The following is a 144,179-nucleotide window of genomic DNA, read 5'->3' as shown; positions in this document are numbered from 1 at the left end:
ATAAAACAGGGAAACTATAGATCAAGTTAATCGTGTAGTTTTTATTTATTGAGTTTAACGATCCACCAACTTCTACCTTGCTTGTTACAGGAAGTTCCTAAATTGTGTTTGTTCCCCAAATCGTGCCGCCTATGGTAAATCAATTTATTTAACTGATTTTTTTATCCCGCAAGTTTCCAAGTCTCTTGTTAATTAATTCAAAATAATTCTATTTTGAGGCACGAGGGGTGTAACAATTTCAAAGTTCTTTTCTTTTTTTTTTTTGGAATAGAAAATATTTTATGCCAGAATCACGAGTCTTTTTGAAATGATTGTGAAATCCGAACACTGCAAAGCTACATAAAAGCACTCAGGATTATGTAAGCACCAACAATAACAAAGGTTCGCACGAGAAGCAGATGAAATGGATGGGAAGCGCCTGAAAGAAGAGCGCTGGCTAGAACCAAGGTGACGTAGCGAGAGAGCGCGTGGAGGGGGGAAAACCTGCGCACGGTTTCACCTCCCCTTCTTTACACCATGGCCACGACGGTGCTGAGCTGGCATCTGTCCGGTGGACGGAACAGTTCTTACGCTTACCACCAGGCCGCAGGCTGCGCTGCAATACTGGTTACAAACCAGCATCGCTCCGAATCATTTCATTTCAGCTACATAACCCTCACAAAACAGTTGTTTCGCGTGTGAGTTAACATAACCGACTGATTCTCTTCCCGGCTCCAATAATTATACAGTCGAATCTAGTATCCATCCATCAAGGGAATATATTCATTAAAAAAAATAACTTATTTGACCTAAATAAGCATAAAAATTGTATATAGAATATCCACATTTAAAAAAAATTGTAATCCACACTTACCAAAATTTATGTCAGAAATCAAATAACTGAAGTGATTTAATTTTGCTCCTATAGAGGAACGATAACTTTATGTTCGTTACAAGGGTAAAACAAAGCAAGAAGAATTTGCAGAGCTTCTCGCTTGGCTGCAAGCAAACCTATAGGTGGTTTTTCCTTTTTTCCTTGCATACAACCAATAGTTTCAGTTGTTCTATTTTTGCATGGAACTTTAAAAGCTATTATAGTAATCATCACACAATAGACCGGGAACTCAAATTATTTCACCTTATTGCTCGCAGTTTCCATTTGATTTGTGGTTTGTAAAATAGCATGAATTGCATAAAACGTAAGTGGTGCCTGCCACAGCTATTGTGTTTATCATCACAAAATTGGTCTAGCAAGTAGCGGAATAACGATAGCGCGTTGAAAACAATGGATTCTAACTGCACAAGATAATGATCTCTACTTCAGAGAAAATGATTCGAAACGATGAGGTTAGCGTTTATAAAAAAAAAGAAAGAATATTACAGCCATAAACGTGTTTTCGTATGCAGATTCTAAAATGATTACTTTGAACAGAATGTTCATAGATTGTCATGAAAGCGAAAATTATCGATAAAGTAAAATATTTTTTATGCTTCTTTGGTGGAAGTTGTTCTCATAGACTTGCAAATGGCTATCCACTATGATAGTTACTTAACCGATTCAAACTTTCTCAATTATTTTAAGTTTTTAAAGAGTCGTGAACATATATTATAAAGTTTTAGTTGTAAAAATTATACCTTTTTGTTTTTTGGACATCTTATGAAATATATCGTACGTCCTATTTATTTCATTTAACAGGAATGGAAGCTTCCAACATAAAAAATTAAACTTTTAGGGGTTGTCTAAATAAAATGGCACGACGACAGTAAAATCCCAGCATTAAACACAACTCCTATCCTTACTCTTCCGATCCCCTTTCTTCCCACCTCCCTCCCCTAACTCCCTTTGGAGAAGATAGCTTAACCAAAGTGGTATGCTTTGATGTCGGATAACATCGACTTGTCCCTAAGTTACTCATATTTAAGGCCTACATTTGGTATTAAAAATATTTCCAAAGGGGCGTAAATGTAATTTTTCTGTTCGTCAGTCACCAAAAGGTTTGAAATTAACATATATCTACCATTATTAAAATATAAATTTACATGATATGATATTGTTACGACCTATGCGGGAATAACTGGGTTTGTAAGGGATAGTCCAATTACGATTCATTACAGTTTATACCCACTCAGTCACCGCACTCTCACGATCCAGTCGAACTCCGCGTCACGCCACTCTCTTGGGGGGTGGGGGTGTCTCTCACCCTCTTCGCTGTCCCGAGACTCACTCGGAACTCGCTCGGAACTCTCGTGGCACTCATGCGGCACCCATCGCGTAGCTCCCAAGGAGGCCGGCGTCGCAACTTAAGTACGAGCCTGAAGGTCATCTTTCCAGAACCGAGGAAACCGGCTGTGACGCGTCACGTCATCCCGGGCCGACCCGACGCCCGAACAGTCCAGAAGGGCAGCGTCCATTCACGCCACTCCACGCGACAACCCGCGGAATCCCAAGGCCTCTCAGCGATAGATAACAGCACCGAGGAAGAAGGATGCGTGAGGAGCGGCGGAGGGGGGAGGGTGATAGCGACGACCCTGCCAGGCGCGCGTGGAATGTCTTATACCAGTGAACCGCACGTGACACGGCGCGTGACGTCAGAGGCCGTGCGGGGCCGCCAGCCAGCTCCAAACCTGCCATCGCGGTCTGGTCTCTCGCGTTCGTAACAATATATAGTTATTATTTTTTTAATTGTATCATGTCATTTATCAGATATAGCAGGACATTTATTCAGATTGCGAACATTTATTCAGGATGCGACATAGTCCCCTAACCAGCAGGCAGCAGGTGTTACCCGACAGAAATACCCTCAGCTGTTATAGTTAGTTACGAAATTAAAATATCGGTATTCTGGTAATACTGTATTATGCACTGTTCCCTCGTACATTCGCTACACAGTACATGGCATGCTTGGTATGGTCACTAGATTGTGACTACGAGTACTGATTCACGTATTCAGTGGTGACTGTTTATCTACCGGCCAACTGTCCCTTGGATAAAGGATATTGGGACAGGCGTCAGTAGTATATATTGGCCGGTACTAGGAGAAGCTTCAGGCTGAGGCTAAAGGATAGGATCGGCCATTCTATTTTGAAACGTCATGGCGGCCATCTTAGATTGTTCTTGACCCTCAAAATCTGCCAAAATTGATCAAAAATGAAAATATTTGCCCAAAAATTTAAAAAAAGCGCTAAAATGTTCCGTCTTTAGGGGGAAAAAATTTAAAGATTAACAAAATCCCTAACTCAAGGGGAAAATTGCCATTTTGAGGGAAAATTTCCCGTTTTTGTCCTCAAAAATGCCAACAGCTTGAAATTCATAAAAGTGGTTTAAATCCCCTGGTGACAAGCCGCCATAAGCCAAACCTTGACAATTAGAATGTCATGGCCGTTATTTTGAATTGTAATGTAACCTTTGCAATTATCGTTACGGCCGCCATCTTGAAAATTCGTATTTTTATCCTATAATTTCACGATAAATTTTAAAATTTCTAAAAAAATTAATTATTAAAAATTTAAATACAAATATTCTACTATCTTGGAATATGACACCATGGCCGTCATTATAAAAAAAAACATAATTATTAATAAATTTAATGTGAAAAGATTTAAAATTTATATAAACATTTAATAAATCAATGATTAATAAAATTTTTACAAAAACGCACGTACATCATGGAGTCCTCGGTTCGAACCTAGTGGGGGGAAAAATAAAAATGGGACGATCCTCCCTCCACGGAAGCCACCGACAGACTGACCTGTCACTACTAATGCCAAGATTTATATATCGCTGACTAGTGTGATGTCACGTCCGCCATCTTTTTTCATTTGCTGGAGGCTGCCATCTTGTTTTCTACAGATGGTGGCAGCCATCTTGTTTTCGTTTGCTGGAGGTTGCCATCTTGTTTTCGTCTGCTAGAGTGCGCTGCCGACATCTTGATTTGGGACACTATGGGTTGATCCTTACATATTGATCGATCGTCTGAGACTACTGATGGCTTTATTTAGGGCAGAAAACTACTCGCACCTCAAACAAGTAGCCTTCACATTCAAAGAACTGAGGGAAGATGGCTACAAAAATAATGACTTTGTATAAAATTAGAAAAAAATTATTTTAGATTTCAAAACTTATTGTTTTATTTCTTGAAATCTGATTTTTAATAAGACTGAGTTCTCGTAATACAGCTTCTTACATTTAATCTGCTTCCAAATAAGCTTCCTTTTTCTGGAAGTGTTTTCAGATGTGCTTCTCTTTTCTGAATGTGTTTCTAATGTGCTTCCTTTTTCTAAATTTCCTTTGATAATTGCTTCCTTTTGTCAAATGTGCTTCCAAATTTGCTTCTTTTAATTGATTGTGCTTATGATCGTGCTTCCTTTTCGTTGATTGGGCTTCCAAATGTGCTTCCTTTAAGTTAAATGTGCTTCCGATTGTGCTTCCTTTTCGTTGATTGTGCTTCCGTTTGTGCTTCCTTTATAATGTGCTTGCAACTGTGCTTCCTCTTTGTCTAGTGTGCTTTCGATTGTGCTTCTTTTTTTAAATGTTCTTCCTTTTTTGAATGTTCATCGACAAGTCTGTAGTCAAACCATGATTTACCTCGTAGTTAGGAGATGCCTGGTCTAAACGCCTGACATTGGACATACCCTGTTTCAAGTATCGTCTAAAAATACATCTTGGTTCGGAGACGCTTCTTCCTATATGCCTGACATTGTACAAGACCTGGTAAGGAAGGTATTACAAGTATCGAAAAATTAGGCTTCAATGGTAGGCTCAGCGACAAAGAATTTATTTCGTCGGCGAAGTATCTTGTATGAGGTCTTACTCTTAGAGAGAGTGATTAATAAATTCCCCGAAAGGTAATGGGAAACAGTATTTAAAATTTATTTTAAGCTTTATGTACTCTTATCACTGGCCAAGAATCAAACCAAGAATGGAAATGCGTCGATTTAATCGTACATTAAAAGACGATTTTTCATAAATTTTTAGAATTTTTTAATATATAGGTTAATTATTGTGAAATTCCAAGATGACGGCCAATATTTTATAATCGACTTACTGGAGGTTGGTAAATATTTATTTACCAAAATTACCATACTTGTAGAGTTCAGGGATCGAACCTAGGCTAGGAATCGATTGAATCAATCATTATTTGAATCATTAATTTTTTTTTTGATAAATTTTGTAATTATTTCAGAATTTCCAGTTAAATAATTTCGGAAATTCAATATAGCTAAAAATATGTCGGACAAGATGGTGGATACCATGACAGTTGACTGTCTGTTAATAAATAATACTGCATACTAGTTGCTAAGAATTAAACTAATATAGCAGCAACAAACTCTAGCACATGGCATATGTACTATGTGACACTATCGCTCCTTGTATCGATTACTGAAAACAAGATAGCAGCAGTGCTCTCTAGTAGGTTGTGTGTGTCAACTATTGCTCCTGGTAGCATGTATTGAAAAAATTTATATATATGGTGGCTCTGTCTCGAACATGTGATGCTATTATTCCTTGAAATAAAAAAAAATACAAGTCCGAATATGTGTGGTGTTTATATATCTTATTATTTAATTCTCAGTCTGGTAATAGTCTCGAGCACTGTGCGGTTCAGGGTATATGTTTTCCAACCCAGAAGTCAGAGCTGTGATTGTTTGAATCACAGCACTTCCAAAGTATTTTGTATAAAAAATTAAATTTAATATGTTGAAAAGAACCATAACGGCTGTGGTAGGTCATGGAACATCAACCTTATGTGCATTAGACAGATCGATGCTCTCTAGGAACAAACACCAAAAACAAAGATGGTGGAATCCAAGATAGTAGCCTCCAGCAGAAAATAAAATAAAATGGTGGCCATGTCATCATCCAATATGGCGGCCGTGACATCATCGATGATGGTGGCTTCCAGCAGACAAGAACAATGTGGCTTACATTAGGTCAGAATCTAAAAAAGGTGGTTGTGACATCAAATCCAAGATGGTGGACATGTTATTAGAATTCAATATGGTGACCGTAACGAAAATTGCTATGTTCAGGGATTGGGCGCTCGATGTCAAGATGGTAGAATCCAAGATGGTGACTGAGGTCGAAGGTCAATTTCAAGGTCATCCAAGATGGCCGCCATGATGTCACAATCCAAAATGGCGGTCAACAATCCTAATCCTCACTCCGTCTCCAGTTCCCATAGCCCCATTCCTATACTACTATCAACACACAAGTAGGAAACTATCAGTGCTGTGTGTTATTTGCCTTTAATTCCACCTTTAATTTTCTAATTAAATGAATATTGCTAAATGTTTTTTAAATGGCGGATTGGCCTATAGTAATAAATAGAGTAGTTATGAGCAGAAACAGACAGTCTCCATTTCAACTTATATATTTTAAACTAATTATTTACATTAAAATTTAAAGACCACACTTTTATGTCTTCCGTCATTTGTTTTTCACACAAAGAATTTGATAAATATAATTGATATATGTTTAGTTTATAAGTTTAACGTATAAATATTTACCTTATTTGTGGGTTTGGCGCGAGGCGGTTCTGTTTCCCCTCCTCCGACCCCCCTCCTCCGGCAGTCATCATCAGGCCATAGTCCGGGGTGGATGCATGGTTCTGCGGCGAGCCATTACCGTTGTATCACCGATTCAGTAATTCAGGTAAATTTGCTCCATCGATCTAAAACCTTTTCTCTTAATACTCACCGCGTGTCCCTGAACCATTAAAGCTGCAGGGCATAACCCGGCCGTCGCTAACTTCACCTGCCACATGACCCTCTCGCCACGTGGTTTATCGCTTAGGCATCGATCGACTCCAGGGAACAGAACTTCATCTAAGTCGCGCATACGCCTGCCGACCTCTGACGTAATTTCTTGCAGCAAAACCTACGTGAAATCACAGATCGTGCTGTAGAAGCCAAGCTAAATTCTTTAATGAAGCAATTTATGGAATTGGCTAACTCCAATCAAAACTAACTTGTTACAGCCATACTGCCGCATGACAAATTCGAGCGTTTTTTTTACTGTTGTATGTATAGGGGTAGACTTCCATGAGTTGACAGAGCACAGCTGGAGATGGTTGTTTAACAATATTATCTTGAAAATTGATAAGGTGTTAAATGGTTTTTGAATTGAATGACATGTATGTCAACATTCTGTATTAAAGGTGTGAAATATAGTGCTGAAACATACAACGATATGATGGTCAAGTCTCGCAACTGCAGAATCAGATGTGTGCTCAAGGTGGCCAGAATTAAGGTGAATTATATTTGTCTTTTTTAGGTAGCAGATGGGTATCGGGGTGCATGTGAGTTTGCACATGCATATGTGCGCATGTGTGTATATTTCCGTGTGTGTGCGTGTGTGCATGTGTGCATGTGTGTATGTACGTGTATGCGTGTACTTGTGCGTGCATGCGCGCGCATGTGCGTGTGTACGTACATGTGAGTGCGTGTGCTCGTGCATGTGTGCATGTGCGCGTGTGTGCATGCATATGTGTATGCATGCGCATGTGTGTTTTTGTGTGTGCGTGCGTGTGTGTGCATTTGTACGCGGACGTGTGTGTATTCGCATATGCGTGTGTATAGGCGTGTTCTTATAGTGTGTGTGATGATAGCTGGGAGGCAAGGATTTTAACTTTAAATATTGTTCCGATTCTTTTTCCAAAGACACTGGGTCCCCTCTCTTTCGCTGCTCCCACCCCTCATCAAGGTTATTATGTATTCGTCGCTACTGACCAGGTAAGTCCAGTTTGAACCCTAAGGAAGGCCAGTTGTTCGTGTAATTTGTTTCGCAATTTATTTGTGTATGAAGTATTTGTCAGCCCATGACTATGGATTTGAGTCAACTTGTTGTTTGTTGAAGTTTGTAAACGAAATTTAAAATAAAATACTTCAGAATATTTAGTTGGGAGTTTTATCATTTTTCCTAAGTGGCAGTGAAGGAAATTTTCTAGAGTACTGCCCACAGTTTGTTTTAAGAGTTAGTGCATTGAAATGTTTGTTATATAGTATTTTTTTCCTCCTGCGTGTGCCTTTTTTTACTATAACTTTTCAATTGCATATTATTATGTTCATTTAATTGAAAAGTTGGAGGAGTAATACAGGATGCGGCAGAGGGGACGGACGTTTTTGAGATGGGTAGTACTCTCCCCCTCCGTCTAGGAGAGAGGTGGGGAGGGTGCCGTTTTACTTGTGAGTTCCTAGCATTGTTTTACCAGTTGTCATGGAGGCTTGGACGGTGGAGCACCGCGTTTTCGCCTATGATTGTTTCGTCCGAAATAATGAGTCAGTCACCGTCGTACAGCGTGAGTTTCGTCGCCACTTCAACATTCATCGGAATAGAGCTGTTCCCTCTCGAAACACCATCCTTCGTTGGGTTGAATCACTTCACCGGCGTGGTGAACTGATCAACAGAAGACCAAGAGGAGCTCCGCGAACAGTTCGAACTCCTGAAAATGTTGAAATCGTTCGACAAGCCTTTCTTCGCAGTCCGACTCGACTCTGGACGAATTGAAGGACGCAATTCGCGTGGAAGTCGACCAAGTTCAGAGAGCGATGTTGGAGAGAGTCTACGCGAACTTCAAAGAACGCCTCCAGCAGTGCATCAACAATTTCGGCCACCACATGCCTGATGTGATTTTCCACACTTGACTGTCTCAAATGCTATTTCCTCGTGAACCTGATTGCATCAATAGTAGATATATATAGTTCGTATGAGGACACCGGAGGACGGAGGGGGATTAATCTCTTCCTTCGACCATGCACACACGAAAAAGGGTCCCGTTACGTTCATCAGCCATGTACGCACGAAAAAATGTCCCGTTACAGTAGTAGGATATAGCCGTTTCTGGGACAGGCGCAGGATCAAGGATCTGGCGGGAATCTTGGATGACGTCATCGGCGACTATCTTGGACTCAAAAATTCCATAAAATTCCTTAAAAATGACTCAAAATGACTCAAAAATTCCCGTTTTAAGAAAAAAAATTCCCGTTTTCGAGGGAAAAATTCCCGTTTCGAGGGAAAATTTCCCGTTTTATTCCTTAAAAATACCAGCAGCTATAAATGTCCATATGTAGGCTTAAGCATCCATGTCTACAGCCTCAGATAAACCTTTGACGTCATCATGGATGATGACGTCACCGTTGCAATTTCCGTTACGGTCGCCATCTTTAAATTTATTATCCGATTTTAATAAAAAAAAATTTAAAATTTAATTAATAAAATTTTAATAAAACATATTTAAAAAAAAACATACATTTACGACACGGAGCTCGGAGTCCTCGGTTCGAACACGGTGAGGGCCAAAAAAAAATTGGCGACCGATCCTTCCTCCACGGAAGTCACCTACAGACTAACCTACCACCACCAATAACAAGGTCAACTAGTATGATGTCATGTCCGCCATCTTGTCTTCGTCTGCTGGAAGCCATCATCTTGTTATCGTCTGCTAGAGTGCGCTGACGCCATGTTAGTTGGATTCTCACCTGCTAGAGTGCAGTAATCATTTATTATTGATGTGTCACCCGCAATCTTGTCATTTGGCCGCCATCTTGGAATTGTGTAATTATTTAGCTAGAAATTCGGGAAAAATTCCAAAATTCATTAAATAAACCACTCATCAATTTACATATTGATTCGGTCAGTTGCTGTCCCTGGTTCGATACTTGATCGATTCAATATAGTTTAATTTTATGTAAAAAAATAATAATTTCAATAAACCATGTTCAACATTCTTAAAGAGACTTTAAATCCTATAAACCATCATGTCCGCCGTCTTGGAAATTCGTAATTATTTTAGCTATAACTCGTGAAAAAGTTCAAAATTAAGTAAATAAAATACAATCAATATACTGATTAATTAGATCGACTAAGGTCCTTGGTACGATTTAGGATGATGAAAAAAAAATTAAATATAACAACAATTCAACATAATAGTGGCAGGTTCGAGGAATTAAACACCGCAAGTTCTTTTACAAACATAATATTTATTACATAATTTCTATTCTACTACAGGATCGATCACTTACGAAAGCTAGCAAATTTATAATCAATCATTTAGTTCCGCATCGGTGTGAAATGACTAATTCTCAGCTCCAATCGGTTTATACTAGATAGAGTCCAACCAGAACCTTTACAGACATAGTCCTCCTCTTCTTGACAGAGTTTCTGGATACCGTTTTTAACAGTTTGCTTCACATCGTCAGAATTGTAAATTACTGCAGCCGATGTCTTGAATGCACACTTCCTCACTTCGTCTTCGAATGGATATGGCTTTCCATATATACAGTCCAACCACAAGTTATATTTTGATGGACCGTTTGTTGCTACATCATCAGTAAGCTGATTGATTATGTCCTCTCTGATATCATCAAGAAAAGTACAAATGTCCTTCAACTCACCGAACGTATTTAGATAATAGTAGTCTTTCAACGTTCCACGAAATGCAGACTGCGCCAAGTAGAACCCATTATCATTCACTTGTAATGCACCGAGCACAGTATTAGGTTTATTTTCATGTCCAGACGTTATAGCAATCGGTTGCTGCACATTGGTTTTTTGCTTGTACGCTTACGAGTCTCCAATCTAAAGCGAGGAGTCAAAATTTCTACAGGTAGTTCTTCAGTAGACACACGGACTTTACCATTGCATTTTTTCACATGCCGTCGCAAACTATCAATACGTGTAAACCATTCATGACACTCATCACAGCGGAACTTTATGCGAGATGGATTCTTCTTGCATTTACTCCTCTCATGTCTTCGTGCTACATGAAAAAAAGTGAACGACATATCGCAGTAGCTGCAAGGATACCTTGCTGATGAATACAAGCCTTTCAGACCCGATCCAGATACTGACGCTGCCGCAGTTGCGCTATCTCCAGGCATACTCTTATGAACATCAATGCATCGTTGTTGAATAGAAACCTTTACTTTCTGCCGAACAGCAGGACCTTTGCATGTCTTCATGTGCGTTTTCATATTATCTTTTCTGGCAAACTGCTTATGGCATTTCTCACAAACAATCATTTTACGATAAAGGTTCTTGACACATTCTCTCTTTTCGTGTCGTCGAGCATTGCTGTTGTTTGTGAAAATCTTGTCACAGTAACAACACCGATGTCCGTTAGTTGTTGAATCACCAGCCATTGAAGTCTCCATCGAGGCTGAAACGAAGTTCGTCGTGTTTTCCTGTGAAGCCAGCACCACCGGCATTAAATTCTCTTCTGCTGGTGGTACCACGACTGTTGAAGTCTCCTCCAGTGTTGTCAGAGGCGTTGCCGTCGGGATCTGCTCCAACATCGTCGGCGCTGACGTTAGAGTTCCTATAGACGATGGTACATCCTCCATCAAGTTCGACGTTAAAGTCGGTAAAGATGCCATCGAGTTTACAAGAACAGGTAATTACGCGACTTATGCACCAGAAGAAACAAACTAGGTGATCCTTACACCGATAACGTCAGTAACAAACTGAGCATCCTGCTGTCAAGGACAAGCTTATATACATGCACAGGATGGAATAATACGCTAGTCAAATCAAGAACCATCAACAATAATACTCGAGTCAAAAATACTTTAAAAATAGAAGCCCACTCAACGAAAAAGGCAGCATATTTGGAAGCAAATTCGACATATGAAATGGACACTAAATGCACGCACCTGCAGATTTCATCACAAAGTTAACATTTAAATTTCATTCAAGTGAAATAGCAAGCCAATGTCACATCATCATATTAACATCCTATTGGTCATACTATCCTCAAAATTTCACAGTATTATAAATCACACCAGTTATAGACGGACTTATGGTTTCTAACACACAACAAATCAGTCATTTTTCTTTAATAAATTCATATTTTAAAATGCAAAATATACATGGTAAACGAAGAACCAGGTACGTAAATATTTTATATACTTTATGCACACTGTAGATGCCAAGAGCTTGAAAGTACATATGTAAGAAAGATATTTAATAAAACTCATATTAAATTGTATATTTATTCCCATTAATACACATCAGATCAAAAAAAGTAGGTTTTATTATATAAACCTCGCATTTCTTAGTTCATGTTTCATTGAGGACGTATAAATTTTCAGCATTTCGCGAACCAAGTAGAAGTTTTAACCTATTCTTCAATCATTTGGATTGTCTCTCGATGAACAATTGGTCTCATGTGCTACGGCTTCCATCTTCTTTACATATTTGTTATTATTAGTCTTAAAATCCACGCATCCGTGTCACTATCACAGACGCAAAGTTATCATCATCATCATCATCGTAGCTGTCATCAATATTATCATGAGCTGCATCAATATCACTCATTTTATGATGTCGTTTCCGCATTTCAGTTGTCAGAGATTTACCACAATCTATGATCTTGTGAGCTTCACATTATTCTCTATTGTTTTGTAGACATGGTTAGTTACATTCTAGTTTTCTTTAAAAGCCTGTGTGTCCAGTTTTATTATTTAATCCTTCATCAGTAGTATAGGAAAGTATGTCCGGGGACTGGGTCCTGGGTGAGGTGCGAGGTGCCGGTGTCCGCCATCTTGGATTGTGACGTCACGGCGGCCATCTTGGATAAGCGTAACGGGACACAGCATAACGGGACATAACGTAACGGGGCATAACGTAATGGGACAAGTAGATAACGGCGGCCATTTTGGATCCGCCATTTTGGATCCGCCATTTTGGATGACGTAATTGTGTTTTCTCGAAAATTCCGGTGATGTGTTTTCCGCCATATTGGATGATGACGTCACCGTTGCAATTTTCGTTACGGCCGCCATCTTTAACTTTTTTATTTATTATCCGATTTTAACGAAATGTTTTTTAAAAATTATAAAAAAATTCAAATAATAAAATTTTAACAAAAAATTTAAAAAAAATTGTACTTTAACGACACGGAGTCCTCGGTTCAAACCCGACGAGTGCAAAAAAAATAAAAATGGCGACCGATCCTTCCCTCACAGTGGATGCTGGCATACTGACTCCCACCACTTTTTTCAAAGCATATATATCGTCACCTAGTATGACGTCATGTCCACCATCTTGTCTTCGCTGCTGGAGACCACCATCTTTATTTCGTCGGCGAGAGTGCGCTGACACCATGTTAGTTTAGTTCTTATCCGCTAGAGTGCAGTAATCATTTATTATTACTGTGACACCCGCCATCTTGAAATTTGGCCGCCATCTTGAAAATCTGTAATTATTTAGCTAGAAATTTGGGAAAAATTCCAAAATTCATTAAATAAATCACTCATTAACTTACATATTGATTCGATCAGCTCCTGTCCTTGGTTCGATACCCGATCGATGCAATAATGTTTTATTTTATTTAAAATATAATAATTGCCATAAACCATGTTCAAAATTGATTAAATAAATTTGTAATCTATATACTGATTGATTAGATCGACTAAGGTCCTTGGTTCGATCACAGGCTGATACAAATCAACTTTAATACTTAAAAAAAATACCACAAAAGCGACAGGTTTGAGAAAATAAAAAACACCGCAAGTTCTTTTAAAAAAAAATTTTATTACATAAATTCTACACTACTACAAGTACAAACAAATACACAGGCAAATTACTAAAGCCTTGTGGATTTCTCGATTCAAACAGTCTTCTTGTTGTATGGACCAAGTCCTTTACAAGACTTTAAATGTCTATTCAGTTTATCAGGTCGACATATTGGTACACCACAATTTTCACACAAAGACTAATTATCAACTTCATTAAAAGGATAGTGATATATTTCGTGTCGTTGTGCACTTTGAATATTTGCTAATGTTTTGTTTCAAAATATACAGCTTGGTTCCGATGAATGTACAACCAGTCTATCACAATTCCTGAGGTGCCGTTTTAATCTTCCATATTGTACAAACTTGCTTAAACACCTGTTGCACTGATATTTAATGCGTTCAGAGTTATTATTACAATTGTGTATTACATAATCCCGTAATTTCAAGTTTTTGATCTTCTCACAGTACGTGCAGTCGGGTGATGGAACACCGCTGGATGCTCCTTCCTTCATCAATGCCACTGGAACTGTTGACACCCATTGTAACACTGCTGACATGTTAACTTCTGAAGCCTTTGAGGTCTGCTCTGCGGAAGATGTTGCACGCATCGAAATCTCCTGCTGTGCTGAGAGAGCAGGTGTATCTGTAGACGTCGTTGTCATCGTGCTCTGCACTGATGATGGTAGACCTTCGATCCAGGTTGGTGTAGATAGTGATAATGATGCCATCGAGTTCTCAAGAATAGCTAGATACTGTTCTATTAATCAAGTCTAACTATCCGATCCGTTCATTACTGCAGCCATAGACGGACTGAAGTTCATAACACCAGGGTCTCACTTATATAGACTCACCAGCTGGTACAGCACATGAGTCAAAACAATAACCATGTTCATTATACATCTCGGAGCATTTTTTATAATGATGATGTAAGCTATCAAGACGTGAAATTAGTTTATTACATTTTATACACTGAAATTGTATTCGTTTCAGTAAATTATTCGGACAACTGCTTCTTTCATGTCTGCGAGCATTTGAGGTTATAGTAAAAGATGCACCACAATATTTGCACTGACGCAATGTACGCTCTTCATTAATTGAAGTCTGGAATGCAGATGGTGAAACTTCAGCTGATGATGGAACAGCACGTATCGTTGTCTCCTCCGCAGTCGGTATCGGGATCTCCGACTCCATCATCGCTGCTGTCGGTAAACTTTCTATTCCGGTCGACATAACTAAATCTCACGAAACTTACTGGAGAGAGCACGTCCGTACTGCACCGTGGTCAGAGGTGAACTGCGGGTCCAGTCGTCTGAACCTCGCTTATATACCCGCGGTCTACTGGTATGCTACATGAGTCAAAATAATGTCTGTATTTAAAATTATTTTTTTATTAGGCACCTAAAAATTATAGAAATAAAAACACACACAAGTTCAAGTTTTACACATTTATTTATAAAACATACACAAATACACATTAGGTTAAGGAATCAAGCATTTTCACAAGCAAAGTCTTTAATGCCGCACACACTGTAACATCAACTCCGGTTCCAACTGGTTCGCAGGCCACGGGATCAGGAACACAGGTTTCCAGTTGGTCATCTTCTGCGACGTCGACAACTCCGACAAGACATGGTCGATGAAGTCTGTGACCACGTCTACGCCTGGGCTTTGGCTCAGTGCTAGTTGGGACAGATTCACTGCCTGGACTGCGACGACGAGACACACACCGTTTGGACGTCTGCGTAGAAGCATCACAGGTCGCAACAGGTTGCAACACATCCATGTTTGGTGTTGCACGTGCAGACGAGGCGACTACCTCAGCGATGCTGGCAGGAAGGATTGTGTGTAGTCTCATGTGATAGACGGCACAGTTTCCAGGTTCGCAACAATCTACCAGCTGCTGGGTCAGTTCGTAGGACACAGGAAAGTGCGCAAACCGCCAATGCTGAGCGCCTCCATCACAGGTTTCTTTATATGTACGTAGATACCCGGAATCCCAGTAGCTGTACTCGACACTGCTGAAGCTAGGTCTTGCGCTCACGTACACGTTAGCAGGATGAAACGTAAACATCTTCTTGCGGGTAGAACGACAACTGAAGGCACGTACGTATGTACGTCATTTATATATATGCAGGCTCCTACTAACACTGTGTGTGCCATTTCTGCATTAACTGCGAGTTTGTACAGGCACAGACACGATCAAACTTGTCACGTGACTGCACGTCATATATTGCACTAAGCCTGCGCAGGGAAGGACAGCCGTAGTCGGTCTGTAGGTCTACAATTACAACTGACGCATCACACAACTTGCTCAGCCATTTCTTCTGTTCAGGTCCGACAACGTAGATTATTTCGTTTTGAACTAGTAAATCTTCAATAGTGTTTTTCACTTGGTGGTACGGAATCTTTCCTTCGTCCCACTCCAGGCCATGGTAGTATTTACATAGCCATTCATTCGACCGTTTACTTTTTTCGTCTAGTAGTTTCCACGGATACGGAGGTCGGAAGCTGCGGGTTCGAGTCTTGTCTCCGGAGGTGACGCTAATTTCCTTGAGCACGAACCCATTTTGACTCTGGAAACCTTGCAGGTTGCAGTACATCTTGTCGCTAGCAATGCTCGGTCGTAACTAAATTATTATAGAAAACGAAACCGTATTTATGTCAGAATTTTCACAAGTTTGTCTCGACAATTGTACGATGCAAGCCGATCGTGAAGTATCAGACAAAAAGCATAGGTGTTTGGTGGAATGTTTCCGCTAGTCGTTATCTCGATCCTACAGTCGATGATGTTTGAATTTATTCGATCATCCTGTTTGGAAACGTCAAACACCATTAACGGAGCCTTGTTCTTGAAACTGTCGGGACTCAGTATCGGTGACTGTATCCGCCCGTAGTAAGCTTGCTGAAACTTGGCATACATTTGATATGCTAGAAGAAATCTTCCACTTTCAAAATCCATGTTCATGTCAACGTACGGATAACTTTCGCTGTTTAAAAATATTTTTACATTGCGTATTTGACATTTATCGAATACAGAGCGACTCACTCCTGCATTGAGTTGTCTTCCGGTCTGAAGCCCGACGATGATGTATCTTGGTTTTTCCGTAGCGAAGCTGGACTTTACTATCCAATTGATACGCTGACTATGAGGCAAGCCGGGATAAGTTTCTAGGCTCCAGGATCGGAATGGCACATCGAAGTTCTTACCATTTTCTATGTTCTTCAACATCTTGACTCGTTCAACGGTGCTCACTTGGATGTGGGGCAGCATCCACTCGATAGACTGTAGTGTTAGCGAGACATCTTGAGGGTTTTCTGCAGCGGCGACAATTGCATTAATGTGCGTGTTGGCTAGAAGTAGTACGAGCTCTTGCTTCGAATTAATGATTATATGCTTGTAGTCCTCAGCGAATCCAAGAAGCATGGACAGAGGAACACAAACTTCGAACTTCCCTTCGGCATAAACCGGAAGCTTATATTCATCCTCGAGAGCCCAACCGGCCATCTTTGCAGCAGACAGTTCATTTGGCGTGAGCGAAAGGTAATTTTTCATAGCAGATGTTATGCCTACATCTCTCGTCTGGTCTACCTCGACACCATTGAGTACATAAGTAATGCGTTCGATTAGGTGAAGAATACCATTGCAGGATATTGACGTCGTTGTCGGGTGCGTACCATCCGCTTTTGTCAGCGTGCCTCTTATACGTAGAAATGACTGTGAAGGTAAAGTACAAATATCTTGGTGCTGTACAGCAATGCGTACTTCCGATGGTAGTGCGTATGGTCCGAGCAGGAAAGGTTGGTACTCGTGCAATTCCATTTTCGTAATGCTGTCATCAAAAATGACCGGATCTTCCACGTTGAGGATTTCGTCTTCCATATTTACTCGGCACTTGTCCAATACTGAGAAGATACTTTATGTTGTCAGGTGTTAATGCACCGATGTCTGGTAGAGAACTGTTCTTATTCAAGACAATACGATTTCTTTTATAACTGTTCGGTGTTACGAACTTTATGCCCATCGCTTCAAGTGCAGACGTAATGTAATTTCTTCGTCTTGAAAATTCACCAATCGTCCTCGCTGGTCAACGATTCTGACGACGACTTCGTGTGCGCACTTCACGACGACTGGAACGTAAATGATACTTTGCGGTACTTCTACCAGTTTATATCCTGGCGGGACCATCGGTGAAAACTCGTGCAGCATGTTGCTTAGTCTTCCGTTGAGATACGTTCCACTTGCCAAATTACAGTTTATTCTTATGACATTCACAGGCAAAATGTTTACTGCGCGCGTAGATTCGTACGTTCTTCCTGTATCATACACCTTTGATTCGAATCCGAGCATCGTACCTATGGTGCCAGGTTTCGTAAAGTCGACATTTTCACTGCATGTTAGAATACTTTTTTGAGTGTTTGGATTTCCACGCAGTTGAAAGTCTACATCCTGTGGTAACATATCCCTGATGTACTTTGCAATGTCATCAATTTCGTAAGAGCCAACAGGTAACTGTATTTCATGAGCGGTCCCATCGCTTTTCAGGAAGCAGATCTTGCAATTTTCTTCGTCAATGTTCGGTATGGCATTATACGTTTGAAAATCTACGAGTCCGATACACCATTCTCCGTCTAAATCCAGAGGCGGGAAATGAACCGCCCGCAGCTCAGATGCGTGACCTGTCAATGTAAGTGTTATCGACATGACTAATAAATTATCGTCACTGCACAACCTTTAAGTAGCAATTTTTATTTGTCAGCTATTTTTGTTTGTTAAAAAGCGAAGACACAAGTGTCCGAAGTTTGTTTGATTAGGCCTCTGTTCCGTTTCGTAATTGTAAAACAACGTAGTGGACCGGCCCAGGTACTGTCGCAGTTCGGGCGGAGGGCGTAAATTTCCAAAACTATCGTAGTACTCGGCCATGTTTCCCGTCTTTACATAGGCCACCCAGTGCATGCCGCGACCCGCCGACGTGTCTAAATTAATTATGGCACGTTCATGCGTTTTTGGCTTGCTGGGCAAAGTGTCTCGCATAAACACGCCGCGGAAATTTGGTATTTTAAGTTTGCGTGCGTACTTTATTAAATCTATATTGGTGAGCGGTCGTTTCGGCAAAGAACTTACGATTTTATCTTTACTCGTTTCTTTTTCATGCCTCGACCTGTCTTGTGAGGTTGCAAGTACAGTCCTGCGCCGTTTTTTTTACCGATGGCAATGGCTTCCATGCTGGCATTGTGTCGCTGTGCTTCTTTTAACTGCTTGCGCTCATTCTTCGAAGTGTTGACTGCCCGCACTATACCACTCGTTGCACCGATGAGGCCACCGAGAGCACCCAATGCAGGCAAATGCAAAGGAAGAAATCCTCCTATAATCTTCTTGTCGAGAGTCTGTAATTTTTTCTTGGCTTTTTGCACGCCTGCACCAGTCTTGCGTTTGGTCTTGCGTGAGTTAGTCTTTGACTTGATGGAGCTGGCTCGTTGAGCACCCAGTCCTAATTTCGTCTTTGCCTTCATGATTTTAGATACGCTCCAGGCCGCGATTTTCTCTCCTAGTCCCGCGTTCGACGATTTACTTATATCTTCGGCTTCCTGTGCCAATATCTGATCTGCTCTGTGCCTAGATTCCAGATCCTTGCTTAATGAATATGCGATATCGTGCTGCTTGCACTTTTCGTCCAGAGAATTAATTCCCACGTCACCGCGAGCTAACCTTTTCGCTAGTTTAGTCCCGGGGCCGCAGAATCTGTAGCCGGGAATGTGTAGCTCGAATGGTAGGTTGTTTATCAGTGAGTTTACGAGTCCCGCACCGATGTGTTTTTTGTTCTTACCTCTTCGAGTCATTACGCACAACTGACCAGAAAGTATAAATACGCTTCTTTTATACAATTACTTTAGTACAATGCAGGTCGTCAAGCAAGACGTGTGTTTGCCCGTGCGCATTACGCAAGACGATGTATTTAGTGCGCGTGAATCACGACATGGCTTACTGTTGCCTTCTGCCGTACGATGCATAATGGCGGGTCCGTCAAACTGTGGCAAGACGTGTGTTTTACTGAGTTTACTGGAGGAGCCAAACGGTCTTCGGTTCGAGAACGTTTACTTGTATTCCAAGTCGTTGCAACAGCCAAAGTACCAGCGCCTAGCAACTGTTCTACGCTCGGTGGATGGTCTGGAGTATTTTCCGTTTAGCGATAATACCGATGTTGTACCTCCAAGCGAAGCAAAAGCCAATTCCGTGTTTGTTTTCGACGATGTGATGTGCGAGAAACAAGGCATAATACAAGAGTACTTTTCCATGGGCAGACACGGCAAGGTAGACTGTGTTTACCTGTGTCAGACGTACAGTCGTATTCCAAAACATCTCCTACGAGACAACGCAAACGTCATAGTTTTGTTTCGCATGGACGAACTTAATTTACGCCACGCTTATGACGATCACGTAAACACCGACATGTCGTTTCAGGAATTCAAAGACATGTGCTCCTTGTGTTGGAAAGAAGAACACGGATTTCTAGTCATCGTAAAGGACTGGCCTCTATATAAGGGCAGGTACAGACGAGGTTTCGATCAGTTTATCGCCAAACATGAGTCATAGCATTTCGAAATTCGGTCGTAGCAGTCGAGACTTACGTACTGCTCTCAAGTCTCATGACGACGTTATCCGCAAATACATTTCGCTACTGGCTCAAAAGGTGGAAAGTGTGAAAAACGAATTACTAGAGTATCTCGTTGCCATCGACCAGCGTGTGGAAGCCTCGGATTCTCGCATTCGCGACATGATCGAAGTATCGAATGCACAAAGACGTGACGATCTGAGAACTTTTCAAAGTAGTCTGAAAGCATCACTATCTCACTTGTCAACAAATTCAGATTTGGCCAAACACAAGAAAGAAGTTTCTGCGATCGAATAAAAAAGTATATAAGGAGGTCTTGCAATAAGTTTTCAGCCAGTACAATGTCGGACCTGGCCAGTGACCTTCATCGAGCTATACAGTCTGTTCGTGAAAAATATTTACTTGCTAGACGAACCAGACTTGCAAGTGAGATGGAAAATGAGGAGATATTTAAACCAATCACTAGTCGCCTCGACGAACTTAAAAACAAGGAAGAACCAGTCATCATTGTGAAGACAGAAGTTGAAGATGAAATGTCGACTGTAAAGAAGAGAAAGTATGAACCGGATCGAGAAGAAGAGGACTTAACAAGTACAGAGTCCATGCACAAGAAAAAAATACCGAAAAAGGGACATCAAGTTAATGCAATGGTCCGACCATACCTGATATCGTTTACGAGCCGGAATAATGACACGACCTACGGAGTGTACAGAAAATATAATAAGTGGTTCCTCGGTGCTAAAGAAATAGACTTTCTACCAGTAAACATCGTACGCGTAGCAGAGTTCAAAACGCGCGGGACTCCGGGTCTGTACGAATTGCTGTTTCGCAGGGAGCCTAAAGGATATTCTCACAAAGACTTACAAGAGTACAAAAAACTGCTAGAGCTAACCAACGCACATTTTCGCGATAACGATCCAGATAGTGGTGTATATAAAGACGTAGATCATGAAAAAATCGACATTCTCGCTAATCTCTTCAGTGAACTAACAATACATGGCGAAGGTTTAAAAAAGCTAGAAAGTGGTCAGATATTTGACTATGTATATTGGGACGACCCTAATGAATTAGTTGATCGCCTTAGAATTCTACATGCTTCGCTTAGCGTAGGAAACTATTCGCACATCAACGAAATAGTCTCCATACTTGAAGAACTGAGGGAAGCCGGCTACATACAATGAGTCGAACCAGAATCGCTCGCGAACTTCATGCTCCTGCTAGACGGAAATACCTTCGTCGCAAAGTCATAGTTCGTGGAATTGACGATTTATTCCAGGCGGACCTTGTTGAGATGATACCGTATTCCCGATTGAATAAAGGTTTCAAGTACATGTTGACAGTCATCGATGTTTATAGCAAGTTCGCTTGGGCTAGACCTGTCAAATCAAAGACTGCATCTGACGTAGCCAAGGCCATGAACAATATTTTGCGTGATAGACGTGTACCGTCGCACCTGCAAACGGACCTCGGGAAAGAATTCTACAATGCAACCTTCAAGGCTTTGATGAAGAAGTATGGCATCAAACACTACTCTACATTTAGTAATGTCAAAGCCTCCGTTGTCGAAAGGTTTAACAGAACTTTGCGTTCCAAGATGTGGCAGCAGTTCACGGCTAACGGAAATTACAAGTGGCTTGACATCTTGCCGAAACTAATAAGCGAGTATAATTCCACGGTGCATTCTACCACGAAAATGAAGCCAAAGGACGTAACGGACAATCGCTTGCTTTAAACAGTGTTTTCCAACACGAAGAAGAAAGATCCACGAAAGCGTAAAGCTAACGTCGGTGACATTGTGCGAATCTCCAAGCAGAAAGGTATCTTCGAGAAAGGTTTCACTGCAAACTGGAGTCCCGAACTTTTCCGTGTGACACATGTTCGTGAATCAGAGCCTAGGACCTACTACCTCGAAGATTTGGACCACAAACCTATCCATGGAGGCTTCTATGCTGAAGAGATTCAGCCTACGTTGTATCCCGATACGTACTTGGTGGAGAAGATTATAAAACGAAGAAATGGACGGTCTTACGTCAAGTGGTGGGGCTTTCCACCTCGCTTTAATTCGTGGGTGGCTGATGCGGAAATCGAGAAATCCTCAAGACTTTAGTAATTTGTCTGTGTATTTTTTTGTACTTGTAGTAGTTTAGTATGTATGTAATAAAAAATTTTTTTTAAAAGAACTTGTGGTGTTTTTATTTTCTCACACCTAACACTTTTTTAGTATTTTTTTAAATTAAAGTTGTTTTGTATCGGCCTGTGATCGAACCAAGGACCTTAGTCGATCTAATCAATCAGTATATAGATTACAAATTTATTTAATCAATTTTGAACATGGTTTATGGCAATTATTATATTTTAAATAAAATTAAACATTATTGCATCGATCGGGTATCGAACCAAGGACAGGAGCTGATCGAATCAATATGTAAGTTAATGAGTGATTTATTTAATGAATTTTGGAATTTTTCCCGAATTTCTAGCTAAATAATTACGGATTTTCAAGATGGCGGCCAAATTTCAAGATGGCGGGTGTCACAGTAATAATAAATGATTACTGCACTCTAGCGGATAAGAACTAAACTAACATGGTGTCAGCGCACTCTCGCAGACGAAAACAAGATGGTGGTCTCCAGCAGCGAAGACAAGATGGTGGACATGACGTCATACTAGGTGACGATATATATGCTTTGAAAAAAGTGGTGGGAGTCAGTATGCCAGCATCCACTGTGAGGGAAGGATCGGTCGCCATTTTTATTTTTTTTGCACTCGTCGGGTTCGAACCGAGGACTCCGTGTCGTTAAAGTACAATTTTTTTTAAATTTTTTGTTAAAATTTTATTATTTGAATTTTTTTATGATTTTTAAAAAAAATTTCGTTAAAATCGGATAATAAATAAAAAAGTTAAAGATGGCAGGCGTAACGAAAATTGCAACGGTGACGACATCATCCAATATGGCGGAAAACACATCACCAGAATTTTCGAGAAAACACAATTACGTCATCCAAAATGGAGGATCCAAAATGGCGGATCCAAAATGGCCGCCGTTATCTACTTGTCCCGTTACGTTATGCCCCGTTACGTTATGTCCCATTACGCTGTGTCCCGTTACGCTTATCCAAGATGGCCGCCGTGACGTCACAATCCAAGATGGCCGCCGTGACGTCACAATCCAAGATGGCCGCCGTGACGTCACAATCCAATATGGCGGACACCGGCACCTCGCACCTCACCCAGGACCCAGTCCCCGGACATACTTTCCTATACTACTTTCATCCCATCATCCCAAACACAATTAACTCATCGTAGTATACAGAAAAAAAAAAAATCAACAAAGTTCTTTTCATTTAATCTTAGCAACCACATCATCATTTCCACCTATAGTATAGTTTCTTGAGCCCAAGAGTCTTTCAATATATACCATGCAGTGTTCTTCAAGAGATGTGGTATACTTCTAGTTCTACATACAAATCCATCCTATCATTGATTTGTTGACATTAGAAAAAAGCCTTAAAGTTAATTTTTACGTGTTTTATTAGTAGTATAGTTTGGGGGCGCCGGGGACATGGCGCTGGCGCGTGGATTGTGATTGTCGGTCCGCCATATTGGATTGTGACGTCACGGCAGCCATCTTGGAGGAGTGTAACGGGACACAGCGTAACGGGACAAGTTTGACCTTGACCTTTGACCCTCAAAATTTGCCAAAATTGGGCAAAATTTGCCCAAAATTCCACAAAAATCGCCAAAATTTCCATTTCTGTGGAAAAAAAAATTCCGCCAAAAAATCTCAAAAAATTCCTCAATTCAAAAATTAGGGTTTCGAAAATCCTCAAAAGTCATTTTGTCATAGAAAGAACCCAAATTCCTAAAAGAGGCTTAAGCATCCTTGTTTACAGCCTCCGATAAGCCTCCTACGTCATCTAGGATTATGACCGCCATCTTGGATTATGTCGTCACCGTTGCAGTTTCCGTTACGTCCGCCATCTTTAACTTTTTTATTTATTATCCGATTTAAATGAACTTTTTTTAAAAAATTATAAAAAAAAATAAATAATAAAATTTTAATATATATTTTTTTTAAAAATTGAACTTTTTAGACACGGAGGTCAGAGTCCTCGGTTCGAACCCGACAGAGGCAAAAAAAAATATAAAATGGCGACCGATCCTTCCCCCTAGGTGACTGCAAGCAGACTGACCCCCACCACTTATGTCAATGCACATATACCATCAGGTAGTATGACGTCATGTCCGCCATCTTGAAATTTGGACGCCATCTTGAAAATCTTTATTTATTATCCGATTTTAATGAAAAAAATTCCAAAATTCATCAAAAAATTAACGTATTTGAATTCTGTTTGATTATATCGATGTACGTCCTTGGTTCGATTCCCGACGAGAGTAAACAGTCGATCCTTCCTCCATGAAAGCTACCTAGACTGATCTATCACCACCAATACCAAGGTATATATATCGTCAACTGGTATGACATCATTTCCGCCATCTTGTCTTCATCCACTGGAGACCACCATCTTGTTTTCGTCTGCTAGAGTGTGCCGATATCATGTAGTATAATTACCACACCTTTGACCTTGACCTTGAAATTTGACCTTGACCTTGAAATTTGACCTTGACCTTGAACTTTGACCTTGACCTTGAAATTTGACCTTGACCTTGAACTTTGACCTTGAACTTTGACCTTGACCTTGAACTTTGACCTTGACCTTGAAATTTGACCTTGACCTTGAAATTTGACCTTGACCTCGAAATTTGACCTTGACCTTGAAATTTGACTTTGTCCTTGAAATTTGACTTTGTCCTTGTCGACCATCATGGATTCGACATTTTATGTTCAGTACATGCTACCAGGAGCTACCACCTGCTGAAGTACTCCATCTTGTGTGTACTTGTATTATAGAGTACATTTCCATCTGGATAATTTTATTCTAACCCGCTACAGTGCAGTAATCATTCATTACCGAGGTGCCCCCCCCGCCATCTTTAAATTCGGCCGCCATATTGAAATCATGTAATAATGTAGCTATAAAAGCGGGAAAAAATCCAAAATTCATAAAAAAAATCACTCATTAACTTACATATTGATTCGATCCGCTCCAGTCCTTGGTTCGATCCCTGAATGATGCAAAACATTTAATTTTATATAAAAATAATAATTTCAATAAACCATGTTCAAAATTCTTAAAGAGACTTTAAATCCTCTACTACCATCATCCTATCAGACATCAAGACCACCATATTGGAAATTCGTAATTGTAATGCTAGAGATTCGGGAAAAAGTTCAAAATTCATTAAATAAATTTGTAATCTATATACTGATTGATTAGATCGACTAAGGTCCTTGGTTCGATCCCTGGCCGATAAAAAACAACTTTAATTTTAAAAAAGTACCAGAAAAGTGTAAGGTTCGAGAAATAAAACACCTCAAAGTCTTTTACAAACATAATATTTATTACACAATTTCTATCCTACTACAGAATCACTTGCGAAAGCCAGCAATCTTATAAACATTTAGCCCTGCATAGACGTGCAACGACTACTTCTTAGCTCCAAATGGCTCCCACAGCTCCAACAGCCTCCAAATGCTTAACACAGCTCCAAATGGCTCCAAATGCTCCAAACGGCTCCAAATGCTCCAAATGTCTCCAGCAGCTCCAAATGCTTGACAGCTCCAAATGCTTCAAAAGGCTCCAAATGCTCCAACAGCTCCAAAAAAAGGCTCCAAATGCTCCAATAGCCTCCAAATGCTTAACACAGCTCCAAATGGCTCCAAATGCTCCAAACGGCCTCCAAATGCTTGACAGCCTCCAAATGCTTGACAGCTCCAAATGGCTCCAGATGCTCCAAACGGCTCCAAATGCTCCAAATGTCTCCAAAAGGCTCCAAATGCTTCAAAAGGCTCCAAATGCTCCAACAGCCTCCAAATGCTTAACACAGCTCCAAATAGCTCCAAATGCTCCAAACGGCCTCCAAATGGCTCCAACAGCCTCCAAATGCTTAAAACAGCTCCAAATGGCTCCAAATGCTCCAAACGGCCTCCAAATGCTTGACAGCTCCAAATGTCTCCAGCAGCTCCAAATGCTTGACAGCTACAAATGCTTCAAAAGGCTCCAAATGCTCCGAATGGCTCCAAATGCTCCAAATGGCTCCAACAGCTCCAAAAGGCTCCAAATGCTTCAAAAGGCTCCAATTGTTCCAAGAGCTCCATCTTCAATTGGTTCCAACTGATTCCAATTACTTTTCTTATCGAACTTGGCATGATTACTAACATGTCTTTATTAGTTTACATTTTGACTGGCAGTGGTAACGTATTGTGTACCTTTAAGTTATAAGTTTTATTTAGAAATCAGATTTCGATAAATGGTAGATACCATTTGGAAATAAAATATATTAATTTATCTTCAAGTTTATACACATACATTTAATTTAAGCCATTATTGTATGTAGCCAGCTTCCCTCAGTTCTTTGAGTATGAAGGATATTTCTGTAATGTTCGAATAGTTTCCTGCACAAAGCGATCCATGTAGTAGTCGTAGCCTGTCAACCAATATGTTAGGATCTTCCCATGAGGTATAATCAATCTCTTCTGCTGCGTTCATCATCCTTGCATGTTTATTATAAATATTATGATATCTGGTGTCTTCCGTTTTAACACCAACCTCAGGGTTACTTTCCTCATCGTGCCAGTGATTATCACAAGCTTGATCAGGATAATTTATTTTATTACGACGTTTCCATCGTTTTGGTCTCAAACCACCATCACAGTCTTCGCTCTTGCATGCGTTTGGTGCTTCAGCACAGTACTCAATCATGTCAGCCTTAGATGTGTCAGCACAGTCTTCGTTCACGCCAGCTCCTGATGTGTCACCACAGTCTTCAATCATGTCAGCACCACAAACTTGATCAGGATAATTTATTTTATTACGTCGTTTCCATCGTTTTGGTCTCAGACCACCATCACAGTCTTCGATCTTGCCTGCTTTAGGTGCTTCAGTACAGTACTCAATCATGTCAGCCTCAGATGTGTCACCACAATCTTCAATCATGCCCGCTTCAGATGATTCATCAAAGTCTTCGACCTTGTAAGCTTCAGATGGTCCTCCATCTTTCTCATTTTCATGGAGACTACTAGATATTGGAGTAAATATATTTTCATTTCTAATGTGGTTACAACTTCCTTCGTTTGTTTTAAATTTTAAATTATTATCTTGATCTAGATCAGTAATTTTAGCATTAGCTTTTTCGCCTTCGTTCCTCTTCCGCGATGTTGTAGCCCAGTCTTCGTTATCTTTATTCATCTTAATTGTACAGGTCTTGTAATGTCTATCCAAGTAATATCTTCTACCAAAGGATTTCTGACACTGACTGCAATGAAATGGTTTTTGACAAGGACCCAAATTACACTCGCTTCTCTCATGTCGTTTAGCATTCTTTCTCAAGGTAAACACCTTGCTACAGTATCTACAGTGATGACGTTTCGATACAGCAACAAATCCCGTTTCAGGATTCATATTAGTTACTGAGACTAATGCCAGATGCAAACTAAGAGTTTTAAATTAGATATATTACTTAAATAGAATTTTTTTATTATTTCATCAGCGAGAATTAATTTATCTCATTCAAAGGTACTTGTTGCAAGTAGTTCTGCTTTTCAACAACAGATGTCGCCTCATGTTACTTGCAGGTAAATAATATTTAGTTCTTTTATGCGGGATGCGGGATGCTCACTAACGATCGCAATAGAACGATGGCTTCGCTAGACTCCAAGGAGAAGGAAGTACGTCCATCCTGTTAGTGCTTCTTAGATTTCTCAGAGATTATTTGACTGAGTAATGATATTTTTATTTTAATTTCCACCTGATAAAAATATTACAAGTGATGATTAAGTAGCAGAAGTTCACTAATTATTAGCAACCTTGAATAAAAAATGACATGCTTCATTAAGTAAAAAAATCCTTCATGCAGAGATAAATTCATCATCAGTAACCAGAAGCACTCGGAGAAAACCATCAGATGTCTAGTCAGGAATAATCAGAAGCACCCAGAGAAAACCATCAAAATATTGTCAAGAATAATCAGGAGCATACGGAGAAATCCACCATAATACTGTCAAGAATAAACGGGAGCACACGGAGAAAACCGCCATAATATTGACAAGAATAATCGGAAGCAGACGGAGAAAACCGCCACAAGTTTTCTTTGATATCATAAAATTTCAGGAAAAAATAACAAAAAATAAAAATTAATTAATAAAAAATTTTAAAAAATAAAATAATTCTGGCTTGTACTAGAACTATATCTTTGCTCAACAATGAGAAGTTCACAAGCTAGCAGAATCTGTTTATGTATTTATTTATTTTATTTTTTAAAATTTTTTATTAATTTATTTTTATTTTTTGTTATTTTTTCCTGAAATTTTATGATATCAAAGAAAACTTGTGGCGGTTTTCTCCGTGTGCTTCCGATTATTCTTGTCAATATTATGGCGGTTTTCTCCGTGTGCTCCCGTTTATTCTTGACAGTATTATGGTGGATTTCTATGTGTGCTCCTGATTATTCTTGACAATATTTTGATGGTTTTCTCTGGGTGCTTCTGATTATTCCTGACTAGACATCTGATGGTTTTCTCCGAGTGCTTCTGGTTACTGATGATGAATTTATCTCTGCATGAAGGATTTTTTTACTTAATGAAGCATGTCATTTTTTATTCAAGGTTGCTAATAATTAGTGAACTTCTGCTACTTAATCATCACTTGTAATATTTTTATCAGGTGGAAATTAAAATAAAAATATCATTACTCAGTCAAATAATCTCTGAGAAATCTAAGAAGCACTAACAGGATGGACGTACTTCCTTCTCCTTGGAGTCTAGCGAAGCCATCGTTCTATTGCGATCGTTAGTGAGCATCCCGCATCCCGCATAAAAGAACTAAATATTATTTACCTGCAAGTAACATGAGGCGACATCTGTTGTTGAAAAGCAGAACTACTTGCAACAAGTACCTTTGAATGAGATAAATTAATTCTCGCTGATGAAATAATAAAAAAATTCTATTTAAGTAATATATCTAATTTAAAACTCTTAGTTTGCATCTGGCATTAGTCTCAGTAACTAATATGAATCCTGAAACGGGATTTGTTGCTGTATCGAAACGTCATCACTGTAGATACTGTAGCAAGGTGTTTACCTTGAGAAAGAATGCTAAACGACATGAGAGAAGCGAGTGTAATTTGGGTCCTTGTCAAAAACCATTTCATTGCAGTCAGTGTCAGAAATCCTTTGGTAGAAGATATTACTTGGATAGACATTACAAGACCTGTACAATTAAGATGAATAAAGATAACGAAGACTGGGCTACAACATCGCGGAAGAGGAACGAAGGCGAAAAAGCTAATGCTAAAATTACTGATCTAGATCAAGATAATAATTTAAAATTTAAAACAAACGAAGGAAGTTGTAACCACATTAGAAATGAAAATATATTTACTCCAATATCTAGTAGTCTCCATGAAAATGAGAAAGATGGAGGACCATCTGAAAATTACAAGGTCGAAGACTTTGATGAATCATCTGAAGCGGGCATGATTGAAGATTGTGGTGACACATCTGAGGCTGACATGATTGAGTACTGTACTGAAGCACCTAAAGCAGGCAAGATCGAAGACTGTGATGGCGGTCTGAGACCAAAACGATGGAAACGACGTAATAAAATAAATTATCCTGATCAAGTTTGTGGTGCTGACATGATTGAAGACTGTGGTGACACATCAGGAGCTGGCGTGAACGAAGACTGTGTAGACACATCTAAGGCTGACATGATTGAGTACTGTGCTGAAGCACCAAACGCATGCAAGAGCGAAGACTGTGATGGTGGTTTGAGACCAAAACGATGGAAACGTCGTAATAAAATAAATTATCCTGATCAAGCTTGTGATAATCACTGGCACGATGAGGAAAATAACCCTGAGGTTGGTGTTAAAACGGAAGACACCAGATATCATAATATTTATAATAAACATGCAAGGATGATGAACGCAGCAGAAGAGATTGATTATACCTCATGGGAAGATCCTAACATATTGGTTGACAGGCTACGACTACTACATGGATCGCTTTGTGCAGGAAACTATTCGAACATTACAGAAATATCCTTCATACTCAAAGAACTGAGGGAAGCTGGCTACATACAATAATGGCTTAAATTAAATGTATGTGTATAAACTTGAAGATAAATTAATATATTTTATTTCCAAATGGTATCTACCATTTATCGAAATCTGATTTCTAAATAAAACTTATAACTTAAAGGTACACAATACGTTACCACTGCCAGTCAAAATGTATACTAATAAAGACATGTTAGTAATCATGCCAAGTTCGATAAGAAAAGTAATTGGAATCAGTTGGAACCAATTGAAGATGGAGCTCTTGGAACAATTGGAGCCTTTTGAAGCATTTGGAGCCTTTTGGAGCTGTTGGAGCCATTTGGAGCATTTGGAGCCATTTGGAGCATTTGGAGCCTTTTGAAGCATTTGTAGCTGTCAAGCATATGGAGCTGCTGGAGACATTTGGAGCTGTCAAGCATTTGGAGGCCGTTTGGAGCATTTGGAGCCATTTGGAGCTGTTTTAAGCATTTGGAGGCTGTTGGAGCCATTTGGAGGCCGTTTGGAGCATTTGGAGCTATTTGGAGCTGTGTTAAGCATTTGGAGGCTGTTGGAGCATTTGGAGCCTTTTGAAGCATTTGGAGCCTTTTGGAGACATTTGGAGCATTTGGAGCCGTTTGGAGCATCTGGAGCCATTTGGAGCTGTCAAGCATTTGGAGGCTGTCAAGCATTTGGAGGCCGTTTGGAGCATTTGGAGCCATTTGGAGCTGTGTTAAGCATTTGGAGGCTATTGGAGCATTTGGAGCCTTTTTTTGGAGCTGTTGGAGCATTTGGAGCCTTTTGAAGCATTTGGAGCTGTCAAGCATTTGGAGCTGCTGGAGACATTTGGAGCATTTGGAGCCGTTTGGAGCATTTGGAGCCATTTGGAGCTGTGTTAAGCATTTGGAGGCTGTTGGAGCTGTGGGAGCCATTTGGAGCTAAGAAGTAGTCGTTGCACGTCTATGCAGGGCTAAATGTTTATAAGATTGCTGGCTTTCGCAAGTGATTCTGTAGTAGGATAGAAATTGTGTAATAAATATTATGTTTGTAAAAGACTTTGAGGTGTTTTATTTCTCGAACCTTACACTTTTCTGGTACTTTTTTAAAATTAAAGTTGTTTTTTATCGGCCAGGGATCGAACCAAGGACCTTAGTCGATCTAATCAATCAGTATATAGATTACAAATTTATTTAATGAATTTTGAACTTTTTCCCGAATCTCTAGCATTACAATTACGAATTTCCAATATGGTGGTCTTGATGTCTGATAGGATGATGGTAGTAGAGGATTTAAAGTCTCTTTAAGAATTTTGAACATGGTTTATTGAAATTATTATTTTTATATAAAATTAAATGTTTTGCATCATTCAGGGATCGAACCAAGGACTGGAGCGGATCGAATCAATATGTAAGTTAATGAGTGATTTTTTTTATGAATTTTGGATTTTTTCCCGCTTTTATAGCTACATTATTACATGATTTCAATATGGCGGCCGAATTTCAAGATGGCGGGGGGGGCACCTCGGTAATAAATGATTACTGCACTGTAGCGGGTTAGAATAAAATTATCCAGATGGAAATGTACTCTATAATACAAGTACACACAAGATGGAGTACTTCAGCAGGTGGTAGCTCCTGGTAGCATGTACTGAACATAAAATGTCGAATCCATGATGGTCGACAAGGACAAAGTCAAATTTCAAGGACAAAGTCAAATTTCAAGGTCAAGGTCAAATTTCGAGGTCAAGGTCAAATTTCAAGGTCAAGGTCAAATTTCAAGGTCAAGGTCAAAGTTCAAGGTCAAGGTCAAAGTTCAAGGTCAAAGTTCAAGGTCAAGGTCAAAGTTCAAGGTCAAGGTCAAATTTCAAGGTCAAGGTCAAATTTCAAGGTCAAGGTCAAAGGTGTGGTAATTATACTACATGATATCGGCACACTCTAGCAGACGAAAACAAGATGGTGGTCTCCAGTGGATGAAGACAAGATGGCGGAAATGATGTCATACCAGTTGACGGTATATATACCTTGGTATTGGTGGTGATAGATCAGTCTAGGTAGCTTTCATGGAGGAAGGATCGACTGTTTACTCTCGTCGGGAATCGAACCAAGGACGTACATCGATATAATCAAACAGAATTCAAATACGTTAATTTTTTGATGAATTTTGGAATTTTTTTCATTAAAATCGGATAATAAATAAAGATTTTCAAGATGGCGTCCAAATTTCAAGATGGCGGACATGACGTCATACTACCTGATGGTATATGTGCATTGACATAAGTGGTGGGGGTCAGTCTGCTTGCAGTCACCTAGGGGGAAGGATCGGTCGCCATTTTTTAATTTTTTTTGCCTCTGTCGGGTTCGAACCGAGGACTCTGACATCCGTGTCTAAAAAGTTCAATTTTTAAAAAAATATCGCCGCCGTGTCCACCAGAGCATGGACGGGGTGCCTGTTCAGGAGCACCGGGACTCGGAGCAGAGCAGCCTCGTCTTCCCCCAGCCGTCCCAGGCAGACAGGTGCGGCCCAGTTCGCTGTGGGGGCTGCCGGGGCGACTGGCGGCCGGGTGGGTTCGGCCGCGCCGGCCGATGACGTGATGCCGGCGACTGCTGGTATCGGCCCGCCGCTGACGTCTGGTGGTGCCAGTTGTGCTGGTCCACCCTGATGTGCGGCAGCTAAAGTCGCGACCTCTGATGTCGTTTGCCAGTTCGTCCTGTTCCTTGTGGATCTGGCTGGAGATTCCTGTCGGCGACCCCTCTCTCTATTCGCCGGCAGTGACTGATTCGTGAACGTCGGGCGGTTGCGGTGGGGGCAGTGGCCGACTCGATCGCTGTCCCCTACTGGAAGTTTCCCGGCCGGCGTTCCTCAGCCTCCATCTTTCGCCACACTTGTGCCCGTGTCGGGCAGCCCGCGTGCCAGTGATATTGTTCAGAGGTGCAGTATCGACACCGCGGGTGCCTGCCGTCACTTGCCCCTCTGTCCATACTTCGCCCGTCCCGCCGTGCTGCTTGTTCCGGTCTGGCCTCGAGCTGCGGTCTTGAGTGACGTGGTGAAGATGGGGCCGCGTAGGGCACCAGGGCCATGGTGTACCCTAGCGCCACCTGTCCCGGAACACGAGTCTCGCGTCTCGGGCACAACGGCGCCCCCTTCTCCCGGTTGTCCTGCAAGTCGCCTTCCACCTCCCTTGCCCGCTCGACAAACTCGGACAGCTCCAATACGGTCGCGCCCCGCATGAATGGTCTCAAGTCCGGTGACAGCTGCTCGCAGATGAGTGGGAGGATCTCACTCGCCGGCCCCCCAGTGCCCAAACGACGATAAAGTCGCATTTTCATGTGCACAAATGCCTCGACGCTTTCACTGTCCGCCTACGTCGTGCAGTACAGCTGCCGTTGACAGCTGGCCCGCGCCTGGGGCCCGTCGAAGCGCCTCTCAAATGTCCGGGCAAATTCCTCCCATCCCGTGAGATAATCGCCGGTGTCCGTCCACCAAGTTCGTGCGCGCCCCCGTAGTTGTCCGCTGACTTTGGGTACCCAACTGTCCCTTGGCACACTCGCCAATCTGTTCCGACACGCGGCTAGGAATGCCCGCGGACATTCGTGCAATTCTCCCGAAAATTCCGGCAACGCGATCGCGACCTCCGTCACTCGCATCACTATAGGTGAATGTTCGAGATTCTGTTTGTCACTCCCCCGCGTCACTTCCGTTTTCACTGTCTTGTTCCACAGGCAGGTGCACACTACTTCCCTGTCCTCCGTTTTTACGCTGTTCAGTTTCGCGGTAAAAACTAGCCCGCACCACGCGCACTTGTCTCCCACTTCCGTCTTTGTTGCGTCAGAGTCCGTCCCGCCACTGCGTCCGTCTTGCCAGGCTGAGCCGGCTGGCTGGTTCATCTTCCTCCTGTGCGATAAGCTTTGTCCACGAATACCCGCCGACACTTAACACCGCCGCGCGATGCTCTTCCACGTCCCGCTATCTCGCCGCGCGACCCGATCCCGGCGTGGGACGTAACGTGCTATCGCTCGCCGTCGCGCCGTCCTGCGATCCGATCCCGGCGTGGGACACGACTCGTTATCTCTTGCTGTCGCGCCGCCCTGGCGCGCTTGCTTCCGCTCCCCGTGTCTCCCGCTTCCCAGCGTATTCCGCGGCCCGTCCTATGTCTCTGCACGCCCCTGAAATTGTTCGTTGCCCTGCAAAGATCGTAGCCACACTAGGTGGGCGCCACTTGTCGTCGCCCAGGTTTTTCCCCAGGAACAGTGCAGCTGCCCGGCTGCTCGTGGTAGAGAGGGTTCAGGCCTCGTGGCCTCCGGGGAACGTCAACCTAGTGCCCGAAATGACTAATACCAAATTCAATGGTCGACTCATGATTTATTAACCCACTAACACGGAATACTTGGGGCTGGCCCCGTTCCTGCCTGCGTACGTCTGGGGTGAAGCCCGGCTCCGTGGGCTGTGCCACGCCGTTCCGTACCGCACCGAAAGTCCGTGCGACGCCGGCACTGACACGATAACTATTACTTCCCGATGTTCAGGATAGGTTTTAAGTCTCTGTTGGTTGCAAGCCTTCTCCCGCGTCTCAATCGTGACCGCTTGTTAGACAACCGCGCCACGAGAATCTCCCGCGATTCACGCGACTACTCCGCGACTACTCCTCGGGGCCGTCTGCCCAGCGACTACTCCGCGACTACTCCTCGGGGCCGTCTGCCCAGCGACTGTGCGACTACTCGCGACCGTGTCTCCCTCGCGACTGACTGGACTGAGCGCTCCGTGCGCGGCGCTTCCCCTCCCGGCGCGTCTCTCCCTCCCCTCGACGTCTCCCACAGAGCACATGACGTTTCGCAGGCAGGGCGGGACCTCAGTCGCCCGGTGTACAAATACAACAATACCCTTCAAAAATATAAAAGATTACAGTCCGCTGAAAAAAAAAACAACACACACTGGTATATCTTTATGCCTAACTGGCAGGAGAGGCGTTGCCTCGTCATAACGGCCTGTAGGGAGCTAGGTAGGCACTTGGGTCGACGTCAACGTTAAGGATTCTTCCACTGTCTTCATTCTCCCATAAATCATCATCGTCCTTCAATTTAAGTTCTTCGTCGAGATCGGAAGAGCCACGTACATAATCTCTCTCAAGACAAGGATAATTATTGTCGTAATGCAGATCACTAATCTTTAGTCTAGTAGATCCATCATTGTCCTCTAGCTTGTACGCAGGCTTAACGTTACAAGTTCTATCATGTCTTTTTAAGCTCTCTCTCTGCGTAAACGACTTGCTACATCGAACGCAACTTATCATATTGCGTAGTGGATTTTTAACACAGTCATTCTTCTGGTGTTGTCTTCCATTCTTTCTCAAGATAAATTCTTTGCTGCAAAACTTACACCTGTGTCCTTTCGATACAGCAACAGACACCGAATCTAGATTCATATTAGTTACTGTGACTAATATTAGATACAAAGAGACAGTTTTCCAATTGGAACCATTACTTAAATATAATTTTTTAAATATTTCTTAAGCGAGAGTTAAGTTATCTCATGCAAAGGTACTTGTTGTAAGTAGTTTTGCTTTTCAACAACAGATGACACCACGTATTGCTTGCAGGTAAAAATTATTTCTTTCTTTCATGCAGGATGCAGGATTCTCACTAACGATCGCAATAGAGGGATGACATCGATAGACTCCAAGGAGAAGGTAGTTTGTTCTCCCAGTTAGTGTTTCTCAGATTTCTCAGGGTATATATTATTATTTGACTGAATAATGATTTTTTTTTTAAAATTCCACCTAATAAAAATAAAATAGAAGCGCTCAGAGAAAACCATCAGGGATGATGTCGTTTATAAACATCATAAATTACCAATTTTTTTTTTAAAAAAAGTCCAAATTTAATCCTGCTTAAGCAAAGAGTTTACAAGCCCTCTTGTGCTAGAACTCTCATGTTGCTTAAGCAAAGAGTTCACAAGCCCGCTTGTGCTAGAACTCTCATGTTGCTTAAGCAAAGAGTTCACAAGCCCGCTTGTGCTAGAACTCTCATGTTGCTTAAGCAAAGAGTTCACAAGCGGGCTTGTGCTAGACAAGAGAAGAACCGTTCCCATTCCTCCTGAAACATTAAATGAGGATTTTAGCGACAATAAAATCTCTTCCAGAGACACCCGTTTGGAGTCTAGTGTAATGAGGTCACGCCTGGCGCGAGAGAGGCCGAGCCTCCCTCGGACGCCATGCCAGTTCGGCAGTTCAGCGCAGCTCATGGACCGGGGCGGACCTACGTCCCACGGAGAGGCAACATCCTTTGTCTACATTGAAAGTAACGTCCGGTAAATATAGTCACTAATTAACCAAACCCCTTTTATTACTTAACCTCTCCGTGAGTACCCGGTCCCTTTTTTCGGTCCCGGACCTAATCCGGCCGCATCAACTTAAGGACACCCCGTACCACACTTGGTCAGCGGGGCTGCTCTTCAGCATACGGCACGGGCCGTCTCCCGCAACGTACAGAACTTTGTTTAAGGTCACGCGCACGGCGCTGACCACAAACCCGCAAGGGAACTTGGACAAACTTAATTGTGGTGCGTGTTTCACCACAGTGGGCACAACACCCGCGCCGAGACATTTGCATACGGGATTGGCCGTCTCCAATCGCCCGCCCCTTAATTCAGTGTATTTTTGTATCCCGTATTTTGTACTGCTAACTTATGTTACCCGAGTAACGAGTGCCACGTAACTTGTGCGCGCCCCCTTAATCCAGTGTATTTTTGTATCCCGTGTTTTGTATTGCTAACTTACGTTACCCGAGTAACGAGTGCCACGTAACTTGTGCGCACCCCCTTAATTCAGTGTAATTTTTTATCCCGTATTTTGTATTGCTAACTTACGTTACCCGAGTAACGAGTGCCACGTAACCTGTACGCGCCCCCTTAATTCAGTGTATTTTGTGTCCCGCCTTTGTGTTACGAAATTACGTTACCTGCGTACCCAGTGAGACGTCTGAGACATAACAGCATCCGAGGCCACGTAACGCGGAACACAAACAATACGGCGCCACGGAATAACAAGTAAAACCCCCCGGGGACCTCTGTAGAGTGTTGTATTGTGTATGACTCGCTCCTCTGAATAAAAGGTACGACACCGCCAACTCAACTCCACGTCTCTTATTTAAAATCATCTCACGCAACACCGCCGCCGGCCCTAGTGGGCCACGCAGGGGCACATACATCCACGACCCCAAATTCACGACTAGAAACGAGCTAGTCTGGCGCCCACCCGGACAACACAGATCAAGAACCGCCTTTTCCCACTAGGAGCCACACCGGGACTCGAGCCCGAGACCCCGGACGACGGCATTTGGCGCCCGCTGCGTGGGGCAGAAAATAACGTGAAAAATTTTTTTTTCTCACTTCTGGACATTTTCGAAATAAATTCACCAACAGGCGACAGCGGAGACACGAAAAGGCCATTTTGGACACAGGAAGGGTCGAAGGCCAGACAGACCGGCGCGACGAGGCGAGCGGACAAAGGACACTCCAACCACCCCCACCCCCGCACGTCATCACGGCGAGGCGAGCAACGGAGCGACGTCACCACCCCCACTCCGCGCGGACCGTTTTCGCCTCCTCTTTGTGCGGCTGTCCGGGCACCTGCCCGCCGCCGATCTCAAACCCGCGCGCTACAACACGCGCCCAGACTACAAACAGCCCGTCACAGACGGCGAACTTGAATGTACAACATACAACTCAACATGCAGGCACCACCTACAGACCTCGTGTGCACGCGTTGCCTATTACCAAGGGAAATAGACCTATTGACGGGATCACTGCCGTGGTACAGGACATGCCAATGCGCGAACACCCAGGACAACGTCACTGAGCAGACCTGGGGCAAGCCCTGGAGCGAGACGTTACTCGGCGAGCCGCACACCCAATTACCGTGGTCATGGGCACCGCTTAAGACGGAGGCACAAGCTAACGTCACACTGGGAGGCATACTACCGACTATGGGCCTCACGAGTGCGCGGACCAATCCGGCACCCAAATACATCCCACCACCAAGCGCAATCACCGGACCAAACACGGGGATGCATACACGCAACCCGTGCTACACAGGGAAGTTAGCACTACCCGAGTTCAGCGGAATAGGGCACGAAGTACCCAGAGACTTCCTAACACACTGCGAGGTCAGACTGGCACGGTCCGGAATACCGACCGATGAGTGGTCGGGGCGAGCGAGCGAACAGCTGAAGGGGACCGCCCGCCAATGGTGGAACACCTGGGGACGCTTCGGCATGCCCTGGGAGGAGTTTGCCATGTCGTTCAACCGCCGATTTGACACGGAACACGCACTGGTCCAATGCACGACACAGTTCTATGGCGAACGCCAACGCGACGGCGAACCCGTCGAGCAGTTTCTGGCCAAGAAAATACAACTGTTCAATCGAGTAGCACCCGGCGCCGCGCCAGCCACCGCGCTCGCAACCATTACCACCCTCCTACACAATGAACTGCAACCGTTCATGCGGTGTTACCGCGCAGAGGAAGTTGAGGACTACGTCCGACAAGCCATAGACACGGAACGGAACATCCGGGGACTGCGACACTACGACCCCCCGAACACCGACCGGGACCTGGCCAGACGCCCAATGGGTCAGAGAATAGCCAGCGTCCAGAACCGGGAAGCAGGGGGCTACCCACCCGACCGCCCGCGACGAGCCATCGAGGACGCACCACCACCTGGTAGGCCCGATGGGTCATCGACACAGCAGGAACCCCCACTACCGCGATGCCAGTTGGGCTGCCCCGCAGGTACCCGCCACTGGCATGTCGACTGCCCACGCCGGCAAACACCACACGTCACCAACACGTCGGGAAACGCCCACCCGGGGGCACGGCGGTAAAACCCGCGCCTCCGAGCAAACCGAGCCAACCCACACCCGCCGCGGAAATAGCCACACCGCAACTAAACCAGTTAGTCCGTCCCCGCGACGGCCTACTCCGCATCCCCGTGGAAGTAAACGGACAACCCACGGCGGCCCTGGTAGACACGGGCGCGAGCCACGTGTTTGTGGCCCCCCACCTGGTACCCCCCGGCGCGCTGCAGCCCCACCAAGCCGAGTTACGGTTAGCAACCAGCACGCAACCGGGAAGGACAGTGGGGCAAGCCGAACTCGAGGTACGCATTCGGGACGACGTCACCACGGTAACCGCCCTAGTGGTAGAGGACTTACACGAAGGGATAGTACTAGGCCAACCATGGTTAGCGAGACAAGATGCGGTGATCGAAATGAAACCCAGACGAGTTTACATTGGCACCCGCGAGCGGCTCACGGTTTACGCCATAGGCACTACCCCCGAGAGTCAGGGGGAGAAAGTAACCTTAGACCAGTTCCGCCACAACGTCCCCCACGAGTACCGAGCAGCAGTGGAACGCGTGTTGGCAGAAAGGCAGGACGTCTTCGCGGTAGCCGACCCACTGAAGCGCACCACCATCACCGAACACCACATCCCGACCACCCACGACAACCCAGTACACGAGGCCACGAGAGGCTACGGGTTCCGGGAGCAGAGGGCTATCCGGGAGCAAGTGGCGGACATGCTTCGCGACGGGGTAGTCGAACCGTCCAACAGTCATTACAATGCTTGCGTCGTATTAGCCCCAAAGAAAGACGGTTCGCTACGCTTCTGCGTCGACTTTCGGCCGCTAAACGCGATCACGATTAGCTCACCCCCACCTCAAATCAGCGTCGACGCCGCCGTAGCCGGACTCGGCCGCGCGAAAGTCTTCAGTACGCTCGACCTGAAGGCTGGGTATTGGCAAGTGCCCATACGGGCGGAAGACAGGGGGAAAACCGCGTTCACGATACCAGACGGGCGGAAGTTTCAATTTCGCGCCATGCCTTTTGGGCTAAAGTGCGCACCGGCCACGTTCCAGGGAATGATGACCCGAGTGTTGGAGGGGTACCTGGGCCGGTTTGCGATCGCGTACCCCGACGACGTGATCGTCTTCTCCGAGACGTGGGAGGACCACGCCAGACACCTGGCGCTGGTCCTAGAACGCTTCGCCATACACCATCTCACGGCCGCACACCACAAGTGTCATATAGGGACCCAGGAGGTCGAATTCCTGGGCCACCTAGTAAGCGCGGCTGGCAACCGACCCCAACCCGTTCACTTGCGCAAGATCGCTGAGGCGGCACCACCGCGGACGAGGAAGCAACTCCAACGGTTTATCGGCCTAGTGAACTGGCTCAGGGGGTACATTCCCGACTTCTCCCGTACCATCGCACCGCTGACCGACCTCCTGTCACCACGGGCACGGTACCATTGGGGCGAACCCGCGCAACGCGCCTTTGAAGAAATAAAAGCCGCCTTCACTCGCTGTCACACCCTCACACGAGTAGACCCCGGACGCCGCCTCTACCTCCAGACCGACGCCAGCGCACTCGGTGTGGGCGCGGTGCTCTTCCACACGGACCCGAACGGGGTCCGCGAGGTCAACGACTACGCTAGCGCAAAGCTCGGACCGGCCGAACGCCGGTACCACAGCAACGAGCAAGAGTGCCTAGCCGTAGTCTGGGCCATGAAGAAGTACCGGCCCCACCTGGAGGGGAAGTGCTTCACACTGAGGACGGACAACAGCTGCCTCACCTGGCTGCGTACGATGCAGGGGCGGAAAGGCAAACTCATACGATGGGCGCTATTCCTCCAGTCGTTCGACTTCGACGTCGAGCACGTTCCCGGCACGGAGAACCAGCTCCCCGACTTACTGTCGCGGGAACCCGACGACCGAACAGAGCTGACGGACGAGGACGACTGGGAGGAGATTCTACCGCCGGACACACCACACGGACACGCATCGCACGACTCGGCATGCGCGCGCATCACGGCCGACACGGACGGGGACGAAGACCCACCCAACACCGTGGCCGACGTCCAAGATCGGGTACGTCGAGCACAGGAAACGTCAATAGACGCGGCAAGACGCCGCCAGCAAGCGACCGCCGGACATGAGGCGTGGCGCGTGCAAGACAGCCTGATTCAGACTCACACACCCGGACACCAGGAAGACTGGAGGACCTACGTCCCGACGGAAGCCCGAGAAGCGGTCCTTCGGTTCTTCCATGACCACGACCTCGCTGGACACCCGGGGACCGATCAGACACGACGAGAAGTCACCCGGCACTACCACTGGCCCCGCGTCACGTACGACGTACGTACGTACGTGCGCGAATGCGAGGTCTGTCAGGCGAGGAAAGCGAGGCGGCGTGACGGCGAGGAGCAACAACGACCCAGGGAACCCACCACCGCCTTCCAAACGATAGCCTTAGACGTAATGGGCCCCTACCCCCGCACGCCGCGCGGCAAACGCTTCCTCCTCGTCGTGACAGACCTCTTCACGCGGTGGACGGAGGCGTATCCATGCAGGAACGTGCGCACACCTACCATCATCAGCCTGCTGACCAGGGAATTCCTGTCACGTTGGGAATACCCCCAGTCGGTGTTGACGGACAACGCCAGTCAGTTCCTGGGGCGACATTGGAAGGGCTGGTGCGACGAACACCAGATCGAGCACCACACGACGCCCGCCTACCACCCGAGAGCGAACCCGACAGAGCGCCGGAACCAGGAACTGAAGGCACAGCTCCGGATCCGGCTGGGGGCGGACCACACGCAGTGGGACCTGCACGTGGCTGACGCCCTCTTCTGTGTACGACGCCGCACCAACGCCGCAACCGGCCGCACACCGGCCGAAATGATACAGGGCCACAACCTGCCCTTACCGGGAGAATGGGCCACACACGGCACTCCACACCCCGACGAGACGACGGAGGAACGTGACCAACGACGGGTGACTCTGCACGACGAGGCAAGACGTAGACAGGAGAGGTACGCAAACCGGATCACCCCAACCACAGATCATCCTCCACCCGCCGTGCAAGTCGGCGATCAGGTGTTCGCGCGACTACACCCACTTTCAGCCGCACCCCGCAACTATTGCGCGGGACTGGCCCCGCGCTGGGGCGGGCCATACACGGTACGGCGACGACTAGGCAGGACGACGTACTTAGTCCGCACGGAGGGACGGCGCCTGAAGAAGGTGCACAGGGACGACATCCGGCTCACCGCCCTACCTGGGGAGAGGAACCCAGACGGAGACGCAGGACCCCCCACTCCGGACGAAAACGGACGCCGTACCTTGGAGAGCGACGTAGTCCAGGAAGAGGACGACTCGCCAGAAGCGACCCCCGCTAGGAGCCGACCCGAACCGCGCCCATACCGCACCCTGGTGTTCACGAACACCACGTCCAACAAGCCCCGCGACGAACCCGCGGACACGCCCGTGACATCACCCGCAGAGGCCGTATCAGACGACGAGGCGAGGTCACAACCACGGCGGTGGCGGCGCCCGCCCACGTACCTCGACGATTACGCACTTAGCACGGCCACGGGGGACACCGGGGGCGACCCCGCCCACGACGTGCCAGACGAGCCGGAAGAGGTCCACGAGGACGCACCGGAGACGGCAGTAGTACCTTGGGAGGGGAGCGTGGTGTATGAGAGCCCCCCACCGCAATACTACCCACGGGGCAAGGACGAAGAGGCCGTGGAGATCGCCGAGCTGTCGCACAGCATAGGTCAATCCGATTCATGCAACGACGACGGGCCAACGCCGATCGTCACGCAACCCGGAGAGACCGACTCGGAGATCGCCGCCTCAGCATCAGCCGCCATACCCGAACGGGAACGGACCCCGTATCAGTCCACGAACTGTCAACCGCCGCCGAAGGAGGACCTCCGCGGACCGGGACATCGACTGGGGACAAGCGAACCCGCCAGCGAGCCCGCGGAACGACCCCGATGGGCCCACAGACCTCCAGTTCGCCTGGCCGACTACGACCTGGGAACAGAGCGCGGAGCCTGTCAGCCGCAAGGCCACCTCGACGAGTCGACCCCCGGATGTTCGGCGTGGGACGACCCGGGACAGGTGCTCGGGCCCTACCAACTGCGGCCACCGCGAGCACCACCCGGGTGGAGCTGTTGCCGGAGCTAGGAGGCGCCACGACGCCGCCCCCGGCACGCCTGCCACGACGGCAACCGGGGCGGCGCGCACGTTGGCCCAGTCGGCCACGATCACCAGGTCCAGTGCGCTGGCCCTACCAGCCGCTGACCACACACCGGCACCACGACGCCGCCCCCGGCACGCCTGCCACGACGGCAACCGGGGCGGCGCGCACGCTGGCCCAGTCGGCCACGATCACCAGGTCCAGTGCGCTGACCCTATCAGCCGCTGAACCCGCCCAGGGGCCACGACGCCGCCCCCGGCACGCCTGCCATGACGGCAACCGGGGCGGCGCGCACGTTGGCCCAGTCGGCCACGATCACCAGGTCCAGTGCGCTGGCTCTACCAGCCGCTGACCACACACCGGCACCACCACGCCGCCCCCGGCACGCCTGCCACGACGGCAACCGGGGCGGCGCGCACGTTGGCCCAGTCGGCCACGATCACCACGTCCAGTGCGCTGACCCTATCAGCCGCAGACCCCGCACAGGCGCTGCGACGCCGCCCCCGGCACGCCTGCCACGGCGGCAACCGGGGCGGCGCGCACGTTGGCCCAGTCGGCCACGATCACCAGGTCCAGTGCGCTGACCCTATCAGCCGCTGACCCCGCACAGGCGCCACGACGCCGCCCCCGGCACGCCTGCCACGACGGCAACCGGGGCGGCGCGCACGTTGGCCCAGTCGGCCTTGATCACCAGGTCCAGTACGCGGAGCCAACAAGCTGCTGAGCAGCGAACCACGCCGGGATGGAGCGGCCGGAGCTAGGGGTGGCCCCATGTTAGCGGGACCATAAGCGGCGCAAGGTCGGGCTTCACAGGGGGGGGGGCGTTTGACGTCGTCTGGCCGACGACCACCCCAGAGCCCGACCTGCACCCGCCAGTGTACGCTCCCGCTAACGGAACGCACCCCTGGCCATGGCCCACCCGAGTCAGGCGACCCGAACAGCAATTAAAGACAAAGCCGCGGAAACCTGAGTAGACATGAGAAGAACCGTACCCATTCCTCCTGAAACATTAAATGAGGATTTTAGCGACAATAAAATCTCTTCCAGAGACACCCGTTTGGAGTCTAGCGTAATGAGGTCACGCCTGGCGCGAGAGAGGCCGAGCCTCCCTCGGATGCCATGCCAGTTCGGCAGTTCAGCGCAGCTCATGGACCGGGGCGGACCTACGTCCCACGGAGAGGCAACATCCTTTGTCTACATTGAAAGTAACGTCCGGTAAATATAGTCACTAATTAACCAAACCCCTTTTATTACTTAACCTCTCCGTGAGTACCCGGTCCCTTTTTTCGGTCCCGGACCTAATCCGGCCGCATCAACTTAAGGACACCCCGTACCACACTTGGTCAGCGGGGCTCCTCTTCAGCATACGGCACGGGCCGTCTCCCGCAACGTACAGAACTTTGTTTAAGGTCACGCGCACGGCGCTGACCACAAACCCGCAAGGGAACTTGGACAAACTTAATTGCGGTGCGTGTTTCACCACAGTGGGCACAACACCCGCGCCGAGACATTTGCATACGGGATTGGCCGTCTCCAATCGCCCGCCCCTTAATTCAGTGTATTTTTGTATCCCGTATTTTGTACTGCTAACTTACGTTACCCGAGTAACGAGTGCCACGTAACTTGTGTGCGCCCCCTTAATCCAGTGTATTTTTGTATCCCGTGTTTTGTATTGCTAACTTACGTTACCCGAGTAACGAGTGCCACGTAACTTGTGCGCACCCCCTTAATTCAGTGTAATTTTGTATCCCGTATTTTGTATTGCTAACTTACGTTACCCGAGTAACGAGTGCCACGTAACCTGTACGCGCCCCCTTAATTCAGTGTATTTTGTGTCCCGCCTTTGTGTTACGAAATTACGTTACCTGCGTACCCAGTGAGACGTCTGAGACATAACAGCATCCGAGGCCACGTAACGCGGAACACAAACAATACGGCGCCACGGAATAACAAGTAAAACCCCCCGGGGACCTCTGTAGAGTGTTGTATTGTGTACGACTCGCTCCTCTGAATAAAAGGTACGACACCGCCACCTCAACTCCACGTCTCTTATTTAAAATCATCTCACGCAACACCGCCGCCGGCCCTAGTGGGCCACGCAGGGGCACATACATCCACGACCCCAAATTCACGACTAGAAACGAGCTAGTCTGGCGCCCACCCGGACAACACAGATCAAGAACCGCCTTTTCCCACTAGGAGCCACACCGGGACTCGAGCCCGAGACCCCGGACGACGGCAACGCAATATGATAAGTTGCGTTCGATGTAGCAAGTCGTTTACGCAGAGAGAGAGCTTAAAAAGACATGATAGAACTTGTAACGTTAAGCCTGCGTACAAGCTAGAGGACAACGATGGATCTACTAGACTAAGGATTAGTGATCTGCATTACGACAATAATTATCCTTGTCTTGAGAGAGATTATGTACGTGGCTCTTCCGATCTCGACGAAGAACTTAAATTGAAGGACGATGATGATTTATGGGAGAATGAAGACAATGGAAGAATCCTTAACGTGAAAAGTGAGAATACATTCCAGCCGAATTCAAGTAGATCTTTCTTACTTTGTAAAAATGATGGACTCCTAAAAAGGAAGCATGAAGACGATAATGGCACTTCGACATCATCGATATCGAATTCATATGGTAATCTGGGTGAAGAGGATGTCTTCTACAGTGATTGTTACAGTGACTCTGAGGCTGTTGACAAAAGCATAGACTGTGATGAAGCACCTAAAGCTGACAAGATCGAAGAATGTTACGGTGTCCTGATACCGAAACGATGGAAACGACGTGTTATAATAAATAAATCTGGTAACGCTTATTATGATCACTGGGACGATTGTGATATTAAAAGTATTTATAATAAACAAGCAAGTGAGATGGTGGTAGAAGAGATTGATTACACATCGTGGAAAGATCCAAACTTATTGGTTGACCGGCTAAGACTTCTACATGGCTCACTTTGTGCAGGAAACTATTCGTGCATATAAGAAATATCCTTCATACTCGAAGAACTGAGGAAAGCTGGCTACATACAATAATGACTTATTTTACTTCTATTTGTATAATCTTAAGAAATAAATTAAATATTAAAAGTAAAAATTTAATGTTTTTATTTCTTGCATTCTGATTTCTAACTAAGACTAAGTTCTCGTAACTTGTGTTTCCAAATGTGCTGCCTGTTTGATGGTGCTTCCAAAATGTGCTTCCTTTTTGTTGATGGTGCTTCCAAATGTGCTGCCTTTATTGATTGTGCTTCCAAAATGTGCTGCCTTTACGTTGATGGTGCTTCCAAAATGTGCTTCCTTTTTGTTGATGGTGTTTCCAAATGTGCTTTCTTTTTGTTGATGGTGCTTCCAAATGTGCTGCCTTTATTGATTGTGCTTCCAAAATGTGCTGCCTTTACGTTGATGGTGCTTCCAAAATGTGCTTCCATTTTGTTGATGGTGTTTCCAAATGTGCTGCCTTTTTTGATTGTGCTGCCTTTTCGTTGATGGTGCTTCCTTTTTGTTGATTGCTCGTAGTAAAATATGTAATGACTGAATATTTACTAGTTCAAAACCTCTTGGTGTTACTAAAATATTTTTCAAGGTCACTTGGTCCTTTAGTATGTAATAAAATTTCATGATGGTCTAAATGACTGTTATTATCTAAAGACGAAGAAGGTCCTGCGGTCCTGAAATGACTAGCCTATACGTCTGATATTGTCATGACTCGGTCTCATGGTCCATAGACAATTGTCCTGTATGTGTGGCTTTGTACATGAACGATTTATAGGTTATTCAGATTATCGAATAATTATACTTTCATGTCAGGCATAGCGGTACTGTTTTTAATTCGTTGGCCAGGTTTATTGTCTTGAGTTGTTTTTCGTAGAGTGAATGATTAATAAATTCCACGAAAGGTAATGGAAAATAAAATATTAAATATATTTAATATTTAGTTACACCGGTCACTGGTCAAGCAGTGCGTTCATTACTTCTGGAACTATTAAGCGAAGTATAATATTATTTATATCAATTTTCTCTTTATTATGTATTTCAGAGTATATTGTACTCTATGTAACTTGGATGTCCAGGTCCGATCTCAAGACACAATGCTAGCATGCTTAGGGCTTGGATGGTTGATCACCGTGTTGGAATGTTGGAGGTCGCCAGCAAGGCGGGGGACAACAACGGAAGCAACGGTACATGTGACTGGACTGGAGGGTGGTCCTAGCGGAATAAATTAAGGTCAACACCCTAGACACAGCAGTCAACGCATAGTCGTGTGGGTATAGTGCTGCTGCTACAAATTCAAGCAAATGCCGTTAGATCCGTCTGCAAAGTACGCGGAAGTAACGCCCGGATTCCGCCGTGTGCACTACGTCACCGAGGATGGTTACTTCCAACTAGAGGTCTGCAACTTCGGTCATCACTGGACCAGTGATTGTGACTAGGAGGCTCCGGACATAATCAAGACATCCTGCAAAAAGGTAGATTGTGTCGTATTATCTAAGACCTGACAGTACATTACCGGCTTAGTCTCGTCTCGACCACCATGACGAAATGTGTAAACCTCCAAGGCTTCTCTAGTCAGTATGGATTTATTATCAAGGAACTTAGCATTTCAGATGAAGAAGGAAATGTAATAACACACTATGTGTGGTAATTATTTTTAGCCGAAGTGATAATTTAATAAAACACGTAAAAATTAACTTTAAGGCTTTTTTCTAATGTGTCAACAAAACAATGATAGGATGGATTTGTATGTAGAACTAGAAGTATACCACATCTCTTGAAGAACACTGCATGGTATATATTGAAAGACTCTTGGGCTCAAGAAACTATACTATAGGTGGAAATGATGATGTGGTTCCTAAGATTAAATGAAAAGAACTTTGTTGATTTTTTTTTCTGTATACTACGATGATTTAATTGTGTTTGGGATGATGGGATGAAGGATTAAATAATAAAACTGGACACACAGGCTTTTAAAGAAAACGAGAATGTAACTAACCATGTCTACAAAACAATAGAGAATAATGTGAAGCTCACAAGATCATAGATTGTGGTAATTTTCTGACAACTGAAATGCGGAAACGACATCATAAAATGAGTGATATTGATGCAGCTCATGATAATATTGATGACAGCTACGATGATGATGATGATGATAACTTTGCGTCTGTGATAGTGACACGGATGCGTGGATTTTAAGACTAATAATAACAAATATGTAAAGAAGATGGAAGCCGTAGCACATGAGACCAATTGTTCATCGAGAGACAATCCAAATGATTGAAGAATAGGTTAAAACTTCTACTTGGTTCGCGAAATGCTGAAAATTTATACGTCCTCAATGAAACATGAACTAAGAAATGCGAGGTTTATATAATAAAACCTACTTTTTTTGATCTGATGTGTATTAATGGGAATAAATATACAATTTAATATGAGTTTTATTAAATATCTTTCTTACATATGTACTTTCAAGCTCTTGGCATCTACAGTGTGCATAAAGTATATAAAATATTTACGTACCTGGTTCTTCGTTTACCATGTATATTTTGCATTTTAAAATATGAATTTATTAAAGAAAAATGACTGATTTGTTGTGTGTTAGAAACCATAAGTCCGTCTATAACTGGTGTGATTTATAATACTGTGAAATTTTGAGGATAGTATGACCAATAGGATGTTAATATGATGATGTGACATTGGCTTGCTATTTCACTTGAATGAAATTTAAATGTTAACTTTGTGATGAAATCTGCAGGTGCGTGCATTTAGTGTCCATTTCATATGTCGAATTTGCTTCCAAATATGCTGCCTTTTTCGTTGAGTGGGCTTCTATTTTTAAAGTATTTTTGACTCGAGTATTATTGTTGATGGTTCTTGATTTGACTAGCGTATTATTCCATCCTGTGCATGTATATAAGCTTGTCCTTGACAGCAGGATGCTCAGTTTGTTACTGACGTTATCGGTGTAAGGATCACCTAGTTTGTTTCTTCTGGTGCATAAGTCGCGTAATTACCTGTTCTTGTAAACTCGATGGCATCTTTACCGACTTTAACGTCGAACTTGATGGAGGATGTACCATCGTCTATAGGAACTCTAACGTCAGCGCCGACGATGTTGGAGCAGATCCCGACGGCAACGCCTCTGACAACACTGGAGGAGACTTCAACAGTCGTGGTACCACCAGCAGAAGAGAATTTAATGCCGGTGGTGCTGGCTTCACAGGAAAACACGACGAACTTCGTTTCAGCCTCGATGGAGACTTCAATGGCTGGTGATTCAACAACTAACGGACATCGGTGTTGTTACTGTGACAAGATTTTCACAAACAACAGCAATGCTCGACGACACGAAAAGAGAGAATGTGTCAAGAACCTTTATCGTAAAATGATTGTTTGTGAGAAATGCCATAAGCAGTTTGCCAGAAAAGATAATATGAAAACGCACATGAAGACATGCAAAGGTCCTGCTGTTCGGCAGAAAGTAAAGGTTTCTATTCAACAACGATGCATTGATGTTCATAAGAGTATGCCTGGAGATGGCGCAACTGCGGCAACGTCAGTATCTGGATCGGGTCTGAAAGGCTTGTCTTCATCAGCAAGGTATCCTTGCAGCTACTGCGATATGTCGTTCACTTTTTCTCATGTAGCACGAAGACATGAGAGGAGTAAATGCAAGAAGAATCCATCTCGCATAAAGTTCCGCTGTGATGAGTGTCATGAATGGTTTACACGTATTGATAGTTTGCGACGGCATGTGAAAAAATGCAATGGTAAAGTCCGTGTGTCTACTGAAGAACTACCTGTAGAAATTTTGACTCCTCGCTTTAGATTGGAGACTCGTAAGCGTACAAGCAAAAAACCAATGTGCAGCAACCGATTGCTATAACGTCTGGACATGAAAATAAACCTAATACTGTGCTCGGTGCATTACAAGTGAATGATAATGGGTTCTACTTGGCGCAGTCTGCATTTCGTGGAACGTTGAAAGACTACTATTATCTAAATACGTTCGGTGAGTTGAAGGACATTTGTACTTTTCTTGATGATATCAGAGAGGACATAATCAATCAGCTTACTGATGATGTAGCAACAAACGGTCCATCAAAATATAACTTGTGGTTGGACTGTATATATGGAAAGCCATATCCATTCGAAGACGAAGTGAGGAAGTGTGCATTCAAGACATCGGCTGCAGTAATTTTCAATTCTGACGATGTGAAGCAAACTGTTAAAAACGGTATCCAGAAACTCTGTCAAGAAGAGGAGGACTATGTCTGTAAAGGTTCTGGTTGGACTCTATCTAGTATAAACCGATTGGAGCTGAGAATTAGTCATTTCACACCGATGCGGAACTAAATGATTGATTATAAATTTGCTAGCTTTCGTAAGTGATCGATCCTGTAGTAGAATAGAAATTATGTAATAAATATTATGTTTGTAAAAGAACTTGCGGTGTTTAATTCCTCGAACCTGCCACTATTATGTTGAATTGTTGGTATATTTAATTTTTTTTTTCATCATCCTAAATCGTACCAAGGACCTTAGTCGATCTAATTAATCAGTATATTGATTGTATTTTATTTACTTAATTTTGAACTTTTTCACGAGTTATAACTAAAATAATTACGAATTTCCAAGACGGCGGACATGATGGTTTATAGGATTTAAAGTCTCTTTAAGAATGTTGAACATGGTTTATTGAAATTATTATTTTTTTACATAAAATTAAACTATATTGAATCGATCAAGTATCGAACCAGGGACAGCAACTGACCGAATCAATATGTAAATTGATGAGTGGTTTATTTAATGAATTTTGGAATTTTTCCCGAATTTCCAGCTAAATAATTACACAATTCCAAGATGGCGGCCAAATGACAAGATTGCGGGTGACACATCAATAATAAATGATTATAGCACTCTAGCAGGTGAGAATTCAACTAACATGGCGTCAGCGCACTCTAGCAGACGATAACAAGATGATGGCTTCCAGCAGACGAAGACAAGATGGCGGACATGACATCATACTAGTTGACCTTGTTATTGGTGGTGGTAGGTTAGTCTGTAGGTGACTTCCGTGGAGGAAGGATCGGTCGCCAATTTTTTTTTTGACCCTCACCGGGTTCGAACCGAGGACTCCGAGCTCCGTGTCGTAAATGTATGTTTTTTTAAATATTTTTTTTTTAAATTTTATTAATTGAATTTTAAATTTTTTTTTATTAAAATCGGATAATAAATTTAAAGATGGCGACCGTAACGGAAATTGCAACGGTGACGTCATCATCCATGATGACGTCAAAGGTTTATCTGAGGCTGTAGACATGGATGCTTAAGCCTACATATGGACATTTCTAGCTGCTGGTATTTTTAAGGAATAAAACGGGAAATTTTCCCTCGAAACGGGAATTTTTCCCTCGAAAACGGGAATTTTTTTTCTTAAAACGGGAATTTTTGAGTCATTTTGAGTCATTTTTAAGGAATTTTATGGAATTTTTGAGTCCAAGATGGTCGCCGATGACGTCATCCAAGATTCCCGCCGGATCCTGGATCCTGCGCCTGTCCCAAAAACGGCTATATCCTACTACTGTAACGGGACATTTTTTCGTGCGTACATGGCTGATGAACGTAACGGGACACATTTTCGTGTGTGCATGGTCGAAGGAAGAGATTAATCCCCCTCCGTCCTCCGGTGTCCTCATACGAACTATATATATCTACTATCAATAAATTTGTTTTTGCGTAAAAATTAACTATTTTATGATTTATTTAAAACCGTCCGTCCTCTCTGCCGCATCCTGTATAACAGCCCAGGTTACTGCCCTCCTTACTTGCTACACAGTTTAATTAACAAGTTATTATGTTGTCTCATGATGTTCAGTACAGTGCCATGGTAAGGTTTCCTGGCATGATTGATTTAACATATTTTTATTCCTTTTAACAAGTACTCTTGTGTTTGATATATGCTTTATGGAATAACATATTTGTCCCTCAGTTATTTCCACAACAAGTTCTTGTTCGAAATGTGGATGCATACTGGGCCTTCTAATACTCAGTTAAACTTATTTACAAATTATATACACCAGAGGTGTGGGACACAAGCCACATTTAATTCCACAAATCATGAATTAATTTGCATGTTACTGAATTAACAATCAGTACTGAATCGTTTTACTTATCAGAAAAAAAAATGCATTGCAATGTATTTTACACAAAGGTAAATATCGTGGACATAGTTTTTTTTTTTACTTTGGCAATAAGAAAATATACAAATATCTTACTGCATTAAAAATTATGTTGTAAAACTTGTGTGATTGGTGTGATGAATTTGTGTTTTAAAACAACTTGGTGCATTTTAAATATATTTGAGCTAACATAAAATAACTAACTTTCTTTCAAACCGGAGGCCTCCAATACATGCTTATTAAAATCAAAATTTATAAAGGACCATTAATTTCACTTTGTTCTTAAAAGATGAAGTTATGATTTCTTTATGTTGAAATGAAAAAAATGATAATAAAGTAGAGTCTCGCTAATCCGGACTTGTCCGGACCGGACCCTGTCCGGATCACTGAAAGTCCGGATTAACCGTAATCAACTTTAAAATGTATCAAAAACAATTTTTATAGGCTAAAGAAAAAATCTTTATGCTTAAAAATCAACTGTGTTTTATTATAAAGTACTTAAGAAACTAAGTTCACATGTATGTAACTTATAAATAATACAATACATTAAATTTACAATTAATTTACATTTAATTTTTCGTTGAGTTTGAGCGCGAAAGCTTGTAATGTTACGCCCGACAGCGGAACGACTTGTTCACGTTGTTGGCAAAACCAAATGTACAAAGCCTTGTCTAAAGTTTCATTTTTTTGGTTTTTTTAACGTGCTTCTGTTACCCAGACTGTCCTTACTCACCATTTTGGCACAAAAACTTTCAATTTCTTTCCAATTTTTTTTCCAATCAAAAACAGTTTGTTTTCCCACTCCAAAATCTTGCGCGATTCTAGTTAATGATTTGATTTGATTTTTTATTTCATTCAATAGACCATAGGTACATGATGGTATAGAATATGTCAAAATAAAATTACAAATAAACATAAATACAAACACATAAACAGGTACAATAACAGTATTAAAAGCATTACAAAAATAAAATAATATAACATAACAGCTGCACTTCAATGAATGCACCTATTTAGATAATATTATATATAAAAGAAAAGTAACATATAAAAAAATTACGAAGCTACCTCCTGTTAATAATCATCTATATTATAAAAAGCCTTATGTGATAAATAAAAAAATAATTCCTTTTTAAACAAATTATATTGGTCCATATTTTTTAGAACTGATGGTAATTTATTGAATAATGATTCACCCGCATCAATACGAAATAAGACTTGGTGTTTTTGCTCCATCGCAGTCGCTTTCTTACGTTTAGTAGCAATTACGTTGCTCTTAATAAGTGCACACAATACAACACTCGCACTGAATAAAAATAACTGTCACGAGCACCTATCACCAGCACGAGTAACCATCGACTGAAGGGAACAAAACAAAACAACTCGCAGGTATAAAGTGAGTCACTTCTTGGACAACAGACGATGAGTGGAAAACTAGCGGTAAGACTCCCGGCAACTGAGGGCACTATTTCTCATCATTTATGTTTTTTAGATACGTCCGGTTTAACCGGATGTCCGGACCAGCGGGGTCCGGATTAACGAGACTCTACTAACAAATTCTTATCTGGGTCTTCCTACGGCAAGCCAACCGTCCAAAATACTGGTCGCAAAGTGCAAAATTTGTGGGGGGGGGGGGGGGGGGGGCACATCAATTCTCAGTGCTTTGTATGGAATCTACAAACTGGAAGAGTGGAATCCAAAAAGGGCAGCGGTGCTAAGAACTTTGAAGCCCTTAGTACGGGTGGGACAGGTCCATAGCGGTGAGATTTGACCCATTGGCAAAGAAATAATACAGTGTAAAAAAATTAAAAGTTAAAGACTAGACACAAAAAATTAAAGGGCAGAATTTAGGATGAGATAATATGAAAATGGCGTTCACTTACCAAATAATGTGGGTTGTATGACGTCAAGTCATAGCAATAGCGAAGAGGAACTGAAGTATTGAAAAAATCCAGGAAATAATAATACACTATTTACTACATATTAGATTTGCTGGCGAAAATGGGAATACTATTCTCTTAATATGCGCGACTACATCCTGAATGTAAATATGCTTCACACAATTATGAAGTGAACGGAAGCACATTCAACAAAAAGGAAGTAGGTACATCTAACGAAAAGGACACACATTTTCACGAACATTCAACTCAGTAGGATGCGTTCGTTAATTTTACGTTAGGATACAATGTCTCCAAAAGTTATTTGCTCCAACTGTCTTTGACTCCATCAATCAATGACGTCAAAAGTATTTGACTCCAAATAGTCTTTGGCCTAGCGGTATTTGACTACAAGACTAGGAGGCTACGAAGATACGAGACTTTAGGACTGCTTCTCTACATGAGTACTTGACTACGAAGCTACAAGGCTCCAATTTCTGCATCTGTCTTCGGCTGAATTTTCTTTTTGGCTCCAACTGCTCCAGCGACATTACGTTATAAGATTACAAGGCTACTTGGTTACGTAGCTACAAGTATACGCAGCTCCAAGACATCATGATTACGCGACAACGAACCATGAGGTTACGAGACTTCGCTACTACAAGTCTACAAGGTTACGAGACTGCGAGGCTACAGGACTGCAAAGCCTCCAGAACACTAGGTTACGAGACTGCGAGGCTACAGGACTACGAAGCTTCCAGGACACAAGGCTACGTGGCTACGAGACTACTTGGCTCTAACTGTCTTGGACTTCATTCAGTTGCGAGAGTTAATTTATCTCATGCAAAGAAACTTGTTGTACGTAGTCCCAATTCTTTTCAACAGATGACGCCACGTGTTGCTTGCAGGTAAATTATATTTAGTTCTTTTATGTGGAATGCGGGAATGCTCACTAACGATTGCAAAAGAAGGATGATTCGCTAGACACCAAGGAGAAGGAAGTTCGTCCTTCCTGTTAGAGTTTCTCAGATTTCTCAGAGCTTATTATTTGACTGAGTAATGGGTGTTAATTTTTTTTATTCCACCTGGTAAAAATATTGCAAGTGCTGATTTAGTTGCAGTAATTTACTAATTAAATGTAACTCCAAATAAAATGTCATGTCTCATTAGGTAAACAATACTTCATGCAGAGATCGGTTTCTCAGAAATAACCAGAAGCACTTGGAGAAACCACGGGAATAATCAGGAGCACTTGGAGAAAACCATCAGATGTCTAGCCAGGAATAATCGGGAGCACACGGAGAAAACAGTCAAACATTTTCTTTGAAATCATAAAACTACAGAAAATATATTTTAAAAATAAAAATAAATTAAGAAAAAAAATGTAAAATAAAACCAAAAAAAAATTTAAAAAAAAATACAAAAATATATTCTTCTAGCTTGTGAACTTCTCATTGTTGAGCAAAGATAGAGTTCTAGTATAATTCATCACCATCTGGTTTGGGTCTGACAGGTTCGTCTTCATCAACTAGGCATCATTGCAGCTACTGTGATATGTCGTTTGCATTTTCCCATGATGCACGAAGACATGAGAGGAGCAAATGTGTAAAGAATCCTACTCGTACGAATTTTCGCTGCGATGAGTGTCATGTTTGGTTGACACGTAGTGACAGTTTGCAACGTCGTGCGAAAAAATGTAAAGGTGAAGTCCGTGTGCCTACTGATAAACTACCTGCAGAAAATTCGGCTCCTCGGTTTAGATTGGAGTCACGTGAGCGTACAAGCAAAAAAACAGATGTGCATCAACGGATTGCTATGACGTCTGGACATGAAACTAATCCCAAGACTGTGTTCGGTGCTCTAAAAGTGAATGATAATGTATTCTACTTGGCTTAGTCTGCATTTAGTGGAACATTGAAAGACTGCTATTATCTAAATACGTTTAGTGAGTCAAAATCATTTGTAATTTTCTTGATGATATCAGACAGAACATAATCAATCAGCTTACTGATGACGTAGCAACAAACGATCCTTTAAAATATAAATTGTGGCTGGACTGTGTACATGGCAAACCATATCCGTTCGATAACAAAGTGAAGAAGTGTGCATTCAACACATCGGGTGCTGTAATTTACAGTTCTGACGATGTGAATCATACTGTTAAACAGTGTCTAGAAATTCTGTCAAGAAGAGGAAGACTATGTTAGTAATGTTTCTGGTTGGTCTTTGTCTAATATAAACCGATTGGAGCTAAGAATTATTCATTTCACACCGATGCATGACTAAATGTTTATAAGATTTTTAACTTTCGCAAGTGTTCCTGTAGTAGAATAGAAATTATGTAATAAATTATGTTTGTAACTTCCAGTGTTTTATTTTCAAACCTGTCATTTTTTTATTTAAATAATTGATCAAGTATCGTACCAAGACGATCGAATCAATCAGTATATTAATTAAAAATTTATATAACGAATTTTAAAATTGTTCTTGAATTTCTAGCTAAATAATTACAAATTTCCAAAATAGTGTCCAAATTTCAAGATTGCAACACCACAGTAATAATAAATGATTACTACACTCTTGTAGGTAAAAATTAAACTAACATGATGGTAGTGCTTTCTGTCACATGAAAACAAGATGGTTGACTCCAGCATGGTGGACGTGGCCTCATACTAACTCTCGATATATATACACATTGGCATTAGTGGTGGGAGTTCAGTCTGCCTGTGGCTTCCGTAGTGTAGGTAGGATCTGTCGTCATTATTTTTTTTGTCCTCGCCGGGTACGAACCGCGGACGTAAGTGCGTGATTTAAATAATATTTAATTAAATTTTGATTAATTAAATTTGTTCATTAATTTTTTTTAAAATTCCTAGCATAACAATTACGGAAGTTCAAGATGGCGGCTGTAAGGAATAGTGCAACGATCTAGAATCCAAGATGGTTTCTGTAACGAAAATTTACATGTTCAAGATGGTGGACATAATGAAATGAGCAACACTTCTTGAATCCAAGATGGCGACCATAACGAAATATGCAACAGTGTTTTTAATATTTATCATTAAAATTTTATTAATTTTTTATTATTTTTAAAAAATTTCCCGATTTTATAGCATAAAAATAACGGATTTTCAAGATGGAGGGCGTAACGGAAATTGTAACGGTGATGTCGTAATCCAATATGGTGGCCTCAACATCCTTATTGTCAAGGTACGGCTTAGAGCGGCTAGTTGCTAAGTAATTTAAGCCTTTTTAGGAATTTCGAAGCCGATGGCATTTTTAAGGACCAAACTGGAAATTTTCTTTCAACATGGAAATTTTTCCCGCGAAAAGGGGAATTTTTTTTAGGAATTTTGAATCATTTTATGTCCAAAATGGCCACCGTGACGTCATAATCCAAGATGGCGGACATAGGCTCCGGCTCCAAAACCCTAAACCCTGTCCCAGTACCGCCATTTACATACTACTTTAGTCCAATGAAAATAAATAGAATTGGCACAATGATTATAATTGACATATGTTCATGCTTTTTATGTTGTTCTGCTGGTTTGTTTGCTTTATAGTGAATAAGCCCTTAGGCATTACTTTTACATGTTATTTATTTGTACAATTACGTTTTTATGTACATTCACTATTTAGGTATTGCTTGTTTTTGCTTTGTTCGTAAATAATGAGCGTGTTAACTGAAGTTTCCTTTGTACATTTTTTTGCCATTGACCTTTGTCTGAAGGCGAGCAAGTGCCGTAGTTTGCCGATTGCGTAATAATTAGAGAGAGACAGAGAATTCGCTAGTCGTGAGAATGGACTCTGAAGTTAGTGGCGGTGCTGTTGTCATGCGCTAGTATAGGCTGGTATTTTTTTTTTATTTGTAAAAAATTATGTCCCGAGACTTTGTGATTTTTTCTTGTAAATTTTGCCTCAAACCCCTTTACAGGGGTTAGGAAATTTGTACACTGCTATGTTTTTGTTAGAGCTGTGCTGTTATTGGTTGGAGGCGTCGTGCACCTTCCACTTCTCTCGGGCGGTGCGCGGTTGCATTTAGCCTCGTTAGTCAGCGTCTGAATGAGGTACTGTTAGGTCGTATGTCGGGCGGTGGATCACTAATAACATAAGAGGTTATGTGGGACTAGCTTGTAAACTCTACATGTATTTGTTCTCTTGGTCTGAAAATAGCAGCCATGACGACTTGTAAATATTCTTGAAATATTAATTTTAAAAAAAGTTAAAGATCAGTGGGTGTCCGAGAAACGATATTTCCGTAACCAATTGTCAACAGAAATATTTCTTCTGTAACTTCATATTTTTCAGTTCCCAATTGATTTCTGCAACTGTAATGTACACTCTAGGCCGAATTTTGAGCTAGCCAGGAAGGTCTGGAGTATGACAACTTGAATAAAGAAATTTCCATCACAGATGGCCTTGCTACAGTAATAACTAAATTCAACGGAATGTCTGTAAATGATAGGCCGCGCATGGCATCCACATGTCAAATGAAACTACACACTCAGTAGAATAAAGCAGTTCCCATCACAGTGAGCCACGCCAAAGCCCCTTCTTAATGTGGCTGTTGTGTGTGAGGCAGGGCGGGGCTTCCACATTCCCTATGCACCCGTGTACCCGAACATAAATGTGTGCATGTGTCCCTAGGAGTGTGATACTGTCCCGTCGCGCACGGAGCGCGCGGGGTATTTGAGTGCTGCGGCCGCTGCCTAGTCGAGGTCGGGGAACCTCGGCAATCCTCGGTGCTCCCGCCCAGTGGTCGGAAGCGGAAATGGCGCTCTTTGAAGCCGGCTTTCCAGGCTAGTCTGGAAGTTTCGACAAGGTATCTAGATGTTCTGAAGGGGTATATAAAACCCTTCTCAGCTCGTTCAGCAGAAGCAGCCCAGTAGACGACGCCGAAGACCGCCACGCTGTCGGAACACCTCGCGAGCTACACTGTCAACAACCTGCCCGCTGCCACCGCCCCGCCGATGACGTCAGGAGAAGTTGGACTTAGTCTCTGGTGAGCCTCATCGACTACAAATTGCGTGAGTTAAAAAGTAGACTGGTCACAGATAGTGGCAGAAACGACGCAGTAGTTTGGGGAGACTGTGGCAGTAAGGAGTATCGAGTGGTAATTTATACTCGTTTACTAAAGTTAAGTGCTTAAGCAACCAAGTAGTAAAGGTCACGAGGGCAGGCGGCGGTAGTGAGTTTCGCGAGGTGCAGGCAAGCAAACAATAACAAACACTACCGGACTTGACATTGTCCCCAGTACAGTAGCAGACACCAAGAAGTACGTTATTCGTATTCAATTACGTTTACGTCACTGTGTAGTGTACCAGACAGCAAGTTAAAGTTGCGAGAGGGCAGACACACTATAGTTTAAAGACTTCAGGGCATAACGAGTCACGTGAAACCGAAGGGAGGTGCTGTTCCAAGGAACGAGTGAGACAACATTGGTCGCCGGTCACCAAGCTGCAGTATTTGCGAGTGGCGAGCTGGTACCACTACTGCTGAAAGCACCGCGATTAGCCGAGGCAGCCATTCACGGGCTCGCGGCCGGGGGACGCGTTCCTGTCGCAAACGACTTGCTGCAGAAGCCATCCGCTGCAACGGACGAGGCTTCAAGCTGAGTGTGCTGCCCTGGGATATGACGTCGACAACCCTGAGGAGAAACTCGTTGGGACTTTACTTCAGTATGGCGAGGCGAGTACGAGAACGTGTGGAACCACAATGGTAGGCGGTGTATTTTGTTAACAACCTTTAAAATCATATCACGACAGATTCTGAGGCCGTCCTTCAGTCGCAAGACATTTTATATTTCAGTAAATTATATTCTATACATTTTTAAATAATGTCTATAAATTTGCAAATAATCATTGTTGAATAATCTTTGAATTATATATATATATATATATATATATATAAAATTGTAATGTAAATAGTCTAGTTTACCAGGCTCTAAGAATAAAGTAGAATTTAAAGTTAACTTATTATTAGCCCTATGTTTGCTCAAGTTACTTGCATAGCTGTTTTCTTATGTTATAAAATAGTATTTTTTGAGTATACCAATTTACATAAATATTGTTTTACGTGAGGGCTTTAGTTAAAAAATTGTTAACGAATCATGCACTGCTTAAGTTTTCAGCTGGCAAAAGAAGGACATAATAAAGTGTGGTGCTTTGTTTTATGGAATGATCGGCCACGCATTTGTACAATTTATATTTGCAGCGTGGTCATTGTCCTGTTGAGTAGAGACCATGCCAGGGCGAACGCCAGTGCGGTGGTCAGACACTGTCACCATTAACGATCTTTCTGGCCTTGATATCCAGGCTCTTGCTGTGTGTGATTTCTCTGAAATATTTAGTGCATCCACTAAAATTACATTTGTTATGTTTACAGACCTGGTGCCGTAAAGGAGGCAAGCATATATGCAGAGGTGCCCACCCCCCTCAAACACTATGACTCACCCCCCCCCCCCTAACCTAATGATGCGCCCCCCCCCCCCCCCCCCCGAAATTTTTTATGCCATTTTCTTAATGATTTACTCAATTATTTTATAATATTATACTTTTTTAGAATTATATTTTATCACATTTTGCATTAATTAAAATTGATTTTCTAATAATAATTGTTGTCATATCAGGTAATATTTCCATCCTGAACCGACAGATGCCAAACTGCTTTTGTTGAGGAAAGTGCGGGGTTGCCAATTTTATTTACAAGATCCCTTTCAATTATCAAAGCACCAGAAACGTATTTTCACATTAGAAGCTATAATTATGTAAATAATATATACATTTTTCTCGTCTTTTAACCCCCCCCCCCCCCTGAAATTTTAATGACGCAGTCTGCGTCGTTACCACCCCTTGTGGGCACCCCTGATGTATGGAAGCCTGAAATTTCAGATTCAAATAGTTGTCGTTATGTTTATGACATTTAAATGTTGTCCAGTAAATTGTGTGTTAACGTACGTGCATTCACTCTCGCCCCTTTGTTTCAGTTGACTTGCATCCCTCTCCTTTTAAGGGAAAGGTAACACCTATACAACTACACATTCACTGAAATAAACAGTTACCTTCACAGTGACCTCCGCATTGCCACCGGTTAAAATGACTGAAAAGCTGTATATGAAAGACAGGGCATAGCATTCACATGCCCTATGTAAACTGTGGATCGTTCGGTGCTCGCTGACTATTGTAGACACTATGCCGAGAATGTAGGTGACAGGAAATGGATGACATGGCCTAAAGACTCGCTTGTTCGAGCACTTGAGCACGCCCCTACAGTTAGGAACATTGTGCCTGTCTTCCCTAACCCAACGCCGGGAAAGGAATCAACAATAGAACTACTCACAGTTCTGAAGGTGGAGTTGTTAGTTTTATTGCTGCTAAAATGCACTTCATGCACAACACGAATGCCAAAAATGAAACTAAGACTATAGGAGACTCTTAACTGGCACCAAACATCAGTCCGAAAAAAGCTTGGTAAAGCATAACCGTGGTCATAAAAGAAAAGTTAAGTCCGGAGTCGAGTGGTACCTACTGTAAATAATCAGCCCGGCCGTGTGTCAAACGGCACAAGGCTTTCGCACAAGATTGGGTGCTAAGGCCCCCATTCAAAAATCTCGGAAAACTCATAATACTCGAAAACAAACAGTTTCACAAAGGATAATTAGCTATTTAAACCAACGATCATAAAATAAAAATAAAATAATATAGCTCCCCGACTTTCCAGCAGTATCGTGTCAACTCTCATCCAGCAACTGCCGTGAAGCAGCAAGTATCTCACTCCCTCCACAGCCGTCCTAAAGCAGCAAGTCTCCCACACGCTCAGGTACAAACATCTCAGCAGTACTTTCTCTGCGAACACATTCCCAACAGTATCAAGTCACCACTCGACCAGCAACCGCAATGAAGCAGCGAGTCTCCCTCTCATTAGCTACTGACATCTCAGAAGTACTTGCTCAGCGACAAATTAATGTTCCTGCAGTATCCAGTCACCACACGACCAACAACTTCCGTGAAGCAGCGAGTATCTAACTGCCTCCACAGCCGTCCTAAAGCAGCAAGTATCTCACATTCCATGCAGCCGTCCTCAAGCAGTGAGTCTACCACTAGCTCATCTACTGACATCTCAGTAGTAGGAGAGACCGGGGCTAGTTGACATAGGGTCAAGTTGTCAAGCTCTTTATTTAGATGTTTCTAATGGATATAATAGATAGATTTTCATCTACATGTTACAATAGTCACTATCTAGCGGACGTAAAATGAACTGTGTGCTGACCGCAGCTTTTCTTTCTTCAAAATAGGTAGCCATGATTGTGTACATGAGATGTGCTAGAAGTTCTACTTAATCAGTCACTGTGCATGTTCCTTAATATAAATTAAGAAATTTAACAAAATATTTATATACTATAATGATTTAATAAAATGTACAGAAATACTACTCACTATAAAAACTATAGATAAGTGTTTGCAAAATAAATTAATTATGTTGTTCTGGGGCAAGTTGTCACAAGGGACCATGTAGGAAATTTTAACAAAAATATTTGCTTTGTTAGTTATATGATATATATACTTTGGAATCCGCATTAGAGAATTGACCCATATTTTATTCAGGAATCCTACCAGAAGAAAAATATATTAACCAACAGTGTAATTTTAATTTTAAAGCATTGAAATTCTAGATTCTATATTCCAACACTTCTCCAGATTCCATATGCAACAGCTGTTTGTCCATGGATTTAACGTTGTCCCCTTCGTTGAAAATTTTAAAATATAATTTGTATTCTTTATGTAGCAACATTTCTGGGATATCATGTTGGAAATAATAACTAACAATCTTTCGTACTGTGGTAGTGTTTAATAATAAGTGACTTCTACATACTGGTAACTACAAATGTCATGCGTGTTACATTAGAACACAAACTCTAAATTTCAGACGTAAACAAACACTGATTCCATACACTGCTGGGTCGTAAAATTTAATATAAAATATGTACTTAAAGTTACAACTAAGTATTCTAAGAATTATAAAGTGGGATTCAATCCTTTTTGAGTTGAGCTTACAGAAACAAACAGCTCAACTGCATGAATTTCACTCTCATCTTGTCATTTATGCTCAGAGGCCCATTTTTCCCTCACTTGAGGGAAGCAAACCAATATACAGACTATACACTGTCTAACACAATAGAAGGATTCATAGTAACAAGTGAAACAATTATTGAAATTTCATAAATTTTATTGAAGACAATGTTTCATTTGCTGTGATTTTTCTCAGGATTCATTGTAAACATTATAATATACGTTCTAAAAATTTGTACTAGTCAAAAACTGTTGGCACTAAGTTCCATAATATCAAAAAATATGAGTAGACGAAAAGACATATTCATAATATGCAAGTAAATCATAAAACAATGTCCACTACCCTTCTCCTATCATAAGCATATGTATTAATTTCAATGAAGTACCTTAGTTTACACAAAATTTTAAAAAAAAAATTAAAAACTATAAACATACATAAAACATTATCAAAATACCTGCAATACCCTAATGCCATCAGTTTCAATTCCACTGAAACTGTTAAACACAGAATATTTAAGATGAGTATTGTGAACATTGTTCCGCTCAAGACATGATGTAGTCAACATAACTCTTTATAAGGCTGAGATCAACATCTTGGCATCTTTGGGCATACATACATATACAGATTCATATTGGCAATCATAAATATGTGCAAGAATGACATCTTTTTTCTTTGATGAGTAAATATTTGATTCCATTAGGGCATTTGTAAATCTAGAGAACTGCATATAGTCCTGGTTAATTTATATTCATGTATGTTAAAAATTTCTATCAAAACTTTAATACAGTTTTTAAGTTATACTTGTTTGTGATTGTTAGAATACAGTAATAACTGAAAAAACACTATGAATTCAAGGTTAAGTAAACTGATTAGTCTGTAAGTTATAAAATTGACACTACGAATACATAATATTATTTCATTATAACAACAAAAAGAATAATTTATTGTTAGTCATTTATGGTAGTGATTTTTAAGTATTGAGTAACACAACATATCTTTAATGCTTAAGCTTATTCAATGTCATTTTTTATTGTAATTTTACTTACGTAAAGTTTTTAATGACAGGAATGCTTCATAACTTAGAAACTACAAAAAAAGGTAAACTAACTACAGCATTAACAACATAAAACAATTACCTTTGTGAAAATACTTAAAAATTGTTAGCAATATCATTCTTTATTTATACACCCAAAATTATGTAATACAAAAAGTTTTTCTTCACATTTAAAAATAAAACAAAAGTATTAAAACAAAATTAAAAAATTCAAAACATGAACATTTAAGAAAAATGATTTGCTATTAAACATTGAGCTACGCAACTTCCGGAAGATGTCTCCTCCCTCTTTTTTCCCTGTCCCTCTCTTCTTTTCCCCTCTGCCCTAATTCCGACTTACCCTGTTTGCCCTCTATTCCTTCCCTATCGCCTCTCCACTGATTTTGGCGCACTTTAATAAGCCTGATTTCGGGTATATAAGGCGAGGAAAGACTTATCACGTTGGCGAGTGCTCTATCGAGGTTCTCCAGGCGAGTCATGGCAAACTGTTAACATAGTGTTTCACTGTAGGTGTGTAAAGGTCACCCCTTAAATGTGTTGTTTGAACTTAGTCCCTTTCTTCTAAATTTTTGTTTTGGCCGCCAATATCAAAATTATGTTTGGGATTCTGTTTTTCCGCTGCATGCCACCGTCTAGTTTGCCATGACTCTCAGCGAGATCCCTCCATGAGACATGAAAAACTTTGAAATCTTAGGAATGATATTCCTTTTTCTAGTTCATCTACCACCTTAATTATGACTTCCATAGTGGCTGTCACATGTTTCCAGACAAAGTAAACATGGTCCAGTTTGTGACACCTCTCCATGAGTATTTTAGTGCACTGTGTAATCTTTAATTTATATCTCTGCCCACAGTTTGTCTTTAACTCGTTAACATTTAAGCTTGTGCCATAATTATATTTAATCAAATTTTACCACTTCTTGTAGTTAATGAAATGAACTTCATTAAGTACTTTCGTAAACTGTTCTTTAATATTGCGCTGTTTGGGCTTACTCCTTAGGATACACACGTTTACTGTAAATTGAACATGCTTCTGTATGATAGCTGTTTCTAATTTGTTGCCTAAATGTGTCCGAGGATGTCTACAGAGTTGGATTTTTTTATGCACTCATTCATGTTGGTAGCTTTGTATTTTTGGAGCACCAGAAAATAATTTATTAGGTTTAAATTATTGTCCTTCATTAACGTATTTTCAATTAGTTATGACTAGGTAGTTTGACATATTTTAACTAAGTCTGCTTGCTTTTTGATTATTTTTTGCTGCTATGCAGTCTTGTATCTCTTTTGAGCATCTTGTGATTAAACCCCTGTTAGTTGTTCTTGGAATCATGACTGTTTTTTAAAACTTAATTACAGTTCAGCAATTATAATTTCCTTAATTGCTTGCTTGTAATTGAACTAGCTTTCAACTTCTTTGTAGTTTTTTTTTTTGCTATACTCGCTAGCAATAATTTAAATACGTTGGGAGAGAGAGTGCAATAATACACTTCCAACATTATAACATGTTTTCTACTTTAATATAAAAGGAATGTTTTCCATGCAAAACACTATTAAGTTTCATATTTTGTCACATTGTGTACCCCACATTACAATTATAAAAAATATATATATATAACTTAAAGAAGGAAAAATATTGATTTTTGATTCATTTACCAAGCCCAGCTATTCAAATAGACTTATCCTTCTCCATGTTGGACTTCTTCCGAGCTTTCACAGCAACAACGCCAACCATATAAAATGCTGCCCACAGCACGTGGCAGCAAAAGTATATGGAGTTCCAGTACTTGAAGGAATCATGGATAGTAAGTAAGAAAAATGTGATGGCCATGTAGGAAAGCGCTTGCAGTCGGAAGAACCACACCACGAAATCTGCAATCTTGCCGGCCTGAAACAAACATTACAGCATGTAGTTCTGCAAACAATGGGAGCTAAATTGTTAAATAGTTATTTATGAATACTTTACTGCATGAACAAATGTAATAATCAATCAATTCACTAAAATTATAAGTTAAAGAAAAAGTTCAAAAAATTGACACAGTAAAACTTAAAATAAATATGCTTATGAAAACTTTTTCTTTGCATATAAAATAAGACATTTTCAAAATGTAAAATAACATAATATATTTTCCAAAAACATTATAGTAAAATTAAGGACTTATATTCCAAATAAAAATTATTTTGATTCTTTTCTGTGTTTTATATAAATTAGAACTACAAATCTTTGTTTCATTTACTGAGTTTACAGGTGTATCATTTGGACTGTTCTAAACACAAAAAGTTTTTCAAAAATGTTAACGTTATCTATGAAATACTCCTCACTCTCTGAGCCATATCTGGAAATTGCTCTCAAAACTGTTTTCAGTTTGACTTTTTACCTCACATCATGGTGTACGGTGTAATGTAGGCAGGAAGGATAGGTAACCACACCTGTCTGCTAGTGTAGCACAAAGAGCTCGGATATATAAAACACTACATCATAAAAATCTAATTAATCCGGGGAGTTATTTACTGTTTTCTTACATACATCATAAATTAACTTAATATTGGGTCTCAGGACTTAGAGCTGTATATCATTCGGAAGTGAACATTGACACATCTGGAGGCAATGCTGCCACTAGCACAGCCGTGTATCGGTGGCATGGCAGTCTCTTAAGGGGATTGGTGCAGAGCAAAAATCGGTAATGCGTCAGAATTTGTTGGAATTTGGCTTAAGTGTCTCATAAATGCTTGTTTGTTACTACTGTAGGATCAGCCAGCACATATATAAGCTAGCGGTTAAGATTTTGCAAGTTAGTGGCGAGCAAGCTCTCATGAGCACAGGTTGTCAAAGGGTGCAGCTCTGAGGCCTGCCATCTAGCGGGGATCGTCGGAAGGTCTTCGAAATTATCGCTCACGCTCTCTCTCTCTCTCTCTCTCTCTCTCTCTCTCTCAAGCACGGACACCCCACAGGTTTTCTTAGAAGGAAAGCAAACCGTGATAACCAGCTCTTCTCCTTTCCACCCATACTCCCCACCCCCGCCCCCTTATGTACCAGCCGTCAACCTTTACAATTCCATTGTCCTTCATTCTCGGCAGTGACCCTTCCACGCGCGGACTTTCGTGTGTCCTGCTCACGATGCGGACTGACCTGACCCTATACGTGTGTCACCGTCCAGTTATACACAGTGCCCACACGAATTATATATGATATATGACAAGTTTTCTTGAAACTTTAGTAGTTAAGTTGCAATACATTTCCATACGTCCGAGAAATGTTTACCTTAGTTAACTCTATTTATTGTGAGTATTATAAAATTCTGAAATGTTGATATTCAAACGAATTTTATTGTAGCGTTGAATAAATAGCAATAGGCAGTCTTGCTTTCCAACTAAGCTTGTTCTTCACTCTTTCAATATTTTCCCCCCGCACTCTCGTATACAAGATCTATTATGAAAAAGTATAAAGCATTGGCAATATTGTTGTGTTAATGTGTTTCGCTGCAAAATAACACCAAAACCGGCCAGTTATTGCAACTTAAATATTATGCCTTAACTTACAAACCTTCGTGTTTACTTAGCAGGGCATATTTTGAGCACACTGTAAGTAAATATCATTCCCTAACAGTCACTATGCAAAGTTTTTCCCATCAAGCATATGTCTTACTTAGCATTATATTTCTTGCAAACACAAATTTACATTTTATGATTCATATATTTTTAAGGTATTTCCATAAATGCAGAATTTTTCTTTTTTTTAAAAAAAAATTAATTATGTGATTTTCATGCCAAATGGATTTATGTATTTTGATTATGCTACACAGATTTCCACAATTCATATCTTTAAAGAAATGGAACCTTTTTTTACCTGGACATACCTTTCAAAATGTTTACTCAGCTAGCCTTCTGAATTAGAAAGACGAGGTGCTTAATTAACACAGAGCAATATCAATATTTTATAAATTTTTTAACCTACATGACACAACTATATGAATAACAAGTCAGCCTGTAGTTACTTAAAATTATTTTTATTTAGCTTTGCAAAACATTCGCAATTCAACTGACAGTAATTAATTTTACAATATAAACATAAATACATTACTAAACCAATGTCATTAGCATAGCCATGCATGTTAAAATGTTTTCAAATCACTGCTCATTTATTTTATTGTAGGCTAAGCTGTCAAGGGTTCAAATTAAAAAAAAACCTCTCGGCTAAGCTTGCGCATGTAGACTTCGCAATTGTTATACATTTTGCAAAAGTTGTATCCAAATCATATATATTTTCGAATTTAAAAAAAAAAATTGATAGAACATCTCCCCATTTCATTTTTAAACCAAGAATATTGGACTTAATTAGAAAATTTACAAATACTTTGAAAGGGTGGATACTTGGAGCCACCTGTTTGCGGTGAAAATAAATGGCAGATTTAGTCAATTTTTTTTTTGTATATTTTGGTGTATTTTTTGTCATTTTTAAAACTGATTTCGGTGTATTTTTCGTCATATTTAATACTAATTTCGGTAAAATTTTCGTCGCTTTTAGAAATTTTTTTCTTTTTAATGCTTTTTTATTTCTTTTTAAAAACTCAGGTAATTTGTGATCTTTAAAATTTTCAGTTTTATTGGAGTCATGCAGAAAAAACAAGAATTTAATAATTACTTAAAGTGTACAAAAATAGTTACAATTAACATAACACTTTTCTTCCCAAAGAACATATTAAAAACCTAAATTTTTCATTTCTTATGGAGAAGTTATCACTTATCAGTTATCAGTTATCAGTGTTATCACTCAACGGACATTAGCTAGATGGAAAAGCCAGTGCAGTCATCAGCTCCATATTTTCTGCACAGATACTTGTCCTTCTGTCTGTCATAATGTTTCCGTAATAAGAGAAACCTCGTTCAGAGTTAACGTTGCTGACAGGAATCTACAAAGCCTGCACTGAACATTCCACAAAACATGGAAAGTCTGACTTCATAGACAATAAAAATGTCAGTACATCTACATATTTACCAGACTCTGCGTCAGACTTCACAATATCCCTGAAAACAGAGTATGCTTGGTTAGAAATATGTGTACCTACTCCAAGAAACATTACAAAAATAGTTTGAAAGTTAAGAGCAAACCTTTCTGTACAGTGCTGAAACCATCTGTGAATGAAGCAAAATGTTGTTTTAGTTTGGTTCTACTCAAATGTCACGAAACTGTAAACATACCACACACACAAGCTGAAGCACTGCAAGAACGGCAGATATAGAAAAGACTAACTGTGCTGGGACACATGAACCACGAATCACTTCTTTTCCCCTCAAAATAAGGGCAGTGAATAAACTTGGAATACACGTACAGTGTACACTTTCTCTAATATATCCATATGCCCTACCTATATACTGCAATAAAATACCAATGATACACAGAAATTAAATTTTCCCTGCAGACAAGAAGAACTCCATAAAATTTCCACGTAACTTTATGGAACAACTGAATTGCAGCCTTTTCCCAGGCGATGTAAGTTTGGTGACCATTCTAGTCTATTCTTGATTTCTGTTAATAAAATTTTGTCAAACTGTCAAAAAAAAAAATTGCCAATTGGTATATTTGTAACCATTCCATTAATAAAATTACTTACAGTAATACAGTGCTTACCATTCCACCAAGACCCTTTGTGAAATGCTTCACATATAAGTCTTCAACAGGCAGGTACAGAGCCACAGTGCAGATGCACAAGTAGTATCCAGCGTAGATACCGTGCCAAAATGCAGAAACAAACAGAGTTACTGTCGTTCTGAAAAAAAAAAACCATGGCAGAAAGCATAAAAACCACTACATATATATTTTACAGACAATACAAAGGTTGTCTGAAAAGTTTCCAACCTCAACATGAAGATTGCAGAGCACTTAACAAAAATTGGGGAATATGTTTGTGAATTCTTTGCAATATAATCTCTGAAATTTTAGCCATTTTAGTAGCACAGTTATTTTTTAACAATCATTTTCCTGAGTCTGCAAAATTCTGTCCTCAGAATGTAACTTTTAGCCTAAGGAAAAAAATTACAATTGGGTTTAGATCTGGTGAGTAAGGAGGATGGTCAAGCAGTTCAAACCACAATTCGTATATTTTCGTCATGGCAACTGCTGAGATGTAAGCTGGTGCATTATCTTGGTGAAACAAAAATTTTTGTTATTAAATGAATAGATACTGAATTATTAAAAAAAATTATTAATTATAGTGTAATAGATAATAAAAATGCAAATTATTTAGAATTATATAATTATCAATAATTTATAAACTTTATACGGCGTGTTTTTAATCGGGACTACAGGTTGACCTCGAATGATACTCTAAATAGTTAAACACTGCGCGCGCTCTGCCCTCTATCTCGAAAATGGTTCAAGATATTAAAAAAGTGTTTAAAGAAAACGTTGTAGAGAATTTAATCCTCTACAATATTTATACTAAATACAAATAGCAAAAACCCTTAGGAAACGAGATATTTGCAATAAATGACTAAAAAATCAATTTTTTGACCTTTGACCTTGGAAATCTGTAGTCGCGGACACCCTACGATAAGTAGGTTTTGAGACAAGTTTTAGGGTGTCAAAATAAATGTTTATACAAGTTTATAGCTGACTATCTCTCATTCCGAGGTGAAACCCCTTATATTCCTGGACTAAATTTATAAGAGTATTACCAAAAGTGTACGCCATGGATAGAAAAATTTTGTTGTTAGGAATAATAAGGATCCTCTAGTATGTAATGGAATATTAAAATGGCAATTATTGAATATTGTACCACTTTGATTTTTGAGATAGCTTATTAATTGGATATCATTAGAATGTTTTATAGATTCTAACATGAATAATATTCACCAGCCTAAGTATGATGTCCCGTATTGAACACCACAGTGTACTCGCAGAAAGTCATTTTGTGTATAAATGTGATTATCAAGTTTAGTTTGAACATGAATATTACATGAACATTTTATTCATGTCCAAAACTCGGACACTATCATATGAGAGTATCTTTTGCTAAACCAGAGGCGATTTTCTGAGAAAGTTTTATCCGACTCTATCATTGAGTTAGTTGCCGGACATAAAATAAACTTGAATCAATTAATATTATTTACTGAAAGTATTGAAATATTCGTACTTCAGACATTTAGAATCAAAGACTTTTGCTAAATATTTGCTATCCTCAATTTAAAATGTTAATTCATTCTAGTTAGTGCAATCTGGATGTGTCTACTTTGTAACTTTCTGTAAAGTACTTTGTTATTTTAGAGTTAGTAGAAAGAAAGTCAATTACTATAAAAGCAATCAGTATCACTAATGTTTTATGATTCGCACTGAATGATACAGTTAAAATCCTACTTGAATTTATCATACATTTATTGCTATAATTACAAACATTAAAATGATGGTTGTTACTTTTAATTTCATGACGTATATAAAAATATAATTTCAGTATCAACATAGATAAAACCCAGCAGAAGTAAAAAAATCATGACACTTGAAAATTCAAATCTTCCCTGGTTGGCACCCCACACTTGAGAATAGAAATATTTGTGACTGTGGTTCACTACAGGTGTGATGCATGAATATATATAACACTACACTAGTTTAATTAAAATCTTTATGTCATTGATAGTGTGTACTTCCCATGAGCCTAAGATGATGGTGAAATAGGCCAATAATAACTGTACTAAGGCTACAAACATTTTGGTTCCAACAGTAACTGCAGCAGGAAGCATAATGTGCATTCAAAAATACACAATATTTCACAGTGAAAATAAATGTGAACATAACATTTGTGCCATACTCAATGCCATACTGTTTAGAGAGGAACCTTTAAGTACGAAACCAAACATTTTTAAAATGGGTAATTTTATTTTTACGAGCATCTAACTGAACATAATCCCTCATGAGGGTACCATCCAGATATTAATAATGATAAAATGAGATAACCTCAAAGAGCTTACCGGAATGCATTTCTAGGCAATCTTTTGTACACATTAACTGCTAACCAGTACTGTATGCAAATATTCCAGGACTTCATGGATTGTCGTAGAGTGGGTATAAACTCTGAGCCATATGGATCAATGTTGTGGATAGTTTCAAAGTTGTATGTTGCTTTCTTTGCTTGTTCAGGATCTGAAACACTGAAAAAGTATCAATAAGGACTACTGTACAGTTAGAAAATTATTTCCACCATCACTAGCTCTAAAATGCAGAAGCACTAAAATACATACATGTATAATTATAATTCCATGTTTGAAGCTTAATGCTCACATGGTAATAAAAGAAAAATGGAAGTTGTGGAATGGTAAAGCCAATGCAGTGCTACTATCTTTCAGGCACACCTATCAGTAATCACATTTATGCACATAATTATTCAAGTGTAGAACAAACACAATGAAGTAATGAAGTATACACCAAATACATTACTGTACAAAATAATTACCACTCACTACTATGTATATTATATTAATAATAAGCTAATCTACCTCTTCAAATAATTTTAAAATTACACCTGCTTGCAAAAAAAACTTAGTATTTAAAAAGGTAAAATAAGTTTTTGGATTTAAATTTATGTTACGTTCGATGAAACTCTGTTAATACATTTTTCAAGGAACTGTCTTCAAAAAACTTCTTAACTGGGAAAACTTCGAAGATAGGAAAAGGAAAATTTTCTCTTCTTTATAGTTTTTTTAATAGAAATACATGAAAAAATTTACTAATGGTAATATTTTATTATAAAAACTTGATCCTAAGATTATAAAATAAAAAAGTTACATTTATTATTAAAAAAAAATAAATTCTAATTTGCATAGTAATAAAGTACAAAAAAATATCAATAGAAATTGTTACTTTTGAAAATGTGTTCGGAAAATAATTTACAAATTGAACACATATTCTACATTTATTTTTAATTACACTTTTAAATGATGCCATAATACCAGTAAATAAATATTATGGAACAAAAATCATATTTTGAATTAATTTATTTGACAACAAAAACCATAACCAGAATGTGAGCTGAACATAAAGTTCTTAAGTTGGTTGTGCGTTGCCCAGCTAATGTAGCGTACCAATAACTACCTTAGTTGTAGTACACTCTGACCACGAAAGAATGCAGGCTACCATATTAGTTTACTTGGCACAAGACAGAGTGCACATGCTGCATGCAATTGGCGAGCTATCAATATTGATATTTGACTGTGTGTACACTCTATACAAGCATCAACCTAACATCCTAATACCTACCAGCACTGTCTAAATTTTCACACACTTCACACAGCGACGGCGGGACAGATTAAGGTTGTAACATTTGAAAGCATGCCCAAAAGAGAAGTTATGCAAACCAACTACGTATTTTTGTTAATTAAATAAGTAAACTGTAATTTCATAACAAAATATGCATTTCAATTCAAAAATAATGTCATTTCAAAGAAAAATAGGTTTTTGAGGAACTTCTTACGTGAAAAATAATACTGTACATCTTATTAAGAAAATGGAGGGACCAAAATATTTGACCATATTAGATGGAAAATTATATTGATTGACAACATCTTAAACAAGTTCAACTGTACTTTCCAAAAGGTTTTTTTAAAACTTTCTACTACATGAACCATTTCTACCAGACGAAATGCTGAAATGCTGACAGGCCCAACATTTCAGACATTAAATTAATCCAAATTTGCTTTATTTATGTCTGCTATGGTGAGGTATTTTCAGGCAGTGCTACCTATGGATTTTTCATGATGATCACTGATTTAAATGTCCAGTTACAAAGTTATGAAATGTTATTTATTTTCTACAATTCAAATACCCAGAGGGGCGTGCAAGTGATATTACCGTTACAAGCAGTATGACTGTCCTATAACTATGTTTAAATATAACTTTGTAATTTGATTTCTTTATTTTCCAAGGCCCTGTTTGCACTCAAGCAGACTCACACTCCGAAATGCTCTCCTGAGCAGCACTATCATTTGCAAACTTTATATATTCAAATACAGTTATACAGGATCTTTTAATGCAACTTAATTTGGTTTGATTATGTGAAGTGTTTTTATATAAAGTTTCGTAACGTAGCTTCACAGATCTAGTAACTATAACGGCCATCAGGGAGGCAAGAAGACTGGGTCAGTAGCCATTTTTTAATAACGTGATACCTTGGGAGGCCGGCAGTTTAGTTAACTAATTTTAACTCTTTTTTAAGAGGTTGTGAAATTACAGCACCACAAGGGTGACTGACCACAACTATACAGATTTGTGCTACAAGGTTTTTACAGTTATAACAAGATAAGTGTAAGTAATCGTGCTAAGTAATATATTGAGAAGTGTCCAATTCTTTCCCATGGATGGACTTCTGGTAGCAGGTGTGAAACACTTTCTCGTGCCCAATCTTTGAGTAAGTTTATAGCGGACTACGTCTTGAAGGGCTGAGGATGTTTAAGTAGGGCAGTTTGAGTCTCGTCCACACACGGGCGACGTCACGATTTTAAAGAATCTTTGCCGGGTCCGTGCGCCCAATAATCACAATGTGGCGCCCAGGCACACACTATCAACCTGCACTTGCATGATGTGTTAGGGCCCTATGACATCAACAGTGAGATGTACAGTGCAAGAAAATAAAAAAAACTTGGTAATGCATTCTTAAAACAGAAAATTTTCTTTTTATTTTGATAATTGTTTTATTGACCCAACTGATTATATACATGAGAAAGAGTAGGTATATTGATACATTTTAATTATAATCACGGATTATTTGGTGGATATAAAAAGCATATAAGTACATACTATGTTTCAGTAAACCAATCCCAATTTCTCAATAAATATCCTTGGCTTAATACATTTTTTACTCTTTATATTTAAATATTTTGTAAATGATATCCACTTTGCTATATCTATTGATAGGTGTTGAAGATATATTTAAGGTAATTTAATTTTTAATGTGAACTTACTCTTTTAAATGCAACTTATTTAAAACTTAATAACAGATTATAAATATTTGCAACATGCGTTCACTCCCCAACACATTCACTGTTGGCCTGGTTGTGTGGAACAGGAAAAAAAGTACGAGGCCAAGTCTTGCCTCCAGTAAAAGGGAGAGCAATAATAACCAAACTTAACATTCCTGGAATTCATTGCTTTTTCCTGGTTAGTTCCTGGTTACGTCAATCCTACATCATTTTCCTGGTTTTTACAGCTGGTACATGACCTGTAATTTTAAAGTGCTTTGTAGCTGGCCTACAACTCCAATTCCTTCCAGTGAGCAAGGAGATGACATGTAAGTTGCCATATTGTTAGTTGTAGCTTGGACGTCTGAAAAAGTAGACGTGTCGGGTGGCGGCTCGCCAAAATAACAATTTTATGTAGAAGTGAGAAGAATGTCATGCCTGTAGTCTGGGTCAGGCTGTAGAACCTTTTTTCTGAGATCTTTTGATTAGTTTTTTGCGACCATAGGTGGCAGTGTAGGCCCAGAGGGAGCATTTTTAGTAAATTGGTGGTTACACCGAGCAAACAACAGTCTCTCTGCCATTTGTACCATGGGATGCAAGCAACCAAGGGAATTTAACAGGGTTACCACTATTTTAAAATTTCGTAATTCCCTGACATTTCCTGGATTCCCTGACAAGCTACAGCTTTTTCTCTGACAATATTTTAGTGTTTAATTTATCACTATAAATTAAGTAACAGTGAAAATATTGTTTGAAAATTGTATACACCATTATTTCTAACAAAGACTATAGTAAGTTAATTTACATCCAACATAATGACACATGGCATTTAGTTTAAAATTACATCATTTTAACTTTTCAGATAATTCATACATTATTTATAAAATATATCGTCCACAATTTAGCATGAATTACAAACTACTTAACAGAAAATTCCAATGATTTACTGCTTACATAATCACAAGCTCAAAATTTAACTTAAAAGTACAAAATACTATAAAATTATTTTTGAACTATAAATACCCTTTTTATTGAGGCTAAAATTACCAATTGTATTAAATTACCTAAATGAATATCAACATAGTATTCATAAAAACTATATAGCTGGGGCTATTCCTATTTCACATTAATTAATCAGCCAATATTATCGCCATACCAACTGTTGCGATATTAATCATTTTCAACAATATTTCATTTAATTTACCTGCAAAAACTCTGCATACGGGTTGCATTCATAATTTTTGGCATACAAATCTAACATTTTCACCTGCAGTTTAGTCTAGGAATGTTACAGTTGAAAGCATGGGAAACATCAAGCAAAAAAAAAAAATGTTTAAGCCTGTTTTAGCTAGACACATGAAAATTGTGTACGGTTCCAGTTCACTGACATAAAGTGATTAGAGAAGGAAGGGGAATCATCAACACTGCTAAATGTCCACATGTACTCACAGAATGCATACACACGTACTAACTCTGGCTGGTTAATTTTTATATTTACCACTCCTACGGTCAGCCAGTCACATACCAGTGCTGCCTGGCCCGCCTGCCGGTGGCAGACGCATAACATTTGCTTCAAAAGAATATTATTTTCTAAGCTTCAAATTTATTGTGTGCCACATCATGGCCCACATTTCCAATGGACCGGGCTACTGTATGCGGGTAGAAATAGTAATGTTTAAAAAATGGTTGCAAGGCTCGTTTTCAAAAATCCCCAATACTAAATTTAATTCTCTGAAATATCCCTGATTTTCCTGATGCACGGTTTTCCCAGTTTTTCAGACAAAAGGCAATAATAATTTAAGCAACAAACTATAGTAAAATCTAGTGCCCAAGTGATAAACTAATTAGTTCGAGAAGTTTTTGTGCTGCAAGTTTGCATTTGTTTTTATGTAAATATTACTGTGGGATAAAATGACAGCCATGTTCTGTGTTTGGTAAAGAGAAAATAAATCTCTAAAAATTTATTCTGGAATTCTTTTATTTATGTCAGGAAATCTCCAGATTATGCAGTTTTAACCTCAAGAAGAACTTCTTCTGGAACTTAAACTTTTTTTTAAAAAAACCAAGCAAATTCTTGAAATGTTTCTGCATTTCACAAATGGACCAAGTAGAGCTAGACTCACATCTGGACTGTAACAGACCATTTAATTTTAGATTTATTTTGACCAAGAGTCTCCATTTGAGACCCACGACAATCGCGAATCTTTTGTGCTGCAATCGCCCAAGTGGCCTAGTACCTCGGTTTGTATCTGCTACCACGTAGCAGGGAACTTATTTTTTTAATGTTAAAACAAATCATACAGCAAATTTTCGTGAGGGGAACAAAAAAAGGGTTCCATATGTGCTGCTGTTTTTTAGAACATGCCCTGAACCTCTTTCTTTTAAATATTAACCAAAAATCCATTTGAAAGAACTAACCTCAAAATTTCAGAAAAAATTTTATTTGCAATGGGCTGCTTGGCTGGTATAACCTGGAATGTAACAAGAATAATTTTAAAAAAATGAACCATAGGTACCTTAAAAAACTGCTTAAATTGCAGAACATAAATAGTGTAAATGTAAATGTTACATTTCACTGTTAAGTGTTTCCAAAGTAGTAGTACATGATCTAATACTCATTGCATATGTTAAAGATTTATCAAATTACAAAAAGAAACCTGTCTGAGTCTTTTCCCACTGAGTACAATGAACCCGACTTCTGACCTGAATCGAGCTGGAGCTGCTCCGACTCAGCTGGAGGTTTGTACTGCCTAGTTTCAGTTGTAAATGTATCTGCAAGCTTGTACGCACACTTGTCTGAGAAGAGCGAAGTCCTTGGAGGGCCCCTGCCCTGCAACGGGGGCGGTCGCCACAGGGTACGCTCCCAGGCCCGCCATCGTGCACACACACTCCGACATGATCAGCCCGGAGTAGATGCGCATGCGGAATATGAAGAAACTGGGATAGGTGTACCACAGTCTGTACCAGAATGACCGCTCGCTGTAGAACTCATCTGACTTTGCATACTGCAACACAAACAACTAAACTAACATTTGGACAGACAAATAAACATGCAATTTGGCAAATTTTACTTCTGGCAACTAACTAATGTTTGCATAAAAAAATGTAAATAAATTAAAAACTTTAGCCATCAACATTCAATATACTAGAATAACATTGTTTTCTATATGTTGTGATAGGCAGTAACCAAAAGTTTAGCATTCTTTTAAGAACATGGAACATGGTTGATGTTTCTGCATTATTGGGTAAAGCACTGCAAAATGTATGAGCACTGAGTCAGAACCCAAGCGGTTCTTATCTTGGAGTTGTGTGACATTAAGTCAAATTTAAAAAAATGGGTGCGTGTACTTATGTACGCGCGTGAAAAGTTATACTTCTTTGGTATCATTAAAAAATAGTTTTTAATTGCATGCAAATAATTAATTACAATAAAATAATAAAGGGCTGGAAAAATATAGTCAACACAGTCAATAAAGTTCAGTTTAAATTAAAAAAATTAAATAAATAAAATTTAGAGAATAATAAATATATATGACATAATATGTACTAAATATTATAAGATTCTTAATTTTAAATATTTATTTTTAATTATTTAATATTTTAAAAGAAAATAAATAAATAAAATAATAAATTCAAAAATTTAATTTAGGAACACTCATTTTTTAAATATTTATTATTTTCTTAATTTAATATTAACTTTTCATTTTTATCAAAAAGTTTTCATTTAATTTGTTTATTTATTTTATAAATATTTATTATTTATTCAATCTAATAATAAATATTAAAAATTAATATTTAAATTTGATGTTCGATTTTAATTTTTATCACAATTTTTTTTATTAAATGTTTTATTAAATTTATTTCTTTAATTTGTAAATATTATATAACCAATAATAAATATTTAACATTAATAATTTAATAATATTTAGTATTAATTATATTAAATAACAATATTTTAATTTATATCAATAAATAATACATACGGATAGTTAACCTCAATTATATTGGAGCACTTCAAAAAGTATAAAGGCACAATTTATTTTACTAAAATTTACGAATAGTAAATAATATTATTAAAAATATTCAATATAAATCACTACTGAATATAATTTATTAGCACATATATAATTCACACTTGTATGAAACTAAAACACGTGTTGTGAATGTAGAAACTAGAAACATGTGGATAAATATTATAAATATGAAAACAGTGAACAGAGGCGACGAGCGTGCCAACATGCGCGACTAATAGAGGTTCTATTTCTATTTTGTTGGTAGCTTTTTTTCGAGACTTAATGAGCGGTTTAGCGGGCAGCTTCAACCTGTTAATTTTGTGTTACAGTGATGCACGTGCATCTTAAAATTTCACTCTCATAATTTTTTCATAACGCGCCTAAAGAAGTATAACTTCAAAAAAAGTAAAAAAAAATACCTACTGCCAAGTTTAGAACCACGGCCATTCAGCACATTGACCGCACAGTATAACCACTGCTCTAACAGAAGGTTACTAGGAAAATGTGTATTATATTTGATGTAATACCAAAATAATGCGGTTTTTTTTAAACCTTGGAATTTACTCTTTAAAATGACTATTTTAGTTTACCAAAATAAATTCCATGGTAATTTCACTATCATAAAGTTTCCTTTGGCACACCAATACGTAGCCAAACCACCTCATTTAGTGCATGTCCTCACATATGGTGTTTATTTGCGCTTCCATAAAAGTAATTTTAGCCATAAAACTTTATGTTATAAAGATATGGTTTCCTTACAACTACAGTGGTAATACCGAAACAAAAACAGCCACCATAATGCAATTATAAGAGTATCAGTAACAAATATTATAAATCAATAAAAACATTTAAATGAAGTACAGTGATTAAAAAAGGTAATGAAAACATAAACTGGAGCACTCATGTTGAGTTTTTACGAGGCATTCTGCAAATGACAACACATCTATGTCAAGTCAGTAAGGGTGAGTGAGTGCAAACAGTCAACAAACAACAAACCCAAACTAACCAGCAAGATGTAACAGTATGTGAAGCCTTGCCTTGTACACACCAGCAAACATAACCCAGTCACGAACTCCGAACATCAGCAAAACTATAACATGTTCACTGGTGTGAACAAGACTGCAAATGTGGTTGCAAACCTAATTGTGTTGGATGTTTGCAACACACACTGATCCAGCCGGAGTCTACTTATGCATGCAGATCAAAGAAATGTTCATAGTGCTGTCACAAATAGTATTGAAAGTGTCTATCGAGTTCACGGTTCTACACTGACGAGTCTGCAGACTGAATCACTGGAAATGTTTGCAGAATGATACAATATGATAACTTTGCTACGATATGTTCAGTGTTTGCGACAGGGTTCTGACTGCTTGTGTGTACAAAGCAGAAGTAGGTTCAAGCAGAAAGGAAGGTCTTCACTCACTCACACACTCAAAGAACTTGGAGCCATGTACCAACACAGAGGCTGATGAAACACCAGTGATAACTCTACAGACATGATGACGTCAAGCCAGGATGGCTTGAGGTAATAGCAAATTCTAGATCACTATCAGATACTGACTCCGATAATGTAAACTGTTAAGTCGTACCAGGGTTTGAGACCACACTATTAACTCTTCATCCTCATATTAGCATAGCATATGAACAAACCACCTTCTCACATCATAAAGTAAGGTCTTAATTCTGTAGGGGTCATTATTTTTCATTTTTAACCCTTGTATTGTGGGTTTGAGTCCCACTTGGGCCTGAATGTTTTAAGAATTATGTTGTTAGAATGTAAACCACCCCCTACTAAAGTTCTCGGTATAAAGCATAGTGATAGAGCTTCCCAAGGAAGAGACAGCCTGCCAGGGCAGGTACGCATTAACGCTCCTTCATCCACGTTACGCACCAGGCAAGTTCACGGAATATGGTGTTACCTGCAGAGGATAAAAGTACGTGGCCGTCAGGAAGAGCGACAGGAACAAAGGCAGCCATTTCAACTTGCGTAACGTCTCCTCAAAGCAAGGTGCATGGTCGGAGAAAGGAGTGTGCAGCCAATCATTGTAGGTACGATATGTGTAGAATGGGCCTGAAAAAATTCAACTCATTCTGAGTCATGCTGGAATACGGTTAATTAGTAAGTTTATATTACAAATATATTTTATATCATTAAATTCCAAAAGAAAATTCGGTCCTTGGTAGTCATTTTTTACAATAAAAAAATATAAGAGACAAAAAAACAAAACCATAAGTTTATACACATAGAATTCCTTGCACTTCATCACTAACATAACTCACCATACCATCCATAAAGACTGCATATTCTATAGCATGTAAATTATTTAAAAACAGATAAAAAATTGCAGTGTATTAAACACAGCAAACACAACAAAATATTTACTATAATCCCTTTTGCTGTTACTAACATTAAAATTTAAAGCATTCAAACACCTATACCCTTATGTTAAATTAAAGGTAATAGTGTAATAGGTCAACTTTTGCTTAAGGTTTTAACTACAGATCTATCAAAATCACCTCATTATTCAGATAAAGTCTAGATTTGAAATGTTTTGTTTACTTGAATGACTTATAGCTGTATCACCGGTCATTTAACAGGAACTGATGGACTAGAAGCCAATACAAACAATACAAACACCTAAAGATAATCTGATTGGATTGCATGCCACTTTGGAGAGAAAGTGAACTGTGGCAGCAGCCAATGAACACATGGCATCATCTTGGTGTAGTCTAGCCTGGAGCCAGAAAATAACACAAACTCTGCAAATTTTTTAATTATAACCTCCCTCACCACAAGGCAGTGTGTTCACTGAACAGGAAGCAGGTTCCAGTCATTCATCAAGACCAACATATTGTCTGTAATATTTCACTTGGTTCTTTGTACGAGGTGTGAAGATAGCACCAATCCTTCCAGCCATGCTGCATGGATTTACAAATTAATTTTCCTACAATTTCAGCATCACAAGCCCTTACCCTTACAACTTATTCAACATTTTTATACTAACTAATAATCCACTGCTTTGCTTGCACAATTTCAGGGTATTGAACCGTCAGAAAAGTATGTGATTAATTACAAATGATTTTAGTAATGAAGTAAACACAATAAAATATCAAATGTATAGAATAATTAATTCATAACAAAAACCATATATGATTGATATATTCTGAAGAGATAATGTGCAAGTCTTTTTAATTTTTTGTATAGTTTAAGAACCCAATTTGGTAACTCCTATTTTAGTTTATTCGAGAATACATTCAACCCTGATGAAATCACACTTACCTCCTTTTAATTTCATGAGGTATTCAGGCTAAAACATTGTCAAACACGTCCCTAATTCCTTTTAGTAAAAATAATGCCTTCGTTTTACTTACACCTTTATTTAATTTGGTTATAGCTATGCTTAGAATAATTAAACATTTTCATCTTATTACAGATATTTAAATTCGTTTAAAATTTTTGAAAAAATACCAACTTTTATTTTAAATGTGGAATACAGGTATCAAATTTCTTAATTTCTATATTAATTGATTAATTTTTATTTTGATTATTAATTTAAAAAAATTACCAAAATTTTCTTCTCACATCTATTCCCACTGGGATGCCTATTAGAAAATTCAGAAATACAGATTAGTAGGTATTAGCTGAAGTACCCGGCGTTGCCGAGGTAAAAACGTCTCGGGAGCTGGCTTTCACAAAAACATCATTCTCAGTTGATGGCTATGTAATAAAAGGAGTATCACAGCATAGTTTCAGTATGTAGGAAATATACTTTAAAACTGGAAATTTTTGATGTTTAATACCCCTGCAACCCGCAATGGGAGCTGATTAAGATCTGAAAGTGAGACGAGAATTAAAATGTAAAAGACGTATCCAGGGGATGCAGAAGGATTAACAATACAAAATTTCTTTCAAATTTCAAATCTCTATGTCCACCAGTTTAGGCTTTGCATTGCCTGTCAGTCAGTCATGATGCCATTTTATAGGCCTAGAATTTTATTTTGAAAACATAGATATTCATCCCATTTTCACCCCTTAGGGTTTGATTTTGCAAAATGGCACAATTTTTCTTTAGTTTTTCTATATTTACTAATGGTATTTAATATATTTTACTACACTTGATCAGATTCAGAGATATAATTATTTATCTTAAAACCATATTCAAGCATTTTTAAACCCTTTAAGGGTTGTATTTCGCAAAGTGGTAAAATTGTAGTTGGTAGTATTTTTATGCTTATTATTGGTACCCAAGATATGCTTCATCAGATTCAGTGATATAACTAATTATATTATAACCATATCTACCCCTATAATTTTATTAAGCAGATGGTGATATCCGTTAAACAAATAAAACTAAATTTACCTTGTTTTTACTACCACAGGTGTGAAATCTAACATATTTAAATTAAGCTAATAGTTATAAAAAAAATTAATTGATCTTGCCCAATGTACTATATACAGTAGAACCCTGTTATAATGTTCCTGCATATAATGTTTTCCTGCTTATAATGTCATATTTTTAAAGTCCCAATATTTCTCCCATAAGGACAATGTATTTATTTCCTGCATATAACGTTCATAAATAGTGTAATTTCCTGCTTATAATGTTTGCTTTCTAACATTCAATAAATGAGGAAAAAAAATGTTTTAAAACCAAATTATTCCAACACTTACGATAAAAAGTTTCCTTTATGTATGTTTATGTTTACAATCACTGCCATACAATACATGAAGTTTGTTAAAATACAATTTTATGCAATATACTGAAGGTACACAATGTTCATAGTTACGTGTCAGTTGGCACCCTTAGTCAACTCTTCTCTTCCTTGCCATTCCAGTGGGTATTCAGATGCACGTACATAGTCCTACGATATTTAAGTTGCCAACCATTGAGCGAGGGCATAACTAAAAGTGTTTTCTATTGCTTACAAATAATTTTTTTTTTTCATTCATACGCAGGAATCCCAAAATTAAACATTTTCAGGTGGCGAAGGAGTAGACGTTCTCACTCTTAATGTTGTCATCATGAATCGTGAGACAATTTTACAAAAAATGTGGCAGTGTATCTTTAAAGACAAACAAAATTTAACCAGGGAACAAGACAAAGTTGAAAAATTGTTGGCTTGTTTCAGAAAATTCATGTATCAAGTATACTATCTTTGGTTTTAACATTAAAGTTGTTTACATAGCTTGGTGAGTCCATTGGTACAAAGCTCGAACATTGTTAAGTGCTAAATTGAGATTTCCTTATAATGTTTTTTTCTTCTGCTCCCTTGAAAAACATTATAACAGGGTTCTACTGTACTGATTTTAGTGGGTATTTTATCATTACTTTTCAACTTTAAAATCATATTCACCCCTATAACAACTTAAGTTTAAGGTATATTTATCAATCATTGCCAATATCTTAAATTTAGTTCTTACTGAATTTGTTTAGTGTTAAAAACCTTTGTACAACATTTTCACCACTTTTGGGGTAGAATTTCACAAGTAGTAGTTAGCTGTGTTCAGTTGATGTGTAAGAACAGATGTTTTACTAGCATGCCGCCATTAGAACACACAGAGATTAAAATTGTCCGGGTAAATAGCAATTTGGTGTTTCATCTTGCAAGGCACTTGCTGTGAATACAACTGGTAAAGTAGGAGAATTCAGGATGATTTCAAATAAGTCTTTTTAGAGTTTTTCACAAGTCAATTCATAGTGTTCAATGAAAAAAATATTTGCTGCTTTCAATAAGTCATAGAAAACAGCACACACTTTAGTAATAGAACTGCATAGCATATTTCACTATAAATTGCTCGACTCCCATTTGAAGCTGGATATTGCATATTGGAAATCTTTTACGCTCAATTATGTGTGATATAGCTTAGACATTCCTAATATTTAATGAAGATTGATTAATGTAATAAGGGACTTTTCTATTAACATAAGTCCCACTCTGAAATTCAAAACTGTAATGCAATTAATAATTTTAAAAACCTAGGGTGCCAAAATGAGCCTCTTATCTGCAATCTTCAAATTGTCTCTGAGAATTGAACTGAAAATAAATAGTTATTATTGACTCGGAAGCAAGACAAATGCCTGTATTCTACTAAACAAATCTGGTCATTTACAGTATATGGATGTGACATCTCAAAGCTTCAAGATTCCCTTTTTAACTGAACCAAGGAGTTATAGAATTACCATTCCCATCTCATCACGGTATTTAAATATTTTAACTAAGGCAACCATTGAAACTCATATACTAATATGAATATGTATTGTTAAATGCAAACAAACTATGTTGGCTAGCTGCAGCATAGAAGTGTATGAAATTCTTATCTCCAAAGGGTACTTTAACAGATGTATTGATACATACAGAAACAAATATTGTAGTCTTTAATTAAAACTATGCAATGAATAATGTATTTAACAAATAAGTTATGTTTATAATAGTATAAAAATATGTATGGCAATTTGTAGTTGGAATGATAATCAAATAAGAATAATTTACAAACACAATTACACAATAACTTAAAACTACATTACATACCATGTTAGTTCAGGTGCTTACCCTTATAAGTACACCAATCCCTCACTTAGCACAACTAATTCATTCCTAAAAATGTTCGTATTCTCTGAAATCAAGTATTCTGAAACCTTGGTCTCCATAAATAGCAAGACTAATTTACTTTAAGTGTTCCAAAACGTGTAGGGAAATATTCTTTACGTAATATAAATACGTATAACAACACTCAACTATAAATATGTCACACCATTTATCTTAATAAACATACCATTGAATACTTTGTATGACAAATACAACACCACGTAATGGGAGATAGCTACCGTCAGTCAGCTGGTTGACTTGCCCGCCCAGGCGTGACCAACTCTCGTCGCACATCTTTCCATGAACTTTCCAAACCCTCCTTTACTGGCAGTGAAACCGATTTTACTGTCTGGATAAATACATTTTAATTTTTCAAAAATTAAAGTGTTTATTCGTATATCACTGCTTGGTTCACATCAATACTGTCAGGCCCGCAATTTTTTTTTTCATTGCACCATCATCCGTTCATTTCTGTTCCGGTATCTAATATGAAATATATTCCTGCTAGTACAACCAACAGCGTCAGACTTATGTAAACGTTTGATAAGAGTTCTTATTTTGTATGATTGTGCGCACAGTTGACTTGCTTAAAACTAAAGTGCAACTTACCTAAGTGTGGCCTTTATGATTCTGCACACCATAACACTTCCAGTTTTGCCTCAAATACCTGAATACGATGCATTATGCTCTCACTTGGAAGCCATGATTCCAATATGATTCCAACTGCAGGTGCTTGAGCACGTACAGTTACTGGCAGACGAATGGCCTTGTGTTTGTGCGAGTTCCCTGCCACTGGCTAAACTGAGTTCATTACGGGCCGGTCTGTGGCCACGCGACAACGGTACGGCATGGCGGCATATGCGCGGAAATAAAACCATTCGGTCCTTTACACTCCAAAGCCGCAACTTAACTTGCCATAACTGATGTTCCTACAACAGCCGATAGCATAGTCAGACTTGCGCGCACATCTCTTCCCCCCTTGTTTGGCTAACTGTATGCCATGGTACATTTGTTGTTTACCAAGTTGAAACAGACTTTGTGGCATCATGCCAAACTTTTTTTTGCCTATGGCTATTTCATGCAAACTGAAATTTACAGACGTGCTATTCAAGACTGGGGCAGTAGAATAACATAGCACTAAATGAATTTGCGCAATCTGAAAATGCGCTCAGTGAGGGATTGGTGTATTTAAAAGGAAATATTACAGAACCTCAGTTCTACACCAATAAGTAACTGTGGGATGGTCTTTTCGATGCTGATAAAACTATAGAACCAGACAGTATGAACAACAAGACAATGAAGTGATTTCTCATCGAAAGTAGTAGTTCGTGTAGTACCGGAACACAATGTGAAACATTGTTCTGTATAGTCAACTTTTGACAGCAACAGTACTGGAACACATACGTAGAATATGCTTTGTTTTTTTACCACCATGGATATAATTACAAATTTTCATAGAGCAGGATGATATATAATAGACTGTTTTACTTTTACCAAACAAAGCATTGTTCTATGATATTGCCAAGATATTCAAAGCAGATTGCTCAAATAAATATTATTGCCATGTGGTGTTCCAATGTAGGGTCTTCACACTTTTCAGCGTCTGTTGGCAACTATTCATTCCCTTGAAATTGTTAGATTATTTCACTTTCGTGGAATGAATACTGCAAATAAGAACACATGCTTTGAAATTCACTAATTTTACTTCTTCTAAAGTTTACACACATCACATCTTAAACATGGTTGTGTCAAAACAACACTACAACGAACTAAGTATTGCAACAATTGTTTTTAACATGTTACCAACCTTAAAACTAAACATACCAATTTAAATGACTGCCACAAACACTTAAACTACAATATTTAACACAAACACTTCCCCTTAGCAGTTATTAAAATGACAATTCACACACTTATGAACTAAACTCACTTAAACAATCAAAACACATTTAAATCTGCAATACAAGTATTCAGGTTTTTTTTTTTTACTGGTACAATACCTTATTTCTTCAAACCAAGAGCTTCCACAAAAATGGATGTTCTTACTCCCTTTAAAGATTTGGTAAACAAATCTGCCACATTCTCATGTGTTGGTGTGTACTTCAATTTTATCTTTCCTTCACTAACCAGATCATTTAGGAAACATAACTTGATTGGCATATGTTTAGATCTTTCGGAGTTTAAACCATTTTCGGCTAGTGACATGGAACCTAAATTATCACACTGTATTACAAATGGTTTGTTTACTATCTGATCTTGTCCCAACTCCTTTAAGATCATTATCAGCCATAGAGCTTCCCGATCTGTCTCACACATAGAGTTAAATTCTGCCTATACAGTAGACAGGGCCAAAGTAGTCTGTTTTTTTGTGCGCCAAATGATAGGAGCCCCAGCTAATAGAAACACATAACCACTAATTGATTTCCTATCACCTTTATCATTACCCCAATCAGCATCACAAAATGCCTGGATGCAGGATTGATCTTTCTTGTACCTTAGCTTGAGTTCACTTGTAATTATCAAATATCTTAAAACATGTTTGACATCATTTCAATCTTTCCTAGTTGGGTTTTTTGTTTTCATGCTTAATTTATTAACTGCAAAACTAATATCTTGTCTGGTCATGTTAGACAAGTATAAACATTTGCCTACAGCATTATGATACATTTCACAGTCAAAATATTCTTCCCATGTTCCAGTTTTGTCATCACTGTTTAATGAAAGTGGGGCAGTTCTGCCCTTGGCATTCGTCTCACTCAAATTGAAGTCATCTAAAACCTGTTTTAGATAATGAATTTGGTCAATTTCGACAGCTTGGTCATGTACACTTACGTGAATTGAGAGAAAATTACACATGTTTCCTAGGTCTCTCACTTCTATTACCTTTTTTAGTTCATGCTTGATCCAGTCAATTTGTCTAGATTTACCCCACAATCTCAGGTCATCAACATATAGTCCGACTATCAAATCTTTATTATGGTTTACATACACACACCTGTCCTTTTTTAAATTTTGAAGACCTAGCTTTACGAGAATGCTGTCAACTGTTTTGTACCATTCTAAAGCACTCTGTTTTAACCCATACAGACCCTTTTTTAGTTTCCATACCTTATCCCTATCCTCTGAAAAACCCTCTGGCTGCTCCATATATACTTTCTCAACTAATGGGCTATTCAGGTAGGCTGTCAAGACGTCTACATGTTCTACTGTCCAGTCACCACAAGCTGCTAACGAAAATAACAACCTCACTGTTTTCCTTTGTATGACTGGTGAATAGGTATGTTGATAGTCAATACCGTGAACCTGATCAAAACCTCTGGCAACAACCCTAGCATTGAATCTTTCAATTTTCCCATCTGTCCCTTTCTTTACTTTATAAACCCACCACGTTGATTTTTTGGCCTTTCAACGATTTCATATGTATATTTGTTCCTAAGTTGTGTCATTTCTTCCTCCATCGCCCTTTTCCACAAAACAGCATCTTTACTTTCTAAAACCTCCTTAAAATTTTTGGGTTCTATATAAGGAAAATTTGCTGTCACATAGCCTTGCCTTGAATTGTACATGTCTTTGCAATACTGTGTTACATCGCAACAAGAACAAACCTTTGGCTTGATTAACCTTTCTGACTTACGTACATTTGGTACACACTTAGATAAACTGTTTGTCTCCATTTCAGACACAGATGTTTCATTATTTTCCCAACCAAGAAATGGTTCAGTATCACTATCCTGACTAGCATCTGAAAATTTAGAGTTATCCTGATAATTATTTACATCAGGTTCAGCTTCTCCTACAAACAAATCATCCGCAAAGTTATCCCATATGCTTACATTTTCTCCACAATCATTTGCTTCATGAGAGCAATCAGCCCTTTTTGTTGATACTTTTATTTCACTAGGTTCATGATTTATACCTAAAATATTAGTTAATCGTCCAGTAGACATATCATTTTTATTTGATTTAGCCTTCTCTATGTAAGGGAACAAACTTCCTCAAATATTGCACTATGTAAAATTTTTACTTTGTGTACATTGTCAGCGCACACTCGATATCCTTTTGTATTCGGTTCATATCCCAAAAAGATACACTCTACCCCTCTTTTATCAAATTTTCCTTTCCCTTCAATACAAAACCAACCTCTGCACCCAAACACACTTAGGTGCTCATATACTTTCACATAAATTTTTTCTCCTCACCATAACTCTAGCGGCAATTGGTCATTTACTCCTCTGGATGGAGACAGGTTTTTTACATGACTAGCACAATTTGCAGCTTCCGCCCAGAAGTTCTGAGGTAGCCCAGACTGAATTAGCATGCACCTTACAGAATTTGCAACAGTTCTATTCATTTTTTCAGCTACACCATTCTGCTCAGGGAAACCTGCAACTGTTTTCCTATGTACTATTACATTTTCTCGAGAAAAAAAAACTCTCAAATTCATTACTACAATACTCTCCTCCTCCATCTGTTTGAATTGCCTTAATTTTACTGTCATGGAACATTTAAACCTCCGCCTTGTAACATTTAAATACATCAAACACTTGACTTTTTCTTTCAATAAACCACACAGTCAAGTGACGTGAGAAGTCATCAACAAATGTCACTAAATAACATGCCCCTCCAAGTGATGCAGGTAACTTACCCATTACATCAATTATAGGGGTTTGGTAGTGGATCTCTCACTCTTCTTGGGAAAACCAATTTTTGCAAACTTACCCTGCACGCATGTATTACATAGCTCACTGAGTTTTCCGGTTACATTGATATTTGGAATTTTCTTGATGGCTGCTTCATGTAGATGTCCCAGACGTCCATGCCACAGCTGGATACTCCTCAGTGCTACTGCATCTCGTTCCTGAAGAATAGTGCTGCAATTTTCTCTCTCTACTTCAGATGATGCTGCCGCGGAAACTATTTTATTTACCACCTTAAGTATGTACAAACCATTTGACGTTTCTGCTCTAAAAACTGTTTCTTCCTCATCTTGTCCCACTGCCTGATGATCATTTAGCCCTGTGATTATCCCCTTAGTTGCTAGATGGTAACAGGATATCAAATTATATTGGAATTCAGGCACATACAGAACATTTGACAATCCAAGAGTCCAACCTCCACACTCCTCTGTGATGGTTATTTCTATCGTTCCACAGCCCTCAACCTTTGCAAAACCTTTGCCCATAGAAACAGTTCCCTTGCATGTTTCAAAGGTCATAAACAAGTCTCGTCTATAACACATGTGATCACTTGCTGCCGAGTCAAGTACCCATTCATCTGTTCCTCTCATAGGCGAAACTAGTCCGCTTGCACTCACACACGAGCGATATTTGCTTCTTTCTTCTGTAATTGTTTCTTGTAATGTTTTTTTTTACCTACATCTTCTACCTTATTTTTACAGTTTACTGCCCAATGGCCACTATTCCCACACTGGTAACATTTTACCTTCGGGCAGACCCTTGAAATATGTCCCCATTCTTCACAATGAAAGCACCTTTTATTATTGTCCGACACATTACTCACACGCTCATCGTGTTGACGATTCTCCATGTTGTTCTTGTATTGTTGAGTATTTCTTCTCCCTTTGCTATTCTTTTCACAGTAACTCCTTCTTTCATTGTGTATTTTTTTACTTGCCAACACTCCAGAAGTGTTTTGCAGTGTATTTACATCTTCCTCTCTCAACAATATAGATTTCACTTTCTCAGTGGTTAGGTTAGGCTCTCTACTAATAAAACTTACAAGCATCCCATATTTTCCCTTAGGTAGTCCAATTAGGAATTGCCCCGCTAATTGTGTGTCATTTAGTAGTTCCAATCCAAAACCTCCACTTTGTAATTTGCGATTACATGAATAAGTTTGGCCATGTAGTCATGCATACTCATTTCTTCCGTTTTTTAGATGTTGACCATTTCTCTAACCATCTCCAGACATTGCGGAAGAGTGTACGACGAGTGAATACGGGCTAATTTATCCCACGCTTCCTTCGCTCTTACTATTCCTCCAATATCTTACACGTACGGGTCGCTAACATTTTTCAACAGAAATGCAATCGCTTTCCTTTTTAATCTTGTTTGCGTTTCATTTAATTCAATCTTGTCATCAAAACTGGGATCTATTGCATTCCAACAATTTCTCACAACAAGTTCAGCATGAGCTCTTCTAGACCATTCATAATAATTATTCTTGTTCAGCTTCGGAATATTATCGCTTCTCGTCTTGTCGGCCATCTTGACCAATAATACATTTACGGTCATTTTACACTTCTCATCTAGTATTTCGTTTTGCAGTACCTTCTGCACCCATAACCTGTTAGAAGATTTCACTTTCATGGAATGAATACTGCAAATAAAAACACATGCTTTGAAATTCACTAATTTTACTTCTAAAGTTTACACACATCACATCTTAAACATGGTCGCGTCAAAACAACACTACAACGAACTAAGTATTGCAACAATTGTTTTTAACATGTTACCAACCTTAAAACTAAACATACCAATTTAAATGACTGCCACAAACACTTAAACAACAATATTTAACACACAACAGCAATTTCTACACAAAAACTTGACAAACCACTTCAATAAATACCACCCTTCTTTGAGTATTAAAAAAAAGTATTTTTTTATAAACTGAAATATGTTTTATATCATTCTCAAATACAAGAATTTGCATTTTTTAAGATGACATACATAATTTACACTTACAGTTTAACTTCAAACTTCACAGGCAAACCCATTACAAAATCCTCGGTGGCTATCTGCCACCTTCGGTCCGATATGCCCTTGGCTTGGCCTTGGCAGTGTGACATGGTCACAAGACATGTCACAGTTTCAGTTGCTAATCTTCATTTACAGTCTCAGCAGGTGTGAGCAGCACACATTTAAACTCAGTTGTGAATTTTCAAAATGGTCATAAAGTTAACTTATTTCTGGGAAAGGTTATAATTACAAATTCCTACCATGAATAAAGAAAGACAACTTGCAGACGTAATTTGAGAAAGTAGAATATTATACGTACTTGATCTGATAAATCTAAAGCAAAGGCTCTCAGAGCCGCTCCGTGTAATTTATCCCACCAACACCCATCTCAAAGCTTGGCTATACAACAAAGTCTAAACTTCGCACTATATTACACTTGAAAAGTTAATGTTGTTTGGGCTATAAATGTTAGGAAAAATTGTATTATGTGCTAGAAGAATACTTCTAAACAAGCCAAACATAGCTTTCGCAGTGGATTTATTGACACCAGGAAGCTTACCCATACAGGTTTCAATTCCAGCATAGAATTTTTTAAATTATATGATATGACACTTGATTTTCACAATAATTTCTAATTTTGAATTATACTTAATTCCAAATCTGAAAAAAACATAATTAACACAAGCACCTGCATATCAAGTATAAAAATTATTTTCCACAAACACCTAAAGCCTTTGTACAACCCGTTAAATGTAGAGTTATTAAATTTTTGGCCAAATATTATTATTTTCGATTTAATGTTTCATTCTAGTTTGAAACATCACTTGTCTGTGTCTGTATTCATAGACATTATGCACACCTGGTTATCTTTATATCAGTTTAAAATGGTTTGTCAGGGTAAGTACAATAAACTGCCCTGGCATGACAGGAACAGGACACAACACAGCACTGTAGGATGCCGTGTCCTGGTTGACAACAAAGGTTCTTTCGAATCGTGCCAGGAGTAAATGACACGGGTTTGATGGAAAATGTGTCGTATGTTACCTACAAGGCAGGAATTTCCATCACAGAGTGCCAGTGGCTATACTGCTGGAGTGTCAAGAAAAACATTTTGCCAACAAAATATTGGATATCAACATTGTAATTTTTTTTTTATGTTGCAGCATATATATGATTTTGTTTTTATAGTATGAAATGATTAGTTATTCCTCAACAACCTTAATATAGGTGCATAGTTCAAATGTATGGTATGACTTTTAGTATAATTCTGTGTGGTTGTTATAAAGTATAAGTTTAAATAAAGAGCTAATTATTGTATTTTTTTGCTAATCTTAAGTTACAAATTATTGTGATGAAACTTTTTGATTGTAATAGTATGAGTATAAGCAGTGGACCTACACAATCCCATTACTCCAGGCTAGATAAATACTAATACCTAGGGGCAGTGAAAAACGGTGAATGCCAAATCGCGAAATTTTTGTAAAACCCCTTTCAATTATCTGTACTGTATCAAAAAGTGAACTTAACCTATCCACAGCACACCTATACAAATTTCGTTTTCGCAAAATCTTATTACCACCGCGAAATATACCAAGAAGGCGTGAAATTGGTTAATTGGTAACGAAATTGCGAAATGCCTATCTAATTTAATTCGAAAATACGTTAAAATTATTAGCAATGCACAAAATAACTTCCGTACATTGATACAATACTCGACGTAGGAGACTGTACACAAATGGGAACAGCTTTCCAGACAAAAGAATAACAAAAATCACGGAGGAATGGTATTGGTTGAAACAGAACTTTTTACAGGTGTGTATACCAAACAGAACAGCCCGCGAGTTGTTGTTACCTTTGTGCTTTGTGGTCCCTGTTCATGGGATGTAATAAATTAAACTTGTTTGCTAACTGATTGTCATGCTACCGCAAAATATCATTAAAAAAATTTAATGCATCATAACATAACCTAAACGTAAATTATCTTGACTTTAACTCCCAAACAAACGCTTCGTTGTCAGTAAAAATTGTGCATTGTTAGATAGAGCAATTTTGATATATTAATGTAAGTCTGGAAATTGTGTGTTGACAGTTGGCAATATTGCTCTAGCATTTTTTATGTCGTAAGTGTGTGTGAAAAGATGGCGGCATGTTTTACAACGTGGTTACAATGTCTGAAATAAAACAGTCGTCAGAAGTTTGTAGAAATCCTTTTATTTCTTTGTTCCAACTTTAACAGGTTATGGGCCCAGTATTGGCTTAAGAAACGATAGCTACAACTATCAGAAATGGAACGCGGTGTCTAAGAGGCTTGAAAGAAGTTATCGGCACAATGGCAATGCCGACTGGAAACATAAAGCCGTTTGAAGGGACAGGCTACACCTTCTGGAAATACAGGATCAAGCTGGTCCTGGAGCAATCCCGTTTAGTAGAAGTTCTCACACAGAAATCACCTGCAGAAGGTAAAGATTTGGACGTCTTTAAATTGAACGATGTGAAGGCAATGAATATAATTACACAGTGTTTGGCGGACAATGTGTTGGAGTCAGTCATGGATAAATCCACAGCCAAGGACATAATGGATACGTTGGATTCCACCTACATCAAGAAAGGAATAAGCCAACAAGTCGATCTACAGAGAAAACTAAGAACATTTCAGTTTAAGTCAGGAAGCTTGAAAGACTTTATCAATACATTTGAAAATACGGTAAACGAGATTAAAAGCTCGGGTGGTAATGTGTCGGATGCTGAAGTCATGACTCTCCTACTCTCTTCTATGCCGGAAACCTACGACGCTGTGACTCGTGCCATTGACATTGTTTTTAGTAAGAATCCGGAATATGTTAACTTAAATTATGTGAAGAACGCTCTACTCCAGGAAGAATTACGTGAAAAGGAAAAGGTAAACAGTGAAGAGAAATTGATGGCATTTAACTCAAAGAAAACATTCGGTAGGAACACGCGGAAGGATATGGACACAAATGGTGATAGTTTCAGAAACCAAGGTAAAGTGCCATTCAAATTTAATTGCTACAGTTGTGGACGCAAAGGTCATAAGAAATGTGAGTGTAGATTTACTGGGGGAAAACAAAGCGGTAACTTTAAGAGTAACCATAAGGTGCGTGAGAATAATGGTGAAGTGACTTTTGTGACAGCTAATGAACATGAGCAAAATATACAGAGTCAGTGCCTCATGTCGGACAGTTCAGCAATCTCTTTTATGGTGGACACTGGTGCTGCTTATCATTTGATAAACAAGAAACACGAAGATCTTTTAAAGGATACACAGGAAGTGAATTTAAACATAGCAGTGGCTAAAAGTGGTACTCATCTCAAAGCACTGAAAAGTGGGACCCTACAACTGGCTACTCATAAAGGTAAGCCTATCACTATAAAGGACGTTCTGGTATGTGATAACTTAGAATATAACTTGCTGTCAGTTAAAAGAATTGAGGAAAATGGATTTAGAGTACTATTCGAAAATGCAGAAGTAAAAATATTGAATAAGGACTCTGATGTTTTGGTGTCTGGAAGTTTGATTGGCAATCTCTATGTGATCAAATTCAAAATCGATGAGAACGTTGCACTGTTGACCAATAATGCAGATCTTGTGCACAGAAGAATGTCTCATTCATCCTATTTTTTCTTGAAAAGTTTTTGTGAGATTTGTATTAAGGGCAAACAAACTAGGAAAAGCTTCAAAAGCCTACCTCCAAAGAAGAAACCCAGAAGAATTCTTGAAGTTGTTTTTTCAGATGTAATTGGACCAATTTGTCACCCGACTTATGACTCTAAAAGATACATTGTGACATTCATAGATCATTTTTCCCATTTTTCCATGGTTTATCTGCTCTCTCATAAGTCAGAAGTTCTTGATAAATTCAGGGAGTATGAGGCAATGGTGTCAGCTAGATTTGAGACCAGAATATCAAGGCTTCGTTGTGACAATGGAGGTGAATATAGATCTGGGCAGTTTACTGACTTTTGCAAATTGAAGGGTATCCAAGTAGAATATACAGTGCCTAGAAATCCTGAGCTGAATGGCGTGAGTTAACATTATTAGATTCTGCCAGATGCATGTTATTGGATTCCAAGGTTGAAAAGAAATTTTGGGGAGAATCCATTTATGCAGCAACATACACACTGAACAGAACACCCACGTTAACTTTGAAAAGAGGGATGTCCTGCAGATATTTGGTACGGCTACAATGATCTGAGCAGGATAAGAGTATTTGGGTCAGTAGCCTATGCCCATGTTCCAAAGGAATAAGTCAAGGGTAAACTTGACCCGCTATCAAGGCCATTAATAATGATGGGTTACACTAGTAATGGTTATAGATTGTGGGATGAGAGTAAGGGTAGAATCATTACAGCATGTAGTGTTAAATTTAGGGAAGTTCAGGGACCTAACCATTTGGTGAGTCAACCCCAGTCGTCAAGAGTGCCCATTCTTGACTATTCTGAACAAAACGATGATGAGGACAACCCAACTTTTGAAGAAGAACTGAGGAAGATTTTTTTGGATTTCCTGAAGAAGATGAAAATTTGATTCACGTCAATGTACCAAGAAAGAGCCATCGAAAAGTAAGACCTCCAGAAAGGTTGCAAGATTTTGACACAAGTTTGATAACTGCATTGTCAACAGGACTCCTACCATCAGAATTACCTAACACATTTCAAGATGCATTGGAATCCGGATGGCAAGCAGCCATAGATGAGGAACTCAACACCCGAAAGAAAAATAATGTGTGGGAATTGGTTCCAGAACCATCAGGAGACGTCATTGACTCGAAATGGGTTTTTACGGAAAAGGAGATTTTAGGTGAGAAGATAAAGAAGGCAAGACTTGTTGCAAGAGGATGTTTCCAACAATCAAAGCCTGAAGAAGAAGTTTACACACCAGTTGCTCGCCTGACATCTCTGAGGTGTCTACTCTCCACGGCAGTCCAGAAAGAATGGTGCATCGATCAACTGGATGTTAAGTGTGCATTATTATATGGTGAGTTAAAACAATCAGTTTATACGAAGATTCCAGAGGGTGTTACTGTGAAGATGGAGGACGAAGATGGGAACCTTGTATGTAAGTTGTTGAAATCTCTGTATGGTCTCAAAGAGTCCTCACTAGGGATGGGCCGGTCGAATCCTCGAATCCACGAATCCCACCGAATCTCTAGTATTCGAAAGATTTGAGATTCAAGGAAAAGGATTCGAGGATTCAAATAAATATTACAGGAAATGTAAATTTAAAAATTCATGCCTAAGATAACAAGGCACATATAATATTACCGTTTCCCAAGATTCTGTACTTTTAATAAGTAATTAAGTAACTAAAATAACAATGCACTGATGTGAAACCTATGTTCACTAAATGAACATTTTTGCACAGTGATTCATAAAAGTGGAAATTTATTAAGGCATAATTCACAGAAGTGTCATCTGAATAAGCTAAGACTTAAAATAAAACACGTTTCGGATTGAAACTCATATAATGATTCTCGACTTTAAAATCAGTTAACCTAGAAATTCGTTGATAATATAACCATAATTTTGGCCTCCATCACAAGTTACGGCAGCACATTCAGTATTAACAACGAAATTAACTTTCTCTAAAATAAAAAGGATACGTTATGCAGTATTTATTTTAATAGCAATTCAATTTAAAATTTGCTTATATCAAACACGTTTTCCGTAACGAATATAATTATCTTTCTACGTCCGTGTTTGTTTTTGTTATACTACCAACTTTAAAATATTTGCTGAGTGTTGCATAATGGCCAAAATATGTGTGTTAGCCGGTTATTCTCAGCAGCAAAAACTTACGAATCTTCATATCAAGCATTTTAAATTTCCAAGATAAAATATTTGCAGTGCCCATCCACTTTACCTCTGAAATTCCACCTAATTATTTTCTTTGCTTAAGTGAGCCTAAATGTTTAAAGTTATACGACGAAACATTCTTATTTCCTAAAAATGGCTGAAACCAAGATGGCCTACTTTGGTTTCATCATCCGATTAAACATTTATGACAAGCCCTAGCTTTGACTACTTCTGTGACTGTTAATAACAGTTACGTTGGTAGCACTAAAATTGTTCCGCCGGATTATAATTTCTGTTTCCGTGGCTAAACTAATGTATTCTAGGCAGCGTGGTGTTAAAACATTATGGTTAAGTGATATTTAAGTTCAAGTAATATACTTTTACCGATATCAAGTTCAAAATGTCAAGTGAAGTTTGGGAACACTTTTCAGTTTATGCGAAAGACCCTAACTATGCAATTTGTAAATACTGCAAACAAAACATTTCTCGTGGTGGCAAGAGCCAAATAACTAGTGCTATGAAGAAACACTTGAAGAAACATCCAGTCCACGTTAGGGCTGCATCACGTTCTGTGAGTAGTTCTAATGAAATCATTAGTGAAAAAGGGGCTGAACTAAAATTAGTTGAAACTGAAACTGACTAGTCTAGTAAAGAGAGTCAACCAGGACATAGCAAAAGCATTGTACATCAAACTCAACCAACACTTAAAGATTTCATTGCAAAAAGAGAGAAATTTAAGCCAGGAGATACAAGAAGTGCAAATATTACCAAGTTAATTGGCAAAATGATTTGTTTGGACAGACAGCCTTTTTCAGTGGTCGTAGATAAAGGTTTCAATGCTCTAGTGGATCATCTCGAACCTAGGTACGCCATGCCATCACGGAAATATTTTGCTAATAAAGTTATTCCCAGCATGTATGGTGAAACTGTGTCATCTGTACAAAAAACACTAAGTGAAGCAGAGTTTGTCTCGGTTACAATGGATTTGTGGACCTCAACAGCCAATGATGACTACTTAGGTGTAACTGTGCACTTCATTGACAGAGACTTTTGTGCCCAGCATATATGTATAGAGGTGGTACCGTTTCCAGAAATCTCCCATTCTGCACAGAACATTTGCAGTTCTCTGACAAGAACACTGGTTCAGAGGGAAATCATAGATAAAGTGTTTGCTGTTGTACGAGATAACGCAAGGAATGTTGTAGCTGCATTGAACTTGTCCAGTTACAATCAGATCCCATGCTTGGCACACACTTTACAGTTAGTAATAAAAGATGGTCTTCTTAGCAGCAAAATGGTTGCTGCAGCAACAGGTGCATGTCGACGCATGGTGGGACATTTTAAACATTCATCCCATGCAACCAAAGTATTGAGAGAAGCCCAGAAAACTGTTAGTTCACCTGCTCATAGGCTCGTGCAAGATGAACCAACTCGATGGAATTCAATCCTGCATATGCTTGAGCGACGATATGAGCAACGGAGAGCTTTGGCTCTTGCAGCAACCAATCGTGCCTTGCATGTAGAAATATCTGTGGCCCAGTGGGAACTTATTGAAAACATAATACCTATTCTGAAAATATTTGACCAAGCTACCTTGCAAGCAAGTAAGGCTGGTGTTAATTCATCAGAAATCATACCCATTGTTAACAGTCTGCTACAACAGTTAAAGACACCTGCACCTGTACTTTCAGGTCTTCAGGGTGTGAAGAATGATCTCTTTGCATCCTTGACAGAAAGATATAGGACACTAGAAGAAGAAGAAGTGTATGTTTTAAGTACACTACTTGATCCTCGATTTAAAGGAGCTGTGTTCACAAGCAAGGAAAAGCTTGATAGAGCAGTGGAACTTCTCACTACAGCAGCACAAAAGCTTGACTTGCATAAGCATTGTGGAGTGGTGCAAAAGCAAGATGGGGTAAGTAGTTCTCTTTGTTTTGTTAATTTTTCTGCAGTTTGTTTGTATCTGTTAGTAATTTCTTTCAATTTTCTAACCAGGTACCTATTCAAACTGGTTCCTCAAGTGGCATATGGTCACTTTACTCACAGATAATGCCTGAACGCCTCGCATCCATCAAGTCGGATTCTACAGCTGTTGATGAAGTGACCAAATCTGCGTGATCCAACAGTTAACCCAGATACAAACATCCTGGAGTATTGGAAAACTCAGTCTGCGTGTTTACCCAGGCTACATAAACTGTCGAAAAAATATTTGTGTTCACCTCCAGCGACAGTGTTCTCTGAATGTTTGTTCAGCACTGCAGGGAACATATGTGATCAAAAACGGAATCGTCTGGATCCAGAACGTGTCAAAATGCTTGTTTTTTTTAAATAAAAATTTAAAGTGTTGAATATCTCCACATTATGTTTTTGTTCACTTTCACCCCCCCCCCCCTTATAAATTAAATTTTACACCCCTGAAATCTGGATTCGGATTCAAGGGGTGGATTCGAGGTACTGTTTGGGATTCGGATTCCAGATTCGGATTCGAGGAAAATGGGATTCGAACCATCACTAGTCCTCACAATGTTGGTACAATAGGTTGAAAGATGTACTAATATATTTGGGTTTTAAAAGGAATGTTGTAGATCCATGCATCTTTATGCAAGATGATTTGTTTGTCATTGTATATGTGGATGATCTGTTGATTCTTCCTGACAGTAAATTAAAAATAAGTCATCTCAAAGAGGATTTAAAGAAAGAATTTGAAATGAGGGAGATGCATAACAACACAGGGTTTTTTAATTTTTTGGGTGGAAAATAATTGTCGAAAGGGGTCTGATCCGCTTAAGTCAAAAGAAACTAATTGACAAAATTTTACACAGATTTGATATGCACAATAGTAAAACCTCAAACATCCCCATGGAACCCAAGTTTAATTTAAATGCAGCCAATGAATGTAAAGTAGAACTACCATATAAAGAGTTACTAGGCTCCCTCATGTACGTTATGTTAGGAAGTTGACCAGACATATGTTTTGTCATCACTTATTTTGGTAAGTTTCAAAATTGTTATAATGAGACTCATTTTAGGCATCTAAAGAATGTACTGAGATACATTAACAAAACTAAAGATTACTGTCTTTGTTATTACAGATGTGATGATAATGATATTATAGAATCCTATGTTGATGCAGATTTTGCTAATCGTAAGAGTATATCTGGTTTTTTTGCTAAGGTTTTTGGTAATAATATTTCATGGAGGAGCAAGAAGCAAAATTGTGTGAGCCTCTCTAGCACTGAGGCTGAATATGTTGCCCTTGCAAACTCAGCCAGTGAAAGTTTGTATGTTAGAAATCTCATGAATGAAATTCTTCACCTCCTAGAAATGGGTATTGTGATTTATGAAGACAGTCAGTCCTGTATCAAAATGTGCATCACCTTTGAGAACAAGGGATCAAAGCACATTGCTGTAAAGTTCCATTTTGTAAAAGATCTGGTGATGGAGAAGAAAATTTTGAGATTATGCTATGTTGAAACCTCTCAGCAATATGCAGATTGTTTGACCAAAGCTCTACCTCACAGTAAATTATTCAAATGCATTGAGGGGCTAGGTATTGCAAAATTGAGGGAGAGTGTTAGATAGAGCAATTTTGTTATAGTAAGTCTGGAAATTGTGTGTTTGACAGTTGGCAATATTGTTCTAGCATTTTTTTTATGTCTTAAGTGTGTGTGAAAAGATGGTGGCATGTTTTACAATGTGGTTACAATGTCTGAAATAAAACAGTCGTCAGAAGTTTGTAGAAAGCCTTTTATTTCTTTGTTCTAACTTTAACATGTACAAATGTGCCAAAGGTTTTAAGTGTATTTGAAAGGGCACGGGAGTATGAAAGTGAAGGGTTTTAAGTGTTTGACAAACATAAAAAAGTTATGATGTGCAAGTACTGCAATGTAACAGTTGACTGGAAAAGGAAGGATAGCTGCGAAAAACATTGTAAACAAAGGTCTTTGCACAAAGTCAACAAAGATAATGGTGGCAACGGAGTGAAAAGACAGATAACAATTGTTGAAAATGTGTCTATGAACAAAAAACACAAGGCCGAAAAAACTAAATTAGCGAAAGACACAGTGCGGGCTTTCGTGCAAGCAAACATCCCGCTTGAAAAACTGGACCATCCAGGACTGCGATCTTGGATGAATGAATACATTCCTGATTCCAGGTAAGTTAAGGAGAAGTGCCTCATTACCACAATAAAACACTTTTATTGTATTTTGCATTTTTAGTCTTTTTGAGTTTGCTAACAGCCTATTTGTAGGTAATTTAAACTTGTTATCATTCTGTCACATGCAAAATATTCTCAAATCACTAAAGTCTTTAAAGTAACACCAACTGGTCATTATTTCAAACTAGCTAATAATAAACACTACTTATCTTTTTTTCTATATTTCATCTCTGGTATTTACAAAATTTATTTATGTGCAAGGTAAATACGGGGCCTTTAAATTTCACAAGAGAAGTATGTAGTGCTAGTATCAAAACACATGGAAACAGGATTATTTTTCAAAAGTTTAGTTCAGAATGTGCGAAATCAATACAAATTGAGAAAATAAATATTGTTTATTTTTAGGGTCCGGTGACCTTCCACATTCACCTACCTTACGAAGCACTTACCTTGAAAGTTTGAAAGTTGAAGAGGAGAAGAAAATAAAAGAACTGGTGAAAGGGCAAGACATTGTTGTATTGTGTGACAAAACAACCAACAAGAAAGGACAGTGTGTGTTCGTCGTACTATTTAAGATTCTGTCTTCAAGCAGTGAACAAAAATTGCTTGTACCTGGGACAAAAGTTTTGATGAATGCAAATTCGACAGAATGCTCACGAGCAATTGTTGATATATTGGTGAAATTTGATGTGAAATATGATAACGTAATTTCTTTCACTTGCGACTCGGCAAAGTACATGACAAAATGTGCTGACCTTTTGCACGTTTTGGTAAGTGACAAACTGCTACATATCCAGTGCTGGGCACACAAGCTCTGCCTGGTTGGCAATATTTGGATGGCATAGCTTTCTGAACTGAATGAGTGTGTAATGAAAACCAAAATGTTTTTCTTGAATTCAAGGAAAAGGAAACACCACTATTTGCAGTTTCTGACGGTGTCGTCCATTCACCCCAAATTGTTCCCATCTCCTGTTTTAACACGCTGGAATTCGTGGTTCCGTGCTGTGGAGTACATTGACACATACTTACGTTACCCCATGTTTTAGAATACTTCAAGACAGAAGATGCAGAAACTAGTGGCAGTTCAACAGAATATTACATGCAGATGTCTATGGACAAAGTTGCTGTTTTGCAATGTGAGCGCAAGATTTATAGTTGAGCACTGTAAGTCAACTGTAGAATTGCTTGAGATTTTAGATGGTTCGTCATATCCTTTTGCTCACAGGTTGCTAGGAAAACTTTATGATTTGAAAACCAGTTTCAAATTGATCAGTGATAATACTTTTCATCCTGAAACAACACAGATGCTGAACTCACAACTTTGCTTGAAATCTGCTGTTAGGGCTACTCTTGTTTCAACAGGACAAAAGTCTATATTGAAGCTATCATCGTTGATTGCCAGTGTAGAGTGTGTGGGTGCTTTGTTTGATCCCAGAGAAATTGCTTGTAAGGGGCTAAGGTTGACGCTGTTGAGTTGCAGAACAAGATCGAAAAACTTCCTTTCCTATCCCAGGTGCCTTTTTGACTTGTTCTAGAAGGCTACACTCAGACTAAACAGGCAGTCTTAAAACCAATTTCTAACAATGTCAATATTCTTACCATCCTGCTGTCTTTAAAATCAGATTTCCCAGAGTATGCAACCAATGCTGTGAAGTGCCTGTGGATCCCTGTTTCCAATGTTGACAGTGAGAGGGTTTTTTCCATGTACAGCAACATCATGTCTGACAAGCGAACATCTTTTCGCGCTGATAACATTGAAGTTATGTTGGGAATGTATTTTGGAGCTAGCCATTGAAGTCAAGGATTTTAAGTTTTTGTGTACTTGTGTTACTACCACAATTCAGTATTTTCACATGTTCTCTATTTCATTCTTGTCAGAAACAATGTAAACAGATTAAGAAGGCCATGTTAAGTTACTTAGTTTACTCAAAAAGTACTTTTGCAAATTATTCAAAAATATTGTAGCAGATTGCTTCGAAAAAAAATCAAGAGGATGCACAGTCACACTATGCACGCCACAAACCTGTGTTACAAGCTTTGCAAATTTTATAACACAATTTTTTAGATTGACTTTAGCTTATTTTATACTGAAAATTATATTACATTTGGTCAAAAATATTAAGAAATTGTTTGAAATGATATGAAACAATTTCTTGGTAGGTGTTCAGACACATCTTTGTTTAAACTGTGTTTCGATTTTTCCATACAAATGGAATTATTATAATTTTTCAAAAGTAGTTGAAAAACACTGCAACATGGGCAACATGGCCTTAAAACTGTATACAAAATTTGGGGAAACAGTATGTGGGAAACCTCAAAGCAGAGATAGGACTAGAAGGCTATATTCATTATATTCTTTATAAATTGTATTATAAATCTTAAATGTGTATTATTATGAATGTCTTGGGTAAAAAATTGTTATAATTGAATAACATCGCTTATGAAATGCATAAAAATTACTCTAAATACATTGTTTTTCTTCAACGAAATTATCTTATAATACCGAAATTTTATGACGAAATCCTCTGGTTTATTCACCCAAATTGAGACATTTTATTTACCATTTTTCATTGCCCCTACTAATACTGAAGACACCCAAATTCAGAGTGGAAGGAGAACAAGGAATGCAAGTTCCTTCAGCCAAGGGCAGGTGGTACGATGCACCATTCTGCCTGCCAACTGGTGAATTCTGAACCTCTGTAACCCAATTATCACATTAACTATGGTATAACATCCTCTCATTTTACTTGAAAAGCAACACTTTTACTGTATGCTGGTGTGAACATAGGTATCTGTACCTGTGAGGACTCCAACATGTGTGAAGGCATAATGGAAGATGTCCATAAACCCAGGACTGACAGAAGCTGCCACTTCCTGAATGTTGGTATCACTGTCCTCACTCTTGTCCCTTGCCTTTGCTTTGGCAACTGCGGTGTCTTGGACTTCGAAGGCAAGACCCACCAGCTGAAACACACGTCCACCTCTACTCTACAGCTGTCTTGGGCTAAGCAGACACAGGACATAGGGTATACAAGCATTATATTACTAAGAAGAGTGCACGTTGGCTGGGCAAATTAAATCATCAGTTTTCTTGTAGCTCAAAAACAAACATTTTTATTGTGCTGTACAATTTACAAAAATGTCCTTAGAATGTAATTTTATTTCTTCTCCAAACAAGATAACGTCAGAGGTATGACCCTTTTAAGCACAACTTAATAACAGAAACGAACAGTTTTCTTTTCTTTAAAACTATTCAAACAAAAAAAAAGTCTTAGTTGTATTTCCAGACAAATTGCAAGTACGGCATTTGCACTACATATTACAATTGTTAGACTGTTGAGGTTAAATCATTTTGAAATACATGCAAACAAACCTTTACATAATTAAGTAAAAAAAACTCTACTAAATGTACTCAGGATTTCTTACTAGAGTAATATTGATGGCTGTACTACTACCTAAAGAAGTGCCCTCTCAAAAGTTAACTCCCACGATAAACAGATAATGAGCTGGAAGCAGACTCCCCAATGTTAAAACTGGCACTAAATTTGTATGAATAATGAAATAAATAATAAATTGCTGGTCTGACTAAAGCCCTTAATTGAATTATTTATGTGCAAAGAAGTAAATATGCCTCAACACTAATGAACTAGTATTAGTAAAAATATTTAGAGTGCTTCTAACACTAATTTCACACTTCTTATGGCCAGTTGCACCATTAGAGGGGTGTAATCTTGTCTCATGCCCTGGTCTGATCATTGTTCCAAAACTTTTTCTGTTGCAACATTGTGTTCTGAGCCCCAAACTAACATCTTTTGAAACTTCAAAACTAACTGGCCAACTTAGTGATTAATGACAATGATCTCAGATAGACATAGTGAGAGCAGAAAAGTCTGAAATATGTAGGGACTTAGGTTACCACTATAATCAGATGAAAACATATGCACATGTATTTATAAAATTTTGGATTCTGTATAGCACAATAATGATAGATGCTGCTTTTTCCTGCACTGCAATCACTTTCCAAATAAAATACCCATATTGAAAGTGGTAGGAATTACAGTTATTTTATTTTTATGCTTAAAAAATATTTTTTATCTTACTTAAATTATTTTCATTATTAATTATGTCTTTTCTAAACCGTCTTGACCCAGAATTATTTTATGGTTTTTGGGTCGTAGGTAGGTTATAGGTTAAGATATTCAATTAAAACCTTTACCATTAAATCAGATGTGTTTCGTTTGTTACATCCCACCCTTATTTAACCTCTTTAAATGTTACATAAAAGAAAAAAAATAATAAACAAAAGTGTCAGGTATGTAAAACAGTGTTGACCCGGACACTGACCTAAATAACATAATAAACAAAAAAACTAACCTTCTACATCCACGCTCGGACACCCTAATACATGAAAAAAACTGTTTACTTCATTTCTGATGGGTTTCAGGTTGATGTTTATGATATGAGGGAGGGAGTAAGGGAACGTAGAGTAATAAAAGCCAGTTTGTACCATACATGAAAATCAAATTATAATGGCTTTAAGAAAATGAAAACAGATCACATTATACTTTTAGGAAACAACTAAAACTGCAGTTTTAATTAACAATATAGCCATCAAATAGTATTTAAATTTTAAGAACAAGCGGTCATTCTTGTAGTTAAAGCAGGCAGTCCGAGATTGCGCTCAACTTAGTCGTAATCGATGACACTTTTATCCTCCAGCTCCACACACTTAAAAACACACTTTTTTACATCCATGTTTCAAACAAATTGCATGAAGGGTCCATCAGGAACAATTTCTTCCACCAGCCCTACAAAGTATTTTACACTTCTTTTGCCATCAGGAGGTCCTTCCATTTCCAATAAATGGAATTCGTCAGAAGAGTCTTTCAGCGAGAAGTGCCCCTACTCACTAGATAAAGACGGTTCCCTCAGCCGCTTTCAAATCTTCTTCCTCTCTTTGTTTGGCTTTGCAGGCTTCAATTTTACACCGCTGGACGAAGGTTTCGGATCGGCAACCTCAATGTCTTGAGCCAAAATGCTGTCCTGGAGCAACACTGACTTTTTTCTTCCTCTTGGGTTTGTCGTCACCAGTGTTATGGTGGAGATTAGACAAAAAGGAAATTACTACCTCTCTTACTAGCTGCCTTGGTTTCTTAGTAGGGGAATTCTCAACTTGAGTTTCTGGTTTCTTTACCAGTTTCCTCAAAACGTGTTCGGCATCAAATGAACCGATTCCATAAGCACGAAACTCAGCTTCTACTTTTTTTTTCTGATTAGGTGATATCGCCTCACAGAGATTTTTGAGGAACAGTGGGAAAAACTGTTTGGGAAAATTGCTCAGCATATTGCAGCTTTGCTTGCAGTTTTCATTCTAGGATAATCTGACTTCAGGCTCCCTTCAACGGCCTAAAAAAAACTAAGCGAAGTGTTGCAACACGAGTGTTACGTTTGGGAGAAGACAAATAAATGTGATTTTGTTTGTCTCGCAAAGTCTCGGTACATCTTCAGAAAAGAGCACTGAACAATGGTTTTAAACCAGTCCAAAAAAGCAAACTCGCCAATCCATCCGTATTTTGACTGGTTGTAACGAGCTCCAGGTAAGCCTCCTGACACCCAAGTGTCATACATTCTTTCTGCCTTATAACAGACATAATGTGGCAATAACTCCCCACTTGTCGTTCCGACGAACATGAGGGAGATATAGCTTTTCGAGCTGTTCAAAATCCGCTCTGGGTATTTTGTACCCAGTTTAAAAATATATTTTTATGATGCAGAGCCATCACTCAGGTTGGTTTCATCGTAGTTTAGTATGTTTGCTGGGGCATGTTGCCAATAGTCAGTTTAAGGTTTTCAAAGTATTTTGAAACCTCACCATGGCTGACCATTGCTTGCCTATGGGTGATATTTCTACCCATGCGTAGTCTGAGATCGGGATTTCTGGACAAAAACCTTCTCCAGGAAAGTTGTTCATAAAAACAAGCACCTGACAGCTTTCCTTCTCCAAATACATTTCACAACAAGGTGTATGTCAAGTTAGAGAAAGGAAACCTCCATTCTGCTACTTTAGCTGCGTGAGAAGCAAAAACCTGTTCTTCAGCTTCTGAAAATATCGGCTGTTTGCCGTGAGAACCTTTGTATTTTCCAAAAACGTGATCACTTAAAATGGAATTTGGTAAAGAATATTTCTTTGCAGCAGCTGTAAGTCTTTGATTTCGTGAATGACTTTTTGCTAAAGTTCATATTGTTCATTCATTTTCACTCATTGAACACTAACATCACTAACAGTAATAATTTTATTAAATAAAACTTAAAAACAAGATTCAGGTAAACATAGGTATTAAACAGACACCCCACTAACCTATAATTTGTCAATGTTGTGGCATTTGGTGGGAAGTGCGCTAGCAGACGTGAGTAGGCTTAGAGTTACAAGTGCCGAATCTCACTCAGCTGAAGTATCCAGGTAAAAACTGGATGAACTTTTTTTTAGAAAAAATACTCTTTAAACTATCAAAATATTGTCCGCGAGAAAATATTTAACAGAATATCAACTATATAACATCTTTGTTGAAAAATAGAAAATATTATAAACCTTAGATGAACAAAAAATTTTTTTCCAAAAAGTGAGCAGTTGGTATACCTACAAGTGATGACGGAAAAAATGCATCAAAGCCTCTAATACTCATACAGCTGTTTAGCCTGTGTTTTGAAGATCTTTCAATACAATTATCATCGTGATATCGCGTCAGGTGAGTTTACGGATAAGATTTTAAAAATAGTCTGCATGCTGTCCAGGTCAGCAACCCCTGTCCAGGTCAAGATGGTTCTATGGTATACTTTTTGCAGATTGTTTAGTTTGATAATAGTTTTCAATAGTGGTTTTCTGTCATTAAAAGTCAACATATACAAGGCAGCAACTGTATGAACTGCTATCTTGTGGCAACCACATGAACTATTTGCTTGAAATGTTGCAACGTATTGGGTTGCAAAGGAATCCATTAGGTTACAATTCTGCACAATGAAGAGTAAAACACAATTTATTGATGGCAAACATGGCAGAGGGAACCACGTTATATTACGTGGTAGCAGATGAAGAATACTAATCTGAGTTAATAATCAGAATGATAACAGTTTTCCAAAACACAAATAGACTATAGTTTTAACAACTTTAACATACAACATTTTATGCGTAGCAAGTACAAATGACTAGAAATGGAAAATGATTCATCATTTAACTATCTTTGATAATACTTTACAGGCCTTTTGTGGTCAAAGCAAATCAACATTCAAACACTTTGCAAGCGTACATTGTGGGGAGAAAGAAAAATCAAGTGTAAAAATGCAACCTTAAGTATGTACATTACAAAAACATGCAGGAGGCACCGATGCAAGATGCATTACATCTACCTAACTTTGATAAATTACAGCATGACATGAAAAACTTGGTAGAGCAGTAGTTACTGAAAATCATACTCCCCTAGAAAATCCTAGACCGACAAAGATTACAAAAATGAACAATGGAATGGTTAGGGACATTAAACAAGTAGTTACAATATTACACTACAAAGAGGATTACTAGAAATGTTACAAGCTAATAGTAAGTTATAAAAGATATACAGTGTATGCGTCAGTCAAAGGATATTCTAAATTAAGTGACAGATCCTAATATTAATTGAACAAGGACGTAATAATGAAAAGAGCTCTCAAAAATGTGGCCTCTAATCTGCACAGGGCTAACAAAAGCGAACTAAGTCCAATGGAGTAAAACCCCATAAAAATGCAACAAATGAATCAATGACTCAACATACAGCGGCAAGGTAATTTATGCCTGCAGGCATAAGCAACTGTAAAACTAGACCTAATTTGAAACGTTGTAAAATGAAACAATAATTTATAAAATGAAAATAAAAGTCACAATCACATTTTATTCTACTGGTATGTCCACCACATACAGCCCAAACAAATACTATATAGCAGCCATGACTCACTTCTGTTGTGACCCATACTACCAACTCCAATGACCCAACTAATGACAATAAGGCAGAGGCCAGCCAGAACATGCCAATACAAGCCCTACCAAAAGTTTGTGTGCACTTGCATGTCAACAGAGGCAGGGCAAGAAGAGGAAGGAGTGGAAGAGTTGGATAAGGAAGTAGAGGGGGAAGGAGGAGAAACACAAGGAGGTTCCTGAGATGCCACCAAGGACACATCCTGCAATTTTCATTTTGTCTGCGCCTATTGCAGTGTCACAATCGAGTGTAACAACTTATATGCAATAAGCCCGCCAATAGAAATGCACTTAACATTTCTTTGACACTGTTGCCACAGTCTGAAAATGTACAAACTTTGGTTTATGCTAGCCAAGATTAGTAGCCACAGAAAATTTATCCTAACGATTAGAGAGTTTTGTTTCATAGATCATTCTTGGGACAAGAGTTGGCCAGTAGTTATGATCAATGATGAGAAAATCTTATGATACACATTAAAAATAAGAATTAAAATGTTGTATCTATTTAATAGAGAGAGATCAGCACATATTATATAAATTTAATAAAACATGTATTTTTATCCAAATTACTCAGCAGCACTTTGATGGCTATATAATTATTACTACTGTTAAAAAATATAAAAACATTTTTCGTGAACCAGCTAGGATACAGCATTGTTATCTATGAGCTCCTAAATGTAAGGCTCCCAAACAAAGCCTGATAACTTTCCTGGCAACCAAAAGTCGCAAAAAAGTAATCATTATTTTAAAAAGATATAAAGGCAAAATAAGCTAAGTCATTAACATGATAAATAGAAATTAGAATGTAACTACAAAGTATATTAAAATCATTCAATCTGACTAACATTACACCAGATGAAATTGAAAAATTTATTTCTTAACCCTGCAGAGGTCGCGCGCTGACTCAAACTCCGCATATATATTTGTTTTCGATTTTCTTTTGTTATCTGCATGTTGTGGCGTCAGCTGTAACGCCCCTTGTGCCCCAAAATTATATTATTTTAATTTAATAAAAAAAATCCTAGGAAACAGCTGAGCAAAAAAAATAAAGAAAAAGACAAGTATTGCCAGAGGTGGCACGAGGTGGTAAACAAGACAATTTGATACTCCCTGCACACAAGCAACTTGGGAGCTAGTGGATCGTTTAAATAGATATAGGTTAATAAGAAATAAATAAATAACTGCATAAGTAGATTGGTCTATAGGATTCCTGGTTTATTTAAAAAGTATTAAATTAATTCTGTTTACCATTTGTTTTAGTTTCACAAATAAAGGTATTAACAAGTTATTAAAAGGAGGGCCGGCCCGATATGATTAACAAACGTCATACTATCTTTCTAACAATAAATCAAGCACAGAAAAACAATTTAAAAATCTCCTTCCTGACATATTAGCATGTTGGGTTGGTCCACGCATTACTGTAACAATTTCACATATTCTTATATGTTAAGTTCTCTATGGCACTGCTCGCTGGTATTCATTTAAATAATTTCTTTCGTTGGTTGTAGGGAGAAGTTATATTTTAAAATATCACCCGGGGCTTAAAAGTTGGACGTCTGGCCGGGAGGAAGCTCTTCTTAAAGAGACTCGAAGATCGAGGTCCTGGACAACATGATGGGTGTAATTTTGGCGCCCAAATGTTGGACCCTGTCTGAAACACAAGCCAAATTCAGACGAATTAGACCTGCTTCCAGACAGTCAAACACAGTCTGCGCGAAAAGGCCAACAAACGGGAATTCGGGGAGGAAAAATAGACCGAAGTACTCACCAAACAGGGTGTAGCTCCTGGACTCAGGAAATGTCTCGCGCTGACATCCGAAAAGCACGGACCGAGAATAGCGCGGATGACGCGGCAGAAACCATGATTTAGGAAGATAAAAAAGAATTAATAAAATGTAAACTAAAACATTATTTGTTGCCTAATTACGACTGACTAGCTACTACTAAATTTGGAAACTGGGATCACATCCCTTAACACCGATGACTATATTCCTAATTCAAAGGAAGAGTTCGTCGTTGCCGCGAAAAAGCCTCTCGGCAGAGGAGACGCCTAGATGACGCGGTAAGTAGCCGAAGCCTAAGTGCCGCAACGGCGGACAAAGCTCCTAATTAAAATGGGCGCTCGGCCCTAGGGAAAAGAGGGGGAAGGTTCGGCTCTGGACCGAAAACTTCCGGAGGTGACAGAGGTGGGCGTAACTACACCTTCAGTTGTTGCGCCGAGGGACGACCACTGTGCTCTCTACCAGCGGGCACAGAAAGCTACATAGGATCGACTTTTACAGGAAGCGAGTAGAAAGCATAGGGCCTTATGTAGCAGCCGGTGCTGCTCTCTGGCGGCCTAAAGGGGAAGGAAAGAAGGAGGTTAGCAAGGTCGCCAATAGGTGTCACGGGCGTTAGCTCCACTCGCTGGCGACAAGCGCAGAAGTAACTGTTTCTGCCACTAGATGTCGTGGGTGGTCCATATCTGCACATATTTTTCTGTGGCAAATCGTCCTTGAAGTAGGCCACTGCCTGGCGAGTTCACATCAGGGCAATGATCCTGGGCTAAATTCCAAGAACCAAAGTGGGGAGTTGGGAGGGGTGAGGGTGGACAAAAAACGCAACGAATCTGGGAACGAGCGTCCTAACGTGACTTTCTACAAGTGAAACTAAGATGTATGCATGACGGAAAGAGCTGTTGTAAGCTGGTCTCTGAGAAGTGGTAACAACTCGTCCAGAGCTGTTGTGTGCAAATTTAGTCATGCAGGGAATTAAAGTTACAGGCGTGACTGCAAGCGGGAGAAATGTCATCCCGGCTGCTAACAACGTCTTTAGGCTTGCAAAAGCTCAGATTGGCCGCTGAGAAAAAGGTGCCTCTGTCCACTGCCGCAAAGTTTAAGTAAGTAGAGTACACCAGCCTAACAAAGTGTAAATCACCCTTTAGTAACCAATAAAAATGAAAAACAAGATATCCAAAAATAATTTAAAATTTTAATAAAAATTTAAAAACAAACGTGCCGAAATACCTCATTTCCGGCACACAGCCATCTAGCTACCTTCCCCTACCGGGAGGGGTGGTAGAATATGCTAGTCAGTGCGTTCTTAGCTGTCGCAAGGAGCGGACACGTGTCATGTGCGGAGTCTGAGTCCACGCGCGTACATGCGTGTTTTGACTGGCGGAGTGAGTCCGCGCACGATCGTGCGTGTAATGTGACTGGTGGCGTCTGAGTACGCGCACGAGCATTTGTGAGACTTGAATATTACTTTGTTCTTGAAAAATGGATGACCCAGAGTTTGAAGTAGAAGGTAGTGATGACAGCTGCGAAGATGTTATCCAGGTAAGTCCCCATACTACAGACACGGAGCAATCAGATTGTGAAGATGATTTTCCAAGACAAGCTGCTTATCGTGGAAGAGATGGCAACACACAGTGGTACAACCGCCCAGTAAGAAGAGGTCGAACCTGCCGACAAGGGCGTCACAACATTGTGAGACATCTTCCAGGTGCTTTGGGCGATTCAAGATTTTGAGTTACTTACGAGGAAGTGTTTGATTATATTTTACCGAGAACATGTTGGATGACGTAGTGAAGTTTACAAATTTGTATATAGAGTGTTTACAGGGCAGTTATTCTAGAGAAAGAGACATACATACAACAAATATTCATGAAGTAAAAGCTTGCTTGGATTTACTCTTCCTTGGGGGTGTAATGAAAGCCTCGCATACAATCTCAATGACCTTTGGGCTGCTGATGGAAATGGCATTGATACTTTCGTTTGGCTATGAGTGTATAGAGATTCATTTTTTTGCTCAGAGCCTTGCGATTCAATGATAAATCAACCAGAAATGAAAGACTCAAAACTGACAAACTTGCTGCTGTGCGAACCATACTTGACAGATTTGGTGACAACTGTAAGAGAAACTATTCACCATCAGAGTTTGTCACAGTTGACGAAATGCTGGAGGCCTTTCGTGGTCGCTGCCGATTTCGGCAGTATATACCTTATAAACCTGCCAAGTATGGTATTAAAATTTTTGCATTAGTCGATGCCAAAATTACATATACAAAAAATTTAGAAATATACTGTGGCAACCAACCTGAAGGTCCTTATGCACAATCAAACTCGGCATGATATTGTGAAGAGAATGGTAGCGCCCATAGCAAAGAGTGGATGAAATGTGACTTGTGACAACTGGTTCACATCCGTGCCCCTAGCCATGGATTTACTAAAGAATACAAACTTGACACTAGTTGGGACAATCAAGAAAAATAAAAGAGAGCTACCACCGATAACAGTCTATGAAGGATAGACCAATAGGGTCCAGTCTTTTTGCTTTCAACAGAGACATTACGTTGGTGTCAAAAATACCAAAAAAAAAAAAATGTACTACTCATATCTACAATGCATGCTAGTGACGATATGGATGATGAAGCTGAAAAACCTGAAATAGTCACATTTTATAATTCAACAAAATCGGGAGTTGATACTGTTGATCAAATGAAATCACTTTACAATGTAGCAAGGATAACACGATGCTGGACTTTGGCAATTTTCTTTGCATTACTAAACATTGCAGGAATAAACTCCTACGTGATTCAGTGCACAAATTTGGGCCGAAAATCTTTGAGGAAAGACTTCTCGAAGTCATTATCCAAAGCTCTTCTAAAAGACCACCTACATGCGAGGCTTGTATGTAAAAGTCTTCCTCAGACTATAAGTCTTCGCTTGAAGGAAGTGTTGAATGCCCCAAGACAAGAGACACCGGTCACTAGTGAAAACACTGAACAAAGGCGTGGCAGGTGTAAACTTTGTGACCGAACAAAAAATCGGCCAACGAAGTACATGTGTCACAATGCTGCGTGTCAGAAATTTGTGTGTCTTGAGCATGTAGGATCTGTAAATTGACCAGATTGCTCGAATAGTGTGTCTTACACATAAAATGGCACCGATTACAAATTCTGTGCAAATAATAGAGTTTTGTGTGTTCTTTTTGTTACATAAATTATATTATTGTTTTGCTTATTATTATAGGTATACAGATGCAGTAAGTTTGTGAACTGTTTGAATTTTCAAACAACTAGTTTTCTAAATAAAATTTCAAGATAAACGTGGTGACTCAAACTATTTTAGAAAGTTGTGCTTAGGCCTAAATTGGTAACTGGTCTTGTAATATTCATAATGACAACTTTTTTTGCACTAAAGACGATTTACTTAGTGTTTTTGTTTCCTGATGATATTATGCTAAAGTGGTAGAATATCAAGAAATGATTATTCGGAATTTCGAGATAAATGTAGTAGGTAATGAAAAACTATTTTAGAAAGTTATGCTCAGATGCCAATTTTTTACTGGCATTGTAATAGGTAATCATATTGGCAAATTGTTTGCACTATTAACTAAAACATTTTTACTTACAATAGAATATTATTTGATTTAATACAATACTGAAGATAAATTTTAATTAATAATGAAATCAATAAATATACTAAATTTTTATTCTAATTTATTAATGTTAATTATTTATGAAATAATAATGTAATAATTTATGCTGCAAATAAATTATACATATGGGAACATTACCTCACTTATATAAACAAACTTGAAAGTACACTTGGAATAGTTCATAAACACCATTTCTATACTAATATTCAAAATAAAATAAATTTTTAATTATGTGGACAAGCATTCCATATCAATCATTAAAGAATATGATTTTTAAGCCCATATATAATTTTTTATTTGTATTTAGCTTTTTTTCATCCTGTGAAAATGTTGCATGTGCATTGTAAAAATTCACTCTCATAATTTATTCCTAAAGCACCTTAAGTATAACTACAAAAAACCTATGTTTCCATACTTTTAGAACTATATGAAATAACTATTTATTTATTTTTAGCTTGGGTATTTATGAGCACTTTACATTAATGCAATCTTAAAAAACTAGCAACATGAAAATAATTTTTTCTAAAAAAAAAAAATTTTATTTTTAATATGACATATCATAGCAGGCACTTGAAAAAGAGTAATGGAGAAAAAACCTGAGCTATATGCACCATCTAAAAGCGAACTGTGTATTCCCTAATTCGGCAGCATGACATCATCATCTCCCAGCTGCCATAGGTGCACGATAAACTGTTTCGTCGGTAGAGCACAGTCAAACTCAGTGGTGCTGTGTTCGTGGTCACATGTAGAAGAGGATCCCAGAGGCCGAGGATTCTCCAAAATAATTCAGTTTACACTTGATAAAACTGGACTTCACTAGTAATGTAAACTGATGAATAAACATTGTCGGGCATGTGATGATGTAACCAGCTAAAACAGTTTGTGAAAGTTAGGAGACAACAGTTTGGTAAATATATATAATTAATAAAAGGGACAAAATCACGCGCACCTGTAATGTACAAACATAAAGGAAATAATATTCAAAAACCCAGCAGGTATACCAATATTTTAAACCAGCAGAAGGTAGGACATTATATATTTTTGATTAAAATTGAAACTGAGATATTAAAAAGTTTAATTATAACATTTAAAATTTAGAAAATATGCAAATCAGAGGTAACGTAAGAACTTACAACTACATTTATCTTATGTGAAATTTAACTTCATGGAGGAAACATGCAGTCACTCAGTTATATAAATTCATTTTCTTCTCAGATTGAGCTCTAGTTCATCGTGCTTGCAATTGTTCACATATTTTTTCTCGGTCCATTCACACTTATCAGTAGTACGCTGTTGTATAAATAAAAACTTTTTGAGTAGATATCTTCATTGTTGTTTTGTGTTTTCGCTGACCACAATAAGCAATTAATTATACTTTAACACAGATGAATTATTAAATCTGAGTTATTTCCTGCCAACTTCAACTTTTCAGATGGTAATTTTAAAAAAAGCCTTATGTATAAATGGTGATGCAGAACAGTCCTTGTCGGTCATGAAACCCGGCAGTAACAGTTCACCAATTGCTGTGCATTCACAGGATCTTAGCATTCTAGCTTAATGGAGCATGGTGTGTGTGGTGCTATGCTGAGGATGGTGTTGCTAGGCAACCCGGCAGTAATAGTTCACCGATAGCTGTGCTTTCACTGAGACTTAAGTCTTCTGGCTTTATGGAGAGTGGTGTGTGTGGTGCTATACTGAGGATGGTGGTGCTCCACAACATGCTTACCCATCTGCCTTATCAACAAAATCCAAACAATTAATTGTTGTACTCGCCACTTTAGGTTTTGTTTGTATTATCCAGTTAAGTATTTCTAGTTTCACGGTTGTCTTGTTTTCGTGCTTGTGAATTGTAGTCCACATACGCATATTATTTTCAGCCAGGATTGCAGATGTAAGCTGCAATGCAAACTTACCTTTTGGAACCTGTTTGTAAACTGTGGCATGTGCCTCCAGTTTTGTCTTACAGTTCTGCAAGCAACAGTATTGTTTTCGTGAAATATCTGTTTGTCTAACATGCAATGTGTTTCTTATGATGTGACTACAGAACTTCCTCGAAAATATAAAATATTTGTAAAATCTATGAGAAAACCAGTATTCTTGTAATACCTGATAATAAAATTATTGTTACTGCTTTTATAATGTGAGGAGAACTGAGTTCGTAAGGCATAGCCCAATTAGGTTTTTTACACAGTTTTATTAATTACCAATATTTACATTACTAATAAATAATCTTACTTAAAAATGCCTAAACACCAACTACTAGCACTTAAAAATGTTAATTCTCAAGTCACTCTGTGTGTCAAGTTCCACAGTCCACACTTCTCACTGGACCGCGGAACTTATGCGGCACACCCTGCAGAACCCTGTCGCATAACACATCGCGGAACTCTGTCGCAGGTCTCTGCAGCCAAACTCTCGCCACACCCACGGCACTCACTGTCGCGGGACTCATCGCGGGCTCACACAGCACCCGTCGCTGAACTCTTGCCACACTCCATCGCCAAACTATCTGCAGAACTCTGTCGCGGGACTCTGTCACCAAAACTTCGTCGCTGAACTCTCATCGCAAGCACGGTACTCACGCGGCACTCAGTGTCTCGGAACTCCGTCGACAAAAACTCCTCGCGAAACTCTTGCCACACTCCTCTCGGAACTCTCGCAGCGGAACTCCGTTGCCGAATTCTTGCCGCACTCCTCGTGGAACTCTGTCTCCCCAGAAAACTCTCGCCGCACTTGCAGCACTACCAGTCCTCATTGTCACGAGACTCTGTCGCCCCATAAACTCCCGTGGAGGCCAACATCCCTTCTTAAGTAGTCTGTGACGCCCATTTAGAACTGACGAGAGCAGCTGGGGCGAGACGCGTTATCCCGTGCTGACCCGACATCTGAAGCATTGAGAATAGCGTCACTCGCTCACACCACAGCCCGCAGAATTCCCAAGGCCGCTCAGCGATAGGTAACGGCAGCATGACAGGACAATGCGCTGGGTGCAGAGGAGGGGGAGGGGTGTTTGCAACAACCCTTGTAATCCAGCCAGGCACGCGTTGCTTGCCTTGCGTCTGGACCGCACGTGACCGTACAGGGCTGCAAGCCAGCTCCGAACCTGGCATCATGGTCTCATCTCTCGCGTTCGTAACATTATAAACCTCAAGTGAAAATTTTCCCCAGAACTCCAGTAGTGGCACCGGGTTCTAACACAATCCTATTGAGTGCAGTGTTATTGTTTAGAGAAATTTTAGCTTCATCTTAAAATCTAAAGAAAGTTCACATCCTTTCCCAACAGCTTGTTCATTAGTTCAGGAAAATTTACATTCAGAAAGCACTTTTCAATATATCTGTGAAGCCATAACTATAAATCTATTTTGCAATCATAAACAAACGCAGAATGAATTGATATTACATTCTTCAGGTAAATGACCAACATCCAACTTTTCCTACCAAAAATACACTATTTGTTGATGATTAATGATGTTGACCATGAGTTAAGCTCCTCCTATGAACCTGAAGAGATCCATCACTACAACACTGCCCCCCTGCCTCACAGGGCATCATTATCTTCCACCAATGAGCGTGCCATTAATAATGTACAGTTCCCTTAATTAATCATAATTACATTGAAAATCGTCAAAATCAGTTTAACGCCCCAAATGTATTATGTTTCCATTTCAATTCTATAAACAAAAACGGTGGAACCACGCCATGCACATGGTTTTGAAGTGCACCTTGTCAAGAAAAATTGTAACCACTTTTTAAATTAACAAAATTATATTGTAATAGGGTGTTAGTTTTATCATTAGTAACTTATCAAAGGGCTAATTTTGTCTCACCTTCAGCATGATTTCAAAATTGTATCAATGGTTATTTAGTTTGGGGGGAAGACACCTTCTGACTGCCATTGTGTGCAGCAAGGTAACCCCCCACCCCCCCCCCCCCCACCCACGGGTTGCTGAGATCACCACATGAGGTAGGTAAGACGCTCAATGCCGAGGAAAAAACATTGTGTTCACTATCTATTCGTATTCGCCACTTTTTAATAATTGAAAACCTTGGGCAATTTATGGGTGGCAGGTTTAGTCTGTTTTGCTTATATATTTTATTTGGAACGATTAACGTAGTCCAGGCCATGTGGGATCCAGGACCACAACTTATACTAATTCCATGCTGTTGTGCTTTTTAAACAGTTTTACTTTTCTTTTAATTACACCTATCCCTCACTTAGCACGACTAATTCGTTCCTAAAAATGCTTGTGTTATTCTAAATTGCGTATTCTGAAGCATTAGTTTCCATAAATAGCAAGGCTAATTTATTTAATGTGTTCCAAAATTGTGTAGAAAATAAACTTTACGTAATATAAATGTGTTGAATAACACTCAACTATAAATATGTCACACCATTTATCTTTATATGCCTCCGATCGCACATTTTATGACAAATATGACATCGCGTAACGGGAGATACGTGGTTATGTAATTTAACGTCAGTTGGCTGGCTGACTTGCCCGCCCAGGCATGACCTTCAACTCACGTCACGTGACCTTCAACTCACATCACGTGACCTTCAACTCACGTCATGTGACCTTCAACTCACGTCACATACCTTCCCAAACAATCATTTACTGACAGTGAAAACGATATTACTGTCCTGATAATTACATTTTATTTTTCAAAAATTAAAGTATCACCACCTGGTTCACACCAATCCTGTCAGGCCAATGATTATTTATTTCATTGCAACATTCATTTAACAACCTTTTCCATGTGAATCATCTGTTCATTTCTGTTCCTGTATCTAATGTAAAATATATTCCCGCTAGGACAACCAACAGCATCAGACATATATAAACTTTTGATAAGAGTCCTTATTTTGTACGATTGTGCACACAGTTGACTTGCTTAAAATTAAAGTGCGACCTACATAAGCGTGGCCTTCATGACAATCTGCATACCATAATACTTCTAGTTTTGTCTCAAATACTTGAACACAATGCACTATGAGTGATCAAGCACGTACAGTTACCGGCATCTGAATGGGCAGACGTTGCTCTTGTTTAAGTGAATTCCCTGCCACAGGCTAGATTGAGTTCACGGCTCGGTCTGTGGCCAGGCGACAACGGTACGGCACGGCGGCATACACGCAGACATAAAAACATTTGGTCCTTTTACACTCCATAGCCACAATTTAACTTGCCATAGCTGATGTTTGTACAACAGCACAGACTTCATGGCATCGTGCCCAACTTTTTTTTTTTTGCCTGTGGAGATTAAGTGTTAACTGAAATTTACAGACGTGCTATTCAAGACTGAGGCAGTAAAATTAACATTGCGCTAAATGAATCCGCGCAATCTGAAGACGTGCTAAGTGAGGGATGGTTGTATAACAAAACAATGTATAAGAAGTGCATTAAATATATCAACTCCTACCAAATATCTTGTTACGGTTTTTTGTGCTACCAACTGTTCACAGACTTAGGGACTGAGGCATTTGGGGTACCTAGAAAGCCCACTGGTAATCAGCTTTTTCTTGAGTATTACTTAGCATGCCCGATGCTTAGAGCAGGTCCAATCCTGTGGTTGGATGAAATTGGGGGATATTCGAGTCTCGCTCCAGCACAGATCATGTCACGGCCCTGTAATTTAATCTCCACTGGACCCGCGAGCCCTTCCACATGGTAGCACCCTAGGTAACCGAACCACAACATTAACGATAATAACAATACCCTAAAACATCAATGTATATATAAAAAATAACAATTGATATTATGAAAGGAAATTAAGAAACAGAATAAACTTATTAAATAGTTATAAATATACAAATAACAAAACTAGAAAGTATTTTTCATTAATAAAATTCAAATTTTCATATTTCATAAAGAGACTTAAAAACATTACACTAAGAAGTTTATGCAAAATATATGTAAAACTTGTTCACCGTAAGTTTCATACTATTAGATCCAGTCTTAACAGTTTTTTGCATTTTGTTTAATCATATTTTTGTTAACAATAGGGATAATAAAAAAGGAATCTGGGCAAAACAAAGTCAGCTGTGTTGAATGTGGTGAAAGAGAGTGAAAACCTTTTACATGGTTGTATTTTCAACTAAAAGACAATTACAGAGAGAACAGAAAGAGGATACAGTAGGGTAACCTAAATTGACACAGAAAATGAACTACCATAATAATAAAGTACCTATATTTTCCTCTTTACTTTGGAGTTACTTGTGCAAAGTCTGTCAATAACATGCACAATGATTGATTTTTGATTGAGTGATTGTTACACTTGTGATTGGGCTTCCACCCGGTGGCAAGGATTCCCCCCATCCCTCCCCCACACACGCCCAATTTCTGAAGCCTGTTCCTCAAGTCCTTTCCTCTTCTCACATCCAGTATCTTTCCCTCAATCCTATGCCACTCCCTCCCCGTCCTCACCAGGAATACTTGCCTTCCTCTTTCTGTTATTCTCCTATCTCTCTGAATCTTCCACCCATCCCGCATGTCAGTTTCAATTAATAAAATTTTACATAAATTTTAAAACTTAATCTAAAAGGAATACATTACTTTTTTTTTTATCACAAGTGAGACCCTAGAGGAAGAATGTAAGGTCGTTGAACTTTCAAAGAAATGTTTAAAAAATTTTAACATTAAGAAACATGTATTGGAATGTAAAACGCAGACAAAAAATTGGTAATGTAATACTGCTTGAAATCTAAAATGTTTTTGTAACATTTAAGACATGAAAGATTTTAAAAATGTTTTTAATCATATAACCAAAATAATTACTTTGTAATTCAACAAATTAAAATAATATAGTAATACCTTCAGGGTTAACACCATCTGAACAAGATTTGTATGTGCTGGTGGATAAGGAATACCAAAATACTCTGTAGTGCGGAAGAAAGCGAGATAGCCAAACTGGAAGGCAAAGCTATATTTGGCGCAAGTCCTGCAAAAGAAAAAGGCATTCATGCCTAGTCAAGTCACTTGCTCGAGAATAACCTCTACATCCCCATTTCATTTAAAACAAGTAATATATCATGCTGACATGACAAGTATAAAAGCAATGCTTCATGCTTTCCATGCTAGTACCAGAAGCCTCAGAAAAATTAACCATATCCATGCAAAGCATAGGCAACTATTAAAAATCACTCATTGGTTAAGAAAACATATTTATATATGTGTCATACGTACATAGGCGGTACCAATCATGCATCAAACCTTAATAATAAAATTGGAATCCAAAGAATTAACTTACAGCAGAAATCAAAATCATGTTGCCAGCAATACATATTTGGAAGAAAAATATTAAAGGTTAAATTTTATTTTTCTTAATATCACTTAAATTAAATGTCCCATTATGAAAAATATTTGAATAATTATTAGCATTAAATGGCCAACATAAAGAAATAAAACTTAACATTCGCCAATTTTTCACTTTGGTATTTTTTTTATAATGCTGTCCAAAAAACATTAAAAAACACTGTCATCTTACAGACACAAATATCAATACACATAATCAGTCAAACTAAATAGCAAAATTTAACAGCGTCTCACACTCATAGTTCATCCCATTCCTCTAAGTTTTCCCAATTTCCTTTCCTCAGCTGGCATCTATCTTTCCTGTGTGTGAGGACTATGTGGCAATATAACAGTTAAGAGTACAATACCCATTATTATTACTAAAACATATTTCAACAAACATACATAAGCTAAACTGCCTATTAAATGTTTTCCTAGGTAAAAAACTGAATCAGTGTCCACACCAATCTATAATAAAATTTCCATGACCTACCGGGTTATCCATCCCTCATTCCCTGGTTTAAATTCAAATTTCCTTGGCTAACTTTTTCAATAATTCACAGCCTGTTAGCTCCGTGTGTTTTTCTAACTAGTATTCCATTCTATATGACCTGAATCTGATACATGTTCAATAAGTTCCCAATACCTACATTTTTTTTTTTTTTTAGATTTTTGAAATAATCTTCCCAAAATTGTGACAATATTCATTACAGTTAAAACTTAAGAGGTGATTTTCGAACACTATAAATAGGAAAATATATTAATTAATCATAAAAAATATGAAATTAAGTTTCACTGAGTATGTACATTATTATTTATTTATGATAAAACTGAATTTCAACCTTTCCACCCCTCTAGGGATTGAATTCCAGCAAGTAGTAAACAAGAGTTGAAAGAATTTGTATGTTTATTAAATTCATACCAAATACCTTACTTCTTGTTTGATTGCTTCAGGAATACAATATTAATTATTAAATTACAGTGACCACCTATTCACAGCTTTAATGATTGTGAATATTTAAAAAAATTTAACATACTGCAAGAAATAATTCAATTTAGGTTATTCTTGCTAAACTGCTTAATTTGCTTAGAGATATGATTAATTACAATAAACATTAACTAACCCTGTTTCATTACCTTTTAGGGGAGAATATAAAAAAATTGCAAAAACAAACTACTTCACTAATATTTTCATTTATTCATGCTCTGGTTTTTACTTTTGACTTTATTAGGAGATCTGATTTTTTTTATGTAAGACCTTACCTACTCCCTGAATCTCGAGAAAATATAAAAGCATGCAATGTAATTCATTATTTATTATGTATGTTATTCATTCTCTGTTTCTTACCTTCTGCTTGTTTGCTTTAGAGATATGATTCTTAATTATAAAACAAAACTTACCCCCTTTTCCCCATTGCAGGTCATATTTTAAAAAAATTGAAAAAAAATACAATTATTAACTATAAGCATGTTGTTATTTCATGGTTTCTTACCTTTAGAACTAACTTATTCTGTAGTATGAAATTTTTTTTCTTAGCACCAAACTTGGTTAATCTTGCAAAATAGTAAAAAAAAGTATGGTTCATTTTTTATTATTATTAATATTCTTACCAAATATTCTATGTCCGTATAACTAAAAACGTGGGGTGCTTGATATCATTGATCTTACATTTTCAATGAGTAATAACAATATGATTTGTAATATATTTTCTACCACTAATTTTAAATGTTAGGATATAGTTGTTACGAAAATGACTATATGAACTAAATAACAATAATTAACTTAAAATTAGTAATTGGGTGCTTCAGGGGCGCAAATATGTAGGATTCGCAAGTTGGGCCCACAGAAATGTACAAGGAGGGGGGGGGGGGGGGAGGAATGGCCCGAGAATTTTGCACGTGGGGTTAACCGACACATCATATCTGGATGCGGTGCCTGTATGCTGTGCACTGTCCATATTTTGGCCTTCATGCATGCAATAAGAAGAAAACTTTAAAATATACAGAAAGTTTTCCATAAGGCATAGTTTGTTTTGACATCAAACACGTTACACAATCATGCTTTTGCAAGTGCAGACAGCCCCCCTTAGTGGGGGGCTTCTTAATTCCATTGGGCCTGGGCTTTCCCCCCCCCCCCCCCTTACCACCACTGGGAGCAATGCCCAGGGGGAGCTTGATATCATTTGTCTTAAATTTTTTTATCACTAATTTTAGGATATAGTCATTACAAAAATGAAAAGAGAGAGCACCCCACGCTTTTAGTTATACAGAGTTTTTGTGCATTATTTGGCTGTTGGACAAAAAAAATTAAATTTAAATTTAATTTTTTAATTTTTAGTACATTCAACGATAAAAGCGGGATTTTATTAGTTTTTTTAAACTATGTTTATTTTATTCTTTTTAGTCACAACATAAAATTAAAATATTGAATATGAGTACATGAAACAAATTAAAAGTACTAAATATAAATGATTAAGGTATTTATTTGTTACAATCAACTTAAAATTAGTCATTTATGTTCATGTAATCTAGTCATTTCAGCTAATGCGCAGGCATTCCATAGTAACGGGTGTTACGTCCGGACAACAAAAAAAGTCAATATTAAATAAACTAAAAATGTTAAGAAATCATTTAACATACCTGTTAATAGCACTTTGCTAAATGAATATAAGTATTGCTGTAGAAGCAGTTTATTAGCATATCAAATGCAAAATAAAGTATGGAAAAAATGGTAACGGGTGTTACAGCAAATGGACATCTTACTTTAGATCAGAGTGATTAATCTCAAAACTCTGTGAACTGAAATTAAAAAAAAAATTGGAAAAAAATTATGAATCCAAGCCAAGCTTATAGGCTTCACACTGATGTCAAGAAGTTGTTTGTAGACAAACTATTAACCAATCCATTAGTAAAATAGTAAAGTAACGGGTGTTACAAGGTTAGTAACGGGTGTTACACATCCTAAGTACCCATGGATATTGTCCAAATTATAGGTCCAAGATGACAAAATAATGAAATAAAAGTAAGGTGTAACTTGTCTATTTGCTAAAAAATATGTTTAATTTCAAAATAAGCATATTATACTGTACTGCTGCTAAACTTGTTGGTGTATGCTTACTGCTGGCGCCAGTACCATTAATAGTACTCGATTTATAAATAGACCCTTTTGTTGTGTGTGTGTTGTCGGGACGATATACACTGGCTGTCACTATTTTTTCAAAAAAATATATATATATACATATATATATGTCAATGGTACTGTTATACTCTTGTACTCTGACCCTTAGAAACATGCATAAAATGTTATCTATCATAAAACACACACTCTAGGACACAGGTAGCTAGGTAACATATATCAATACATAGGGATAGAATCCAGATTTTTATTAATAATAAAATTGCTATTCATCAGGGACAACTAACATAGGTGTAGAGATAAAAATCAATATTAATATAATTAGATAAAAATCACAGAAAAACAATCCTAACGATACTGAACATGACTCGTGGATATGCGCTTATGTAAATTAAAACATCAGGAAAATACGTAGCACACATGAATCGTTCACCAAAAGTTTGTTAGTGTAAGTTCAGAAAATAAAATCAAATGATGTTTTTACGGACGCATTCTTACATAACAGAAAAATGTTTGAAATCATAGCACAATTAATTAGTATGATTACTATTTATGTTTATATTTGGGTTCGTATTTGCCTTGGCTTAACTCAGTTTATATGGTAGAGACACGAAACTTGTACTACCATTTCACCTCTGGGTATCACAAAATAAAAATAATAATTTAAATCTTGGAACTAACAATTCATGACGTAGTTCAGGATAATTGACACCTTTTACGTGAAAACAAATCAGTTTGTCGTCAAATCGGAGTTATTTACGACGAAATTACATACAGCTGGGTATGTCTATGGGCGATACAAAATGCAAGATCTTTACTTACAGATTTTCACTCCTAATAACATATCCGTCAGAATATGCCCTTATAATCTTACACATAATTTATTTATACGTCGTTTAAGCTCATCCTGAGTGTCGGATGGCATAATCTAGCTAGCTAACTTTCAAATTTAAAATAGGCCTCGCGCCTTTGCGTCGGCATCAGACGCCTTCATACAACCAAACTTATTAATTAAGACGTTCTAGACGCCTCACATCTAAAACACGGCCTCTCATTGGCCGAAACCAAAATCGGTTAGCGTAATTTACAATATAAATACCGTAAATAACACTCATTAATACAATTGAAAACACAAAAATGCGGTAAATTTAAAACGAAAATTTCCAACAATGAAAATTTCTTTAAGTAATACCCCGAATAAAATCATCGTTTATTTGTTAAGTTCATTAGTCCTTAGAGGGGTATACTCAATTGACTGTCCATATAAGTCCATTTCAGGTCATAGAGCATAGCTCTCGTAGATATACATAATTAATAAAAATATATTTAAATAACTTTTGCGGGCGAACAATATACAAATTAAATAATAAAATTTCATAATAATAATAATAACAATCAAAATAATAAGACTTTATAAATAATAGTATCATTAAAATAAGTCATAACTTTCTGTGCATTATGAAAATAGTAACAGCACAATATATATTTACTTTTAGTTCTCACAGCTTAAAATAAATATATTTATATACATCTACTCATTTTTTTAAACATAACTTATCTAATAATTTCCAAATTTCAACATCATTGTTTCATTGTGTATGTATACTGTTTGGTTGGTTGGGTTATTTACTAATTAAGTACTTAAATTAAATGAACACATAAAATATCCTCCTAATGACAATTTTCATTAGCCTAATTCACAAGATTTCTGAAATATCACTGACGACATGCTCGAGTTTCCATTAAAAATTACACTATAGCAAAACGGAATTATAAACTGACTTATTACTACAAGTAAATGTCTACCTAAACTCTTTCAAACACATCTACTTTTTTTTTTAAATTTGTACAGAATTGTGAAAATACCCTTTGGCTGTACGTTTGGGTTTGGTAATTTACTAATTACTTGATTGAAATGTACATATGTAATGTTTCCATCATCAGCAATAAAGACAGTTTTGTCTGGTCCACAAGATTTCAAAAACATCACTGACAAACACTTTTCATCATCTACGCTTCCTTGAGAAATTTCAGCATATCTATATACAGTTCCTTCTGAATTATTGTGACCTCGCAAGCTTGGAACATTTATTAGAAAAAACATACCAGACTGTATATCTCCTGGGCTAGCAATAGGAAAAGTTATAAACTGGCAACTTTCAGGATTGTCCTCACTGTCTGAATCTGAGTACACATCATTGTAATGGAGACGACACCCAATCTCTGTCAACACAGATACAGATGGTTCAAAATCAGATTCATCAATTTCAGCTCTAATCGTAACTTTTGACATCAAACTTGATGAGGTCTTCCCAACTAGAATGTTATTAAAATCGTACACCCTGAAGTGATGACTTGCTTGTATTTGTGGAATTGGAAAAACACTTTTCCAGTAGTTATTTAGTACAGTTTCATTCTGTAACACCTCTGTCTTGTCAACATAAAAACTTTCTATTCCAGTAACTTTCCTGTTTACGTGATCATGGGATGAAATCTCTAGCAGTTTCAATGTGAATTCTGTCTCCTTTTACTGTCATCCACACATGTCGTTTGACTGTAGATATTATATTAAAGTGTTCCCAGCAAAATAAACTGAGAGGTATTAAGGACTACAGACAAGACATGAAAAAGAAGTTTCATGTTACTACCTAGTTTTAATTTAAACACACAACTTTGGCATACACAGCCAGGAGAGTGTTACACTTTCTTTTACACATATTACTTAAAATAATCCAAGGTAAGCTACTTTACTATAATTACATTTATAATTTAAATAGCTTGTGAAAGTTTGAGGCAGTTATTGTGGGACAGTTTGGCAGATAAAATTCCAACTAACCATTTAAAACAAGAATTGGTTTCATAACACATCTACAAAATTCTTTTTGGTTAAGTTTTTGTTTTCCAGTACAATAATATGGTACCTTAACAATTTCTGTACACAAAATCAACATGTTAATAGCGCTTGTAACACCCGTTACCAATGCTACGTAACACCCGTTACCATATTTTTACTCCTTGAATTTCAATATTAATATTTTCTTTGGTAATCAAAATGCTACTGAGAGACATGACCTCACATTTGTTAGACATTAATTTTATAAGTGTTATGGTTTAGTTATTATGTAAACTTTTATATGTTTTTGGTAACGGGTGTTACACAGATGATATCAAAATAAACTTGAGCTATATTGAAGCAATTTTAATTATCTTACTATTATTGAGAATGCTGCAGTAAAGTATAAACTTTCAACAAGGTCACTGCACTAAAATCAAAGGCATCAACTGATTATCAATATTAAAAACAATATTGCCAACTTAATGAACAATTTTACTCTTGATTCCCCACACAGATAGACAAAGTTAAACTGTAGAAAACAAAAGAAATAATTAATGAATCATAATAATTTTTTGGACAATGGACTGTGAGACTTTTTTCTACAGTATTACGTCAATAAACATTGTTTATAATTTTTTTAAATTTTTTGCACTTAGGCTCATTTTGGTATGGAATGGCCCTGCGTCAATATTACATGGAACTTTTCTTGTTATCTTAGAGCACTCAAGTTCTTCTATTTGGAGACCATCCAGTGCCTATACGAAACTAAAAGCTACATTAAGTCTGTCCGGCTGCAAAGAGACGTGATCCCAAATAAACAACTGGATAATCTACAGTGCAGCCTTACATTTCATGCTACGTAGATGCTCAACTCAGTATTAATGGCAGCATTCGCCTTTCAGCAGTATCATAGCTGTATTTTGCTGGAAATTAAATGGCTATTGGTTTAATTATATGTACACAATCTGTGCCGAAATCAATACAGATTGATGATCACGCCGGAAGAGTGGCCAAATAATTAAAGATATAATACCCGTATTGCCATTAACGAACCCCGGGCACATTTTCTACTATGACTTGCCCTCATAAACACTCTAAATAAAAAAAAAATTTTTTGACATTTTCGAAATGATGGGGTTTTAGGTCTCCCCCCCCCCCCCCCTTCCGAGGGGAAAAAAGTCGAAACCCGGACACATTTTTCACCATTACCTGTCCTCGGAAAAACTTTAAATCAAAACGAATATATTTTTGAAACTTTGGAAATTTAGCGGAATTATCCTCCCTTTTCCACCATAACCCGACCATTTGGATAGGAAACACCTCAATTTGAAAATGCATTGAGTTTTAAAATTTTAGAAAGTTTGTGTTATAACCATAATACTCCCCCCCCCCCCCCTTCCTAGGGTTACAGTCGACCCTGGGACAAATTCCCACCATGCCTTGACATCATGGATACACAAAAGGCCTGGTTATTAACCATAGCTCTAAATTTGTGGTTTTTAGACCCTCTGATCCCCCACTCCCCCTCAACACTAAGGTCTTAAGTTATAAAAATATTTTATTGGCAGAGGTTCTTTATACGTATGTAAAATTTCAACACATTCCGACATTGGAAAGTGGGTGAAAATTGAATGGAAAAATTTTATTACGGCACAAAGACACTACCGAATATCGGATATAAAAAAATCACTAATCCTGAAGATCCTGGTAAGGATAATGGGACAAGCTATTTAAGTTATTGTATTGTCATTGGTCCTGAACAAGTGTGCAAAATTTTTAATTAATCTGACCTTTTAATGTGGGTAAAAATCAAGTTCAAATATTCCGTTAGATACAAACATACATACATACATACAGGTGAAGCTAATAAAAGTGTGCTAAAAAAATACAATATTTTAACTACATTCATGTTGTTCACTCCTTGTTTCTTACCTCTAGTTCTAATAGATTAGGGCACACATACACATATATATACATATACATACACACAAAGTAGAACCTCGATAAGTCGAAAACCTCCCAAACTCGAAAAAATGTTGTGTTCCCTTCCAATCAAGGCCCAAAACCTCCATTGCTCGAAATCTCAACCCTCTATTAGTCGAAATAATCAGTGAGTCCCTCCAAGCCATTTTGGTACAGATTTTCCCTCCATAACTCGACAAATTAAATTGGATCTCTGTATCTCGAACATAGCAATGTTTTATTTTACAACCTTTACAACTCGATTTTTTGAAACTTATTACCTCTATAGTTCAAAAAAAAAATAAGTTACTGACTTTAAGAATTTGTTGACAATGTAAGTACACCATTGTTTCTTAGAAATAAATTTAGGAGTATACAATAAATAGGATTACCACTAATATATGACACATCTGTTTGCTTGCTTGGTGTCAGGTGTTTAATTTTATTATTTTTTATTTCATTTGAACTTTAGCGAAGCAAGTAATTTGTTGTCGACTGATAGGACTGCTACACATCAAATTGTACAACAGTTTACAAATAAAACTGTTAAAACATGAGTGCTGTAAAACGTAAACTGAAAACAGTGCTCGAAGCTATGAAGAGCTGTCAAAAGAAGAAATATATTGCTGAACAATTTGGCCTGCCAATGAGTACTCTGTGAACAATAATAAAAAAATGAATCGGACATCATGAGAAAAATACAAAACGGTCAAAGTTTCTCCTGCAGAATTTTACCTCCCTAACTCAAAATGTATAAGAATGAATCTCAACCTCTTTATGTCAAATCAAAATCCGCTTAAGTCGAAATCCTCCATGTCGAAAACTCTATAACTCGAATTTTTTGGCGTCTCCCATCGAGTTCGTCTTACAGAGGTTCTCCTGTGTATGTGTGTGTGTGTGTATATATGTATATATTTTTTTTAACTATACGTATCCTGTATGGGTTTAATTTGGCACAATGGTAAAATGTGGTTGGTAGTTTTGGTATGTTTGTTATTTATAACCAAAATCTATTTATGCTTGATTATCTTCTGAGGTATTAATTATTTTAAAACTCTAATTTCACTTTTTTAAACCCCCCCCCCCCCCCCTTTCAGGGTGAAAATCTGTAATTATATGTAGTCTAATCTAATGTAATCTAAAGACTTCACTAGGTAATAACAAAAATATCATTTAAATCTGTCAAGTAGTTTTTGATTAATGCCGTGACAAACCAATAAAAAAAAGTTTTAAAAACCCTATTTTGAGTTCTAAAACATGTTTATAGCTATAGCTATTTTGAATTTTTTTCTTCATAAATTCATCCAATGTACATACTTTTTATACCACGGCCTGTTTTATTATTAGCATAGATTTCTCTCGGATAACTGGGATTTTTTCTCTTTTTGCTTATGATTAATGATTTAAGCTTTTTAGGTATAAACATGGACTCTAAATTGTAATGGAGTTTACATGTGATAATGTATACAAAAAGCTTTGGCAGAATTATTAAGCTGTTAAAATAATTAAAACTATAAAATAACCAACTTATTATGAAGAGTTTACTAAGCTTGTTTTAACTTAAGGACAAACGGCTTTTTTCCTACCAGACAACTCAACTGGTGTTTACATACAACTGTAATTCAAAAAAAGCAATATCTTAACTCGAGCTGTACGTAATGATAATTGCAGAGCAATTTTTATCAAAACACAAATTCCTAAAGTTATAAATGTGTAATTATTCAACTGTTTGTTGTATGTTAAAAATCTACTTGTAAGCTAACTCTTAACCAAAATTTTCAGTCTAAATACTAGAAGTAGTAATTAATTACATAGCACTATAGAGGTACATACTGCAGCCTCATAGAATTATTATATTTCAACTTGAATGTTAATTTTACTGTCTTAATTTGACTTAAGTCACATGTCAATTTAGACTTTTCTTCCCTATGCAATTGTATTATTTTCAATAGTTGCTTTACTGAGATTATTTTCTCTCAGCACTGATGGTTGTTTAAAACAAAAAAAAAGAGAACGGGAATATTTTTTTAAGTTAAAAACATTAATGAAGTTTAAATTTGTTTTCTGTTATTAAAAATATATTTATTGTGATTACATTAATAATGAAGCATTTATTATCTGAAATAAATAATATATGAGTACGTTTTTCATTCTCGTCAGAAGATTAATCAATATATGTAAAAGACTGAAAGATTACTTATATTAACAAATCGTCTAAGTTGCTACATAGCTATATGAAGAGGTAGCAACCAATTTCAAGATTTAAAAAGAAATATATAAACTACACAAACAGCAGTGCTTAGCCATTCCACGAGATTTACCGAGAATAATCCACGTTAGTATCATCCACAAAGGAAGGAAGTGATTCTACAGACGGAGACGTCAGCACAACCGACTTTGGGACAGCATGATCGGGTCGAACCCTGGTTCCTGCAGCACGCAAATTTCGATATGACCCAACTAGAAGGAAGCTCATAACCCATGCCGGTAGCTGCGAATACCTCATCGCGAAAGGAGTCCTGGCCCTAGAAGACTACCATTATCATATTTATCTGTAAACTACGGACTAAGGTGGGTCATGCACCACAGCATCCCGACAGTACCATCTTTACTTTTCTGTGCCTAATCAAAATGATAGACTTGACAGAATTTTAATGCCTATTAATTAATGTTAATTTCGTCCACGAAATTCATTCTGTTGAATGGTTTAGATACTAAAGTAAAATGATAATAATTTTTATTGAAATATTAGCTAGGAAAGTTCCATATTTGCCAGTGGTCCTTTGCAAAGCCACTGAGTATTTTAGCTGAGGTAATTATAACAGATCAGCATATTCTACGGAAATAATTATGAATATGAAGAAAAATAACGTGTAAATTTTAATTTAATACCGTTTCTATTTAAAACCTAAAACAAAGACTTACTCTTATCAATCTTGTTAAATCCTAACATCAGTAGCGACCAATGATAATTATGTATAATTATTCAGTGTATGTGTGTTGTAGTATTAGTCAAAGGTACGTGTTTGAGATCTTGTAAAGTGCATTGTCAACGTATATTACAAACACGTAATAATTATATAAAATAAAGATTTTAAATTCAATTTATCTTCTTTGTCAGTTACTTATTAACTGAACTTAACAAGTAAATATTCCTGATTTGATAAATGTAATGACATCTCTATTTTGTTTTATTGACAGACCGAAGTGTTAATTTTTCATGATAGTTTTTTTTTATTTATCTAAATCTGTGGTATACAACTTTAAAAGTTGAAAGGTATTTTACCACTAATAACTATCTTACAACTTGGAGGTGTGTTACCTACAGCACATATAATAATACTCTGTAAAATAGTCCTCCTAAAAAGAACGAAAAAAAAAGTAGACCTTTTTATTATTTAGAAGAGTTTATGTGCTGATAAAGCTTCAATGTTTAATGACTCTTTTTAAATTTTGTTTTCATGTTACATTGTCTTCTCCCATCATATTTACTTTTATTGTTATTTTATTGATCAATTAGATCAATTTTGTTTCTGCCAAGGTAATGTTTTTATGTTTCACAAATTTTGGGCAAGATCTGATGGATGTCAAACATGTTAAACGAATCAATAATCAAATATTTTTCAACACTAAGTAACCAACACTGCCAAAATGAAAATATATGTGATTGATCAAACTGAAACTATACATATTGACTTAGAACTTGTAACTTTAAATCAATAGCATTTCTTACACTTAGTTCATGTCAGTAAAAATCAGACACAAATTATAAACAGCACACAAATGTATGATTCTAATACAAAACTGGTTTAAAACATAAATATCCTACATAATATGCAAAATGACTTACTACTGTTTTCTAAGATATTGTAAATTTCTTTGAGAAAGACAACCATTAGATTTCATAAGTTTTTCCTGTTTTCCAGTTTCTGCCTGTCTGAAAGAACCCTGATTACTATAAAGCCAAAGAAAGAAATCCAATTTCATATTACTTTGTAACTTTCTATACAATATTATGTTTCTTAAACACTCCAATATTGTTATAAAAAAAACTAATTCAGGGTTGACAAAGTTTGTACTAATATAGTAAAAAAAGTAGATTCAAGGAACAACAAAAAATCTTTCTAAAACAAAACAGGCAAAAGTAACTAACTAACCAGAAAAAGAAAAATTTTAATACATAGGTATACATCTACTAACAAGTTCTTTACTATAGTCCACCTTTACTTGTTTCTTTAACTTTCATTTTGAATTCATTCTAATCAAAATTTAATTAAATAGGTAGTTAGTAAATATCACATCTTCCTATCTTATCCTGTAAAGGAACTAAACGCCCATCCGGTCTGGGACACCCAAACGACAGATTAAGTCACCCAAGCGACAGATTAATTTACCAAAGCAACTGGGCTACTTATCAAAGGTATGGAATCCTAGAAATGGTGCAAAAAAACAAATAATGAATTGCTGAGCTCTTCAATTCAAATCAAAGAACCGATTACAGCAAACAAGGCAAATGCAAAGGAAAATAAAATAGGTACAGTAAACTCCTAATCATCCATGTTATTTGGAGCCTACCAATGTCCGGATAATTGAAATCCTGTAAAAAAAAAAGGATAATACATTTCATGGTAAGGGCCACCCTTGAATTTGCACCGTATATTTGTCTTCAGTAGAATTCTGAGCACAAGTGAAGTCTTTGTGTACTGTGTCTCAGCTTATTGGGACGTACACAAAACGGCACTGCGTCGTCATTTTGTCTACCTCTGTCTGCTGGAGATACGGCAGTCACCCAGTCCTCTCCCCTCTTCTTCCTTGAGTTTAATTTTCTACCCCTCGGTGCAAGCTATTCTTTCTCAGTTCCTTGTCCTCATAAAACTAGCACGCAGAGAATCTCCTGCCAGGCTGGAGGAATTGAATATATATAACAGCCATACACCAATTCTCTGATGTATGCTTTTCACGAACCTAAAAAATGGAAAGTTTCCATTAATAAAAAATTGTATGCAGCAATACGTGCGCATCTTGCGGAGTCGTGGCTTCAGTGTTCAGCATAAAATGTTGCAGTTACAAGCGTGGGAAATAAATAGCATGAGAAAAAGATATTTTTTGCGTCATGAAAACACGTCGTGATAGAAATTTTGTTACGTCTGTAACGTACTGCATAAATGTTTGTGTAAGAAATTTGTGTGTGCGCCGAGCTTTGCCACTTGGTAACGGGCCACCCGCCAACACTCACTATCGCCGCGGGGCCCGCCGTCACTTACAGAAGTTGGCTGCCTGCGTGACCATGTGGCGACTATAGTGCGGGACATTCCAGAAAGAAATGTTTGTTACAAGGCTTGCTGGTATAAATAGGAGACCTCAGAAGGCCGGATCGAGGCGTGTGTGCCTACTGCCCGAGCACCAGCTACTGTGACGCCGTCATGGAAAAGCTGCCTTCACACCACACCAACTGCCGCCCGACTGCTGCCGCAGAACGTGGCGCTGCCCAACAGAGGAGCATCGAGAATTCCACTGAACTAAACCTTTTCATCTGGTAAGATACCAATTTTATTTGCAACAAGGACTTAGCCCATCTTAGCAAAGGATGAGTGCAGAACCTGGAGCGAGTACGTAGCTATCGAAGAGGTAACGAGTAACATCAGTGTGGAGTCACAGTAGCTACGTCTACAAGGGACATGTGCAGCATGACAATGTTGGAAACTTGGTAACCAATAAGCTGAGGGAACAAGCAAATAATATGTAGTTAAGTTTGTTGCTACAGGACTCTTGACATTTTCGTAATCTACATGTACGTCGTTAATGAAGTAAATAACATTGAGTTTAAGGCAGTCATTTAAATAAAGGTCAACAGACGCAAGGTGCGGGCAGCTAGATTTTTTTGATAATACTTTGTACAACCAGATTGATGCAGGTCAAGTGAAGAAAGGACAGGATCGTTATTGTAAGAGTTGTGTTCATTGCTACTCTGAACACGAGCATCTGTATCAGGTTATATGTGGTTTAGTTCGAGATTGTGCAGTCACAAGTTTGCTCGCCATCGCAAAGATCGTTGAACAAGTTGTTAGCCGTGAACCAGAACGAGTACCTGGGTGGTATCCTTCTTGACATACATTGGCGGCGAGCAGGGCGAAGACAGCAAGACAATCGCTGAATGAGTTCCGAATAAGACCAAGGGCTCCATTTACTACGATGACTTGCAAACACAGTCCTGCAACTGTGACGTCATAATGGAAGGCGAGTGACTTCTTATTTAGACGCAGTATTTCCAGCGGGTATACGTTTAAAGGCATTTATGTCATGAGGAATATATTTATAACTTATTTATAATTTTATTAGAGCTCAAGTAATAATTTTGTGATTTTAATCTTGTAATAATAAACGTACAATTTAAGGATAATTTTCTCAGATTGCAAGAAATATAACTGAGAGCCTAATTTTGTAATATTGTTTTTAAGGGTTTGACTTTGTGAGGAAATAATAACACAGCCTATGCTGTCAAATAATATGTTTAGCTGGTTATGAATTAATGACAGCCGTAATATTTAAATTATGAACTTTATTTAAAGTCCCGTGATAAATTAAATATAATATTGTGCGTCCTTAGTTCTGTTTTCAGAATATTGTTTGTAATATTTTAAGTAAAGGCCTTTTTAAATAAGTATTGTAAAATTTTAGTATTGCAGGTGTGTAGTTTCATATTCTTTTATGTTCACAGAGCATTCGTCGTTTATGAGTACAGTTGTACTCAAAGACAAAGTTGTATGAACAAGAGAACATTTATAATATTTATGTTTATCCAAGAAATGTTGAAAATAAAGCAGTATTTATGCTTAGAACTTCTCTCATTCGTTATTAAAAACTTCCGTCTAGTGTTACACCTCCCTGGTTACAGCACTGGGCAAGAAAGTGAAGATTGCCTTCAAGTACGTGCTAGTTTACGAACATTTACAACAGCCGAAGAGGGATAATTATAATTAACTCATCGCTGCTAAAGATACAATTGTGCAAACCGTGCACACACAAATTTTGGCTAATTTATCCCCCCTTCGTGGTCAGACGAATGCCAGCCAGACTCACAACGCCAGGCCGATGGACAGGCGGATAACGCCAAGTGAAACATCCAAGCCGGAGACTGGAACCGTGAAGCAGCAATCAGGGCATCCCCCTCGGATTTAAAGTGTGACAAATGTGATAGCTAAGAGAGTGGAAGATACGGAGGGCTCGCTATTTGCTCGCCGAATATTTTGTTATACGAACTCTAACTTAGTCCAGCAGACGTGCCTTGAAACACGTACTATGCCGATTTGTGCCACCGGCTTTGATTAAGTGTTAAGTGATGTAGAGATTTGTAAGAGCGAGGAACATGAATAAAAGCAATGATTGGAAGTAACCATTCCTTTGAGTCCACTGCTCGGAGTGTACGTATTTTGGAGTGGTTAACCATAATTGGGGATACGAGTACCATTGCACACAGGCAATGTCACAGCCCTGAGATAAGAAAAGCAGAGACCAAGAATCAATGTGGTGGCACCATACACAAACGACCCGTCATGACTTAAACCAAAACAACGCTCTGTGTGATTGCAAATAGCACCAAAAAGTATGTGGCAAGATAACAAACCGTAGCAGGAATTTTAAGCACGTGAGTTGTGTGGCTGAACGCTGGAACGCTGCAGCAAGGCAGCTGACCATTGTTCACAGGTAACATGAATCCACCAAACCATGTGATCCCGGCAGGTGCACACGATTTCAGGCAGGCGCACACGATTCCAAGACCTGGCTGCGCAGGCACATGCGCACAAACAACGGATACAAATATTTTGCAGGGCGTGTGAATGTGTAGGACTGCTTATTGCGCCGGAACACTAACATCGGTTTTGCCACCATTTACCGCATTGTATCCGCATTAAAGAACTTAAGAACGAACCGACATCAGTAGGCACAGAGACTCTTTTAACATGAACGACTTGTACTGCGTTAAAAGTGCACGTCTAAGACACATAGCACACATGGTCCAACACTTATGTGAGTTTAGAGCAACAGGGCCTACGCACCGACGCAGTTGCGTTCAAAGTTATCACACCAGCACCAGAAATGTTGACACGTACTGAAGAGGGATGTAAAGGACAGATACACGTGGATGGTTGGTGCAAGAACTGTCGAGCGATTAAACTATGCAGATGAGGTTGAAGTACAATCATACAAGGACAAGTGGTAAATGGTGTCACAAAGTAAAACTCTTGATTCGCGACTCCGCACTCATGAAAAGCAGCGCCACAGCAAACACTGCCACAGTTATGTCACCTGTCAGTGCGACCCCTGTCGGGCCTATGGAGTTGCCAGAGTTTGGGGGAAGAAACTGTGATGATCCGGGGAAGTTCTCAGGTGTTCAAGGAGCAGATAGAACACTATGGAATTCTGAACGCTGAGTGGGCTGAGTGTGTGGGCCGCGTACTGATAGACAACGCCAAGACTTGGTGGGCAATTATAAGCAAATTCGACATTGCATGGGATCTGTTCACCTGGATATTTTAAGCACATTTCGTCAACATCTGCACAGAGATGGAACTGGAATGTTAGGAACAGAGAACCACGGACACAACAGAACAATTTATAATTCAGAAAGTACGCCTAGAGCAGCATTTTTTCTCAACAGGCTACCCAGGAGACATATTGGGGGGCACAGTCTAAGCAATGCATCCAGAACTCCACCCGCACTTGTGCCATGCCATACAACAGTCCGCAGAAGAATTTATTCAGTATGCACGCGCTGTCGAGCAGGACTTAAAAGGCAGTGAAGATACCCATATGAGTCCCATGACGAGGTGTCTGGCCGAGAAAGAGACATCAGCTGGTTTCAGGGCATTAGTGCCCTTCATGTCACCGAATGACAGCTCAGGGCACGTCACCAACCTGAGGCAAAGAGAGAACCAAGCTACACCAGCCAGGCAAAATCAAGCCATCGAAGGAATGCCACCCAGATGCCAGATGTGCCCGAGGGCTGTGTACACGTGGCACATTCACTGTCCGATACTGAAACAGCTCCGCCCGGATGTGTCAAGATACGAGCCGATGGAAAACAAGCCACAGGAGGTGGCATGGTAAACCATTTTCCCTCCTCAATGCCAAATTAGAATAACAACAATTCACAGACGCCGAGCAGTTCTCTCCTGGACCATGTGAGTGCCGCTGAAGGGTAACTTATATGAGTGTCAATGGTCGTAAACGGGCACGCTGTATGTGCCCTGATTGACATGGCTACAAGCCATAACTGTGTTGCAGCATGACTCATCGAGGGAGATCACTTTGTGCCTCAGGCGGACCGACTTCAGCTGGCCACCGCAGGAGAAGCCTGCAGCATTCAGGGCATCATGACGCTGCACATGACCAGGACTCCACTACGACTGCCTTGGTGGTTGACAGGCTGCGAGATGATGAGGCCTCTGACTGTCGTGTCTAAGTGAACATGACGTGCACATCGAGGTAAGGTTGAGGTGCCTACATGTCGGCATCTAGGGCCAAGTAGGTCTCGGACGGCCATGGTAGGTGAACATTACAGTTTAGACGAGCCAGTATAATGTGTACTTGTTTCATATCAAGAGAGGGCGACACCCGGGGTTACTGGGGAGGAGCTGACCATTACGCCGGGACATTGTCACATCAAGGAAGTCTGATGGGGGACCGAAGATGGGTGATGTCAACAACAGTGGTATCAGCCACAACATAACCCTCCCACCGAGTGCCAGGAACAAGACGATTTAGAGGTGGTATCTATCCATGAACTTAAAATAACTAATGCCAGACAATTTAGGAGCTACGGATTATTTTCACATAATGTAAAATATATAACTATAGTGCCAGTACATAAAAGCCCCACAATCATATATTTACAACCAAGTTATTATTTTATTAAATCTGAAGGTTAACTTACATTTTCATTTTTAATAAAGTTATTAAGCCTGGCTGCTTGCATAATCATTGTTTCAAAAAAAAAAAATATATATATATACACACTTCAAGATGGCATTCTAACTAATCTTCTTCTAACATTTTTACAGTAATTTTTATAACCCTTACCTGACCAGCCATCTACAATATTTTTAAGTATTTTAAATATACTATAGCATACCTAACCCACTAATTATTACGAAAGAGCCACCACTCAAAAAGAAGGTAGAGACCTTAAAACAGACTCATTGTTTCGTGTTTTAATTATAATTATTTGAAGGCACATTCCCAAGTTTCAAACACTTCCCATGTAATTAACCATTTTAATGTTTGTCTGTGCTCGCAAACAGCTTGCCTCAATAATGACAGGGACATTAATCAGAACCTGTCACGTAATGAAAGATAACAAGTGACATAAGGTAACGAAGATACGTTCTGCACAATTAGATATTTTTCTAGTTTTAAATTACTTTTACAGCACAATTTCACTTTACTTCATGACATTGCCCACTAGCAAGTTTCTTATAATCCAGTAGGAATTCAAAAAGTTGTTTTTGGTCTATATACAGAAACGCGTGTATTGCTCAAAAAGAAAAACCATATAATCGTATTCTAGTTTAGCGGATTTCCCGTAAAAAATAAAACTACAAAATGGTATTTTTGTGCGCTACAGAATTTCCCGGTTTAGAATATCGTGAGGAAACGAGGTTTTGCTCTGCCCTATAAAATGTCCACCACCTATTGAATGCTGCTTCTAATTGGATACGATATTGCTCACGATAAGAACTAAACAAAAATTATAAAAAGATTTTACTTACGTCTTATCCATGTTCACTATAATCAATGCATTGATCAGTGTGCATATTAAAGGATGAACGATGTGAAAGCCGGATACAACAAAAACTAACAACAGTCCGACCAATGTAGACACCCATTTTCTTAATTCTCTTTCCTTGAAAAGCCGGATAAAGTATCCAAATGTAATAGAAAATAAAAGCAACGATGCGTAGATTAAATCATCGTTATTCATTTTTAAAAGTATTCGGTACTTCTCTTCTCATATATTGTAATTAGGGCAACAGACAAACAATAATAATTTTAAAAAACACACAATAGATTTGTTTTGTTTTGCTCGCCCACTCGCAGTCTTCTGCTCCCAAAGAGTCAAAAGAGTTAAGAGCAAATGAACTTAGATCAAAAAGAGATGGTAACACTCCGATACTCAAAGAAAAAACCTGGGCTTTTTCTTTTTAATACTTCGCACAAAAGTAGACATCTTCTAAGGTAAAAACTGCTTAGCCAATGCCTAATATTTGTCGCAAATGATGTGAGATTATTCAAATAAAGTTATCTGTGTTTTAACATCAATACAATATACTCCACTTAACCTGTAGTTATGAAATAAATTCATTTTAACATAAATACAACATTCAATATATATCGAGATATAAATTGTGCTGAAACATGACTGCCCTACGCACAGAAAGTGTTTTGTTTTATTTAAATAACATTTTAATTATTATTATTATTATTTATTGACATTTTATTTTTTGTTCTATGATTATGCATTTGGACGTATCTGCAACTACCGTTCTCTATGGCGTAATCTGAATGACGCCGAAGCTCAATTAACAAGACCCCTCTCGGGAACATTGAACTTAAAACGGCAAATTGAACTTTTTATTTATAATTTGTAAAACAGAATTTCCATTGTTGGAAAATCTTATTTTAAATTTAAGGCATTTTGATGTATTAATTTGTTTTGTTAATTGTCTGTGAGTGATTTTGAACGTGTAATTAAGTCAACAATCTTAGTGTTTCAGCCAATCAGCGACGGTGTTACTTAAGATAAGCGTCACTACAGAATTAACGGTAACGAGTCTTGAATTAACGGTGATGATGGCTACATAGCCTGGGTTTAAATCCCCTCAAAAATCAACGAAGATAAATAGCTGGGTAGATCATCCTACAACCAGGATGCTTAATACATCGTATAAGCCTAAAGTACATGTTATTTAATTAGGGCACGTCATAACTGACGTGTATTCAGGTGTGATTTACCGTGAGTAAACAGCCGACTCATGATGCTATAGTAATGTAACTGTTTTCTACCTACATACATCGTAATATTGCCGACGGACTTTTAAATATAACTATTCATTGTTGAGCACGTTAAGGGACCTATTTAGATAAACATTTTATAAAAAAAAACAATCACGCATCCTGTTTCTACACTTGACTTTGTTCAAACACCCAGAGGTGAACTGAGACAGATGTCTGAAGATGCTCTACCACAATTATTTATTGAGTTCAGCCGCGGAATATAAATATCAACTTTAATAAAGAACACTACAAATAAATATATTATTTTCTCACGCAAAATTTTCGATTATAACTTGAGATTTCAACAGACATTATTATTTTGAAACTACATGAACTTTTGTTTTATGCTATCATGTGTGCAACCTAGATCCAGCAATTTTTGAATATATGAATAGCATACCACTGGACCAACTAGAAACATAAATATAATTTTATTTGATTAAAGAATATTGGTATTAATCATATGTTTCCATGTTGTCATTTTACAGTGTATGTGTATGTGTCCTTTATGGTTTCAAGTCGTCTGTTGTCTATTCTCATGCCTTGTGAAGATTTTAAAGTGTGAGAATATTTCATTTTTCCCTTATGTACCACACTACAGTAACCTTGACCTATTAAGGAATTTAAGTTGTGCATAAGGGTGGCGCCCATTTATGAATTTTGAAACTTAATTACAGAATATACTTAGTTACTGAGCCATAAATATCCACAGAGATTTATTTATTTTTTAAACTCTGATAACTAAATAACACCATTCCTACATCTAT

General features: G+C 38.7%; 1 protein-coding gene across 2 annotated transcripts; it reads right to left on the bottom strand.

The window, feature by feature from the left end:
- Positions 1-63,194: 63,194 nt before the first annotated feature.
- Positions 63,195-142,474, bottom strand: LOC134531631 (lysophospholipid acyltransferase 7). 2 transcript variants are annotated; one of them, XM_063367389.1, is made up of 8 exons: positions 142,128-142,474; positions 122,945-123,071; positions 105,505-105,670; positions 81,364-81,515; positions 78,222-78,436; positions 72,450-72,629; positions 70,117-70,255; positions 63,195-66,375 (listed from the first exon to the last, which is right to left on the bottom strand). In XM_063367389.1, the coding sequence occupies exons 1-8, from the start codon at positions 142,337-142,339 to the stop codon at positions 66,157-66,159; spliced, it is 1,410 nt and encodes a 469-aa protein (XP_063223459.1). In that variant the 5' UTR covers positions 142,340-142,474; the 3' UTR covers positions 63,195-66,156. The 2 variants fall into 2 exon arrangements, with proteins under 2 accessions (XP_063223459.1, XP_063223460.1); XM_063367390.1 differs by lacking the exons at positions 81,364-81,515; positions 122,945-123,071 and having other exon boundaries at positions 142,128-142,458.
- Positions 142,475-144,179: the final 1,705 nt, after the last annotated feature.

Source organism: Bacillus rossius, chromosome 5 (assembly GCF_032445375.1).
Source record: "Bacillus rossius redtenbacheri isolate Brsri chromosome 5, Brsri_v3, whole genome shotgun sequence".
Taxonomy (NCBI): domain Eukaryota; kingdom Metazoa; phylum Arthropoda; class Insecta; order Phasmatodea; family Bacillidae; genus Bacillus; species Bacillus rossius.
Note: the sequence above shows the minus strand (reverse complement) of the source record. Positions and strands in the feature narration are given on the sequence as shown.

Excerpts from the sequence above, each read along its gene's own strand:
- LOC134531631 (XM_063367389.1), bottom strand. The coding sequence starts at position 142,339 with ATGAATAACGATGATTTAATCTACGCATCGTTGCTTTTATTTTCTATT. Across the intron at positions 123,072-142,127 it reads ATAGTGAACATGGATAAGAC|GACTTGCGCCAAATATAGCT; the intron begins GTAAGTAAAATC and ends TTTCTTTTGCAG. Across the intron at positions 72,630-78,221 it reads TTCGCTCTTCTCAGACAAGT|TGTTTCAGATCCTGAACAAG; the intron begins GTGCGTACAAGC and ends ATACTTTTTCAG.